This window comes from Hibiscus syriacus, unplaced genomic scaffold, assembly GCF_006381635.1.
Source record: "Hibiscus syriacus cultivar Baekdansim isolate YM2019G1 unplaced genomic scaffold, ASM638163v2 tig00111071_pilon, whole genome shotgun sequence".
NCBI classification, from domain to species: Eukaryota; Viridiplantae; Streptophyta; class Magnoliopsida; order Malvales; family Malvaceae; genus Hibiscus; species Hibiscus syriacus.
This window is the reverse complement of record NW_024062972.1, coordinates 41,691-185,869: the sequence shown is the minus strand read 5'-3', so window position 1 is coordinate 185,869 and position 144,179 is coordinate 41,691. Positions and strand designations below refer to the sequence as shown.

The window sequence follows — 144,179 nt, the reverse complement described above, 5'->3', positions numbered from 1 at the left end:
ACTATCATGGAAGGTACAAAAAGAATGATGAGCGTCAATTAATTGTGCGCATGGGTAAGTAAAACTGATGTAGTTTGTTTTCTTTCTATCATTTTAATTTTGCAAAGAAAGTAAGTTAGTAAGTTATACATTTTTTGATCAGGTTACAAACTACTTCCTCAAACATTTGAATCAATGTTTCAATATTTACGGGTAAAAAACGAGGAAGAAAACGATTACATCAGCCTCATCGATAAAGAAATGTGGACGAATTCATATGATGGTGGATATCGATATGGATACATGACGACCAACTTGGCTGAGGCAATCAATTCAACCTTAAAGGGTGCATGTCACTTACCTGTAACGGCTTTGGTAAAACTACATATTTTCGTTTGGGGCGCTTTTTGTGAAGCTTGGGGTACAAGCTCAAACCTGGATGCAAGGCGGTCATGTCTATCACCCTATATTAGTTGCAGATCTACAAAAAAAAATTGTTGCATCAAATGGAATGTCTGGAACAAGCTTCTCTAGAAGACATGAAATGTTTCATGACACAAATTTGTCGCGACCTCTTAAAGGGATTGAAGTTGTGTCGTTAAAAGTAAATCTACGGGACAGAACGTACGAGTGTTGGTTTTTTCAAGCTCTGAAGTATCCATGCTCTCATATGATAGCAGCTTGCTCATATACACGTCAAGACTATAACTGTTTTCTGGATCCCGTATACCTATTATCTGAAGATTTTAAGGTATACGAATTTGAGTTCCCCCATAGGTAATGACAAAGAACCTGATGAGGTTAAGGATTGACTTCCGATTGTACCAAATCCAACTTTATTGAGGGAGCATGGTCGTCCAAAATCCAATCGAATTCATTGTGATATGGATATTCGAGAAAGATCTAAACAAGACAGAAGATGTGGGCATTGTAGAAACCCATGACACACTAGAAAAACATGTCCAGTTCTATTGTCATCAAGTAACAATTGATGATGAACTAATGTAGTTGTTTATCAAATAAGAATTCTTGTACTTTAATTTGTATTTACTTCAAGTTAATGTTATTCGATAACCGCTGATGAAGATTAAAAAACGATACAAGAATATGAGATTAGACGTTGACGTTATATGTGATTATAATAAAAGAGATAATAAGTGACAATCTGAAGAAAGTTATCGAGCACAATTATTAAATTTTATCAAACTAATAAATATTTGGTATTTGAATATAATTTTAAATACAACAAACTTACAATATGTATTAAATGGTAAATGATAAACAAATTAAAATAATTGATATTAAATGATAATAAACAAAATTAACCAAAATACATTAACAAAAAGTCCAACAACTTTAACAAAATAAATTAAAATAAATCCAACCAAATTAATGAAATAAAGTTAGTATTAAATGATAAATAATAAAAAAATTACAATAAAAAAGTACAATAAACAACTAAATACAAATATAATAAAAAAACAAAATGTATCGATGTCTGCGACGCGAATGTGTTCCGCATGGCGGTGATTGTCGGTCTCAAAGAGGATTTATTCGTATCAATGGTTGTGACTCCTCGTTATCATTACCATCATCGTCGTTGTCGTCGTCGTGAGCAACTACATTAGGTTGATGAGAAGCTGATGACGCTGAAGCACTACCATAGAATAAGGACTCTGGAGGTGTATGACTGACTATCCCACCGGCCTGCGAAAACTGGAAAACTCATAAAATCCAAACATCGCTAAGTGTGAAAATTGTAAAAGAGGTGTCTTTACTGCGGCCATAGGTGATGAGGCTAAACCCGCCAAAATGTGGGTATATGAACCTCAAGTCGGATATGCAAACATAGACCCATAATATCCTCCAGGATGGGTCATAAAACTTTGTGACGGTGGCGGCGACGGGGTCATAAAACCAGGTGACGGTGGCGGCATCGGGTAAGGGAATGACGGTGGCGACATCACATATAGTTGCGGTATGTAAGTCGTTGTAGACGGTGGCTGGTGTGAAGGTCCTGCTGGTGCAGTTGAGGATGAACCAGAAGCACCTGCTCTCCATCTACGAGTCAGGGGACGATGGTGCTGTGTCGGTGAACGTCTCTATCGACATCGCTGAAAGATTCGCCCTCGTGCATTCTCGGAAAGCAGAAACGGTTTCCCGTTACTGTTGAACCACTCATAATAATCGTCAGCAACCATCAAGATGTCAATAAAAATGGGCTCTCTACGGGGAAGGCACCGATGTCGATCCTCTCACAACACGACCCACTCATGATGCCTCACCAGCCAATCTGTATCGGTCTTGCCGCGTCTATCTATGCTATGCAACTCATCCATATTGCGAGGTGCTTCTGGAATTGGTTGAAAACAACCAAATTGCCGGAGCACGCGATCAGTGGAGTGCCAGTCGACGGTCGCATAACAGATCAAAGGGACCATCGCCATCCAAACATCTGATGGGCCCCTCAACTCAGGTGGGATCATCATCCTCACATCATCATTAGAATATGACACCCATTCAAACTAAAACAAATATATATATAATTTTTATCAAAATAATAATCTAATTATATAACTATAATCTAAAATCTACTTTAAAATATTAAAATGCATACATGTGTGACAGCCTTCTGATCGATTAGCACCCTAATTTTTTCTAAATCATCAGGTAGCTCCTGATGATTTTTCCTATCAGTAGACCAATTATACAAGGAAAAAAATTATTATATATTGTATAAAATGATTAATATACGAAAATAGTTTTATAATTACCTTAATAGTAGTGAAAATATGAATAGGTTCTTGACAACGAGACATAAAAAGGGGAATCAATACCATGCCCAAGACTGAAGCAATATGAGACATCCGCCGATAGCATTTTTTCTGTAGTCAGTGGCTCGACACATCTCCCTGTACAGGAAAGCCAAAACTGTCGAGCCCCAACTGAGTGATCCGACCAGATGAAAGTCGCTACCACATACAATGATCTTGGTTGCGTGATTTGTCTGGCATCAGCAACCCTCCTATCAACTGCAGTATGCATGCCCATGCATACATTTTAACTTAATCATCAGAGACGTCCTCGTTCAACTCCCAAAAATTACTATCTAATCAATTTAATGGTATCCGACCACCGTTAAAACTTCCGGGGATATGTCCTAGATACTCCCGGCACAAAGCAATTCATGAACCGTGCACCATCCCCGATATCAAATCTCCATCCACTGGAAGCCCCAGGTACATTGAAACATCCTCAAGTGTAATAGTTCACTCTCCGCACGGAAGATTGAATGTGTGAGTCTCTGGCCTCCACCGCTCCACTAAGGCAGCAATAAGGTCTGGTTCTATCTTACAGTGACCCTCATATCTACCTAAATGACCGAATCCAGCCTCTACTAAATACGACAAGAGACGGCTAGGTATCACTAACTTAAGGTTCCTAATAAAAGGATCTAATACACGGTCCCTCTCCTAAAATTAAATAATTACAAAAATTAAATTTTTAAACTAATAATCATGTATTAAATAAATAAATAAATTATAACTAATAATTTAAATTAAATTAAAACGTTAAAATGTTATCGTATCAGCAAAATGTCGCGATATATGATTTCCATCCAAGCGAAGTAGACCGCCTTCCATTTTATTTCTGCAAAAAAAAATAATTAAATAAAATATTAAAAAATTTAAATAATTAAATAAATTAAAAAAACAAAATATTAAATGTAATAAAATATACCTTAAACATTTATAAGAAAATATAAGAGTATTTGAGAGAAGTTGAGTGGATTTGTTGTGATGAAAGTGGTTGAGAATGGAGTTATTTATAGGGAGGGGGTGGGGGTGTGAACGGCCGGGGTAGGTGGGTAATTAAACCTAAGACGAGCCGCAGGGGGCGCGCCTTTCTAACGCGTGTCAGATTTAAAGGTAAGGCGCGCCGCAGGGGTCGTGCCTTACACACGTGTATCCCAACTGTTAGGATTTTCGGAAGCTCGAAACGACAACCGGAACGATTTGTAAAGAGGGGTCGGAACGGTTTTGTGTTTAGGGAGTAAGGAGATTGAAAGATAGAGAATTGCACAGCGATTTATAGTGGTTCGACTTTCTCAACCAAAGTCTACGTCCACTACCTTAGCTCCTCACCAAGGATTTTCCAATAAATTCACTAATTTGTTCTTTCTTTTGAGGATAAAGAGTAACCTTACAAACTCCCTAGTTTTTCCGGGCTAAACTAGAACCTTTCCCTAGCTTTTACACGGGATTAGCTAGAACCTTTCCCCTTTACAGAAGGATAAGAAATGTAAACAAGAAAACCTCTCTAAGGTAGGTGTTTACAAGATTGAGCTCACAAGAACAAAATATTTACAAGAGAAAGACGAAATAAGAATGAAAAAACCCTTCTCTTGTGTTTGATTGCTTGGATAGTTGTTCTCTTACTTCTTCAAGTGTCCTTAGCTTGTATTTATAGCTTGGAATGTGTTTGAAGTCATATCTAGCCGTTGGGGATGTTTTGGAGCCGTTTGGGAATGATTTTTCTACAAAAATAGGGGGAATCGGTACCCCTTCATAGGGAAACGATACACCTTCATAATATTCAAATATTATGACCGTTGGGCTGATGAACAGTGAGGCAATCGGTACCCCCTTGGGGGGAATCGGTTCCCCTTTTACATACTGGAATTTTTTAGCATCGGGGGTACTGTTCACATAGCGATTTACTGTTCAAATAGTAATTTACTGTTCAAATAGTAAATTACTATTCATAAAAACATTTTTGTGCTCAATTTTAAATTAAAAGAACTTTGAATTATTTTTGTAAATTTTGAATAAATTCAATTAAGTCCGAATACATTTTGTAAATTCAATTCAAGTCCAAAAACCATTTTGCCTTAAATTGTTATATCGAAACATAGTTCAACAATCTCCCCCTTTTTGATATAACAAAACATTTGAAAAATTATTTTTGGCAAAAACTCCCCCTTAATAAAATGTTTAATGAAAAAGATACTAGTTGTTGGAAAACATATGAAAATGTTAAGCTCCCCCTTTTTCATTAAGAAATTGAATTTTTCAAACTAAACTTCTCCCCCTTTTTGTTATATAAAAAATAATTCGATCTTTGAAGTTTAAAATAACTTTGGAGAGTAAGTAGTAAATTTTACATTTAAAAATCATTTGAAAAATCAAAGCTCCCCCTCAATAAATGTATTTCAAACAAAATTAAGCTTTTAAGATATTGACACTTAAACAAAATATTGAATTTCTTAAAAAAAATAACAAACATGTTTGTAGAACATGAAATTCAATATATCCAAGTCTAAAATACTTTATGCAATACCAATTGTTGAAATTTGATATTAATACCAATTGCTAAAATTAAGTGCATTTGCATGAAGTTTTCCAAAAATGTTATGCAATTTTAAAAAATTGATATCAATTGCTAGAGAGATATCATTTTCATTTAGACCACATGCATAAACATTCAAATTTAGGCCAAAAATTTAAATTTATAAAATCAAAGTATTTTGAAATTTGATATCAATTGTTAGAGAGATATCATTAGCATTTAAAACCAATTTTGACCAAAATTCATTATGATGAACTAAAAATTCTCAAAAATAAATGTTCATCATAATCATCTTTTCAACATACATGAGATTAAAACAATGATGCATAATCATTTAAAACCAAAACTCATGCATGCTTAAAATCAAATGAGCAACCAAATAACCTAAATTAAAAGCATTAAGCTTAGAGGTTACCCATTCTTTTTTCATGTGTGGCTAGAGCATCTTGAATATCATCATTCTCATCACCATTGCTCCCACACACCTACAAGAGACATTTAAGTAGATTTTGGTATCCAAATTGCTTTGGATCCTTGGACGTTAGTTGCAATGCCCCTTGTTCCTTTCGGAACCCATACTTGCCTAATTTTAAAACGTTTTCCTTTCTTCAAAGGACAAGTATGTTCCAAATGACCATGATAATGACAATGTGAGCATATTGTCATTATTGAACTAAATGAATTATTTAAAATGATTTCTTTTTCTTTTGTTAAGCATTCAAGCTTAACTTTTAAATCAAAATTTTGTTTTTCAAAACTATCAATTTTTATTTTTGAAAGCTCTAAAACCTTTTTCAAAATTTCATTTTGGCTTTCAAAATCTATTTTTGTTTTCAAAAGAAAATCGTTTTCAATTTTAAATTTTGAAATCATTTTCTTATATTTGGAGTTCATGGTCTCAAACTCCGAATATAACCTATTAAAAGCATCTTGTAACTCATCAAATGTATATGAATTAAATTCATTTGAGTTAGAATATACCTCGGGCTCTTCATAAGCCATTAGAGACACCACCTTTGTTGGTTCTTCTTTCTTGTTTCCATGGATTTCCTCGAGCTTATTCCAAAGCTCCTTGGCACTTGAACATGAAGAAACCCCTTCATAGATTTCAGGACCAAATGCACAAAACAACATGTGCATGGCCTTGGCATTAAGTTGAGCTTTCTTCCGTTCTTTGTCACTTCGCTTCTTTTCCTTCTTCTTTGGAGAAGAGTAGCCATTCTTGATTATCTCCCATACATCAAGATCATTGGATTGGATGAATACCTTCATTAATTTATTCCAATGATGATAGTTGTCTCCATTGAAGTATGGAGGCTTATCTGTTGGCAGGGAGTCTTCCATGTGGAACGAGCCGGAGGTGGAAGCCATCTTCTCAGTTGTGTCGGGAATTGGTAGAGCTTCTTCTAGGATCGTCTCAAGATGGTTAAACCTTCTTAACGAGTTAGGCTCTGATACCAATTGTTAGGATTTTTGGAAGCTCGAAACGATAACCGGAATGATTTGTAAAGAGGGGTCGGAACGGTTTTGTGTTTAGGGAGTAAGGAGATTGAAAGATAGAGAATTGCACAACGATTTATAGTGGTTCGACTTTCTCAACCAAAGTCTACGTCCACTACCTTAGCTCATCACCAAGGATTTTCCAACAAATTCACTAATTTGTTCTTTCTTTTGAGGATAAAGAGTAACCTTACAAACTCCCTAGTTTTTCCGGGCTAAACTAGAACCTTTCCCTAGCTTTTACACGGGATTAGCTAGAACATTTCCCCTTTACAAAAGGATAAGAAATGTAAACAAGAAAACCTCTCTAAGGTAGGTGTTTACAAGATTGAGCTCACAAGAACAAAATATTTACAAGAGAAAGACGAAATAAGAATGAAAAAACTCTTCTCTTGTGTTTGATTGCTTGGATAGTTGTTCTCTTACTTCTTCAAGTGTCCTTAGCTTGTATTTATAGCTTGGAATGTGTTTGAAGTCATATCTAGCCGTTGGGGATGTTTTGGAGCCGTTTGGGAATGATTTTTCTACAAAAATAGGCTGCCCAGAATGGGGGGAATCGATACCCCTTCATAGGGAATCACCCCTTCATAATATTCAAATATTATGACCGTTGGGCTGATGAACAGTGAGGGAATCGGTACCCCCTTGGGGGGAATCGGTTCCCCTTTTACATACTGGAATTTTTGAGCATCGGGGTACTGTTCACATAGTGATTTACTATTCAAATAGTAATTTACTGTTTAAATAGTAAATTACTATTCATAAAAACATTTTTGTGCTCAATTTTAAATTAAAAGAACTTTGAATTATTTTTGTAAATTTTGAATAAATTCAATTAAGTCCGAATACATTTTGTAAATTCAATTCAAGTCCAAAAACCATTTTGCCTTAAATTGTTATATCGAAACATAGTTCAACACCAACTCAACATAAAGCACGCTTCAGGGAGCGCGCCTTACCCACGTGACACCAGATCAACGTAAAGCGCGCTGCAGGGGGCGTCTTACTGCAAAGGTGTTAGATCGAGAAAAATAGTCTGAAGGGTGCATAACAGGAAAATATAGAGTATAAGTGATTTTTCGGGAAAAATACCATTAAAAACTTAATAATGATGTTATTGTATCATCATTAGAAAAAAAAGATATGTCAATTTTTTTAATAATTGATAATTTAATAAAACAAAAACATGACTTTAAATATAATTTTTAAAAAAATAATAATTGAATAACTAAAACAAAATCACTTGAATAATTCGATGCTTAAATATATAATTTTTCTTTTGAAAAATAATATTAGAGAAAATATAAATATAATTTTTAAAAATTAAATATGGAAATGGGATTTTTTTTTAAATGTTATTTATGAATTATTATTTTTTCCTAAAATGTCTATAAATTCTAAGCTGTCTTTGATTTGTTTTACATTATGTTACTTTCTTCTCTACCTCTTATCTTTCTTTTCCTCCCATGAATACTAGTGGGAGCCATGAGAAAATGACAGTTACAATGGAAATAAACAAGGGTAAATTACATATTTAACTTATCACTTTTGTTTTATTACAGTACCTAAACTTTATTTTTTTTAAATTATACTTAATATTTATTTTAAGTTTCAATTTGATACCTATCGAAGTGAAATTATTTTCTTTTTTAATATTCTACATATCTTTTAATGTAAATTTCATGTCATCAGTGCTTAGTTTTTCAAGGTGGAGGACAAAATTGAAACCTAAACTAAATATTATATATGACTGTGTAGACACTCATTTTCGTCCGTTTTTTATAGCAATATAATATAATTTTTGAATTTTTTTTTAAAATATATGTACTATATAGTTTTGAAAACATTTCGAAAATATATATAGTATATAGTTTTTAAAAAAAATTTGAAAACATATATAATGTATAGTTTTTGAAAATGCATTTGAAAATATATATAATATATAGTTTTGAAATCATTTTGAATATATATATAATATATAGTTTTTAAAAAACATTTTTGAAAAAATTATATAATATATAGTTTTAAAAACATATTTTTAAATCTTATATAATATTTTTAAATCATTTTTGAAAACTATATAATATATAGTTTTGGAAATTTTTAAGAATATCATATATAGTTTTAAAAAATATTTTTGAAATATATATATTATATAGTTTATATTATATTATTATTAGTATGTTATTATTATTATTTTCATTTCATTTTATTCATTTAATTTAATTTAATTTAATTGTTTTTTTTTTTTGGTCCAGATCCATTTTAAGTCCAACAAGTCTCAGTCCGGTTTGGAGGCCCTGAACTAGCCCAAGGGAGCATTAGGGTTTCAACGAATGTATCCAAGCGCCGCACAAATCAAATAGCAAAAGGGGAAAAGGCACAAGTCAATCTGGACCGTTGGATCTGACCCAATCCAACGGCCGAGATCAAGTCAAGGGAAGAAGCATGAACGCCAACAGCCAATGGAGCCAATCATCGAAGCGACCGGCCGAGATCCCGGGACTGAACCATCCCAGGATTTCCGGCCCAACGACGACCTCAACGTGAGCAGATCGTCCCCGAGATTATCGGGACCAAACGGCCCTTTCAAGGGCTATAAAAAGACGGCCAACCAACCACGATCCCGAGATCGTCGGGACTCCCAACGGCCGGCGTAGGTTATAAAAACCCACGGCCAACCATCACAGAGGGGGGACGACCAAGAAACGAAACGAAACCAGACATAGAGATCATTGGCCAAAACAGAGCCAAACCACCATCACCGGGTATCAACCGTACCCAACTTCAACGTACAACAGATAAACCAAACCACACAAGTAAACCAAAACCATCGTTCGAGAATAGAAAGAACCCGAGAGATATCAACACAACAACATCAACCATATACAGTAAACAAAACCGAGAGACTACAAAAGCATCGAAACCACACACACAAAAACACCAACAACCAAACGCTACGATAAAACCAAGAGAACAAGCAAAACAACGAAACACAAAGACCAAACGGCGAGAACAAAAGCGGAAAGGTAAAAGGCCGAGACTTTTGGTTTAGATCTACGCATGTGGGGCATTTTTTGGGTGTTTGAACTTCGGTTTTGGGTTGAGGACGTTGAGAGGGAGTTTTGCGGGTGTTTTTGTTTTTTCGGCCACCGTCGACGGTGGCCGACAGTGACGGCTAACGGTGGTTGACCGTGGAACGACGTCTTCCTGGTGGGGACTCTCTAGAGAGAGTCCAGAGAGATCTCTCTCTTAGAGAGAAAGTGCGAGGAAACAAATGAGGGGAAACGGGTGGAGGAAGGCCATATTTTGGCCTTAAATAGCGAAGTCAAAACGACGCAGTTTTGCCCCATATACACCCGTGTTTTTGAGACTTTAGGGGAAATGACGTTCTAGTCCCCGACTGTTTGTAACCTTTTATTTTAATCACTTCATTAAGTTCCAGTTTACTTCATTTTGAGCATGAATATTTCAATATTTATATTGTAGTCACTAACGTGAATTATTTTTTTTTATTTTATTAAATTTTATATTTTCTTTCAAAATTTAACTTTTTATTTATCATTATTTTTTCATGTTTTTATTTTATTTTTATTTTTTTTTTATATTTTTTACTAGCTTCGTTTTTATCTATGTTTTTTTCTTTTTCCTTTTTATTTAATATTTTCTCTTTTATTTCTATTTTTATTTATTCATCTTCATTTTTTTTGTTTACCTTTTTTAATATTTGTTTACTACTTGTTATCTAACATTTTTTACTTGTTTAGAAGAACTCCAATCTATCAAAGGTAAGTAATTTGAATCGAATATTTTAAATTTTAATTTAAATTTCAATTTTCGTAATTAAAGACAACCGGTGAATTAATTGGTACCGAAAGGGCAGTTCAAGGGTGCTAATCCTTCCTTGACCGTAACCGACTCCCGAACTCGATACGTTTCTGGTACAACGCAGATCAGGTAAGATGGTGTCCGACCCACCTAAATTCGTTTTAAAGTGGTCGGTGGCGACTCCAATCCACATTTTCAAGTCGAAGCCCAATTTCAGAGTCCAACCGAGAGACGGTTGCGACAGCTTGGCGACTTCGCTGGGGACAGGTAAGTGAGTCAGGCCGAAATTAATTTCCGGTTGTCTTTTTTAGCGAAAATTACAAGTCTAAATTTTAATTTGTTTATTTGATTCTAATTATTTACCTTTGGTTATTTTTCAAATAAATAGTTGTACTAACGTTTTTTAATGATTTCAGATTTTTTCAAAATTGTCATCTCTAAGCTCTAAACCCGAGCTCCAAACCCGTTTTAAGTGGGGGTGAAAGCGACGCATTCGTGTGAATTTATTCACCGCATATGCCTAGCAAGTAGCCTTCGGGATTCATATACCTTATGCCTTCGTGTGAATTTATTCTCCGTATGGGCATAAGGGAATGTGTCCTCTCGAGTTTAACTTAGTCCACACAAGCTTGTAATGAGCTTAGGACTAAGGGTCTGGCAAGCCCAAGGGGGCACCGGCAAGGAGAACTCAAGTACCTTTTTAGAACCTAAACCGGGAGAGTACAGGGAATTAGAGCCCACCCCGAAACCTCATTCCAAACCCTAGGATGTTTTATTTCCTACTTTATTTTCGGCTCAAAAGCATGTGAACTAGACAAATATGCGGTTAGGATTTGTTTGAAATTAGCATGCGGGATAGAGATCATGTCCGGGTAGGAATTAAAGCATGTGGGGTAGATATCATGTGGGGTAGGATTTTTTCATTTTTGTTTTGATTTACCTCACTAACTCTTTTTATTTTTGTTTTCTTTTATTTTATTTTCATCATTCGCATCATTTAAAACGAGGTGTTGATCCACAAAAAATGTGTTTGTTAAACATGAATAATCAACATTAATGGACAAAGGGGTTACAATACAAAGAGATAAAAAGCTCAGAAGTCCAGCCGTGGTCAGAGAATACTCAAAGGCAAAGTTGCAGGGGCAATACGAGGAAAAGGTCACTGACCCGGTCGCTCCTTTTAAAAAACTACAAGAACAAGATGGTGAAACCCTAGCTGAGCGGGATGCCATTGCTGATGAATTCAAGAAGCAAGCTTTGGATAGTTTCTCTCACTCCAATGGCATTTTTAGAAACAAGCTCGGCAGATAGTGAGAGCCGGAGATGCAGTCCTTCGAGACCTTTTGGGGGCAAGCATCTCATTATTTGCACATTTTAGCCAAAGGAGCCGGGATGGTTCGGCAGGATATTCAACTAGTGAAAAAGACGAATCAACTTGTCAGAAGCTGTACAGGATTCGTACCATCAAAAAGAGTTTTTTGTCTCTTCAGACGTAACACTTTTGTCACCAATAAGGGTTATTCAGAATAACAGGCAAATTTTTTGGATCAATGCCTCAGACATTTCATGCATCACATATTTAGACATTTTGCATTTCTTATTTTTTGTGCATTTTGTTTGCATTCACATTAACTAATATATACATGTCTCATCAAAAGGAGTAAATACTGGATACACCGCCTCAAGCGTTGGACACACCCCATCCACATAACACTCGTTTGGAGAAGAAGAGGATGGAAGCCAGAATTACACAAATCGAAGAGAATATGTTGAAATTACAGAAAGAGCTAGAAGATAAGATAGACCAAAATAGTCGAAATACTCTAGAAACAATCACAAAGAACCAAGAGTCCTTGGTTGATCAGATCGTTGCCAAGTTAGTTGGCCTGCAACAGTCCAGTGTGCTCGGGGCAGATTCATCGGAAGGGGTAACCATGCCACTTACCCCGCAAGTGGTTGTCTCACCCAGAATCTTACCAAGACTTCAAGATAATTCGGATAGTTATCGCATTCCGAAATTTGAAGAAGAGGTCAAAACAGAGAGGGTAGAAATTAACATTAACCCAGGAGGTAAAACGGGTGGAAAGCCTCCCCTGAAGAAGAAGGAAAGAGAGATCATCAACATTTCAAAGTCGTTTCCAATCGTACCCTTTTGTAGGCAAAAATTGAAGAAAGAAAAAGAGCATTTTGATCCCATTCCCATGACATATAAGGAGCTCTACCAACAACTGTTTGACGCACATGTGGTGTCACCCTATCCCGAGACACCTCTAAAGCCCCCATACCCCAGGTGGTATGACAAAAATGCGCACTGTGAATATCATGGCAGTGTTCCGGGGCATGCTATCGAAAATTGCCTCCCCTTTAAGAGGGTTATCCAAAGGATGCGCAACAGGGGTTGGATTCATTTTAATAATTCAGAATCACTCTACGTTGCACAGAACCCCCAACCAAATCATGAAGAGAATAAGGAAAGTGCAGTCACCGAGGAAAAAGGTAAAAAGGCCAAAACCAGAGTTTTCGAAGTGAAGTTACCTCTTGCTTGGGTATGGAGGCAAATGATAAATGAGGGGTTTCTTGCACCACATCTTAGCACATCAGATTCCAAAAGTGACAGTTATTGTTGTTATCACAATGAAGATGGACATGATGTACAAGAATGTGCCGAATTTAGAGCCTTGATCCAACTAATGATGGACAGGAAAGAGCTGGAATTTTATGATGAAAGCAATGACACTCCTAAAGCAGAAATAGTCATGGCAAGTGGGGCATCCGGATGAGGCCTTATTCAATTTCGAGACATGTTGTTTGAATTTGTTTTTATTTTTTTTTTATTTTTTTTTCATGTTTGGGACTTGTTTTTTAACTTTCTTTGGATATTTGAATAAATTTATGCTACTTTAAAGGTTGTAAGCAATGAATCACATTTGCAAACTCGCAATTCTTTGAATATCATCTGAATTAAGAAACTCTGTAAATGGTTCAAAGTTACAAGATCTTTGACGAAGTAACATGATTTAAAAACAAGGACTTTGACCTTACCCAGAATATACACTCAAACACCATACCCTACTCTTGCAATTAATCAATATAACATTCTCCTTTCATAAGGTGCGGACAACATGGGGCATCGTTTGCATATGAAGATTACTATACTTTTTATTTAAGACGTTCAGTGATGATAATGATCTTCACAGATGGAATAGTCGAGTAAGTGAATCTAGTTTAGGTCAGTTGCTTGAAAATTGAACTCTAAAGATGAAATTTTTGACTTTCAACAAATACCTAGGCTATAACAGGTTTTTCTTAACAATCTTAAGAAATTAAATCCGTAAAAACTGAGCTATTCCGCTAAGGCAATTGGTTATAGAGGAAACTTGAAAGCCCTGGCCTTATGAGTAGATTACGTTCAAACCATGACATTGCTCGGACACTTGGAAATTCGGTGTTTGCTCCACTGCTCTTGTCAGGCTGAAGACTCTGTGATGAGATGAACCCTTCAGTTGACTTGGTAAGAGTGATAATAATGTTAAGTTGTCCCTCTAAGGCAATTGGTTAAATGCCCCGGCTTTATGGACTCAGCTAGCCAGATAATGACAAGTTAAAACAAATTTATCTAAGAAATTTTCGGTAAAATGGACTAAGGGAGTTAAGGAACACCTGTTATAGTCAACTACACACGAGCACTCAAGAATTTCATTTTTAGACCGATGTTTCTACACTACCTTTGTTAGAGGAGCCTACAAAACTTGAACAAATGAAAGATTTCGGAGAACCGAAATAGAGGGCCTAGTAGTTGATAATGCTAGTTGTGTCATTTTGTCCGCATCCAAACAAAATGTCAAAACATGTTCAATGACCAAGAAAAATGACTTTTTTTTCTTTTTGCCAGAACCTTAGAAAATAGAAGGTCAACCTAAAGCCAACTCGTCCCTTTGAACATTTGTCAAAGACCTGTAACTCTGAAATCATTAAAAGAGCTATTGATTCCTTTGATATTCTTTGAACTCATGTTTATAATTTGATTCAATTGCGGACAATATTTTACAGAATTTTTATCATTTTCCTTTCTAAAACAAGAAAAAGGAGAAACATTTTCAAACAGAACAGTCTCAGATTTGAAAGGTCTATAAAGCCAAAGCCCGAGAAGCAAAGGGGGCACGATCGATTCCATGAACCTAATTGGCAGGAAAAATGCGGGACTCCAGTCTAAGAGATAAAACATAATTCATTCATGTTGCATGCATCTTAGAAATACTTAGGTGCATCACATTCATCATTTTAGCATACATTTTTTACAGCCCTTTGAGTCAGGTTTCAATTCTATTTCAAGATATACTCGACTTGCAAGCACCTTTAAAGAACGATCGTGTAACTCAGCAGCAAGAAGCTACACCTCAACCGACTTTACATATATACAGATCTCAGAACCAATTTTAGATGGGTTCGAGAACCAATTCAGATCAAATTCAGTTCAGCTCAACTCAACAATGAGCAACATGTTTCCAGTTAACACTTTCAAGCCAGATTTCAATTCCACGACGGAAGATATCCGGCTGTCAGAATTCATCAGTAGGTTTTCCCAGACCAGCTTAGGGGAACCACCTGAAGAATCATGACCGTTTTCGACCCGTAAAGGGAAGCCATTTTTAAACAAACTATTTGCAGCTTAGCTCAAGGCCAGAAGGGCAATCTGCCCACCAAGACCTTCGAGTTCGACTACGCTCAGCTCCAAGGCACATCATTTGCAGTATAGCTTAAGTCGAGAAGAGCTATCTGCCAAAGACCCTTAAGTTCGATTACACTCAGCTTCAAGGGCATAACATTTACAGCATAACTCAAGGCTAGAAGGGTTATTTGTTAGCAAAAGACCTTTGAGTTCGACTACGCTCAGCTCAAGGCACATCATTTGCAGTATAGCTTAAGTCGAGAAGAGCTATCTGCCAAAGACCCTTAAGTTCGATTACACTCAGCTTCAAGGGCATAACATTTACAGCATAACTCAAGGCTAGAAGGGTTATATGTTAGCAAAAGACCTTTGAGTTCGACTACGCTCAGCTCAACGGCACATCATTTGCAGCATAGCTTACGTCGAGAATGGCTATCTGCCAAAGACCTTCGAGTTCGACTACGCTCAGCTCCGAGGGCATATCATTTACAGCACAACTTAAGTCTAGAAGGGTTGGCTGCCAACCAAAGACCTTTGAGTTCGACTACGCTCAGCTCCAAGGCACATCATTTGTAGTATAGCTTAAGACGAGAAGGGCTATCTGCCAAAGACCCCCGAGTTCGAGGGCATATCATTTGCAGCATAGCTTAAGTCTAGAAGGGTTGTCTGCCAACAAAAGACCTTCGAGTTCGACTACGCTCAGCTCCAAGGCATATCATTTGCAGCACAACTTAAGTCTAGAAGGGTTGTCTGCCAACAAAAGACCTTTGAGTTCGACTACGCTCAGCTCAACGGCACATCATTTACAGCATAACTCAAGGCTAGAAGGGTTATCTGTGACCAAAAGACCTTCGAGTTTGACTACGCTCAGCTCTAAAGCACATCATTTGCAGCATAGCTTAAGTCGAGAAAGGCTATCTGCCAAAGACCCTCGGGTTCGATTACACTCAACTTCGAGGTCATATCATTTACAACATAGCTCAAGGCAAGAAGGGCTATTTGTCAATAAAATTGTCGAGTTCGACTCTATTCAGCTCGATGATACCTCAATCACACTACTGTCCGGCTGTAATCAAGGTTTTCAAGTCAAGAAAAAGACCTGGGTTAGCTGTGCCTTAGTGACAAGAAGCCATTTTCCAGCAGCATAGCTTAAGTCGAGAAAAGCTATCTGTCAACAAAGACCTTTCGAGTTCGAGTTCGTTCAGCTCAAGCAATCACATGATGGAGTCAATGAACTACTTTCCAGTCGAATTTCCAACCAGAGTCTTTAAACCGAGGAAAAGACCGAGGCAGACTACAACGAGAAGCCACATTTCGATTCAAATCCCGAAATACGGACTCGACTTCACGACGAAGGAGCCATCTGCAACCCAATCCGACAGGAAGTTATTCTTCAACTCCACCGAACGAAAAATTTGTGTCTTTTTATCTTTGTCCTATTTTTTTCGTTCTACGAAAAAAGGACAAAGAGGGGCAGCTGTAGACACTCATTTTCGTCCGTTTTTTATAGCAATATAATATAATTTTTGAATTTTTTTTAAAATATATGTACTATATAGTTTTGAAAACATTTCGAAAATATATATAGTATATAGTTTTTTAAAAAATTTTGAAAACATATATAATGTATAGTTTTTGAAAATGCATTTGAAAATATATATAATATATAGTTTTGAAATCATTTTGAAAATATATATAATATATAGTTTTTAAAAAACATTTTTGAAAAAATTATATAATATATAGTTTTAAAAACATATTTTTAAATCTTATATAATATTTTTAAATCATTTTTGAAAACTATATAATATATAGTTTTGGAAATTTTTAAGAATATCATATATAGTTTTAAAAAATATTTTTGAAATATATATATTATATAGTTTATATTATATTATTATTAGTATGTTATTATTATTATTTTCATTTCATTTTATTCATTTAATTTAATTTAATTTAATTTAATTGTTTTTTTTTGGTCCAGATCCATTTTAAGTCCAACAAGTCTCAGTCCGGTTTGGAGGCCCTGAACTAGCCCAAGGGAGCATTAGGGTTTCAACGAATGTATCCAAGCGCCGCACAAATCAAATAGCAAAAGGGGAAAAGGCACAAGTCAATCTGGACCGTTGGATCTGACCCAATCCAACGGCCGAGATCAAGTCAAGGGAAGAAGCATGAACGCCAACAGCCAATGGAGCCAATCATCGAAGCGACCGGCCGAGATCCCGGGACTGAACCATCCCAGGATTTCCGGCCCAACGACGACCTCAACGTGAGCAGATCGTCCCCGAGATTATCGGGACCAAACGGCCCTTTCAAGGGCTATAAAAAGACGGCCAACCAACCACGATCCCGAGATCGTCGGGACTCCCAACGGCCGGCGTAGGTTATAAAAACCCACGGCCAACCATCACAGAGGGGGAACGACCAAGAAACGAAACGAAACCAGACATAGAGATCATTGGCCAAAACAGAGCCAAACCACCATCACCGGGTATCAACCGTACCCAACTTCAACGTACAACAGATAAACCAAACCACACAAGTAAACCAAAACCATCGTTCGAGAACAGAAAGAACCCGAGAGATATCAACACAACAATATCAACCATATACAGTAAACAAAACCGAGAGACTACAAAAGCATCGAAACCACACACACAAAAACACCAACAACCAAACGCTACGATAAAACCAAGAGAACAAGCAAAACAACGAAACACAAAGACCAAACGGCGAGAACAAAAGCGGAAAGGTAAAAGGCCGAGACTTTTGGTTTAGATCTACGCATGTGGGGGCATTTTTTGGGTGTTTGAACTTCGGTTTTGGGTTGAGGACGTTGAGAGGGAGTTTTGCGGGTGTTTTTGTTTTTTCGGCCACCGTCGACGGTGGCCGACAGTGACGGCTAACGGTGGTTGACCGTGGAACGACGTCTTCCTAGTGGGGACTCTCTAGAGAGAGTCCAGAGAGATCTCTCTCTTAGAGAGAAAGTGCGAGGAAACAAATGAGGGGAAACGGGTGGAGGAAGGCCATATTTTGGCCTTAAATAACGAAGTCAAAACGACGCAGTTTTGCCCCATATACACCCGTGTTTTTTAGACTTTAGGGGAAATGACGTTCTAGTCCCCGACCGTTTGTAACCTTTTATTTTAATCACTTCATTAAGTTCCAGTTTACTTCATTTTGAGCATGCATATTTCAATATTTATATTGTAGTCACTAACGTGAATTATTTTTTTTTATTTTATTAAATTTTATATTTTCTTTCAAAATTTAACTTTTTATTTATCATTATTTTTTCATGTTTTTATTTTATTTTTATTTTATTTTTATCATATTTTTTACTAGCTTCGTTTTTTATCTATGTTTTTTTCTTTTTCCTTTTATTTAATATTTTCTCTTTTATTTCTATTTTTATTTATTCATCTTCATTTTTTTTGTTTACCTTTTTTAATATTTGTTTACTACTTGTTATCTAACATTTTTTACTTGTTTAGAAGAACTCCAATCTATCAAAGGTAAGTAATTTGAATCGAATATTTTAAATTTTAATTTAAATTTCAATTTTCATAATTAAAGACAACCGGTGAATTAATTGGTACCGAAAGGGCAGTTCAAGGGTGCTAATCCTTCCTTGACCGTAACCGACTCCCGAACTCGATACGTTTCTAGTACAACGCAGATCAGGTAAGATGGTGTCCGACCCACCTAAATTCGTTTTAAAGTGGTCGGTGGCGACTCCAATCCACATTTTCAAGTCGAAGCCCAATTTCAGAGTCCAACCGAGAGACGGTTGCGACAGACTGAAAAAAATACACTTTAAGTATTAAAAAAATAAAAAAATGATAATTTAGATACTAATAATACAATTTATCCAATAAACCATCACAAGTAGCTTTTCAATTGACTAGGAAAGCGCACCAACATACTAGGTAGCGTTTTATATAATGTAATAGGTAGTGCTTATATTTACCTAATTTATAAGTAAACCGATATATTTATACCGATAGTATTACAAATTTACCTATTACATTATATTATATTGAAAGTGTCCATACTTTTTATAAAAAGGATCGATACTTCTTTTAAAGTTATGTAATTTATGTTTCAATTTTTTTAATAGTGTTTCATGTTTTCCACCTACAATATTAATTTAATAATTTCATTTGCACAAAAAATTATTTGATTATTTGATATTTTATAAAATATTATTTAGAATTTTTAATTTAACAACATTAACCAAAGATAATAATAAATATGTAATATATATGTTTATTGTTTTTAATTTAATAATAATATATACAACATCAAACACATTCCAAGCTATAAATTACAAGCTAAGGACACTTGAAGAAGCAAGAGAACAACTATCCAAGCAATCAAAAACGAGAAAATCCCAACATGATAACAACTGAACATATCATATCAATGTTCAAAATCAAGTTGTAGATTTGATTTCCTTTTGCTTGGCATCATATGAGATTTGAATTTTGATTTCCTTTTGCTTGGCACCATATGAGCTTTGGATTTTGATGAGCATCGGAAGTATTTCAGACTTATGATTTGGGTGGTACTCAGAAGCATTTCGGACTTAGATTTTAGTTGCTATTTGTTTACCACCCAGATCATACGCCCGAACGTTTCTGACGCTTTAAAGTTGACCAAAAAATACAATGGTCTGGATTTCCCTCGCGTTTAAACGTTAGAAAAAAACAATGGAAATTAGGAATAATCAATGATAACATGCATATTAGCTTGGGCTAATATTTATAGTGGAGCCGAAATATATATTGAAATTCAAACTCAAATTGAAATTTAAATTCAAACTCCAATTACATATGAAATGAATTTGAAATGCAGTGTTAAATTGAACATGAAAATTGCATAATTGATTCATACTGTTCAAGTAACATGCTTTATGAACCATCAAGCTAAAAGACAATATTTGATTGAGTTCAAAGCTGAGTTGTGAGTTGATGGAGTTGTCACACTTGTCACATGGTTGGAATAAAGTAATTTGATGTAATAATTTTATTTGCACAAAAAATTATTTGATTGTTTTGATATTTTATAAAATAATATTTAGAATTTTTAATTTAATAATAATATATATCGTAACATAAAAAATAAATCATTAGATGCCTATAATTACTAAATTAATATCTTAAAACTCACTCAAAAGATAACCTTAAATTAATGTTTTCAACAGTGAAAAAAGTATGTGGACATATGTAATTGTATTTCTATATAAACACATAAGTTGTTTGGATCATCAATGTCTGAACACCTGTTCAACTGGAAAATCATATTGCATAAATGCAACTTACCGGATTATAAATCATTTTTTTCCGCTGAATCATCGACCAAAAGTGTATTTAGCTCGTTAAAATCTGGACACGCGTTCCAAACATCATTGAGATCTTTACAGTAGGTAACAGAATCGTATGTTTTGCATTTTTTTTGATCCTGTTCACAAACAGTCGAACATAAATATGTAGGAATCATAGACAACGAAAAGTCAGCAAACTGTAATGACATTCATCTTACCCATACGAATAGAAAATGCTCGGAAAATACAGGTAGTTTCTCAAGTACACGGTCGACGTTATGCCTGAGATTGTAATCAAGTTTGAATGTTAACATTCAAATGTATATTAACGATTTTGACTACAGTAATTCAATTGCCTCAAACATGTTCTAACCTCATCTTTGAAGACCAAAGGGCAACAACAAAATTGTCGACACAAAATTGCATAAATTCAAATAATCCTCTTCTGAGGACAACATCTACAACATGAAGAAAATGAGATTAAAGTTCTACGCTTATATGTTAAAATAATGGATACAAAAGAATAGAATTAAAACCTGCCGGCAGTCTTGGGATGTAGGCAAGGACACCATTGAGATCAAAAATTAAAAGTTTTCTTGAAGGCGGCGTTGCAGACACGATATACTTGTTTGGATCATCATCTTCATCATCATCATCGTCATCATCTTCATCGCCAGCTTCATCGTCATCATCATCGTCATCTTCATCGTCAGCTTCATCTTCTGCGACCGCTTGGTTGTCCACGTCTGTTAAAAGAAAATAAAATAAAGTTCAGAACGTGTAAATGTTAAGAAACATAGATAATGAATTACCTAACTCGTTTGATGTCGTTGACGTAATTCGTTACGCAACATGGAGACTTCACGTTGCAATGATGAAATATCGGATCGCATTCCACTCACAAGGGAATCAATATGCTCCCGAAAATTGACCATGTATTCCATCACGGTCTTAATTGTGACATCCTCTGCAACTGGAGCTTCTTCCATCATTGCGTCTCCACTTGGTTGCTCTTCTTCATGGCCAACGGGGTCCATTTCCTCCCTCTCTTGATCTAATCCGACCTCCTTGACACGCTTCCAACCGAGTTTTTCAACAAAATCATATCCCGCTTTTTTAATAAATACCATGTCAATCTTGCGGGTTAATCGAACAGGGGCGTCATGCGAAAAATCAACTTCCTTCTTCTTAAACAGATGGGTGATGACACATCCATATGGTAGTGTAGTTGAAATTGTTGCTCCCTTTGTGACCATATATACAATTGTATTAAATATGAGTTTTGCAATGTTTGGAGCCGTTTTGGATTTATACTTTGCTATCCACCAATAATCGCTGTCTCGAAGCGTTGAATGTTTTCCCCCACTAGGCCGGATATACCATGTGAGCATTTGTGAAACACTCTCGACTCTACATCGAGGTGAATTGGGCTATTTCTAGTAACCCGTTTAATTGTAGACCAATCTACACCATTTTCATCTGAATCCCCTGTATTCGCTACACCTAAACCCTCCGCAATAGTTTCTGGAGATATATATATATCCTTCCCCATGACATGTGTATTAATTCCTATTATATTAGTCTTATTAGGCTCGTGCTGTAAGGAAGCATTGTTGTAGAAGACTCTAACTAGGTTGGGATAATATCTTGGTTCTACACCAAGGAATTCAAGCCAACCCCAAGATGTAAATGTGGATTTAAAACTAAATGCATATTTATCATCAAACAAGAAACCCAGGTCAATGACACGTTCGGGACGAATCTTCCTTACTTTAAAACTCGTCTGCCATCTTTGTTTCTCCATGTCGGATCTAAAGTTCAGAGTTTCGAAGGACCTGATTTCCTCAGAAGAATCGTTTGTTACAGAAGGAGGTGGTTGAGAAGAACTGGGTTGAGAAGAGCTTTGAGAAAGACCTCGCTTCTGACGCTGACGTTTTGGAGCCATTTTGGTTGGATGCTACCCCTATTACAATGGAACACAAACACATTCAGGATAAAAACTCCAATATAGAAATCAATCAAACCCATAAAATATCGATAAATTTACCTGAATATCTGGTCGTCACTTATGATAACGGTAGAAGAAAGAGGAAGATCTGCCTGCTTGCCTTTATGTTTAGGGTTTCTCGATTAAGAGTACTATATATCGTAAACGGTGGAAAACACTTGATATTTAAATTAGTATCGACACAAACTATATTAGTGTCGACACATTATTTAGACATATTCTCACATAAAACCGGTATAATTGTACCGGTTAGATTGAAAAATTACATATTACATTATACTTTTGGGTTCGATGATTTTGGGATCGACACTTTTTATATATGGATCGACACTTTATGGTGCACCCTGTTTTCCATTCATATTTAAATTAGTATCGACACAAACTATATTAGTGTCGACACATTATTTAGACATATTCTCACATAAAACCGGTATAATTGTACCGGTTAGATTGAAAAATTACATATTACATTATACTTTTGGGTTCGATGATTTTGGGATCGACACTTTTTATATATGGATCGACACTTTATGGTGCACCCTGTTTTCCATTCATTCTGGAAATAAATATCGACACAAACTATATTAGTGTCGACACATTATTTAGACATATTCTCACATAAAACCGGTATAATTTTACCGGTTAGATTGAAAAATTACATATTATATTATACTTTTGGGTTCGATGATTTTGGGATCGACACTTTTTATATATGGATCGACACTTTATGGTGCACCCTGTTTTCCATTCATTCTGGAAATAAATATCGACACAAACTATATTAGTGTCGACACATTATTTAGACATATTCTCACATAAAACCGGTATAATTGTACCGGTTATATTGAAAAATTACATATTACATTATACTTTTGGGTTCGATGATTTTGGGATCGACACTTTTTATATATGGATCGACACTTTATGGGTGCACCCTGTTTTCCATTCATTCTGGAAATAAATATCGACACAAACTATATTAGTGTCGACACATTATTTAGACTATTCTCACATAAACCGGTATAATTGTACCGGTTATATTGAAAAATTACATATTACATTATACTTTTGGGTTCGATGATTTTGGGATCGACACTTTTTATATATGGATCGACACTTTATGAGTGTACCCTGTTTTCCATTCATTCTGGAAATAAATATCGACACAAACTATATTAGTGTCGACACATTATTTAGACATATTCTCACATAAAACCGGTATAATTGTACCGGTTAGATTGAAAAATTACATATTACATTATACTTTTGGGTTCGATGATATTGGGATCGACACTTTTTATATATGGATCGACACTTTATGGGTGCACCCTGTTTTCCATTCATTCTGGAAAAAAAATATCGACACAAACTATATTAGTGTCGACACATTATTTAGACATATTCTCACATAAAACCGGTATAATTGTACCGGTTAGATTGAAAAATTACATCCTTTTGGCCATATTGTAAATTTGCCTTTTACTTCCAAGTATCAACATGACCCTTAATGTGTATAAGAAACATGTACAACAACATACTGCTAACTTTTCTCATCTCATTCATAATTATATTCACATACAAAATATAAATCGTATACAAAATTATAAATCTTATACAAATTAACCCTACATTTACATCATTGCATTCTTTTGTTATTCTTATGTAATATTGCAGCTTTTGTTATCTCCTGTCTTCGTTCATTTTGATTGTGGCTTACGAGATCGTTTAATACTCGCGATCGATCCCAGTCTCCAACAACCTATATTCAAATTGTCAGAACGTTAAGTATTGTCAACTACAACATTCAATATACGACTTTTAACAATTTTACCACAAACGATTTTTTCTATCCACTTACAAAATCACCAGTTGCCCCTGTAGAACCGATCGATTCCATCTACATCATCACATACATGCCGCAATCATATCTGTTACAAAATTTGAAAACCACACATGTCAATTATGATGAATACTGCATAAATTAAGCTTTCTATTTGTGATAACATCTCATACCCATTCAATTGCTTATTCTTCTTATGCTCCACAAATTTGAAATTTTTCAAGGGATACTTTCCTAGAGATCCACAGGACTCAACCCAAATGCGTTTCTTATTATAAGAATCTAATATTTTAATCTGCATTAAAATAGAAGAAGTTATGCACCAAAAAAATTATGCATTATAATTTACATAATGTCCTTTCATACATACATACATACCAATCTCTTAGCATCCTTCACTCTCTGTTTAGCTGCTTCAGTTGTAAACATACTATCATATATTGTTACAACATGATCTACCATATCCAACACCAACAGATACCAATGTGAATTATGGTAGTTTATTGTGATCATGATCTGCAACAAATTTCACACCCAATTTGACAAAATTCAACATTCTATATCCGAAAACATCATTTGCAATTGGTATGGTGTCTTACCTTCTCACAGTCGGTGAATTTCACATAGTTATCCAATATGACACCCCAGAAGGTAGAAATACTCTCAACACTTTCTTTTTTGTTGGCTTCCAACGCCTGTTGCTGTAATTACGCAACAAACATTATTAATTTACCGTCTATAACACTACTTTTCAATATTTATTAATTTAACTCACCACTAAGAGGTATGGAAGGTAGCCAATCCTCCGGAGTGACTTTTGAGAATCGTAGCATATGGTCCAGGCGAGCAAATCGATAACCTAACAAAATTAATTACACAATCAGAACATATTCAATAAGTTTTAACATTTTCTACTTTCTACTTACCACACCGCCAACCCATTCCGTAGGCTTCAACGTTGCAACGTCGTATACAGTAGCGAATTGATTTCCCATTGATATTACAGAATATCTGTATGAATCATTAGGATTAATATGTTGTCATGAAATATTTAAATATCACTCACAAAACAATATATTTCACTTACCCGATTCTAACTCGCTATTCCATAAATAATCACAAATTGCAGCTTCGATGTCATCAATTCCGCTTGGTATATCCGCTTTTTCAACCTACAATTTTGCATACAAATTTTTGTCACAACAACATAATAAAAATCAAATTAAGTATTCTTTTATTAAACTTACCTTCTGCTTCTTCTTCTGGGGTGCAGGACATTCTGAATCCAAAACTGCTGCTATAACACTCTCCGGTGTATAAATGACATCGACTTCCTTCCTCCTCATTTCTTCCATCTCTTCTTCTTCCTCCTCCCTCTTTTCTTCTTCATATTTTTTCAGTTCATCGTACTTTTTTTCTACATAGCTCTTCATCTCTTTTATTTCACCCTTCAATTGAGCTCCTTCATCCGAGTATTTATCAACCACCCCTTCACCCCCGTAAGTTCACTCCTCAAATCCACAACCTCCTTCACCACTCCCTCAAATTTTCTCCCGTCACCATCTTAATATCACCCTTAACACCCCAACTTCTTTCACCACTTCACCCCTCAACACCTCTACTTCTTTCACCACTCCATCTATTTTCCTTCCACTACCCCCTTATGCCTCTCGAGTGTATCTTCGACTCTCTCGAGTTTCTCTACGACTTGATCAAGTTCTCTTCGACTCTTGATTGTCACAACAACATAATAAAAATCAAATTAAGTATTCTTTTATTAAACTTACCTTCTGCTTCTTCTTCTGGGGTGCAGGACATTCCGAATCCAAAACTGCTGCTATAACACTCTCCGGTGTATAAATGACATCGACTTCCTTCCTCCTCATTTCTTCCATCTCTTCTTCTTCCTCCTCCCTCTTTTCTTCTTCATATTTTTTCAGTTCATCGTACTTTTTTCTACATAGCTCTTCATCTCTTTTATTTCACCCTTCAATTGAGCTCCTTCATCCGAGTATTTATCAACCACCCCCTTCACCCCCGTAAGTTCACTCCTCAAATCCACAACCTCCTTCACCACTCCCTCAAATTTTTCTCCCGTCACCATCTTAATATCACCCCTTAACACCCCAACTTCTTTCACCACTTCACCCCTCAACACCTCTACTTCTTTCACCACTCCATCTATTTTTCCTTCCACTACCCCCTTATGCCTCTCGAGTGTATCTTCGACTCTCTCGAGTTTCTCTACGACTTGATCAAGTTTCTCTTCGACTCTTGATTGTCACAACAACATAATAAAAATCAAATTAAGTATTCTTTTATTAAACTTACCTTCTGCTTCTTCTTCTGGGGTGCAGGACATTCCGAATCCAAAACTGCTGCTATAACACTCTCCGGTGTATAAATGACATCGACTTCCTTCCTCCTCATTTCTTCCATCTCTTCTTCTTCCTCCTCCCTCTTTTCTTCTTCATATTTTTTCAGTTCATCGTACTTTTTTTCTACATAGCTCTTCATCTCTTTTATTTCACCCTTCAATTGAGCTCCTTCATCCGAGTATTTATCAACCACCCCCTTCACCCCCGTAAGTTCACTCCTCAAATCCACAACCTCCTTCACCACTCCCTCAAATTTTTCTCCCGTCACCATCTTAATATCACCCCTTAACACCCCAACTTCTTTCACCACTTCACCCCTCAACACCTCTACTTCTTTCACCACTCCATCTATTTTTCCTTCCACTACCCCCTTATGCCTCTCGAGTGTATCTTCGACTCTCTCGAGTTTCTCTACGACTTGATCAAGTTTCTCTTCGACTCTTGATTGTCTTTGCATGATTTCAAATTGGATTTTTTTGATATCAGCCAATTCAGACATCAAAATGTCGAAGTTACTCTGTTTTGCTTCACCGTCGTCCCACTCACCGTCATCCCCCAATACAACCATCCCTCCTTTCTTCTCCTCTGCCTCCACTGCCTCCTCTACATCCTTGCCAATAACCTTTAAAATTAAATTACAATAGTAAGACATTGATTATATTCTTAATATTATTTAATTACATTTATTACCATTTCTTTCTTCTTCCCTCTATCCAAATTCAACTTCACCATCACTCTAACCACCTCTTCCTTCCCCCATGCACGGATGCATGCCACTCCGGTTCTTTCATAAGCTGGCACTGCCTCACAGCCCGACCAAAAATCGAACAGTGCAACCTGCATTTATAATAAAATTTATATTTTTATATAAAAACACAAAAAAGTGATTCAACTCATTTACCTCTAAGATTGCTATGCACCCTTTGAGGTATCTCTGGCTGCCCTTTTTAAAGGTGATGATTGATTCAATCAATCTCGAATGGATATATTCAGCCCAATTGAATTCACCCTTCAAGCCTTCATCGCAAATGAGCTTCATATATTCCTTGTTCGTTGATGTATCACCCGTTGAACAAAGAAATATCCCGACAAGGTACAATAGAACTCGGGCCTTCAGCTCATCCCCCCAGTAAGATCCACTTTTGATATCCTCTTCAACTTCAGCATATGTCACCTTATGATTCAAACCATATTTGGAGGCAAGTGCTTTCCAGTTCTTACTCCTACAGACTTCTATAACACTTTTGCCTTTGTTTTGTACCCCCAATACGGCTGCAGCAGTCGATACCCCCAGAGGGAATGAATAATCACCATACTTAGCCATACATTGACTGACGTCAAATTGTGCCATCAAGGATCGACACAATTCCCTCCGAATAGGTCGATCCCTTACTCCGATCAACGATCCAAAACCTATTTCTCCCAGCACATTCAACTGACCCTTCTCCTTAAGGTGTTTAATTAATAAATTCACCCTTTTAATGCTGTATCTTGTCGACACTTCCTACATTTTTTAACAATATATAATGTTATAGTTCTTATATATTTTGTATCAACGTATTTACAAGTTTAATGAATACCTTATTTTCATGTGCTTTCCTCCGTTCTTTGTATTCTTTACTATCATTCCTTGACTGTGTGATGTAAGGTTCCTTTTCAGCATCACTCATTGAATTCCATTTGGACCTCACATCTTTTTTCACCTAATATTAAACATAAACGTTTCTTAATCAATACATTAACACTAAATACTAATACTACTCAATGTCAATTTCATTTTACATACCGAACCGCTCTGTGTGCCATCTCCCTTCATCCTTTTGCATTCGGCCATACTGTTAACATTTAAAATTTGTAATCAATTTAAAGTTTATCGATACTTTAATCCAATTACCATTTCAACAATAATAACAAAAAGACATTGATACTTACTAGAAGTACATATATCCACCCTTTGGTGCTTTCGAGTCTCGGCCTCAATTTCAAAGTCATCTGCTCCACCAACAATTTTCCAACCCATTGACTCCATTTTTCCTTCATATATCAGTTTACGCAAATCAAATTATTTTGTTACATACACTTTTCAATATACAAATATAGATAACTACTCTTGTGGTAAAACGGTTTTCTTCAAAAGAATTTGAATGGCCACACCAAAATGTGTCGGCACATTTATACAACCTATAATATCATTTTCTACCTATAATATTTAATAAAAGTATCGACATTTATATTTTTCCTTGAATATCTATTTCTACCTGCAATCGGTCCCAAATGCTTCCTTACTCCAAAACCCCAAACAACACATAAAAAACCCTATCGCGATTACTGTAATAATAAAAAATTAGGGTTTCGACAACATACTTTTCGATTCGACTGCAGCAACAAACAAACAAACTTCGCTTTAGAAACGTCTTCTGAAATGCAGCAACAATTACTCTTCGATTTCAAAAACTCGTCCGTTCTATCTTTTTTCAGAGGATATTTAGCTATGGCCTTTATATTTTCATCGGATATGTTATTTATATTTAATCGATACAAATTCAAAAGTGTCGATACTTTTATGACAGGTGTCGATACTTTCGAAAGGATAATTACCTATTTCTTTGAAAGTGTCGATAATTTATTACACGTACTTACAAAAGTATCGACACTTTCAATATATCCGGTATCATTTTACCGGTTTTATCATTTTGATACCGGTTTTATCATATTTTTACATGTTATATCGTTGTGGATCGATATATTTTTTTAAAGTATCGACACATTATAGGCGCTATAACTGCTTCTCTTTTAAATTCACAAAGTGTCGATCCTTATATAACATATCGACACTTTTAAATTTACCGGTTTTATCATTTTGTTACCGGTTTTATCATATTTTTTACCTGGTATATCGTTTTGGATCTATATATTTTTTAAAAGTATCGACACTTTTTAGGATTTATAACTGCTTTTAAAGTTATGTAATTTATGTTTCAATTTATTTAATAGTGTTTCATGTTTTCCACCTACAATATTAATTTAATAATTTCATTTACACAAAAAATTATTTGATTGTTTTGATATTTTATAAAATATTATTTAGATTTTAAATTTAACAATATTAACTAAAGATAATAATAAATATATATTTTCACAGTGAAATAAGTATGGACACTTTTATAAAAAGGATAGATAATTTACAATATAACAGGTAAAAATATGACAAAACCAGATTCCTTATGACAAAACCGGTAAAATTTACTTGATATGTTAAAAGTATGGACACTTTTATAAAAAGGATAGATACTTACCGATAACCAAAGTTTACCGGTTACCAAATTTTTTAATAGTTTTTCATATTTTCTACCTAAAACATTATTAGTTGTCAACATAATAGGTACCGCTAAACCGAATTTATTAAATACATTTTAATGTATCCGGTAATGCTGTATATTAGCCGTATATTAACCCGCCTTTCCTGAGACATTCCCACCAACCCTTCCATCTCGACATTTTAAAATGTCAGAGACCGGTGCGGCTTTCACCACCCCCCCCCCCGAAAAATTTTAATATTTTCAGTCAGGTATCATTTAGATTATATTTTTTTTTATCTAATACTCTTTGTAATAAGGTAAGCCTCTTGTCTTGAACCGTGTTTTACGTCACGTGTTTGAAGGCGCGTCTTACTTAAAAAATTTGGGTGCTAATTTTGTAAATACGTAATTAATTTCTATTATGATGACATTTGTGTAAAAATATCAGCATTTTGAATTGTGCACAGCTCACACCGCACGGTTGTGAATTAGCTGGGGTTTTAATGAAGTGTGTAGTGTGTGCAATAATTGAGTTTATTAATATTTTAGTGTCACAAGTTTATTTTTTATAATAATAAATATTTTATAATTTTAAAAATTATAAATTTCATATATTTTGGAAAAAATTATTGACTTTTAAAATTAATTGTTTAAAAATATAAAAAAATATTAAAATAAATTTTTAATTACATTTGAAGGATCAAATTAATTTTTATTCATTAATTTTTATTTTTTAACAACAGTTAATAATGTTTATTCATTTTTAATAAAATTATTTAAATTTTTACATTAAAACTACATAATTCGTATAATTTAGTATATAAAAACTTTCAGGGTAAATATTTTAAAATATGAATAATTTCATAACTGATATTTCTTTTACAAAATGATGATGATGATGATGATAAATATTTTATAATTTAAAAAATTATAAATTTCATATATTTTTGAAAAAATTATTGTATTTTAAAATTAATTGTTTAAAAATATAAAAAATATTAAAATAAATTTTTAATTACAACTGATGGTTCAAATGAATTATTATTCAATAATTTTTTCAAAAATATATGAATTTTATAATTTTTTAAATTATAAAATATTTATTATTATAAAAAATAAACTTGTTACACACTAAAATACTAATAAACTCAACCACTACACACAATGTCCGCTTCATTAACTTGTGACAAGACCCTAGCCAGCTCACAATCTGAAATCGTGTGGTGTGGGGCGTCTGCACAATTAAAATGCTGACGTTTTTACACAAATATCACCATAATAGAAATTAATGACATATTTGGCATCCGATTAAAAATATTTACAAAACTAACACCTGGATTTTTTACACATTTGTACCACGTGGTGTAAAGCGCGGTTTAAGGGAGGCGCCTTCCTGCAAAGAGTATTATATCGAGAAATATAATCTGAACGGTGTCTGACAATAAAATGTATAGGTTAGGGTGATATTTTGAGAGAAACGCCCGAAGATGATATTAACATCAGCAAAAGATCTTTACTTTGCCATATGATAATCAAATATCTTTATAGGGATGGGCTTTAATCTGAATTCAACGGTTTCGATTAGGTTAGTTTTTCATAAAATATATTGAGATCGAGTCGGGTCAGATTTTTTTAATGTGATGTTTGGGTCGAGTTTGTGTTTAGGGTAAAAATATTTTATCTTATATATTTAGAAATAATTACAATAATATATCTATGTATATTATTTTTTCAATTAAGCCGTTGTTTTTATTAAATAAAAATATTTTTTATTATTTCGGGTCGAATCTATTTTTTAAGTTATATATTAGGTCGGGTTCGGATCGGGTAAAAATTTGTGTCAGTCGAGTCATGATGGATCTCGGGTAAATAATTCCTTATTCTCGGATCGGATGGACCAAAAACCCTACCCATACTCATTCCTATCTTTATTCTCAACTGACCAGAAACATACATATGAAGATATGGAGTTTCTAATGGTTGGCTTATTTATCAAGTGGCCAATGACCTGTGCGTCTTAAAGACCTATGGATTGACCTTCGCAAAATAATAATAATAATAATTCGGGGAAATATATCAAGGTTTCAATTATTAACTAAATCAAATAATTAATATAATTATAAATGAAAATTTGAATCTGAATATTTTATTTCTTCTTTTCAAATGGCATTTTCCTAAGAGATATTTGTTGATCTGCAAAAATAAAGTAAGATTGTTATGATGAATTTTTTATTCGCTTCACTTTTCTAACTCTTAAAATTACAATTTTACTTTATTAATAAAAAATACATATAACGTTTAAATAAATAATTATTTTAGTTTTTAACATTTAGCATCTTACTCCTATTGTTTTATTCTATGAAAAAAAAAACATCTAACATTTGATTAAACAATTATTTTATTCCTTATTATTTCTTCTTCTCTTTTTTAGCATTTTGACCTCATAAAATTTTATTTTAAGGTAAAAAGTTATTCTTTTATAGTATTAAAAGTTTGTTAACTAACAATTTTTATTCAAGAAATAACTTTTTTATCTCGGAATAAAATATTACAGGTCAAAATATATGAATCAAAATAATTATTTAATCAACTATTACAAATTTTTGTCATTATACCTTTTTAATACAATATATATATTCATACATCAATGGTGGAAAACTCTTTTCTCCACAAACATGTTTTTAATGTTGTCATGTATCTTATTTCAATATTATAAACCCTAAATAATAGAATAATTTTTATTTAAATCATAAACCTTAAACCATAAACAATTTACATGAGATCACTTAAATCCCGCTTGTGGAAAAAATATATTTAAGATATTATATCGTGATGGTTAGTTTATTATTAGTCCAATTTGTTTGAATAAATACTCATTTTAGTTTTTAATCTTTTTTTCTTTTTTTATTTTAAAAATAGAGTCAAATATTTTAATTTTATCATAGTTTACAGCTAATGCATCTTGTTGGTGTATCTTTTCTACATCTGTTTGATTATTGATGTGGCACGCGTCAAGTAGTCGAAGTGATAATGTGATATGTGTCACGTCACTTAAAATGTTGACATGATATACAATATGTCACATAAAATGATAATGTGCGACATATCATTTAAAGTGATGATGTGACATATATCTTCACAAAAGTAAGGACATAGTATGTGTCATGTCACCAATTAAGTACATATAAAAATAATATGTCAATAAGTAAGAGGTTAAAAAATATTTGATTCTCTAACCCATAATATCGTGATAATAATGGTGTTTGGTAAACATGCACAAAATCTGATAAAAAATTGATCCGGTTTTTTCACCTAGCCAAAAAATCAGATTTTAAAAAAATCGGTTCGGATCCTAACCGCTTTGGAGGGCTTTATGGTGTAACCAGTTTCGGTTTGAAAAAAACCGGTTTGTAGCCATTATGAACAAAATGGTGATCAACCAAATACATCCCCAACTTATTTATACATGTTTAGGGTGGTAAACCGTTTGAAAAAAATCAGATGTTTTGGTGTTTTTTAATAAGATTTGAGAAAGTTGTAATCAACCAAATACATCCCCAACCTATTTATTCATGTTTAGGGTGGTAAAATGGTGATTTTTTTTAGAAACAATGTCAAAAAGGTCACAAAACCCCCCCAACGGTTATATTAATGGCTAGTTTTTAAAACCCCAGACCGGTTTTTTTCCGGATAAAAATTGGTTTTTTTCAAACCGATTTTTAATCCGGTAAAAAAACTGATTGTCTAATTTTTCCCAAACCGGTTATACTATCTGATTTTTAAATATCTGATCCGGTTTAAAAAACCGGCTTTTCCCAAATCCAGTTTCGGATATTTTTTACGTAAAATCGGATATTCGGATTTTTTGTGTGTGCCTCTAATGCTTGGATCTTGAGATATCACCGGAATATCGAACATTGCAATGCCCATAATGTCGAGCTTTGGGCAGTTCTAGATGGACTCACGATTGCATGGAATCATGGCTTCAGGTATATTGAAGTCATGGCCGATAATAAGGATGTGATTAAGATATTGAACCCTACTCCAAGGCTACGTATCGGGCAATGGAGCATTAAGATCTCTCATACTAATCGTGAAACCAATGCCATTGTTGATCATCTTGCTCATACTGATATTAATGACACTTTGGGACTCTCTATCTACCAACAGCCTCTTAGGGGAGTTCACACCCTTCTCAACACTGATGCTACTGCTATAGATACCCGATTAATCCACTACTAGTGTAGTGGTTTTATTTGTAACCAATAATAATAAGAATACCTGGTTTTGTGGGTCGAGTACCTGACCCGCTCTTTTTCACGGGTTTCCAAGTCAGCATGGGTCACAAAATATCTTTTAATTGGGTACCCACTCACCCAATACCTAGGTGGCGTTTGGTTCGTTGGAATATTTCTGATATGTCAGATGAATTTGATTTCAGTAATGTAAAATGACAGGATTGCCCTTCTTATTTTGTTTGCTTAATTTTTGTTTGTTTTATAAATTACATCTAGCAATGTATTATAAAAACTAAAAAAAAAATAAATTTTAATTTTATTGATTGATTATTAATTTCAATAAATTATAAAAAAAACATCCTAATAAACATCATAAGTTAATTTTATCCGGGTTTTTTCAAACCGATTTTTAATCCGGTAAAAAAACGATCGTCTAATTTTTTTCCCAAACCAGTTATACTATCAGGTTTTTAAATATCCGATCCGGTTTAAAAAAATCGGATTTTACCAAATATAATTTCGGATAGTTTTTGCGCAAAAACGGATATTCATATTTTTTTTGTACACCTCTAGTGCTTGGATCTTGAGATATCACCAGAATATCGGACATTGCAATGCCCATAATGCCGAGCTTTGGGCAGTTCTAGATGGACTCACTGTTGCATGGAATCATGGCTTCAGGAATATTGAATTCGAGGCCGATAATAAGGACGTGATTAAGATATTGAACTCTACTCCAAGGTTGCATGAAGCGACCATTGTTCGACGTATCGCACAATGGAGCGTTAAGATCTCTCGTACTAATCGTGAAACCAATGCCATTGCTGATCATCTTGCTCATACCGATATTAATGACACTTTGGGACTCTTTATCTACCAACAGCCTCCGAGGGGAGTTCACACCCTTCTCAACACTGATGCTACTGCTGTAGATACCCGATTAATCCACTACTAGTGTAGTGGTTTTATTTGTAACCAATAATAATAAGAATACCCGGTTTTGTGGGTTGAGTACTTGACCCGCTCTTTTTCACGGGTTTCCAAGTCAACATGGGTCACAAAATATCTTTTAATTGGGTACCCACTCACCCAATACCTAGGTGGCGTTTGGTTCGCTGGAATATTTCTGACATGTCAGATGAATTTAATTTCAGTAAAGTAAAATGATAGGATTGCCCTTCTTCTTTTTTGCTTAATTTTGGTTTGTTTTATAAATTACATATAGCAATATATTATAATTTTTTTAAAAAAAATTAATTTTATTGATTGATTATTCATTTCAATAAATTATAAAAATCATGCTAATAAACATCATAAGTTAATTTTATTCGGGTTTTTTCAAACCGATTTTTAATCCGGTTTTTTTCAATCCGATTTTTAATCCGGTAAAAATATAGATCGTATAATTTTTTCCCAAACCGGTTATACTATCCGGTTTTTAAATATCCGATCTGGTTTAAAAAAACCGATTTTTACCAAATCTAATTTCGGATAGTTTTTGCGCAAAATCGGATATTCGATTTTTTTTGTACACTTCTAGTGCTTGGATCTTGAGATATCACCGGAATATCAGACATTGCAATGCCCATAACGCCGAGCTTTGGGCAGTTCTAGATGGACTCACGGTTGCATGGAATCATGGCTTCATGAATATTGAAGTCGAGGCCGATAATAAGGACGTGATTAAGATATTGAACTCTACTCCAAGGCTACGTATCGGGCAATGGAGCATTAAGATCTCTCGTACTAATCGTGAAACCAATGCCATTGCTGATCATCTTGCTCATACCGATATTAATGACACTTTGGGACTCTTTATCTACCAACAGCCTCCGAGGGGAGTTCACACCCTTCTCAACACTGATGCTACTGCTGTAGATACCCGATTAATCCACTACTAGTTTAGTGGTTTTATTTGTAACCAATAATAATAAGAATACCAATTTTGTGGGTCGAGTACCTGACCCGCTCTTTTTCACGGGTTTCCAAGTCAGCATGGGTCACAAAATATCTTTTAATTGGGTATCTACTCACCCAATACCTAGGTGGAGTTTGGTTCGCTGGAATATTTCTGACATGTCAGATGAATTTAATTTCAGTAATGTAAAATGACAGGATTGTCCTTGTTTTTCTGCTTAATTTTGGTTTGTTTTATAAATTACATCTAGCAATATATTATAAAAACTAAAAAAAATTAAATTTTAATTTTATTGATTGATTTTTCATTTCAATAAATTATAAAAATCATGCTAATAAACATCATAACTTAATTTTATCCCTTTTTTCCAAACCGATTTTTAATCCGGTAAAAAAACCGACCGTCTAATTTTTTCCCCAAACCGGTTATACTATCCGGTTTTTAAATATCCGATTTTTACCAAATCTAATTTCGGATAGTTTTTGCGCAAAATCGGATATTCGGATTTTTTTGTACACATCTAGTGCTTGGATCTTGAGATATCACCGGAATATCAGACATTGCAATGCCCATAACGCCGAGCTTTGGGCAGTTCTAGATGGACTCACGGTTGCATGGAATCATGGCTTCAGGAATATTGAATTCGAGGCCGATAATAAGGACGTGATTAAGATATTGAACTATACTCCAAGACTACGTATCGGGCAATAGAGCGTTAAGATCTCTTATACTAATCGTGAAACCAATGCCATTGCTGATCATCTTGCTCATACTGATATTAATGACACTTTGGGACTCTCTATCTACCAACAGCCTCCGAGGGATTTCACACCCTTCTCAACACTGATGCTACTGCTGTAGATACCCGATTAATCCACTACTAGTGTAGTGGTTTTATTTGTAACCAATAATAATAAGAATACCCGGTTTTGTGGGTCGAGTACCTGACCCGCTCTTTTTCACGGGTTTCCAAGTCAGCATGGGTCACAAAATATCTTTTAATTGGGTACCCACTCACCCAATACCTAGTTTCTTATATATTTTTATTTTATATTAGATCTTTTATTCCTAATTCTGAAGTTATTTCACTCTAATATTCTAAATCTCTAATTTCTTAAATTATTTCGTCATAAATTTATAAATTCCTAATTTCTTAAAATATTTCACCATAACATTCTAAATTATTAATTTCTTAAATTATTCACCCTAACAATATAAACAATTTTTCAAATTATTTCTTTTAACTTCAAATATTTAAAATTTAATTGTATTTATTTAATTTTACGTTTAATAAGTTTTATTTTTATTTATGTAATTTAAAATTTATAGACGAGTTATGAATTATAGACCTTCAAATTTTAGATTTTAGATTTTTTATGTATTTTTTTAAATAATAGAATTTTAAAAATAAAAAATAAAAAAATAAACATGATACATATGATCCGGAAATTTGGATACACGAGTTTTTAAGTACATGTAACTGAGCTTAACGGGTTGAGACACGAGCTGGCATTTTGGTAACAAAAATTTTTGGTACCCGGATTTAAGTATCCAAATATGTGAATACTCGATTTTGAACACCCCCATCAGTACCATGTGTTGACTGTTAGACATCGACAGATGCAAGGCTTGTCCAGGGTAGGAGTCCACCCTAAAATTCAAATTTATTTGTATTAGTTGTTTATTTTATTATTGGTACCTACCTTAAAATTTTATTTGTACCTACCCGTATGAAAATTTTCTATTATCAATATATATGTACCCATCCTAAAAAATATTTCTGACCTGTCACTGCAGTTAGACAACTAACTATTTCTATTCAACAACAATTATTCTAACAAAAAATTAAATTGTCCAAGGTTAAAATGCTAAAGAAATAAAAACTAAAATGATATTTATATGAATACTGGAGATTAATTTTATCATTATGTCCATAATAAATCTAAAAAATATGATAAAATGATGTTGAATTGACTCGCGATATAAATGAGTTGATTTTGAATTTTCAAATTTGGTAATAAAATAAGTTTAACCATATCTGTAAGGACTATTATCTGCAACCGCGACGCACCACGGCAGCCAGCTGTATTTTTGAAAAACGGTGCCGGTTTGGTTCAATTTTCAATTATATTGGTCAGCATAATAAGCATCCGTCTCCACCAATAAAATAATCCCAGGTTAAGCTTTGCCTAACACGTGTTAATTTTGTATTGGTTAATGAAACAATTACACCTTATTCTCACACGTCAGATTGTGATGAACTCGTGGATAATCACCCTATTTGGCATTTCTATACCCAGTGGAAAAGATCGAACCAGTGCTTGGATTGCCACGCCAGCCTGACTTAGACTCCTCGGCTCACCAAAAACCGCTATCTATCATTGGGAAGTTATGTCCAACGACAACCTAATTTAAACTTAAAAAAATGATATATAAAAATATTAATTTTTTTTAAAATATTTTTAATTGCATATATTTCTGTTATTTTTTAATCTTGAATTAAGTAGTTGTTCTTTAGACTTTTTCGCTATTATTACAAAATCGGATCTTTTGAAGTTACCTGTCGCATCGTCGTCGTTTTATCCTTTGTCAAGTTAGCTTAAAAAAACCGTATGATAAAATTGGATATTTAAAATGATGGAAAGTAACACGAATTAAGAAATTTGTTTTTATTTTTAGAAGTCTCGAGTTTGAATATTATGTATATTTGGAGTATGAGTTTCAAACATATATTATCTTATATTATTGTTTGAAATAGATAATTTTTTGACTAATATAGGGTGATTACAAGATCCTATCTATTTTAAAGATTTTCAACAATTCGTCAATTAAAGTTCTACGCTCTTATAATCTCTGGTGCTCGAACCTAAGATCTTTGAAAATAACAATTATTTATTCAACCTCTAAAATAATTTGATTTATGCGAAATAAATAAATTTTTAAAATAGAAAAATTTTACTATTGGAATACACTAAATGATTCATTTATCATTTGATTTACAAAATAAAACTTCTTCTAGAATGGTATTTGTGAATCCTCTAGTTTCATCCCCAAGAAAATCAAGGTATGCACAACTTTTATCATGTACTATTTTCTATTCACCTTTAGTAAAATGAATTGTCACTAGTTGTCGATCCTTCATATTGACTAGAAATGATCACTCCTAAATTGAGCCACAATAATCATTATAAGTTTATACGTTAAGTGACCAACTACCATTCCATGGAATCAAATCTCCTAATAATAAAATATAATACCCCTTTGATTTTTTTGACTAATCCCAAATGTTTTAAGTATTAATTTAATCCAAATCTCTATTCCCACATTTTCCTCACTCAAAAAGGAAAAAATAAAATCATGAAGCGCGTGGGCACAGCTATCCATAATAATATTAAGGTAAACTAAATGTTTAATAATTAAACTATTAATTTTTGTTTTATTTTAGTAATTTTTTTAATATTATAACTAATATTTAGTTTAATTTTTAATTTGATATCCTACTATTAAAAGTTAAAAAATGATATTGACGTATCATCAATGGTAATATTATGTTATTATTAAGCAAAATAAAAATATATTATGTCAATAGTTTTGTTAATTTTTTTTAATGACGAGCACCAATTTGAAATATAAACTAAACTGTAGTTATGATTTTGATAAAAAAATAAAATTTATGTACCAAAATAAAATTAAAAAATAATTTAGATATTAAATGTGCAGTTTAATCATAATATTATTGTCATGCATGATGACACGTCTGCTTGTTCATCGTTTCTCTTTTCAAGTAACGGCCTATAAATTTCGAGTCCCACCCAATGTATTCCGCCACAACAGTCTATCCTATTTCTTTTCTTTCAATTCCACTCTCAATGGAACGCAACAATTACAACTCAACTTCCTCCGCCACTCACTTACCCGTACCCGATATCCACATCCTTACTTCCGGTGGCCTCCGCATCCCTGCTCACTCCGGCGTCTTGGTAATCCTCTCTCAGCTTGTTTTAAGAGTATTTTAGATTCCAAAGTTTTTCGTTTTTTTTTTCGTTCGGATCTGATTTTCTTTTCTGATTAAAAAAGGCAAAGGCATCGCCGGTGCTGGAAAATATAATCGAGAGGCCACGTAAGCACCGGAGCTCCGAACGAGTCATCCCGATTCTCGGCGTTCCATGCGACGCTGTTTCTGCTTTTGTTGATTACCTCTACTCTTCCAGGTTGGTGGCTTAAGCATTTTGATGTTCCACGCACTCTTTAGTTTTTCTGAATGATCTTCGCCGTTTATTTCTTCCTTGTTTTCCACGCAATGGAAAACCCACAACTGAATCTAATTAGTAAAATTATAATATTCTTATAAAAATAATAAAAAATAAAAAATAAAAATATGACTTGTAAGAAAGTGCCACGTGGCTATTCAATAGCTGCTTGTAGCATTCTAAGTTGGTCGGCTATGGAATTTTCTAATATTTCTCCAAAATTTCTGGATGTGGTTTCGTTCAAGTTTCATATATTATTCTATATTTTTCGTTTTTTTAGTGCCTAAGTTGAATTGAGCGAAATGATTCAATGAATTTGCAATAGGTGCGAGGAAGAGCAACTGGCGAAATATGGGATTCATCTGTTAGCATTGTCGCACGTTTACTTGGTCCCAATGCTGAAACATAGGTGCAGCAAGGGAGTTGCTCAACGTCTGACGGCGGAGGACGCGGTGGACGTCCTCCAACTCGCCAGGCTCTGCGACGCTCCCGATCTTCACCTCAAGTGCATGAAACACATTGCCGCCCATTTCAAATCTATCGAACAAACCGAAGCTTGGAGTTTCATGCAAGATAATGATCCCTGGCTGGAGCTCGAGATTCTTCAATTCATCGATGAAGCTGAAACGGTAAATCACAACCAAATAACCAAAAAAGAAAATCACCCAGATTGTTCTTAACACCGATAATGATGGTAATTTTTTTATTTGTAAAAGTGGGTTCTGAGTGTTCGATATAACGTCGCAGAGAAAAAAGAGAATGAGGCGGCACAGGAAAGAACAGAGCTTGTATTTACAGCTAAGCGAAGCAATGGAGTGTTTACAGCACATATGTACGGAAGGGTGCACAACTGTGGGGCCCTACGACTTGAAACCGGCTAAGAAACCGGGTCCCTGCAACAACTACGCGACGTGCCATGGTGTTCAGCTGTTGGTAAAGCATTTCGCTTTGTGCAAGAGAAGGGTTAATGGTGGAGGGTGCTCTCGCTGCAAGCGAATGTGGCAGCTTCTTCGACTCCATTCCTCCATTTGTGATCAGCCTGATTCTTGTAGGGTTCCACTTTGCAGGTAAATAATCTAAACCCATCGACCATCATTATTTTTTATTTGGGAATTTACTTTATTGTTCGTATTAAGATAATACCTTGGCTGGGAGAATTGAACTGCTTGTGAATTTCTAGAGGTCACCAGCCTGGCTAGTCCCACGGCATTTTGTCTGTTCTATATACAACTCTGTTTCGAATTTTAAAGGTCTTTAGTGGTTAGTAGGTTCAATTAATTTACATAGGATAAGAACTGGGCAACTTTCAGGATTCTACCTGTCGAGTTGGCTTGTCCCTATCACTGTTTAGTCTGTTTTTAACGTTTTCTTCTGATATTTTTAACTCAATTATAGGCCGTGGCTTGATATTTTGCTGACTTCGGGCACAAACAAAATATCTATCATAAGATAAAGAGTTGTGGAGATTTTTAATTGTCCTCGTAAATATAACATCAAATTAACTCATGAATCTTTTATCTCTCGGACATGACATGATTGTTGACTGCACTGACAAGTGCGTAGTTTTGAAGTTGAAAATATTCAAGAGGATGGATAAGGGGTTGGCGGTGCAGTAGCCCGTTCTTAAAAATTTTAAATTTTTATATATCTATTTTTTTGTATATTTTATGATTATATGTTCTGGCTTTAAAAATTTATAAATTTAATGTTTAAAATTTTATAAATTTGTATTTTTTAACATAAAATTCTTTGTCTGTTCCCGTTCAATAGAATGGACGGTGATTAAGGTGCAAATCTTTGTTTAGCGGATTAGACTAGAGATTTTATTGCTAAGAATGTGCCATCAAGCCACTTCTTTGGCACCATCTGAACAGGGATAGCACACTTTGTCAATTCTCAACAACTGGCAAATATATAATCAACATTGAAAACGGTTGTTTCCTAGTGGTGGGGGTCCTAAAAGGTCCCCATCTTGAATATTCATCTGCTGACATTATCATCATTAAAACATTAAAACAGTGTCTACTTTGTAAAACAATGTTTGACAGGCAATTCAAAGTGAAAGCACAACAACAGAAGATGGGTGATGACGCAAAGTGGAAGGTGCTTGTGAAGAAGGTTTTATCGGCAAAAGCCATATCTTCTTTAGCTATACCCAAGAGAAAGAGAGAGGATGAGCCGAGGGAAACAATGGGTACTCATCAGTTCCTCAAAACCTTCAGGTTATGTTAAATGAGTTTTTACAACAGAAGATAGTTAAATATTCTTTGATTCATATACCTGCTTTCTGGGAGTTCATGGTGTAATCCTCTTATGATGATGGGTAGTGTATGAGTTGCTGTCTAAAGCAAGACGATGTAAAAAGTATTCGTATTTGATATCCGTACTCGATGTATATTTTGATTTTAGATATAAATATCTAAAGAATTGGATAAGTTGGATTTTAAATTTAGGGTTTGGGGTTCGGATAACCTTACTTGAAATTCTAAAGTTGGATTGGGATCTATCCTTTCATTCACTTTCCATCCTTCTTTCCTATTGGTTTCATGCTTCTATGCATTCTAATAATGTACACTGAATCCCTCTTTTTCTCAAGGAATTGTCTACAGTCTTCATAAAGAGGATCTTGTGGTATTCAATAGAGTTACTTGTATTAAATATCTTTAAATTATGTTAAAATATTTTAATTGAATTATTAATTTATTAAAATTATTTAAGTCCTTCCGGTATCTGTTAACTGAAATCAGATGTGGACTGAATTTACGAATGTATTAATCAAATTTTAAACACCTATGTATATGACATGGAGATAATTTAGATATAATTTGTAAAAATAAATCATCTCATTACCGCCCATAAACCATATGGACACTGAGATGTTCCCCCAGTGAAATCAAGTTTTTTCTTAATAGTTTAAAATATTTAAAAAAAAAATAGTATTTTCATATTTTAAATTGACAGTTCAAGTTCTGAAATTTTGTTAAATATAATATAATATTACAAATATCTTTAACATTTAATTAAATAGTCATATTGATCTAAATTCCTTCTTTTTAGATCATCAACATTTCATTTTAAGTTAAAGTAACCTTTAGTTAGATAGAAATTATTAGTTCAACGTTAACGATCAATGTTTATCTCTGACGTGATAAGTATTATATTCAAAGTGATGATGTAACACATGTTATGTATTTAAAAAGGTTATATGATATATATCACATGTATAAAGTGATGATGAGACACTTGTCACATGTACCAAAAGAATTACTTGGCATATGTGTTGATATATATCACATATATAAGTGATGACGTGATACATATAACGTATACATAAATGATAACATGACACGTGTCCCTTTATAACTTTAAACCAATAATGTTTATCTCATGAACAAGTAATCAAAAGATATTTTGCTTAAAATAAAATATTGCAATTAAAGTGCTTATAAAATAAAAATAAAAGTATTTTCTTTTTAAAATTTAAAAGGATGAATTTTAATATTATGTCATCTTAGTTTTTTCTCAAACTCAGATTTTTTGGAGTCAAATTATAAGTGGTTAGTTTCTTGGGCCTTTGGGCCTGAAGTTGAAGAAGTTGGAAATCCCAGGGTCAAAGAAATGAAAATAGAGGAAATGTGATTAGGTAAATCACGTGAATTGGTGACGGTTGAAAACCATCTGTCACCGCAAGATATAATAATCCATTGGAATGGAAACCATGGTGGGTGTGAGTGTCAGAAACCAACCTCAAAGGTGGTGGCGCCGCTGGCTACTTGGCCCTCTCCCCCTCACACATCACATCACACACGCCATCCTAAAAATACTCTTCGGTGCTGTTCTCATTTATGTCTTCTTTTTATTACACTAATCAACTTCATCTGCCTCCCAACTATCTATCTGTTCGATTCTGATCCATTACATTATCATTTCGGTTTTGAATGAAACTGACGAAACCCGAATCTAATTATACTGAAAAAATGGAATTTTTATTTATTGTAGGATTTGAATGGGTTTTCTTTTCCAGTTTTCACCACTGAGAACGTTGAACAAACACCTGGAAGACACGGGTATTAAAGCCCAGGAAGAAAGCTGGAACATCTTCAAACCGTGACTCAGGGTTCATTTCCTTTATGGTCTGGTTTTGTTCATGGGTTGTTTGTTGTGGTGTCTCTGTAAAATCTAAAAAGCCAATTTTACTTTTTGCTAAGAGTACGACGAGACAGTCCCCCATTAGCTAACAATTTCTGAAACATTATAAATGAGCCCCCTCCCATTCTGACGCCGTTGCAGTGAAGATGATGCTGGTGATAGAGACATAGGTGAGTACTTGATCAAGTCTACTTTAATTAATAGAGTTAAATATAAATTGAATTGAAAAATTCGATTTTTTCGATTCTAATCAAGTTTTACTCACCCTCGTATAAAGGACCACAGTTAAGTTATTATCCCTTCCATCCTCCACTCCTCAGCTGATGCTGTGGTGCTTTGATCAAAATGGAAAAGGTACAGTGTGTATATTGCAAGTGTTAGAGGGAGCTCAAGACGTCTAAATGGCTCTTTTTTCCAGACAAATTATTGCTTTTTTATTAAAAAAATACTATTTTTCATGGTTTACTTGAAATTTTTTCCTTATTCAGAGCCCCACAAAACTAACTGAAACCCCACAAAAGTTTCTAGCATCACTGGCCGAGACCCTTTCTGCAACACTCTACAGCACTCTGCAGATGTAGACCAAATTACAAAACAATCTTTGGCAAAAGAAAATATCAAAGCACAACATTTTTCTTACAAGCAAACATGTCTTATATATATATTTTTCTATTTATTAACACCCTGTACTCATTAATCATATTTACTCTCTCTCTTTCTTCACCATCTTCTGTCTTGTTCTTCCATATCTAGTTTATCTTCTACTTAAAGCTTTGTAAACGATACATAATATTGATTGTTTATAGCTTTGGGTTCTCCTTTTTGTAGAAAACAATGTCGTGTATCCCTACTTTCACGCCATCTTTTTTCATTTTTTTGTGGATTTCAATGACTTGAGAGTTGAGATTGAAGACCTCTGTCCATTCCCATTTCCATATATTCCATCCAGCAGGTCTGATATTGTTTTTTATTTATTTTTCTTTTAGTTTTTCAATTGCTTTCTTTGTTTTTACTTGCATTTCTTTATTTCTTGGGCTATGGGATTTTTTATTTATTTTAGACCCTTTTTTTCAGTTACAATGAAATTTGAATTCTAGATTCTTGAACTTTGTTTGGAGTTTTCTTTTATTTAATAATTAATACACAGTTCCACTGCTCCTGCCTTTTACCCTATGTTTTCTATGCTATGGTTCCCACTTTTTTCTTTTTGAAGTTTTTGTTTAGAAGGTAACTAAAACTAGCCAAGTTTCTTCTCCAAAGTGAAAGCTTTTATTTTCTTCTGTTCGCTTTTAGTAAATGCAAATGTACAATGTATTGCATTTTTGGGTGTTCATTTACCATGCATTAGATGATTTGAGCCTATGTTTCTCATGAAATGACATTTCTCTTTGCTTTCAATGTGTGCTTGTTTGCTTTTTTTAGGGTTTTTTATGCCTGGATTATCAAGGAAAAAATTGGTTTTCTGAAGCATTCTGGTCTATTTTCAGCCTGGGGTTTTCAGATAATGGAACATGTGGAGATTTGATACTGGTTTTGATACAATGATATGTTCATGTTCTAGTCGCCTTGTAGACTGTTTAGCGGTTAATTCAATGTTTCTATTTGATTAGTTTATTGTTTTAATTGTTCTTTCAGGTCAAAAATCCATATCATGTTTCTAAGTCCTGTAATATGAGTTTATGTTGAAGCGAAGACAATATTTTGATACTTAGTTTTGAAAAGAATGGACGGTCGAAGACATTCTGTCGATATACCAATCTCAAGAACCCTAATAGCACTTAGGAGAGTGAGGTCATTAAGGGATCCATCCACTAATTCTATGAGTAAATTCTCTTCATTGTTTGACAATGTCAAGTGGGAAACGAATTCAAGCAATGGGATTTCTTTGCAATTTGTGAACGGCTGCACAGAAACAGGTTCCGAGCTAAAGGAACTTAGAGGTCCGGAGTATTACGGATTTAACGAACGTAGAGAGGAGCAAGGTTATGATTTCGGGCTGCATTCTGTTCCTGAAGACTCTAACTCTAAGTTGATCATATGTGAGAATGCGGCAAAGGTAGGGAACAGGGCTGGAAAAGCCGGTGAGTTGGATGATTGTAATGGTGATTCTAGCAATTATGGAGTAAACAAGGAAGAGGTCCAAAAATACAGTCCATTGGATGAAAGATATGATAGCAATTTTAATGTCAAAGGTATGAGCTTAATATGTATGGCACCTAGTTGTAATTCTATGGAGGATTTAGCTTCTTGCAATGAGCCTGTTATAGGATCCTTACCAGCGGAGAGAATTAACACCTGTGATCTGAAACCAAAATGTCAATCTAGGAATCAAGTGAAATCATACGGGGCTAACGGTGATGCTGCAAGCCCTTCTATTGATGCGATTTCTAATTATAGTACCTCATTGCACGTAGATGAAAATGTTGACACTGCAGATCTGAGCCACCGTGGATGTGGAATAAGCTACTGTTGGTCGAAAACTCCAAGGCTTAGAGAGTCGAATCCTTCATCTGATTTTGAAGACTTCCCTTTGCTGTCATCAGATACGGGCGAGATAACTCTTTGTGGGCAGAGCTTTTGGAAATGCATTAATGGCGAAATCAACCCGTATTCTGATACTCCTAGGAGCTTAGGCCAAAAGTTCAAGCCAAAGTCTTTTGATGAATTGGTAGGACAAAGTGTTGTTGTGAGGTCTCTTTTGAATGCCATAACTAAAGGAAGGGTAGCCTCCTTTTACCTCTTCTATGGTCCTCGTGGCACGGGGAAGACTTGTGCCTCAAGGATTTTTGCTGCTGCTTTGAATTGCCTCTCACTCGAGGAGCATAAACCATGTGGTCGATGTCGAGAATGTATCATGTTTTTTTCTGGAAGGATCAGAGATGTCAAGGAGATTGACTCGTTGAGAGTCAATCGCTCAGATAGGTTGAGGTCCCTCGTTAAGAATGCAGTTGCCCTTCCGGTTTCCTCACGGTTCAAGATTTTCATTATCGATGAGTGTCAGTTACTGCATGGTGAAACATGGGCGACTGTTTTAAACAGCCTAGAGAAACTTTCTCAGCATGTTGTTTTCATTATGAGTACTCCCGAGCTCGATATGCTGCCACGAAGTGTGGTTTCTCGGGCACAGAAATATCACTTTCCGAAGATAAAAGATTCCGATATTTCAAACAGGCTGGAGAAAATATGTTTTGAAGAACGCCTTGATTATGATCAGGCTGCTTTAGGCTTCATTGCTGCTAAATCCAATGGCTCGTTAAGGGATGCAGAGATGATGCTTGATCAGTTGAGTTTGCTCGGTAAAAGGATCACAAAGTCCTTAACCTATGAGCTCGTAAGTGCTGTAAACTTTTCCTTTTCTTTCTCTTGTGGTTTTTCTATTTTTTTTCAAGGTTATTCAAGTTCCTTTTTATTCATGGGGGCGGTGGCAGATTGGAACTGTTTCGGATGATGAATTGCTTGATTTGCTGGATCTGGCTTTATCTTGTGACACTTCAAATACAGTAATACGTGCCCGGGAGATAATGAGGTCGAAAATTGATCCTATGCAACTTATATCACAGCTAGCAAATCTCATTATGGACATTCTTGCTGGGAAATGTGAGGAAGGCAGCTCAGAAGCCAGAAAGTTTTTTGAAAAGCATACCTGTAAGTTCTGAATATTCATGCATCACATTGAAATATCCTTATTTTGTCATTATATAGTTTGCTGATTCAATAATGATGCTGAAAATGTTGAAAATACGGGTTCTTAATTTATATTTCAACAAATTCCTTATGTTAGTCTATAGAATTCTGTTATATGTACAAAGGTCAATGAACTAAACCTGTAAATAAATTTACAAGCATTCGCTTCGCTCTATGAGTATTGAGTGTTTCATCGTTTCAAGTGTTGCAAATTTTATTATCACAGCTGAATCGAGCTTGCAGAAGTTGAGCCATGCACTTAGAGTACTGTCAGAAACAGAAAAGCATTTGAGAGTGTCAAAGAATCAAACAACTTGGCTCACTGTTGCTCTTCTGCAATTAAGCTCAATGGAATCCAATTTCATGAACGCAAACGATTCAAAATTATGTTTTCCAAATGCTCAACACAAAGGTCAGTGCTTTATAATTTAGTTCTAATTGTAGTTGAAATTTTAACTTAACGAATCGAGAAGCTGTCTATTAAGGTTTGTTCTTGTTTGGAAGCAGATAGTGATTCTAACAGCACATCATCCACAGTGGAGAGGTCAAATCATCCTTTCACTTGTATGTGTAATGGCATCAACTCGTCTAAATTGGGAAAGCGGGATGGTTCCGAGAGAAGTCTGGAATCTATATGGAACAAAGCAACCGAATTATGCCAATCAGGTTCACTTAAAAAGTTTCTGAGGAAACAAGGGAAGTTGTCTTCTCTTCAATTTAATCAAGGTACATTGGTCTGAGTTTCTGTATTAAACCCATATTTAGGATAAATGCACATTACATTTATATGAATTTAGCACATTACAAAGTTGATAGTAAGAATATACTTTTTCAAACGAGGATCCTTACCTCCTAAATGAACAAGTTCCTGTTTCTAGCACTTATCGAGCAACAACATGTATTTTAAAAATCCTTTAGTTGTCATCTTGCTGGGATCCAACTGACCCTTTGTCAGTCTTTAATGCATGGACGTGGCCGTGTTGATGTTGAAACTAACGATTTGTCTCATTTTGCTGGATTTTGTTTCTCCAGTAGTGGTCCATTTTGCAGTCATTCTAGAGCATGCTTTAATGTATTCGAACATATTTTAGATTGCTGTTCTTTCTATAAACATTGTTATGGCTACAGGAGTTTTCTGGATATTTTACGTTCTCTTTGTACAGCAATTGCCTTGTTTCTAATCTGCATTAGAAGTGTATCATCCATATTATGACTTAAGAGCATTTGATACGGTAAATTTTAGCCTTTTCTCATTCCATTTTGATGATTTAATATTTCTTTTAATTCAGGTCTGGCTATTGCCGAACTGGAATTCTGCCATCCTAATCATGTATCAAGGGCTGAAAAATCATGGAAACATATTGCAAGTTCACTTCAGTTGATCGTTGGCTCAAATGTGGAGATTAGGATTAATCTTTTGGTCCCCGATCAATTGTCGAAGGGTAAAGTAAGGAAACCATCTTTTAGTTTGTTTAGTTGTTCTCGCAGGCTGCGTCTGAAGTCAAGTTCATCTACGAAAAGTGGAAGTGATTCTGAAGTTTCACAATATGCTTCAGAGAAACCGATGATAAGTAACCGACAGAGACCTATTTTAACATGTCACTCTGATCATGGGTTTGAAATACCTCGTAACAGTTCTCATGGATTGGAAGTAGTTCGGGCTTTCAGAAATAGTGAAGGAAACATACTGAGCACAGGGGCAACCCCATCTTGTGGATCGATACGAGATGATATGTTTCAGACTCCGGCATATATAAATGATTCGTCGAAAGGAGAAGGAAGGGACTGTGGATGCCAGAATCATTCTGTTCAAGAGCCAGACTATCAGCCGAACTGTTTCCCTAGAACATTGAGGTCTCAAAAGAAGGTGCATTTGTCTAACACAGCTAAAACAATTTCGACGACAAACCAAGAAGAAAACAAACTCGCTTTATCTATTCCCGGGGTTTGTTCTAACGATCCCTATGTTTTGTACAGCTCTGACAACGAGGATAGGCAAGAAGTCTCGTCTTTTTTTTTCCAATACATATATGATGATATACAACTCTTTTATCCTCACATTTATGCTTTTAGCAGATTGAGGGAGAACTCTGAGGTACTTTGCTGGAGAACCCCTACGATTCCTTTAAAGAAGGTAACGGAACAAACGCTATCGAATTTTCTCGAGAACTAAATCAAAGTTGGGCCATGTTTGAGTACACTTAGCTATTCATTGTTAAGTATCTAGCGTTATTTTTATTTCCGTATGCACCATGCTTCTATATATGAATGACCTGCAATTGATCTTCCAGCATCAACAACGTTCCTTAAGAACTTCGACATGGTGCTCAGAAGTTTCTTTTGTCGGTTCTAACACGACAAATACTGCAGGCCTGGCAGCTGACTTATAACCGTCGAAGTCGCAGACTACTGCACATTGCGGATTGGGTTCTTCCTTGCTCGATCGCTCAATAACTCCATGAAGGTATAGCGGCAAGTTTATAGAGGATTCCGAAAAGCTTCGAAGTAATCATTTTTGTAAGTACATAAATCTAACATAAAAACCAGATGTTGATGTTAGGTGTTAGAAGTTAAACATAGACATGGCAGTCCTATGTACAGTCAAAGATGATTATTGTTTTGTCGGCCGTTTCATGCTATGAACTCATCGTTGTCGAAGTTTAGTTACGGTTTTCATTCAATGGAAAGATGATTTTTGTTGTTGTTGAACCGTATGATTGGGATTTGTTCAGTAATCAGCAGATCAGTAGCTGTTGTATGATTATTTGGGATTTGAATCGAAAATGTCAGATCGAATTGGCCGGTTGAACCGGCTGAGTCCGATTCCGATTTAAAACAAACGCGGACTTTCGTTATCTATTATCCGAATATGCTGTACTTTTACATATAATGGATTTAAATATCCTTCATTTAGAATCCATCGTTAGGTTTTAGTAGTTAAAATAAATTTTAATTTTTAAAGGTTTTAAGTTCGAATAACTGTTAATGCATTGTTAATAATTAACAAAGATTTTAAATAAATATTACCGTTTTACTTTATTTTTGTGATTAATGCAAGGACATATATATTGGAATCATCTATTGATTGTAATTTTTTTTATTTATCTAAGGTAAATGTAAAGTAATATCTATTCAAAAAAATTTAATTATTTGATTTGAATGCTCATACCTCTACATATGTGAGGCTTGAATTTAGAACCTCAAAGAATAATAATAATATTTTAATTACTCAGATCGTTTGGTTCGTAATTCGTACAATTTTCGGGTGTACTTTTAATTCTATTTATTATATAATGAGAAAATAACCTCAGTGATCAAAAATCCCATATAATATACGATTTTAACCAACTTTTTCCGGATTTGCCAAAATGACCAACAAAATCGCAATGCGATCGCTAATTCGCAACGTGATCTCTATTATCGCAAATTCGCGTTGCATTTTCGCAATGCGATAGTTGAAAATCGCGTTGCGATGGTCTACAGTATCGTTGCGATTTTCCCAATTCGCAATGCAAATAAGTAAATCGCAACGCGAATTGGGAAAATCGCAATGCGAATAAGTAAATCGCAACGCGAATTGGGAAAATCGCAATGCGATACTTACTATCGCAATGCGATAATACAAAATCGCAACGAGATACTTACTTTCGCAACGCGATACTGACTTTCGCAACGCGATTTACATAATCGCAATGCGATTTTCAAAGCGCCATTAGTATCCTGGCCAAGTATTTTATTTTTAAATTCCAAACATGAATATTAATATATTGGAACACTGAACTGTCCACAGTATATCCCGTAATCGCAACTCATAACCTAAAACCTAAAATCACAACTCAGTCCCATCTCCATCTCCCACTCTCTCACCCATCTCCGACGAAATCCGTCCCCATCTCCGGCGAAATCCGTCTATCTAAATCTCTCAGAGCCACCCTCACAATCAGAAATGGAAAATCAACCAAATCAACCAACGAGGGTTAGTTTTTTTAATTATTTTCTTTTTGAAAATTTTGCATTATTATTAGGTTTTTCATAGTGAAATTGATGATAAGTTTACTGGTAATTTCAATAATAGATTAACCATTTCACTTAGATTGCTTATTAAATCAACCAAGAATCGCAACGCGAAATGCAAATCGCAACGCGATTTTAGTTTCGCGTTGCGATTCTCTCGTTGCGATAGTCATTTTCGTGTTGCGATTACTTCACAGTGTTGCATATTTAAGTTTGAAGAATAAACTACTACTATTTATGTTTATTATTGTTTTTGGTATATCTTCACAGTGTAGTTTTTGGTATATCTAATTTAGTATGTTTATTGTTTTTGTAGAACTTTTATTCGGCTCAATTGACCTTGAGAAATAAAGTCAGCCTGGCCAAAACAATTGCGTCGAAGCTTTCACCTGCACAAAGAAAAATGTTTGAGGATACATGCTTCGGGCCATGGCTGAAAGTACAACATCCCGGTGGAGATGCGATGTTGACACACCTGTTTCTTCAAACCATGACTAGAGATCTACCAGAGACTATACAACGTCGTGATGAAGAGATATGGTTTGATTTTCCACCGGCGTATACGTGTTTTGGGCGGGAGGAGTTTTGCTTAATCACCGGTCTACGCTTCGGACACGATGATGTAGGTCGGTACACTAGACACATTACCCGCCCATCATGGCTATCCCGGGTTTTTTCCTGAGCTGGAGAGGCCGAGTCTACACGTAGAAGACCTGACAAGATTTTTGAATAATAAAGATGGTTTTACTCGGATGGATGACGTCGACGTTGTCCGAGTATGCCTTCTAATTCTTTTGCATGCCGGTTTTTTAGGCAGAGAGGCCAGACAACCTATTCCAAATGATCTAATCAAATTGGTAGAAGACCTAAATGCGTGGAACCTGTTTCCGTGGGGCTCGTATTTATGGAAAGCTACATGGAATAAGTTATCGTCTGCCTTGGATGATCGAAAAAGTTTGCATGGCGATGGTTCCAAATACACTTTGACAGGCTTTATTTGGGCCTTTAAGGTAAGAATTTTTATATAATGTTTCCAAAATTATAAGTAATTATTTAACAATTACTAATGTTTGTTATTATTGTTTGTAGATTTGGATATTTGAGGCCTTTCCCGCCATGAAGACATATGCAATAAAAACTTCAAATAATATTCCCAGGGCTATTTCCTGGAAGAGGAAACGAACCTTGCAATGGGAAGATTTACTACGGTATACGACAATAAATAATGTAAGTTAACATAAATACTACCATATGTTTATAAACAAGTTATTACTAGTACACATTTAACTTTGTTTGAGCTTTTATATTGTTAGGAGGCCAACACTCCTCTACAGAGGCTGACACCCACGGAAGCTGAGCTTGCCACTGATTGGTGGCAAGCTAGTAAGCGTTTTTTTGATGGAACGGTTGATGAGCAGCCTCCACTTCGGGAGCCATCACCTCGCCCAGAGCTATCACCCCACCCAGAGCCATCATCTGATCGACCCGGCTATACATCTCCACAACGACAGCCATCACCTATTATGTCACATCATCGAGCCTCTTCTCTACCATCACCGCAAGATAGGCGACCGGCAAAGATGCCACGACGTTTATCTCCCTGTTCTCCACCTCCACCTCAACGGGATGAGTTAGGGGAGTTACGTGATGAGGTCAATGCCTTGCGTGAGGAGGTCGTTACTTTACGCAAAGACGATGGTGCATGGCGTGTTGAGGTGTCTACATTACGCGGTGAGGTAGCCGCTCTACGTGAGATGGTAGCATCGTTGCAGAATGAGGTTCATACTCTACGCAACGAGGTAAGTTTAAGATTTTTCATACTCGTAATTCATTCGGTTGCTGCCAATCTGTTTTTGTTAGTATTTGTTTTTGGTTTTGTTTTTGTCTTTTGGTTGAAGTAATGCAATCCATTCAAGTTTCAATTTGCAGAAGAAGAATAGTTTACTTTCGCAACACGAAATGACTATCGCAACGCGGAAATGGCTATCGCAATGCGAAATGAAATCGCAACGACAAAATCGCCACGCGAAATGAAATCGCAACGACAAAATCGCAACGCGAAATCGGTCTTGGTGGGGTGTGCTATTAGGGGTTGAAGACAGTGGCTATTTGGATGGGGAGGTAAGACTATATTTGTCTTATATATGATTTTGATTAATTTGTTTAAAAATTAATGTAATTCACTAATATATGTATTTTTTTTGTAAAACAGCATATCGATGCGTGGGTGTCACGTCTACTAATAATAAGGAAGCTTAGGAAAAATAAAAAAAATTCGCTATATACAATAATGCCGACAGCTTTTCACGCAGTTCACTTGAAGAATCAACGAGATGAATCATTTTTGTCGGGCAATGGACAAGCTAAACTTTATCCTGCATGGTGGGAGGTCGATAAGGTTAGTGTTTATTTTTTAAATTTTTTAAAGGTGTTAATAAATAAGTGCGCAAATAAATGAATTATTACTTATGATCGCAGGTGTTTATCCCTGTTTTGGAACGTCGTCACTGGCTTCTCGTCCAACTTCAGCTCACATCCCTGAAGATAATAGTGTATGACAACATGATCAATTACATAACACTGTCTGATTTGAGAGATATTTTCAATGGATGGAGCTCTCATTTGGCTAAATTCTTGGATGGGATTAAGTATTGGAGTCATTCTGGACACAAGAAGCCAAAGAAGTTCAATGTCACAGTTGTCAGAGACGAGACCGCGCCACAGCAATCACCGGGAGCCAGAGAGGATTGTGTTCCTCTCGTATGCCTTTGCTTGGCGCGTTTGACGACGGGAAGCACAGAGTTTTTACCTCCCACCGATAGAGATAAACCTGCAGTAGGCTTGTGGTTTCGGCATTATATGGCTAGAGCAATATATTCGAGACGCTGCCTACCTGCATCCGCGTTATGAAAATGTCCATTGTTAATTGGTAAGTCAAATGCAAGTTTTGTTAACATATATACTCCTTTTGGTTTGAAAATGTTTGGTTAAGTACCTAGAATTCAATAATTTGCTGTTTGTAGGTTTTAGATGTGTAGGAAGTCTTGTTTGAGCAAATGTTTGGTTTCTGCAAGTTAATCCTTAAGTGAGCTGCGTGAAATGGATGTACGGGGTCATAAAGTTGTTGATTCATTGATTCAATAATTGATGAAGAAATAAGAATAATTATTATTTTTTGATTGTTTAATTGATTTGTAAAAGATGATTTGTAAATCTTGATTTGTTTAATTGATGTGTACATAATTTGTGTTGAAATGTAATAGTTGATTTGTTGATTTTCAATCTGCTTTATGTTGAAGGCAAAACAGACTATCGCAACGCGAAATGGAAATCGCAATGCGAAATGAAAATCGCAACGAGAAAATCGCAATGCGAAATGAAAATCGCAACGAGAAAATCGCAATGCGATTTTCATTTCGCATTGCGATTTTCTCGTTGCGATAACCATTTTCGCGTTGCGATAGCCATTTTCGCGTTGCGATAGTCAAATGAATGTCTAATAAGTGATGACAACTGAACAGATCATAGCAATGTTCAAACTCAAGTTACTAATACATGCCTAACTGAAAATGTTAAAAGTGCACGCATAAAATACACATAATGCAAGTTTTGTTAACATATATACTCCTTTTGGTTTGAAAATGTTTGGTTAAGTACCTAGAATTCAATAATAATTGTTAAAAGTTTATGCATGTTAATCCTCGTTGCCTTTTTCATTTCGCATTGCGATTCTATCGTTGCGTTTTGCATTTCGCATTGCGATGGTCAAATGATTGCCTTTCGCAACGCGATTCTGACTCGCAATGCGAGTTTCAAAGTTCGCAACAGGTTTTAGTTTCACAAGCCAAATTTTGAGTGTATATATATACGCAGCAGCAACAACTCATAACCTAAATCCCTAAATCGCAACTCATTCCATCTCCATCTATCACTCTCTCCGGCGACATTCGTTCAAATATCCAACGACATCCTTCCCCATCCGGCAACATGTCTTAGTTTCGCATCTCGTTTGTTTAGTTACAACCATGAAATCATCTAATGTTGATCATGTTTGGATAGATTTGTGTTTTGGAGGGTCATGGGAGAATGTTCATGGTGTTTTACAATATATGCCTTTACCCATGAATCTTCAACTAAAACTGTCATTAAAGAAGTTAACTTATGAAACCCTAATGTTACGTATTTCAAAGAAATTGAATTTAGAGCCCCTAAGTGGATTTAGGCTATCTTATCAGAGAAATGGTAAAGTTTATTTGTTAACCGACAATGAAGATGTTGAACGATTCATTGCTTATATTAATGTTTCAAGTGATGATGTTACATTGTATGTTGTTGAAGCTAGAAGTAGTATTGTTGGGTCAGTAGCGGGTAGTAATCAACTAAGTGGGTCAAAAAACCCACAGCCTTTCTCTAATCCAAATCCAAATCAACTTTCAGCACCAAATTCCGGTTTTCGTATTGACCAATTAGACGATGATGAGCCAAGAGAAAAAATTGTGAGTACTAGTCAGTATTCGAAATTTGATCTTGGTCAATACCCGGACTTTGATATTGGTCAATACACGGATTTTGATGATGTTTCAGAAGAAGAAACAGACCCTGCGTGTAATGATTTTGATATTGGTCAATACCCGAATTTTGATGATGAAACACCCGTTGCCGAGGAAGATGTTGTTGATGATAATGAGGAGGAAGTTGCGACTGTGAATGAACATGTTGAATATCCATTCTGTAATTCATATAATCCTGAAGAAGAAAAAGAAGAAGAAAAAGTCCCCGAAGAAAAGAAAATGCCACGGGAGTATAACTGGAATATGCCAGAATTACTTCAGTTACCGGAAGAAGAGTTGGCAAAGAAAGCAGTTGATTGTTACACAAAAGTTATTCGTATCAAGAAAGATGATTGTTTTGATACAAAGGAAGACTTGAAGATAGCTTTGTATACGAAATGTGTGGAAGATGGCTATCAACTAAAAGTTAACAAATCAAGCAAAGATCGTTTCGAAACAAGGTGTACGATTGACAAAAACTGTACGTGGCGTATGATTGCAAAGAGGATAAAAGATTGCGCAATGTTTCAAGTTAGGACTTTTATTGATAAACATACATGTTCAAGAACCCAAGTTTTTCCTCACCATAGACAGGCAAACAAAAAGGTGTTGGGTGGTTTTCTGGCTGAGTTAATGTTTTTGAATGGCAGGGTATATCGGGGACATGAAATTATGACTGACATGAAATTATGACTGACATGAATGCTCGGTTCAAGATTAGTATATCATATTCTCAAGCTTGGAGAGCCAAATGTTATGCCTTGGAATTGTTGAGGGGGTCGCCAGAAGCATCGTTTGCCCAACTGCCGGCTTATTGTCACAATTTAAAGCTGAAAAATCCTGGGTCGGTAACTCATATCAAAACTCAATTGACAACGCTGTTAGAAGGTGTTTCCCAGATGCTTTTCATGGACTTTGTGGTGTTCATTTGTATAGAAATCTAAAATCAAGGTCTGCCGGTATAAAAAAACACAAATGGACATACTGGAAGGCTGTAAAGGCTTATCGGGAAGTGGATTTCAATAAGCATATAAACTGTTTAAGACGTGTTTTGCCTCAGTGTGCTCAAACACTAGAAGATGTCGGGTTTGAAAGATGGTCAAGAGTACATCAACTTGGAGCAAGATATGGTTTCATGACGTCTAATAGTGCAGAATCAATTAACGCTCTAAGTCGTCATTCCCGGAAATTACCCATTACTATGTTAATGGAGTTTTTTCGAGCCTCTATTCAACGCGGATGCAGGTAGGCAGCGTCTCGTATATATCGATCTAGCCATATAATGTCGAAACCACAAGCCTACTGCAGCTCTATCTATATCGGTGGGAGGTAGATACTTTATACTTCCTGTGATCAAACGGTCCAACGCCAAGCATACGAGAGGACCACAATCCCCTCTGGGTCCTTTCGTTTGTTGTGGTGCGGTCTCGTCTCTGCTAACTGTAATATTGAGCTTCTTTGGCTTCTTGTTTCCAGAACGAGTCCAATAATTTATCGCATCCAAGTATTTAGCCAAATAAGAGCTCCATCCCTTAATAATATCTCTTAAATCAGCCAATGATATGTAATTTATCATGCTGTCATATACTATTGCCTTAAGGGATGGGATCTGAAGCTCGACGAGAAGCCAATGGTTACGTTCCAAAACAGGGATAAACACCTACAATCATAAGTAATAATTCATTCATTTGCGCACTTATTTATGAATACCTTTAAACTCAATCTAAAATAAACACTAACCTTATCGACCTCCCACCATGCAGGATAAAGTTTAGCTTGTCCATTGCCCAACGCAAATGATTCATCTCGTTGATTCTTCAAGTGAACTGTGTTAAAAGCCGTCGGCATTATTGTATACTGTGTATTTCTTTTATTTTCCTTAAGTTTCCTAATTATTAGTAGACGTGACACCCACGCATCGATATGCTGTTTTACAAAAAAATACATATATTAGTGAATTACATTAATTTTAAACAAATTAATCAAATGAAAATATAAGAAAAATATAAGACTTACCCCTCCATCGAAATAGCCATTGTCTTCGACCCCTAATAATACGCCCCACCAAGACCGATCAAGCAACAAATAGATATCATCATTGAGCTTGCATATGTCAGTGAAACACCCCTGGCTTCGCTCATGTAGATAAAAATCAACTGCGGTTGTAGCCCAAAGGGTGTTATCCAGAATTGTGTCCGGTAGTTGTTTCCTCTCCTCTTCAGATACCGATATGGTACTGGCCGGTAACTCATACGAGAGCCAACTTGAATCCATCATGTCCGGCACGTCAGAGGGTTTCTCAAGAATCCTATATATGACGCCATGTGAATCGGGCTCTTGAATGGTGGGAGGGACCTCTTCAACGATGACAGTGGCCTCTTGAACGGTGGGAGGGGACTCTCGAGGAATGATAGGGGCCTCTTCAACGATAGGAGTGGACTCTTGAGGGATGATAGGCGAGTCGGGCTTCTTCTTGCGGTGTCTTCGCACTATTGGGGTATACGGAGACTTAATAGCACGTGCACGCCGTCTGATGTGTGAACTCTATCGTGCAAGAAAAACCCGACGTAAAGCATCCACCTTATCGGTCCGCTAAATAAAAATACAAATATCAGTAAATAAACAGACATGATATTTAAACAGTGAAAACAAAGATAAATATATTTCAAACTTTCAACCAAAAGACAAAACAAAGACAAATACTAACTTCACAGTGTTAAAGTAAAAAGTTTAGCAGTTTTGGCAGCAACCGAATAAATTTACTAAGCAATCTAAGTGAAATGGTTAATTTAAGTGAAATTACGAGTAAATTTATCATCAAGTTAAATATGGAAAATCTTAAACTTACCTCGTTGCGTAGAGTATGAACCTCATTCTGCAACGATACTACCATCTCACGTAGAGCGGCAACCTCACCACGTAAAGTAGACACCTCTACACGCCATGCACCATCGTTATCGCGTAGAGTACCGATCTCCTCACGCAAGGCATTGACCTCATCACGTAACTCCCTTGACTCATCCCGTGGAGGTGGAGAACAGGGAGATAGAAGTCGTGGCATCTTTGTCGGTCGCCTATCATGAGGTGATGGTGGAGAAGAGACTCGATGATGTGACGGGATAGGTGATGCTCTCGTTGTAGAGGTGTATAGTCGGGTCGATCAGGTGATGGCTCTGGGTGAGGTGATGGCTCTCGAAGTGGAGGAAGTGGAGGCTGCTCATCATTCGTGCCATCAAAAAAACGCTGACTAGCTTGCCACCAATCAGTGGCAAGCTCAGCCTATGTGGGTGTCAGTCTCATTAATGGAGTGTTGGCCTCCTAAAAATATAATAAAAACTAAACAAAGTTAAACGTCTACTATTAATAACTTGTTTATATATAATAGTATTTGTGTTAACTTACATTATTTATTGTCGCATATGGTATTAAGTCTTCCCAATCCAACATACGTTTCCTCTTCCAGGAAATAGCCCTAAGAATATCATCTGAGGATTTTAATGCATATGTCCGCATGCTGGGGAAAGCCTCGAATATCCAAATCTACAAACAATATAATAACAAACATTAGTAATTGTTAAATAATTAATTATAATTTTGAAAACATTATATAGAAATTCTTACCTTAAAGGCCCAAACAAAGCCTGACAAAGTGTATTTCGACCCATCGCCCCGCAAACTTTTGCGGTCATCAAAGGCAGACGACAACTTAGTCCAGGTAGCTTTCCATATATACGAACCCCACGGAAACAGATTCCATGCATTTAGGTCCTCTACCAATAATATTAGCTCCTGAGGAATAGGTTGTCTGGCCTCTCTGCCTAGAAAGCCGGCATACAAAAGTAATAGAAGGCATACTCGGACAACATCGACGTCATTCATCCGAGTAAAACCATCTTTCTTATTAAACAATTTCTTCATGTCGTCGACGTGTAAGTTCGGCTTCTCTATTGACTCATCAGGAAAAACCCTGGATAACCATGATGGGCGGGTGATATGACGAGTGTACCGGCCTACATCATCGTGTCCGAATCGTAGACCAGTGATTAAGCAGAACTCCTTCCGCCCAAAACAAGTATACGCCGGTGGAAAATGAAACCATATCTCTTCCTCACCACGTTGTATACTGTCGGGTAGATCGCTAGTCATGGTCTGAAGCCACAAATGGGTCAAACTAGCATCTCCACCCGGATGCTGTACTCTCAGCCATGGCCCGAAGCAGGTTTCTTCAAACAATTTTCTTTGTGCAGGTGAAAGCTTCGAAGCAATTGTAGTGGCTAGGCTAACTTTATTCCTTAATGTCAATGAAGCCGAAAAAAATTTCTACAAAAAAACAATAAACATACCAAGTTAGATATACCAAAAATTACACTGTCAAGATATACCAAAAACAAAACAATAAACATAAATAGTAGTTTATTCTTGAAACTAAAATTTGCAACACTGTTTTTGTCTTTTGGTTGAAATGAAAATCGCAACGAGATAATGAGAATCGCAACGCGAAATGACTATCGCGACCAGACAATCGCAACGCGAAATGAAAATCGCAACCGCGAAATAAAAATCGCAACGCGAAATGAAAATCGCAACGCGAAATGAAAATCGCAATGCGATTTTGGTTTCGCGTTGCGATTTTTATTTCGCATTGCGATAGTTATTTCCGCGTTGCGATTTTCATTCTCGAAACTATTCTTCTTCTGCATTACTTCAACCAAAAGACAAAGCAAAGACAAATACTAACTTCACAGGCTAAACAGTTTAGCAGTATTGGCAGCAATCGAATGAATTTAATAAGAAATCTAAGTGAAATGGTTAATTTATTATTGAAATTACCAGCAAACTTATCATCAATCTCAATATGAAAAACCTAAAATAATACAAAAATTTCAAAATAAAAATAAAAAAAACTAACCCTCGTAGGTTGATTTTCCATTTCTGAATGATTGTGAGGGATTTTTGACTGTGAATGGTTGTGAGGGATTTCGCCGGCGATGGGGACGGAAATTTTCGGAGATGGGTACGGATTTCACCGTAGAGAGTGAGAGATGGAGATGGGACTGAGTGTTGTGTTTTTGGGTTTGAGGTTATGAGTTGCGATTACTGTGGACGATTCATTTTCCGATTTATTAAGAAAAAATACGTGTTTGGAATTTGAAAAAAAAATACGCGTTAATACGAATGGCGCTATTTAAATCGCGTTGCGAAAGTCAGTATCGCGTTGCGAAAGTAAGTATCTCGTTGCGATTTTGTATTATCGCATTGCGATAGTAAGTATCGCATTGCGATTTTCCCAATTCGCGTTGCGATTTACTTATTCGCATTGCGATTTTCCCAATTCGCGTTGCGATTTACTTATTCGCATTGCGAATTGGGAAAATCGTAACGATACTGTAGACCATCGCAACGCGATTTTCAACTATCGCATTGCGAAAATGCAACGCGAATTTGCGATAATGGAGATCGCGTTGCGAATTAGCGATCGCATTGCGATTTTGTTGGTCATTTTGGCAAATCCGGAAAAAGTTGGTTAAAATCGTATATTATATGAGATTTTTGGTCACTGAGGTTATTTTCTCTTATATAATTTGGGGGTAAAATTTTAAATTAGCTTACGATTATAGGGGTTTTTTTTTAAATTTCCTTACTGTTACACTAGTAAAAAAATTATACATCAAATCAAAATACTTTGAGTTATATGTAAACTCGTTTGTTTTTTTTAAAAAAACCCAGAAAAAGTAACCTAAACAATATATATGTATGTGTGATGGGTTTAAAAAAAAAATTATATCGAGTTGGATTAGCATAAATATTTTAATCTTAAACCATTTTTAATACTCTCATTTTACAATTCAATTCTGTTTAATCTCGATTTTTTAAATTAATCTTATAAAATTAAATTGAATTTAAATTCTTCAAATTAGGATCTTATTGTCTATTTCTATCCTCGACCCATCTTTGGGTGACCATCTTAAATGCTCTAACCAACTTTTTAGAGTAAAATATATGTTTAGTATCTAAATTATTATTTTTATTTTATTTTTTAAAAATTATATCTAACATTTTATTTAGATTTCACTGTGATACGATGATGTTGATGTATCATCATAAAATAATATCATGACATTATTAAAAGTAATAAAAAAAACATCACATCAATAGTTTTATTAGTTTTCTAATAATAATATCAAATTGAAACTTAAACTAAACATATTTTTTTAAAACAAAGTCTAAATATCTAAACAGAATAAAAGTAACACTTTAGATATTAAACTTGTATTTTACCCTTTAATAGTTCTACCCGCTTGTCAGTAGGCTCGCTGTTTTATATACTGAGCTCAAAATCTGAAAAATAAAAAAAAATCGATTCAGCCATGGCGATGACTCAGTTAAGCATGTGTTCTTCATCCCCCTTCTTTTATCGCCGTCACTTCCTTAAGAATCATACTTCGAAACCCTTTTTAATTCTACCCACCTCTAGATCCTTTTCTTGCTTCACCGTCTTTGCAACGTTTCCTCCTTCTTCTACCTCTCACTCTTCCTCCCCTATTTTCCTCCCTTTTCTTCAGGAACCTGAAGAAGAAGAACTAGAACTTGAAATTGAAGAAAAAGATGATGAAGAAGAAGAGGATATAAAAGACCCAATTATCAGATTCTTCAAGTCACGTCCCTCAGCTCCCGACCCACCTCGTCAAGGCAAATTCTCTCTCCAAAAGAACCGTCGTTCTTCATGGCATCTAGCGCCGGATATTCGATCCTTACCAGATCCGGAATCCGACTCTGAATCTGTGCCTGACGAAGAAGATATACTCTCAGAGGCAAAACAACAAACAGGTTCTACGCAGGAAGACTCAAAGGAACTACCTGAGGGCATTGTGGGAGAAATTATACGCATTGCGAGAAACTTGCCGGAGAATTCGACATTGGGTGAGTTCTTGGGAGGTTATCAAGGGAAACTGAGTCAAAAAGAGTGCTTGCAAGTTTTGTCAGTAATGAGCAACGAAGGTCTTATTCTGGGTTCCTTGTATTTTTTCGAGTGGATGCGTTTGCAGGAGCCGTCTCTCGTCACTCCGCGAGCTTGTTCGATCATCTTCCCGGTGTTGGGGAGATCGGGAATGGGTGATAAATTGATGGTTTTGTTTAAGAATTTGCCGCAGAGTAAGGGTTTCAGAGATGTTCGTGTTTATAATGCTGCCATTTCTGGGCTTTTAAGCTCGAAAAGGTAACATTTTTGGGAGCTTTAGATAATTTCAATTCCTTGGTGATAACAGTTATTTGCTAAATGTTCTTATATATATCATTACAACTTGTATAGGTATAATGATGCTCGGGAAGTGTATACAGCCATGGAATCGAACAATGTTGAACCGGATCATGTTACTTGCTCAACAATGATCACAGTTATAAGAAAAACCGGGGGTACTGCGAAGGATTCATGGGAGTTCTTGGAGAGAATGAATCGAAAAGGAGTTAAATGGAGTGTTGAAGTTCTGGGGTCGATAATAAAGTCGTTTTGCGACGGAGGGCTGAAGAATGAAGCCCTTATTATCCAATCCGAAATGGAGAAGAAAGGGGTTCATTCGAATACCGTAGTGTACAACACTTTGATGGATGCTTATGGTAAATCGAATCAAATTGAGGAAGTTGAAGGCCTTTACGCTGAGATGAAAATGAAAGGCCTTAAGCCAACATCTGCGACGTTTAACATACTTATGGATGCGTATAGCCGGAGAATGCAGCCGGAGATTGTTGAGGAACTGTTGGTGGAAATGCATGATATGGGGTTGAAACCGGATGGGAAATCATACACTTGCCTGATCGGTGCATACGGGAGGCAGAAAAAGATGAGTGACTGGGCAGCTGATGCATTCTTGAGGATGAAGAAAGTCGGTCTAAAACCGACTTCACATTCGTATACATCGCTTATCCATGCTTACTCCATTAGTGGTTGGCATGAGAAAGCTTATTCCGCATTCGAAGATATGCAGAGAGAAGGAATTAAGCCTTCCATTGAAACCTACACTGCTCTATTGGATGCATTCAGGCGTGCAGGTGACACTCAAGGATTGATGAAAGTATGGAAGCTGATGATCAAAGAAAAAATAGAAGGCACTCGGGTTACCTTCAACATTCTTCTCGACGGATTCGCTAAACAAGGTCAATATATTGAAGCAAGGGATGTTATTTCCGAGTTCGGGAAGATCGGCTTGCAACCAACACAGATGACATATAATATGCTGATGAATGCGTATGCAAGGGGAGGCCAACACCACAAGTTGCCGCAATTGTTGAAAGAAATGGCGGTTCTTGATCTAAAACCGGATTCCGTAACGTATTCGACAACGATCTACGCCTTTGTTCGTGTTCGGGATTTCAAGAGGGCATTCTATTATCACAAGCAAATGGTGAAAGAGGGGCAAGTTCCGGATGTTAAGTCGTATGAAAAGCTTAGATCGATACTGGATGTGAAAGCAGCAAAACAGAACAAGAGGGATAAGAGTGCCATAATGGGTATAATTAACAGTAAAATGGGAATGGTGAAAGCGAAAAAGGAAGACGAAGAAAGACGAGTTTTGGAAGAATAAGAAAAAGGATCATAGAACACCCGATGTTGCTGCTAATGGAGGTCAGTAGGGGTGAACAATCGGGATGAGTTGAGTCGAGTAAAAATGTTTCGAGTTATTTTAGTTGATAAATCTTGTTTTATAACTCAAACTTGATTTGAATTTTTTTTGGTCAAATTTATAAAATTCGAGTTGAATTATTTAAGATTCTGTTTAAATTTAATTGTAAATATTTATAATATTATAGTATTATTTGATTTCAATTTAAATAGTTTTTTATAACCATACACGATACACATATTTTTTCAAATTTTTTCATATGTAATATATATAAATTATAGAGAGTCATGGATTCAACTTAAACTTGAAAATTAATTTACTAATTAATAATCTTTTTGAATGATTCGAGTTCTATTTTATAATTTGAATTGAATTTATGAAATTACAACTTTAAATTAAATTGAATTGAATTAATCTAAAAAAAATTAAATTTTCAAGTGGAATGAATGGCAGTGTACCGTTACATGAGAGCTTGAGTATTGTGCAAAAATGTACATTAGAGATATGGTCTCCAAATCGCATGAATTAATTTTTTATATATATTTTTCTCTGGAAAATAAAAAGTCGCATATATAAAATAGAATAAACTACATATTTAATATTTTAATTATAATTTTTATTTCATTTTATTCTTTCAGTTATTTTTATTTTAAGATCATATTCAATGTTCAGTTTTGGTTTTATTTTGATTATCTATCGCTAAAAAATTAACAGTGGTCTTAATGTGTCACCATAAGATAATATCACATAATCACTGAAAAATCAAAAACTTCATGTCAATAATTGTGATAATTTTTTAACGATTTGTGATCAAAATAAAACTAAAATTAAATATTAAATATAATTTTAAAACAAAAAAATTGAATGATCAAAACAAACGAAAGTAATAAAGATGTTAAATATGTAGTTTATCCTATAAAATATTTGTGAGTTAATTTTAAAAATCATAATCACTATACTTAAGATTTAAATTTCAAAATTCAATTTTTTATTTATCAATAAATTTAAATATATTTATATAGCTAATTTTTATTTTAATCGTATGACATAACTTATTATACATCAAATAAGTGAATCTCTTTAAAGTTTAATCTGATTTTACAATACATAATAAGTCAGTATGTCTAAGGTAAAACAAAACTAATATATGACTAAGGAAAGACGCCACTGAAAATGTTAATGTTTTTTTAAAATTTCTGGTAAAGCGTTACCTAAAACATTATTTTTTATACCGGAAATGTTAATATTGAACGCTACCTTAAATGTTATTTTTTCTAACGCTTTTTTTACCGGAAATTAGGTAGCAAAATTAACATTTCCAGTAGAACAAATAATATTTTAGGTAGCACTTTACCGAAAATATTTAAAAACATTAACATTTTCAGTAACATCTTTCTTTAACCGTATATTAAACTGTCGTACGACAGAACTACCCTAATAAGTCGACTTATTTTAATTATTTTAAAAGAATTTTACATACAGTTTATTTGTGTGAACGCCAAGTATTTTTCATCTATTTGTTTAATAATGTAAATAGATATTAATCTAATGAAATTAAATAAAATTTAAAAATTATAATTTTTTAATTAAGTATTTAATATTATTGTATTCTCAAAATTTTAATTTTTTTTTAAATTTTAGTATGATTATAAAGTAATATATATTTTCAATTTTAAATATAGATAAATGCTCATACACTTACAAATGATATTATGTAAACTTCAATTATCTAGAAAAAAATTCTTAGTACTACTAAGATCACTCTTTAAATAATCGTAAAATAACAGTGATTTTAATATTTGAACATTTACGATACAAAGGAAAATAAAAAAAAGGATAAATTATACAATTTTTTATTGTGATATTTTGTTGAGTTTCTGATTATTAAAAATTATAAAATAGTTTTCTAATCATAGAGTAATATTTTATTGAGTCCTTCAATTATCAAAAATTACAAAATGGTCATATGATTATTCATATGTTCCAATTCGTCATTTTTCATTAAAAAAAATTGGCGGTTGTCTGAACTGAAAGTTAACATGTTGATTGTGATATGATAAAAACTTATCTTAGAACCGTTGAGTTGTATTTTTTAGATTGACTCTTTGTTTACATTATGATGTTGAGCCAGTGCTTGAAACATTATACCATCGAACCAACACTTAAAAGCAACAACTGTGCCACTAGATATTACTAAACTATGATTTTTCTTTTGAATTGAAAAGATTGGAAACAAATAAATACATCAAATTCAAGCTAAGTTTTTCCTTGTCAATGAGCGATAAAAGTGCAGTAGGAGGATCTTCGAAGATAAAAGTGTTGTTTGTACTAGCGTCGGCTGCTTTGGCTAAGGTGTCTGCAGGAACGTTGACCCGGCGTGGAATCCATTGAATGGTAGTTATCCAAGTTTTCCTCCTAGCTTTATCAATGTCCCGAACAAGCGAGAGGGAGATATGGGCAGCATCTGATTTATCCAGGAGGTTAACAGCCTCTTGAGAATCAACCTTGTTCCCAGGCGATTTGGAAGCCTACAAGAATGACCCAAAGTTCATCTAGAAGTGGTAGCACAATTTCAATGGACTTGTTATATCCTAGTATCCAGGATCCTTTGTGGTTCCGAAAGACGCCACCAATTGAACCGAGACCTATTTGGGTTGATCCGAAGCTTTCCGATGGGCAGGAGGTGGATTGGGATGCTTTATAGGATCAGAATTGAACTTGCTTCTTGCGTAGTATCGAGCCCAGATTACGCTCGTGCAAAGAACAACATCAGCTGTGTGAGAATTGTTATTGAACGCTTTATCATTACGATTCTTCCACAATTGCCACAAGGTCGAAGTAAACAAAATTTCCCAAAGCAAACTCGAATGCGTGGCAGTTGCATGGGAATTAAGGTTTGTAAATAACCAATCTTGAACATTAAAATGGAATAAATCAATAGCATTTGTAGGATGACTCAAAAGGTTCCAAGCTGTTTTAGCAGCACTACAGTCGCGCAAAGCATGAATAGTTGATTCCTGTTGATCCCCGCAAATTGGACAGAATGGATAGTGGCCAAATGGATCGACGACATCTCTCATAGTTTGTCATCAAATTCTGTTTGAAGGAAAGCCATAAGAACAGCCTTAATCGTTGAGGAACAGGAGACGTCCAAATTAACTTCCAAATAAGAAGCTTAATATATCCCAATTAGCCTCCACTAGACTTGCATAGGCAGACTTGATATTAAAGGACCGTTTGTTGCCATCACGCCATAAAAGACAATCATCAGTATCTAAAGACTTATATTACTATCCTAATCAAACAAATTAAATGTCTAATTTAAACTATTAAATTTTAAATAAAAAATACGAGTTTAAAATATATAAATAATCATTTTATAACATTTAATAATTGAATAACTCAACAAAAACACGTATAACTAAAAAATTATTTTATAAATTTTAATAATTAAATGACTCAATTAAATAACACCTATAATCTAAACCATTTATTTACTTTATAAAAAAAATATTTACGAGGCAAGGAACCGTGACTTTAGTTAGTTCGTGCCTTGTAGTAACGATGCCACGTGGACTTAAAAACCGATAACATCCTCCTTCACTCTAGTGACGTGTAATTATAACCGCAACCTCCCTATATATTTAGTATTCTATCCCTTATTTTTCGAGCCCTCGTCCATTTCCTGTTTCTAACAGTTCCGACCCTGAACTTTTATCCGACGACCAATCTCCTTCAATCTAGGGCTCCATTTTTGGCTCTTTCCTCCTCTTTGAGCTTGCCGTTTATTAGTGTTACTGGAATAGGAGTTCCGGTTCAGAGATCCGATTTACTTCTGTTTTGGCTTCAGATCCGGGCCACGAATAGGAGGAGGATCGAATTAGGGTTCTTACTCCATTTATGTTCTTTTATCCAAGTTTTATACAAGAAATCTGGTATTTTTGCTCATTCTTATCCCTTTTCTTTCGTTAGATTCTGTTGCCATCTTCATGTTTGGTTGCTGGGAAAATGGTGGGAACATGAACGAAAGTAGAGTGTTGAGTGTTGTTAAAACTGCAAGAAAAGCTTCCTGTGAAAATAAAAGAACTGAAAAATGATAGATGGAAAACAGAATATAGGCTAAAAGATTCTTTTTTAGCCCTTGGTCAAATGACATGTTAATATAGCCACGCCGATTTCCTCCTTCATGGATTAACACTGATAGTTTAATCTAACAAAGGACAGCTGGCTTAACCGCCTAACAAATTCACCAGAAACAATTAGCAAAACCAACAGCAAACAGCTCCAGCTGGCATTGCTCAATTCGCCTCAATTCTCAAAATTCACCCCGTTTTTCCAACTTCTTGAGGTAAAAAGAAACTTAATTCTTGTGCAGCTGAAGCCTCTGCAGTGAGAACACATTGAGCTTTTGGCGTAACTCCTGAAATCGAGTTGTAACTAACGGCTTGGTTAATACATCCGCAATTTGACAATTTGCAGGAACATAATTGACTGTTAGTTGCTAGTCCATGACTTTCTCTCTGAAAAAATGAACATCTAGATCTACATGTTTAACTTTAGCATGCAAGACTGGATTAGCATCCATGGCTACGGTGCTGGTGTTATCACACCATATAACCGGAGCTTGAGCCAATTCAACATTCATATCATCTAGAACTGCTTTAACCCACATAACCACAACCATTGTGTCAGCAAGGCTTCTATATTCTGCCTCAACTGTTGACCGGGACACCGACCTTTGCTTGCGTGAGCTCCATGACAACAAATGACTGCCTAGGTAAACACAATACCCGAAAACTAATCGCCTATCATCGGGATCACTGCCCCAATCTGCATCCGTAAACGCCTTGATTTGAAATTGCCCTTGTCCCTTGATCATCCATAACCCATAATCCATTGTACCTTTTAGGTAGCGTAGAATTCGTTTAACACCTGTCCAATGAGCTTCACAAGGGGACTGCATAAACTGTGCTACCTTATGAACCGCAAAAGCAATGTCTGGTCTAGTATGGCACACATACAATAGTGCACCAACTGCACTTCGATACTGTTGAGCATCGACAGGGGCTCCTGCATTTTGCGAACTCAACTTGGGAGTAATAGGTAATGGTGTATCCACTGGTTTGGCATGAATATTAAATTTGGTCAATAGCTCTTGCACATACTTCTTTTGATTCAAAAACATTCCAGTTGCTGTATAGGCAACTTCAATACCTTAAAAATAGTGAATAAGGCCGAGATCCTTTAACGAGAATCTATCATGTAGTTGTTTCTTAACCTCGTTAACGCATTTTTCAGAAGAACCCGTGACAAGAATGTCATCAACATACACATCAACATATGTTATATCATGCTTTGTGCCACGAATGAATAAAGAGTTATCAGCTCTAGAAGGTCGAAATCCTATATCACACAGGCACTGTTGAAGTTTTTGATACCAATTACGAGGGGCTTGTCGAAGTCCATAAAGGGCCTTTTGAAGCTTGCATACTAGTTTTTCTCCATGAACACCTGACTGTTCGAACCCTTCTGGTTGAGTCATGTAAACCTTCTCCTGTATACCACCTTTGAGGAAAGCATTATTGACATCTACTTGGTAAACTTGCCATCCACGTGAAGCAGCAACCGATAGCAGTACATTTATCGTGAAGAATCGCACCACATGACTGAAGGTATCAACAAAGTCGCATCCTGGTACCTGAGAGTACCCTTTAACGACAAGCCTTGCTTTGAATCTATTAACAGAACCATCCAAGTTGTGTTTAATGCGAAACAACCATTTACACCAATGACTTTCCGATCAGCTGGCAGAGGAACCAACTTCCACGTGTTATTATCAGTCAGCGCCTTGAACTCCACTTTTACTGCAGCACGCCAATGTTTATTTTGTAAAGCATCCTGCACATTTAGAGGAGTCTCATTAAACAAGGTATTATAAACCTTAGGTTTGAAAACTCCTGCTTTGCTGCGAGTGACCATGTGATGCTTATTTGTAACGTGCTGAGCATCCACACAGTTAGATTCATCAGATACATGCCCGCTTGAAGTACCTGACTCCTGAGCATTTGCTGAACCATTCTGATCATCATTGGGAGCAGAACATGAATGCGTAGGCTCACTATGCGTAGGCTCACTATAAGTAGCCTCAAGTTGAGCAGCAGCTCTCAACACAACATCTGGCTCTACCTCCATTGTGTGAGCTCTATCATCATGACTAACGCTGACACCAGTTGTGTGAGATGAGTCAACCATAGTATCTTCCACCAAGTCAGGTATATTAACCGGATTATCATACCCAGTATCCTCATGACCGTTCAAACTAAATTCCTTGCAAGGAAAAGGAACAACCCAGTCGACTTGTTTAACATTTTGATTAATACTAACACGCTGAGACACACATGGAAACACAGTTTCATTGAACACTATGTGTCGAGATATATACACACGACCTGATTCATCAAGGCACTGATATCCATGATGTTGTGGAGAGTAGCCAAGAAATACGCATGGCTTGGACCTGAAGTCAAGCTTGTGTCAATTGAAAGGTCGAAGACATGGGAAACATTGATAACCAAACACTCGAAGAAACTGATAATCGGGTTTCTTACCGTACAACTTCTCAAATGGTGACATTCCTCCAAGCAAATCTGTTGGTAACCTATTGATTAGGTAAACTACAGTAAGAACAACATACGACCAATATTTGAAGGGAACAGCTGATTGAGCTAGAAGAGTTAAGGTTGTTTCAATGATGTGCCGGTGTTTACGCTCAACTACACCATTCTGTTGCGAGGTATGTGGACATGTAACCCTGTGTTTGATTCCTGGAGCTGCAAGACACTACTCTAAACCACGATACTCACCTCCACCATTAGTTTGTAAAGCAACAATGTTAGTTTTAAACTGATTTTTGACAAGGGCATGAAACAAATTGAAAGCTTGAGTAATATTTGATTTATTACGCATCAAGTATACCCAGACATTTTTGCTGTACATATCTATAAACGAGACTTAATATTTCCAACCACCAGACTTAATCGGTGTTGGACCCCATACATCAGTTTCTACCAGCTCAAACAAACGATTGTAAACTGTATCAGATTGTGAAAAAGGAAACCTGTGACTTTTTCCTAGTTGACATGCAACACATATTTCGCTATTATTATTAACAACATTCTTAATGTGAAAGAGTGAAGATATAGTTTTTGATGCAGGGTGTCCCAACCGTCGATGCCATAGCCAGAAGCTTTTATTGGACTGAACATCTTTTTCCTCAGCAAAAGCAGTAACCTGATGAAGCATGCCATCCATTCGGGCAGTTTTATTAAAGCAATACAACCCATTTTCCAGTTTTCCTTCTAATTGGATTCGGCCAGTTTCTTCATCCTTTACAAAGCACTTATCTGAGTGAAATTCGAGATATATATTGTTGTCTTGTGTAAGTTTAGAAACAGATAGCAAGTTCCTAGTTATTTTTGGAACGCACAAGACATTTTTTAGCTGTAAATCACATGTATTGGCAGTCAATGACACATTACCTATATGTGATATTGGTAATGTGGAGCTATCACCAAGGTAAACCTTACCTTTTCCTGAGTATGGTCGACCCAAGGATGCTCCAGCTTTGTCGCAAGTCACATGGTGTGTAGCACTGGAGTCGGGATACCATTTGTCAACAGCAGACAAAACTCCTTTAGCAATGAGAGAGTTGATTTGCACAGTGTCAGTGGTGGCATCTTCAGTGACCATGTCACCTCCTGCAGCTGTGTGAACAAACGGATTATAAGATGAATCATTAGCATCATATTTACATATGTTGGCTTGCATCTCATTATTATCTCTGGACTGCCTCGAAGCAACTCCTTTAAAGTTCTCATCAAAGCGGTGCCAACACCTGTCCACTAGATGACCAATCTTCCCACATAATTGACATTGATGCCTAGGTCTACCCTTGTATTTATTCACGTTCTGAGTTTTTTCACGAGTATCATTCGACCTATTACTAGTGTAATACCTGTCACGATTACCATTAGCATTTCCTGCATTGTAATTGTTATGCCTGGTCAAGTTTATGCTGACCGATGTCTTCATAAGATCACCAATTCTCGATTCAGCATCAATGAGAACCGAAGTGACAGTGCCAAAGGTATAAGGTTCACGACTCACTGTTATGGCAGCAACAAACAGTTCAAAATCGCCTGGAAGACCATTGAGTAATGTAACAATTTGATCAATCTCAGAAACTGGGCTTCCACTCGTCGCAAGTAAATCACAGATTTCCTTGATTTGTGTGGAAAATTCACACACAGATAGGTCTCATTTTTTAAGAGATCTGAGTCTTCCATGCAAGCTCATAATCTTTGTAGTGGAGAGTTTGGAGAACATACTGAGAATCGTATTCCAGATCTTAGCAGAGGTATGTGCTCTTACAAGTTGAGGAAGAATAGAAGAACTGATTGTTGAAAGAAGCCAGGATGCCAAAGAACTATCATGCTTTTTGTGACGTCGATACGCCGGATTTACAATTAATTCACCAGACTCATCGACAATGGTTTGAGGTGGAATCGACAGCGATTCATCCAGCAGATGTTCCAGCTCGTGTCCTTGAATCATAAGGAGAACTTGCAGCTTCCAAAGAAGTAAGTTGATATCATCTAGACGAACATTAACATACTTGTTCATGAATGGCGTCTCCACCATCCGAATATTGGCAGCAGCAGCACTGTTTCCTTCTAATATTGCTTCGACTGCAACAAACGAGTCAGGCATGATGAGCATAAAATAGAATCATCAAAGAAAGATCATCGTTGAATCACTGGCACTTGGATCACTAGACATCTGATACCATGTTAAAACTGTAAGAAAAACTTCCTGTGAAAATAAAAGAATCGAAAAAGGAGAGATGAAAAATAGAATGTAGGCTAAAAGATTCTTTTTTAGCCCTTGGTCAAATGACCTGTTAATATAGCCACACCGATTTCCTCCTTCATGGATTAACACTGATAGTTTAATCCAACAAAGGACAGCTGGCTTAACCGCCTAACAAATTCACCAGAAACAGTTAGCAAAACCAACAGCAAACAGCTCCAGCTGGCAACCCTTCCAGCTGGCATTGCTCAATTCACCTCAATTCTCAACAAGTGTAACCGTCATGGTTTTAGTAAATGGCCGGCTTATGTTACTTGGTCCATGAGATTTTATTGCATGCTACTTTTTTTCATTCGTTGCTCTTAAGTTTCTTTTCCAACCGCTAATCAAGATTTCTTTAATTAATTGTTGTTCTAACTGAACGTAGTTCATCCGATAACAGTGTAATACTTATCCAATGAGATTTTATTTCATTGTACTGTTTTTTTTCTCCGTTCCTTTTATATTTATCAATGTTATTAAAACCGGACCGGACCGGCTAGTTCGACCGGTTGAACCGTGAATCGGTGGCCTGTCCGGTTCGGTTAACTCCCAAAACCGGATTAGCACAGAACGGGAAGAACCGGCTGAAAATCGGGAAAACTGGGGTGAACCGGTTAAAAACTGGCAAAACTGGTTTAAACCGCCGGTTCACTTTTTTTCTTTAAAAAAAAATTAAACCAAACAACGTCGTTTGTTCAACAAGCCGAGTCAAATTCGAGTATTGTTGAGCTCGACTCGAACTCCAAAACTTTAAAAGTAAGCTCAACTAGACTCAAAAACTCACGAGCTAAAAAATTATCAACTCGAAATATAATATTAAAACTTGAAATCGAAAAGGCTCGAACTCAAAAAAAAAAATTTAGAAGTTCGATTGAAGCCTAAAATTTGAGCTCGATTGAAGCGAAAGAATAGTTCGCTTTGTGCTCACCAAAAGGCTCCATGATTTTGAATGTCAAATTACCTCTATTATTTATAAAAGTAAGTTGGGATGCTCTTCTATGTTTCTTAGCCATGTGAGATTGTTTTGTTCTCATATTTTTACTCTTTAAACTTTTGGGATACTCTTCTATGTTTCTTAGCCATGTGAGATTGTTTTTTTTAAACAATTAAACCAAATGACATCATTTGTTATGATTTTTTTAAACCCCAATTTTATTTTTTTTGATTATAGTTATATAATTATATTTATTATTTAATATGTTTTAACTTAAATATTATGTTGTAGTTGATTTGAATCATTTTGTTTTACTTGATTTTATGGTTTTTCATTTATACATGTTATGACTTGTGATATTTTTATACCTTTTAATATTGTAAACTTAAAAAAAGTGTTATATATATATTAATATTGTTTTGAATATTATGTAAAATTAAAAAAATATATTATTTTATATAAAATCCGGTTCAATCGCGGGTTCAACCGCGATTGAACCCGATTGAACCAGTGAATCAGTACTTTCACCGGTTCAATGTCCGATCCGATTTTAAAAACATTGATATTTATTTTTCTCGGCTAATCAACATTTTTTTTAATTAATTGTTTATTTCATTTGAAATAGTTTATCCAGTAACAGTTTAATCTTAGAGGGAATATTTTACTTGCAGGTATTTAGAATTGGAGAAGAGTAAATGGCATCAGGTGAGGGATTTCTTACTGATGAACAAAGGGAGATTCTGAAAGTAGCGAGTCAAAATGCGGAGACTGCTTTACCATCTCCCAAATTGTCATCGTCTCCAAAATCCCCTACTTCCTTGCTTTCCGATCTCCAATTAAAGGTTCCTGCCGGTGGTAAGGTGGCAACGTGTGGTGTTGGAGCGAGACATGTTCGTCAGTATCACTCAGGGAAGTTTGTCCGTGTAAAGAAGGGTGGGCCTTCTAATTGCTTTGGTGATTTGTTTCACAACTTGTTTTCTTTTCCTTGCTATCCTCTTGGGGGTCTTAATTTATTTATTTATTCCTCTAACCTCTTTGTGTATTTATTTTGTAGTTTGCTAGCCTTGTGGATGCTTTTTTTTTTCCGTTTTATAATTATTTGCATTTATATCTTGGATCACATTCTTCATATTGTATTGGTGGGATAATTGGATTCAAATCAGTGATCGGTGCAAGCTTATTTTTACTTAATGAAGTAGGTTTTGGGGGAAGAAAAGATGGATTACCAAAAACCTGTGTAAAGGTTGACTACTCATTAACAGTTTCACCTTAAACATGTAATCTAATCTTAAGAGAATTATTTCGAGTTACTGCTGGATTTTGAGATATTGAGGTTTTTGTCGGGTTGGTACTTGATATGGCCCTTGCTTAGCTTGCTCAGCTAGTAATTCAGAGTGTTTCTTAATAAATTGGGGCCTTAGTAAGATGAAAATAAGTTATGAAGTTTCAAATTTTGTTTGTTGATTTTATGCCTGTAGCTATATTAGCACTTAAAGGAGTTTCATCTTGCCTTCTATTATCCCATTATTTGGGTTTCTTCCTTGCATGTAATTCATTTATGGCTAATGATAAGCTGGTCTTAATATTGGCTTATGGTGCTATGTTGCTTCGTATCTGTGTTTTGTCAAAGAACTTAGCTTGAGATTTGGGATATTCACCAAGGAGTTGTTATATTTTTTTTCCTTACTGATTGGTTGCTTTCCTCTTTAATAATGTTAAAACAGATGGTGCTGGTGGTAAGGGCACATGGGGAAAACTGCTTGATACTGACGGTGAATCAAATATCAACAGAAATGATCCTAACTATGACAGTCGAGAGGTATTTGTACCTTTTAGTCTCTTCTGTTAAATCTCCGTTGTTTATAGAGTCAATGCCACTTGTACCTGTCTCAATACTCATTTGTTAACAAGTTTTGGTGATGCTTAATTTCTTTACCATTTTCTTTGTCAGGAACCATATAAACTTGTTGGGGCAACTATTTCTGACCCCCTAGATAAGTACAAAAAAGCTGTTGTTTCTATAATAGAAGAATATTTTAGCACCAGTGATGTGGAATTGGCAGCATCCGACCTCGAATATCTTGGCTCAAGTGAATTTCATCCTTATTTTATTAAGAGACTTGTCTCCATGGCCATGGACAGGCATGATAAAGAGAAGGAAATGGCCTCGGTTTTGCTTTCTGCACTATATGCTGATGTCATCAGCCCAACCCAGATTAGGGATGGTTTTGTTATGCTTCTCGAGGCTGCTGATGACCTTGTTGTGGACATAATGGATGCGGTCAATATCCTTGCTCTTTTTGTAGCTCGAGCCGTGGTTGATGAGATACTGCCTCCAGCTTTCCTCTCAAGGGCAAAGAAGACACTTCCTGAATCTTCCAAGGGATATCTGGTTTTGCAAACCGCGGAGAAGAGCTATCTCTCAGCACCCCACCATGCTGAACTTTTGGAGAGGAGGTGGGGTGGTAGCATTCATGTCACAGTTGAGGAAATGAAGAAAAAGATTGCTGATCTTTTAAGGGAGTATGTTGAGAGTGGTGACACATTTGAGGCCTGTAGGTGTATAAGGGAATTAGGTGTTTCATTCTTTCATCACGAAGTTGTTAAGAGGGCTTTGGTTCTTGCCATGGAAATTCAATCAGCCAAACCACTTATGCTGAAACTCTTGAAGGAAGCGGCTGAGGAAGGGTTGATAAGTTTGAGTCAAATGGTGAAAGGGTTTGCTCGGTTTGCGGAGGGTCTTGATGATCTTGCTCTTGACATTCCAGCTGTGAAAACTTTGTTTCAATCCATTGTCCCCACGGCTATTTCTGAAGGATGGCTTGATGCATCATTCACAAAGTCCTCGTCCGAAGATGGAGAGGCTCTAAATGAAGACAAAAAAATGAGCCAATACAAGGAGGAGGTTTTAACTATAATTCATGAATATTTTCTCTCGGATGATATTCCGGAACTCATCCGGAGTCTTGAAGATCTAGGGTTGCCCGAATTTAATCCTATTTTTTTTAAGAAACTTATAACTCTTGCCCTGGACAGGAAGAACAGGGAGAAAGAAATGGCGTCTGTTTTGCTCTCTGCTCTTCACATTGAGATCTTTTCAACTGAAGATATAGTGAATGGCTTTGCCATGCTGCTGGAATCTGCGGAAGACACTGCCTTGGATATTTTGGATGCTTCGACTGAGCTTGCTCTCTTCTTGGCTAGAGCTGTTATTGATGATGTGTTGGCCCCATTGAATCTTGATGAGATTGCCAGCAAGTTGACACCAAATTGCAGTGGAAGTGAGACTGTCCGCATGGCTCAATCTCTTATAACTGCACGCCATGCTGGTGAGAGGCTCCTTAGGTGCTGGGGAGGTGGAAGTGGGTGGGCCGTGGAGGATGCAAAGGACAAGATAATGAAGCTCCTCGAGGAATACGAAAGTGGAGGTGTTGTAGGTGAAGCTTGCCAGTGTATCCGTGACCTTGGGATGCCATTCTTTAACCACGAAGTGGTTAAGAAAGCGCTGGTGATGGCCATGGAGAAGAAGGATAGGATGCTGGATCTGCTACAGGTGTTTCAACGAGGGGCTAATCACAATTAATCAAATGAGCAAAGGCTTCAGCCGGGTGAAGGAGGGGCTGGATGACCTAGCTCTTGATATTCCAAATGCAAAAGATAAATTTAGTTTTTATACGGAGTATGCCCAGAAGAAGGGCTGGCTTCTGCCGTCCTTTGGGTCACTAGCAATGGAAGCTCCTCCTCCGCCCACCAGTGCGGAGTTGGTGAATACATAGTTCCGGTATGTTCTTTCTTTGGCTGTGGTCATCCAATGGGAGAGATTGCCACGATCCCAGTTGGGCATTGTATAAAGTTGGTCAAAATAGAGTAGCATGTGCATTAGGGGTCATATTATATTATTATATGATATTTTGGCTGTTACATGCAATATATGATGGTAGGATGATGATACATGCCTTTCTATACTTCCTAAAATTAGTCTCATTAAACGATAATTAGAGTAAATCTAAATATTAGCACATTTTTTTCGATTTTAAGTAGTTTTTCTATAAAAAAAAATATTCTACGTAGAAAAAAGAAAAGGGAAAATGAAATAGAAATGTTTTAATACAAATTTTGTCGTCAATAGTGATTGATTACAATCGTTAGTATCAATAAAACGATGTTTATATATATATATATATAATCATATTGATAGAAATGATCATTTATGTTTAACGCATTGTTTATCACTTAATAACTTAATAATATTAGTGAATCGAAAATTAAAATTTAATATTGTACTATATCAATTCATAATTGAATGATACTTTCGCTACAAAAATAAAAATTTGTGATATCTTCTCAAAATAATAAACAAAGTATATAAATGATTTCGATTTATATGGTTATGCTTTATTAATGGTTATACTTTATTAACTTTTTTGACTATATAACTTAAAAGTTATATAATGATTCTTCTAATATAAGGTGTTATTTTAATGAGTTACTGAACTATTAAATTTTTTAAAATGATCACTTAATTATTCACACGTTTTCAAACTTATTTTTTTATATTAAAACAACTAACGATCGTCTAGTTGTATCCTAATCTTTTGGTTGAGATAGAATGATATTTGATTCCAAAATATTAATGATTCAAACAATTTTGATATCAAATTTTATTATATTTCAGTCAATATATTAATATACATCTTAAATAATTGTCAATTTTTTAACGAAAAATGATAAATTTAGTATATAAATAGTTGATTGATTATTTTGTAAATTTTAATAATTGAGAAACTGAACAAAATAACATCTTACAATTAGAGAATTATTTTATAATTTTTAATAGTTGAGAGACCATTTGTATTCTTTATCTTAATAAATAATGAAAGAGATGGTGACATGAAGGTAAACGAAAAGAAAATGGCTGTCATTTTCATAACTTTTAGTCTTTTTTAAGTCCAAACCCAGAATAAATCCTCACATCCCATCCAACTCCCCATAGTGTAGTTTGCTTTGCCTCTCTGCCCCTTCCTCTGTTACTCGTAAAATAGTTTTTTATATATAAAAAACAGAGGAAAATATAAAACAAAAGAGAACCCATTTCTCATACTAAAAAACAAAGAAAATGGAAGCTTTTTGTCTCGTTTTTCTTTTCTAGTGACTTTTCGTAAATCGTAATATGAAGTTTTGTCAATGATTACCTAAGCCTTACCCACACAGAGATTCACTACTCTTCATTTCCATGTCTCATTCATCAGAGCAAAGTCAAGAGGTGTTTTCATGGCTGAAATCCATGCCTTTAGCTCCAGAGTATAGGCCTTCTTTAGCAGAGTTTCAAGATCCAATTGCATACATTTTCAAGATCGAAAAGGAGGCTTCCCAGTATGGAATCTGCAAAATCATACCCCCAGTTCCACTCGATCCTAAAAAGACAGCAATTGGGAACCTCAACCGTTCCCTTCTGGCTCGTGCTGCAGCTAATGCAAGCTCCGATTTCAGGCCAGCACCCACATTCACTACCCGCCAGCAGCAGATCGGGTTTTGCCCCAGAAAGCCCCTTCCTGTTCGGAAACCTGTGTGGCAAAGTGGCGAGTACTACACGTTCCGAGAATTCGAAGCCAAAGCCAAGAGTTTCGAGAGGAATTACTTGAAGAAACATAGCAAAAAGGGTACCCTTTCGGCTTTAGAAGTCGAAATCCATTTTTGGAAAGCAACGGTTGATAAACCCGCCATGGTTGAGTATGCTAACGATATTCCTGGTTCGGCTTTTGTGCCTTTGAGCTTAACGAAGAGCAGCGGTAGAGGGGGAGAAGCAGGGAAGGGGTTACAGTGGGAGAAACGCCTTGGAATATGAGAGCTGTTTCGAGGGCAAAGGGATCATTGTTAAGGTTCATGAAGGAGGAGATTCCGGGGTTTACTTCGCCTATGGTCTACATTGCAATGTTGTTCAGTTGGTTCGCTTGGCATGTTGAGGATCATGACTTGCATAGCTTGAATTATTTGCATATGGGAGCTGGGAAGACTTGGTATGGTGTTCCGAGGGAAGCTGCGGTTGCTTTCGAGGAAGTGGTCAGGGTTGAGGGCTATGGTGAGGAGTTCAATCCTCTTGGTGAGTTTTAATGAACTATTGATTGTTTCCTCTGTTTCTTGACTAGCTACATGTGAAATATTTTGTGTTGTCTCTGCATTTGTAAGTAGTAGCCCATATAGGATAACAGTGGTGTGATCAAGTAGTCTAAGAAAATGAAGAATTAACTTAATATTCTAGGTGCTCGAATTTGATTTCTTGTTGAATGGATCAACAGAGCTTTTGTGTGTCAATGGAAGGGAGTTCAATCCTCTTAGTGAGTCCAGTGAACTATTAATTAATGATCTCTCCTCTGTTTCTTTTCTAGCTACGTGTGAAATATTTTTTGTTCTGTTGACTCTGCATATGTAAGTAGTAGCCCAAATAGTATAACGTTAGTGTGATTGACTAGTTTGAACGATAGAGGTATTAACTTAAAAGGCTATGCTCGAATTTGACTTCTTGTCTAACAGTGTCAATGGAGCTTTTTAAGTGGTATTAGTTATCAGTTTAATTGTGTGTCAATGAAGGGGATTCAATCCTCTTGTTGAGTTTAGTGCTATTAATTCTATGTCCTCTGTTTCTTTTCTAGCTACATGTGAAAGAAATACTTTGTCTGGACTCTGCATATGTAAGTAGTATACCATATAAGATATCATTGGTGAGGTTGACTAGTTTGAGCAATCGAAGAAATAAGTAAATAAACTTGGTGTTCGAAATTGACTCCTTGTTCAACAGTATCAATGGAGCTTTTTAAGTGGTTTTTATTATCTGTTAGCTTTGTGTGTCAATGGAGGGGAGTGTATTTAGATTTTGAGTTTCAAGTAACAGGAGTATTATCTAATCCAATAGTGCTCTGTCTTCTATGTCCTTCCTGGGAGTTTCGGCTATGGGTTACTGATGAGAAAGATTCATACTGTGATTTCTTGACTCATTGAAATATCTGCAATGATTCCCCCCTGCCTTTTAAACAGTACTTTCATATTGAAGTGAAGAACAGAAGCTGGACCATATAATATATATATGTATATATAGCATATTGTGCTTATGCCTTAGCCTTATGCAAGTATTTTATATAATGTTTTGTCATCTTTTAGGTGCATCCTGTATCCCTTTGAAGTTGTAGCACCTACACTGCAATTACGTTAAAGACTTGGGAGTAGGGAACATGATTAATAGAACTTTTTGATTATCTAGTGTATCAATGGGCTTTTAATTGCCATTTTGGATCAGGTTAATTTTATTCCTTGAAGTTTCTATGCTATTTTGTTCTGGTTTAACTAGAAATTGATCCAATCTCTTATATTTAAGTTATGGTACCGAATTAATAAAAAAAAAGTTATGGTACCGATATTGTATCTTTTTTTTTATGCAAATATACCAACTGAGCAAATTTCATTTTTTTATTTTTCACGTGTTAGTTACCTTTTCTACTCTTGGTGAGAAGACCACAGTGATGTCTCCTGAAGTATTTGGTCAAGCCGGGATACCATTCTGCAGGTAAAGTTACCTCGTATTCTTTTGCACCATCAAGTAATCTTAGGTTCAATTCAAATCCTAAATTACCACTTGTGATCCTTACTCTGCACATCTTTAATCTTTTGGCTTGATTTTCGTTTTTCTCTCATTCTATAAGTATTTGAATACTATTTTTGTTCTTTCAATTAATTTGCATCCCATCCTTTTCTCGGTGAGGGATGGTTATCTACCACTTTGTGACATTAACAGTATTCTGGAATCAGGTTAGTGCAAAATGCTGGGGAGTTTGTTGTCACTTTCCCGAGAGCCTATCATTCAGGGTTCAGTCATGGTGAGAAACTTTTGAATTTCTATAGTTACAATTTTAGGAGGGAGCTAATTTCATTCATATGTTTTTGGTGTTAGGATTTAAATTCGGAGAGGCGCCTAATATTGCAACTCCAGAATGGTTGATAGTGGCCACAGATGCTGCTATTCGAAGGGCTTCAATCAATTACCCTCCAATGGTCTCTCATTTCCAGTTGCTTTACGATCTCGCACTTGAATTATGTTCTAGGTATGTGACTCGTGTCTATTGCAAAGACAGTATGATTTATCTGATGCTTGGGTTTCTTCATTTCTTGATGCATTCTGCCTTCTCAATCAAATATGGCTGAAACTCTTGTAGGTTTCTGCTTTTACTGTAAACATAATTGCAACTCATGTTAATATGCATATGGAATTTAACTGACTAGTTGCTCCTCGCTTGCTCTTGATTGTGATTGGAACTTCGTGTTGTTAGTTTTGAAATTTTTTTTCCTGCTCCTTCGTTGCTTCAAGTCATGAAATGCTAGTTTTTCCTAGCAATACGCTGAACGCTGCCATCTTGTCACTATGTCCGTATATGTGGTCAACATGGGTACATAAGATTTTACTATGTTGCATGGACTTTATTTATTTATTTATTTGAAGTACCTGCATCCAACACCTGTGTCCGATACATGGATATGGAGATATGATATCCTCCCAATACATGGAAAAACATAGAAAAATCTACCCATACCTGTGTCAAATACATACCCATATTTGACATTCACACCCTTGTTCGAATAACTTAATATAAAAATATTGGAGAGTCTAAGAAACATACTCATTTTAGTTTTATTTCTTGTTGTTACAGAATTAATTTTGGGGCATTGTAAATGGGGGAAAATCTGTGATATCTATTACCAAATTCAAAATTTGTACCAAAAGTTGCTTGTAGAATGCTGAAGTGCAATGAATTGAAGAATGATAACTTTTATTATGCACCTCTTTCTCATTTTTTTTAGGTTTCTCCCTGCAGGATACCTATGAGCATCAGTGCTAAACCAAAGAGTTCTCGACTAAAGGATAAGAAAAAAAGTGAAGGAGAAAACTTGGTTAAAGAATTATTTGTGCAGGATTTAATACAGAACAATAAACTACTGCATATTCTTGGAAAAGGATCTGCAGTGGTATCACTTCCCAAAAGCTCTTCTGACATTTCTCTTTGCTCGGATTTACGAGTTGCATCCCAATTAAGAATAAACCCGAGGATGTCACTTGGTTTATGTAACTACAAGGAAATAGTCAAATCATCCAAAGATGTAGACTCCAATGAGACCACGCTAGGTTGGAATGAAGAAATCAAGGGAATAAAAGGTTTCTATTCAGTAAAAGGAAAACTTGAATCTATATATGAAGGTTACCGGGATTCTTCTTTTAGTGGAAATGATAATTCATATAGACTGCCCTCGCAGACCTTGAACACGGTCATGGAAAGAGATGGTGCCATTCAAGATGATGTGTTGCCAGATCAGAGGCTGTTTTCATGCGTCACATGTGTAATATTGTGCTTTGCTTGTGTTGCCGCTCTTCAACCAACAGACCAAGCGGCTAGATACCTCATGTCAGCTGACTGTAGCTTTTTTAATGATTGGACTGTTGGTTCTGGAGTAAACGATGATGGGTTCGATGCTGCTCATGGTGATGCAATCACTTCCGAGCAAAATCCTTGTACAAGTAGGTTATTTGTGGAAACTTTCTTTTATTATCTGAGCTTCATATGATTACATGCTAGTCAAAGTAAATATATGTTTTTTTTAATTTCTGTTAACGTATTCCTTGTGCTTATGGGACGATAGCTTTATCTTTATGATGCATATAAGCAGTTCGATAAATGATTGTAAGTAGACTAGCTTGGCATTTGGCTGAATGTCATTGGCTTCCTATGAGATGTTATGTCCAAATTGTAATAGAGATGTGATAACTCAAAAGGTAATGGAAGTTGATGCCTCGGTTTTATGTTTAGTCTGATGGCAATGGGCTTGGGCGATTGAGTCAATTGGTTGCTCATATACTTGCATCTGAATAGGATGCAATGGTTTCCTTGTTTCAAGTTAAATTACATATGCTGCATAATATCTGGATGATCATATGCTTGTCTACTGATCGGCATGCTTATCTGAGCTTTGGAATTCATATTCTATTAAAGAGCTTTCTGCTATTTCCTTTGCTGCAGATTTGCTAAAAACATTATCTTTTGTTTCTTTTTCCCTTCCCGTTCCAGATAGAATGAATAATCATGCTCCAAAATCTTTTAAGGATGTTGCTGTTCAGTCTGTTGACTCCAAGTTTCGGATGGGAGATTGGAGTAACCAAAAGGTCGAAGATACTATAAAACAGGGAGAGACTTCTGCTCTTGGTCTATTAGCTTCTACATATGGAAATTCATCTGATTCTGAAGAAGATTTTGCTGAACCAAATGCTACCGTCTTTCGTGATGCGACAAAGATAAACTCTGCAAAAGTTTCCCCAGAAAGAAAATTTCAGTGTTCTCGTTTATCTCCTGATTCAAATAAGAGTCTCAATCCCTCATTACCAACAGCTGATTCCAAGGAGGAAGCTCCTCTCCATGTTAGTTATTGCTTTTCCAAACTTGGATCTGGAAGGTTTGACATCATGAATCAGAACACTGAAACATTTGACCCTTCTGTCGAGTTTAAAACCAATGGTTTGGAGGATATGTTTAGAGACCGAAGCACAGTGTCACATGCTAATCCAACTCAGTCTCCAGCTACTCACAGCACAGACAAAATGAGGTTTAGCAAGGCTGTACTAATGGAGAATGTTGATAATCCATTTGTTCGGAGATCAGATGAAGATTCTCCTCAAAATGCATGTTTTCTGTCTCAAGCATGCTGTAGAAGTAGAACAGCAACTTCGCCAAATCGGAGGAGTGCATGTATTTCTCCTTTGTCATCCAGGTAGATTTTGGAATACGATATAAGCAAATCAATATTTTCACTAGGGATCGGCATGGGTTGGGTTTTGGCCAACCGACCCGACCCAAAAATTTTACATCCTTCACCCGACCCGAAAATATATACCTGAACGCGACCCAAAACATCAACTTTAAAAAAAACACGACCCGATCCGACCCCGAAATTAAAAAAAACCGTTCCTATCGGATCAGATCGGGTTAGAACCCGTCGGGTTCGGGTCCCATGCCCATCCCTATTTTCACATCACCTTGTACTCGGCTTCCTCACCCCCAAAAGGGAGAAAACAAAAAGAAATCGGGATATACTACTTTTTGTGAACTAATCTGCATTTCCTTGTGTTTCTAGATCATATGCAACTCTCTTTTTTATGTCACTGCATGCGAGTAAATATGTCGAATAGGTAGGGGTAAATACGGAGTTCTCTATTTAACCTTTCCTTGCTTTTATGTAGAGATTATTGGTACACATGGAAGGGAATTGTGAAAGGTTCAATCTCTATTTTATAATCAATGTGAGGCACCATCCACCACGCAACTTGTCCCTTGACTTGTTTCTTCGAATTTCAACAATTTCGTTTTGGGCCTGGGGAAAGTGTCTTGTTACTGGTTATTATAATGTGCATGTTTTGCATCATTCAGAAACCAAATAAACATTTTTAGCAATTGTCTGTTTTTAGATTCCTTTGTTTCACGCCGATTACAATTATTATGTATGAAACATTGCAGAGTACCCCAAAATAGAAGCAGAAGCGAAGTTGGTGGCCGAAGAACTCGGAATTGATCATCCCTGGAATGACATCTTGTATGGGGATGCTACTAAGAATGAATAAGAACAGATCCAGTCAGCTCTTGATAGTCAGGATTTTATACCCGGGAATGGGGACTGGGCAGTAAAGCTCGGTATAAACCTATTTTACAGTGCCAATCTCAGCCGCTCAACACTATACAGTAAACAGATGCCATACAATTGTGTTGTATACACTGCGTTTGGCCGTAATTCTCCTGCTAGCTCATTAACAAAGTTGAATCTGTATGGGAGGAGGTCCAGCAGGCCGAGAAAAGTAGTGGCTGAAAAATGGTGTGGTAAAGTTTGGATGTCGAATCGGGTTCATCCATTTTTAGCTCAAAGGGATCCTGAGGAACAAGAGCAAGAACAAAACTTCCATGCTTGGGCAAACTTCGGATGAAAATGTTGAGAGGAAACTGGAAAACGTCCGGAAAGCTGAAACAGCGAAAGTGTTTAATAGGAAGGGAAAGAAGAGGGCAGAGATCGCAGCTAACAAGAAAGTGAAATGCATTGAGCCGCAGGGTGCTGTTTCGGATGATTCGTTGGATGCAGGTTCTCTTAGGCAGCAGCAGGTAGTTTTTAGAGGCAAGAAACCTAGACTGATCGAGAAAGAAGAGGAAAGTTCACGTGATCTGCTTGAGGATGATTTTCTGCTGCAGCAATGGAATCCCTCGAGGAAAAAAGGGGCAAATTTTATTGAAAGAGATGATGCGGAATCGGAGGATGCAAAAGAGGATTCTACCCGTCAGCATCAACAGTGCTATCTCAGAGGCAAGCATGGCAACTCTATTGAAGAAGATGAAGTTTCCAGAGACTCACTCGTTGAAAGTTCTCTTAAGCAGCATAAGAGAGTTCCTAGAAGCTGGCAGGCCAAATTTTCGGACAGAGAAACTGTAGTGTGCAATGATGAACAAGAAGAAATTTCTCATTTGCAGCATCGGAGGATCCCGAGAGGCAAGCAAATGAAGTCAGCCAAGAGGAATGCCTCAGTCTTAGATGATTCACGAGCAGATAATTGCCTTAAGCATTATAAAATAATGCGTAAAGACAAACAAAGAAAGTTTCTCGAGAGTGATGATGCAATGTTAGACGAAGATTCGGACGATGATTCTCTTAATCAGCTTAGGAGGATTTTGAGAGGAAAGCAAATGAAGTGCATGGAAAGAGATGATGAGTTTTCAGATGATTCAGTTGAGGATAGTCCTAAACAGCAGCATCGGAGGGTTCCTAGTAGCAAAGCAGCCAAATTTAGTGATATGAGGGTTCGTAGTAGTCAGCTAACTGAGTTTACTGAGAGGGAAGATGCAGTTTCATCTGATTCTCCAGATGACAGTCCTCTTCGGAAGCCTCGGAGGATTCCGAGAAGTAAGCAAACCAAGATTCTTGAGCGAGAAAATGCAGTTTCAGATGATTCGTCGGATGGTACGTTTCATCAATCAAAAAAGAGTCTTAGAAGCGGAAAAAGGAAAGCCCCAACACCACGAAAAGTAAAACAAGTAATCACTCGGAACGCGAAACATCAGTCAACAAAACAAGTAGTCTCTCAGCAAGTGAAACAAGAGACTCCTCGGAATCAGAACACCATAATTAAGCAAAGTGCTAGAGAGTGCAGTTCATCTGATGAAGATGAAACTGAAGGTGGACCAAACACACGCCCAAGGAAAAGAAGCCAAAAGCCTCTGAGAGAGCTGGAAACAAAACCGAAAGAGAATCGATCCAGTAAGAAGAAAGTGAAGAATGCTTTGAATTCGAAAACTGAAGCTGATCACATCACTGCAAAAGTAAGAAATGAAGAGGAGGAATATCAGTGTGACATTGAAGGCTGCTCGACGAGTTTCGGCTCAAAACAAGCGTTGCTCATGCACAAAAGAAACATTTTTCCTGTCAGAGGGTGTGGGAAGAAGTTCTTCTCACACAAATATCTGGTTCAGCATCGTCGAGTTCATTTAGATGACCGGCCTCTTAAATGCCCATGGAAGGGCTGCAAGATGACATTCAAGTGGGCATGGGCTCGAACCGAACATATTAGGGTTCACACAGGTGCTCGTCCTTACGTATGTGCTGAGGAAGGCTGCGGCCAGACATTTCGTTTCGTGTCGGATTTTAGTCGTCACAAACGGAAGACTGGACACTCGGGAAAGAAAGGTAGACGATAATTCGAAGGAAGGAAACTGCAACATTTTTAATGAAACCTGCTAATCAATTGCCAATCTAGGGTTAGTATTTCACCATTGTTGTCATTCAGAGAAGTGTTAATCATGTTTAATCCTGGGATTTCATTGAGCCCATTCATTTACTTGCAATCAGAGCATTGAACCAGATTCTCACTCCCTTCATTTACTCTTTTTACCGCCTTGGATGTTGCATCAAAACATATATTTCATCATTATAATAGCATTTGTAGCTCCAGGTAGATGAGCTTACTCATCTCATTATAAACCTACGATAATCAATCGTTAGTGGTAATTATAAATTTTATTATTTAAAACTGGCGTGGTAAACTCGATACATGAATTAAATATTTTGAATTATAAATATTTTAAGCATCAATATTTTCATAACATAACGATGTTTATTTATTTATTTATTTATATAATTATATCGATAAAATGATCATTTAACACATTATTTATCACTTAACAACTTAATAATATATTTGAATCGAAAATTAAAATTTAATATTGTACTATATCAATTTATAATTAAATGATACTTTCGCTAAAACATAAAAGTTTATGGTATCTCCTCAAAATAATAAATAGAGTAAAGTACATAAATGATCTCGACTACATGATACTGTTTTATTAAACTTTCGATTATTAAAAGTTATAAAATGGTTCTCTAATTATAGTGTGTTATATTGTTGAGTCTCTCAACTATTAAAAATTATAAAACAATCACATAACTATTCATATGTTTTAAACTTGTTCTTTTATGGTAAAAAAATAAAACATTGTCTAAGTTGTATGTTAACCTTTTAGTTGAGATATGATAATAATTGATCACAAAATCTTAAAGACTATACAATTCAAACATTTATGCGATCAAATTTTATCATATCCTAGTCAGCATGTTAACATACATCTTAGAAGGCTGTTAATTTTTTAACGAAAAATGACGAGTTTAGAATATATGAATAATTGATTGATCATTTTGTAATTTTTAATAGTTGAGAGACTCAACAAAACAACATCTTACAGTTGAGGGATTGTTTTATAAATTTTAATAGTCGATGGACCATCTGCGTACTTTACCCTAATAAATAATGAAGAGATGGTGGCAGGAAGGTAAATGAAAAGAAAATGGCTGTCATTTCATAACTTTTAGTCTTTTTTAAGTCCAAACGCAGAATAAATCCACACATCCCATCCAGCTCCCCATAGTGTAGTTTGCTTTGCCTCTCTGCCCCTTCGTCTGTTATTCATAAAATAATTTTTTATATATAAAAAACAGGGGAAAATATAAAACAAAAGAGAACCCATTTCTCATACTAAAAAACAAAGAAAATGGAAGCTTTTTGTTTTGTTTTTCTTTTCTAGTGACTTTTCGTAAATCGTAATATGAAGTTTTGTCAATGATTACCTAAACCTTACCCACACAGAGATTCACTACACTTCATTTCCATGTCTCATTCATCAGAGCAAAGTCAAGAGGTGTTTTCATGGCTGAAATCCATGCCTTTAGCTCCAGAGTATAGGCCTTCTTTAGCAGAGTTTCAAGATCCAATTGCATACATTTTCAAGATCGAAAAGGAGGCTTCCCATTATGGAATCTGCAAAATCATACCCCCGGTGCCACCTGATCCTAAAAAGACAGCAATTGGGAACCTCAACCGTTCCCTTCTGGCTCTTGCTGCAGCTAATTCAAGCTCCGATTCCAGGCCAGCACCCACATTCACTACCCGCCAGCAGCAGATCGGGTTTTGCCCCAGAAAGCCCCTTCCTGTTCGGAAACCCGTGTGGCAAAGTGGGGAGTACTACACATTCCAAGAATTCGAAGCCAAAGCCAAGAGTTTCGAGAGGAATTACTTGAAGAAACACAGCAAAAAGAGTACCTTTTCGGCTTTAGAAGTAGAAACCCTTTTTTGGAAAGCAACGGTTGATAAACCCGCCATGGTTGAGTATGCTAACGATATTCCTGGTTCGGCTTTTGTGCCTTTGAGCTTAACGAAGAGCAGCGGGAGAGGGGGAGAAGCAGGGGAAGGGTTTACAGTGGGGGAAACGTCTTGGAATATGAGAGCTGTTTCGAGGGCAAAGGGATCATTGTTGAGGTTCATGAAGGAGGAGATTCCGGGGGTTACTTCGCCTATGGTCTACATTGCAATGTTATTCTGTTGGTTTGCTTGGCATGTTGAGGATCATGACTTGCATAGCTTGAATTATTTGCATATGGGAGCTGGGAAGACTTGGTATGGTGTTCCGAGGGAAGCTGCGGTTGCTTTCGAGGAGGTGGTCAGGGTTGAGGGCTATGGTGAGGAGTTCAATCCTCTTGGTGAGTTTTAATGAACTATTGATCGTGTTTCCTCTGTTTCTTCGCTAGCTACATGCCAAATAGATTATGCAATGAACCAAGTGGTCGCCCATGTAGGATAACAATGGCTTGATCATCAAGTCTGAGAAAATGAAGAATTAACTTAATAGTCTTGGTGCACGAATTTGACTTCTTGTTGAATGGGTCAACAGACCTTTTGTGTGTCAATGGAGGGGAGTTCAACCCTTCTTAGTGAGTTCAGTGAACTATTAATTAATGGTCTCTCCTCTGTTTCTTCACTAGCTACATGTGAAATACTTTGTGTTCTGCTGACTCTGCATATGTAAGTAGTAGCCCATATAGGATAACATTAGTGTGATTGACTAGTTTGAATGAAGGGGCAAATAACATAAAAGGCTATGCTCAAATTTGACTTCTTGTCGAACGGTGTCAATGGAGCTTTTTATGTGGTTTTAGTTATCTGTTTCATTGTGGTCAGTGAAGGGGATTCAATCCTCTTGTTGAGTTTAGTGCTATTAATTCTTTGTCCTCTGTTTCTTTGCTAGCCATATGTGAAATACTTTGTGTGGACTCCACATATGTTAGTAGTATCCCATATAGGAGATCATTGGTGAGATTGACTAGTTTGAGCAATCAAAGAAATAACCCAATAAACTCGGTGATCGAATTTGACTTCTTGTTCAACAGTGTCAAATTGTCAATGGAACTTTTAAGTGGTTTTCATTATCTGTTAGCTTTGTGTGTCAATGGAGGGGAGTTCAGTCCTCTTGGTCAGTTTAGTGAACTATTAATTGTGTTTCCTCTGATTCTTCGCTTGTGAACTATTAGTTATGGTGCCGATATTGTACCCTTTTGCAAATATACCGAGTAAATTTCATTTTTTATTTTTCATGTGTTAGTTACCTTTTCTACTCTTGGTGAGAAGACAACAGTGATGTCTCCTGAAGTATTTGTTCACGCCGGGATACCATGCTGCAGGTAAAGTTATCTCATACTCTTTTGCACTATCAAGTAATCTTAGGTTCAATTCAAATCCTAACTTACTACTTGCGATCCTTAAGCTGCACATCTTTTGGCTTGCTTTTCATTTTTCTCTCATTCTGTAGGTATTTGAATAGTATTTTTGTTCTTTTAAATTAAATTTGCGTCCAATCCTTTTCTCCTTATTTTAGAAAAGATGATATATTAAGAAGTTTCCTTGAAATACTTTAAATTGGAATCTATTCTCATAATGTCTTAGTGAGGGATGGTATCTATCACTTTCTGACATTAATGGTATTCTGAAATCAGGTTAGTGCAAAATGCTGGGGAGTTTGTTGTCACTTTCCCAAGAGCCTATCATTCAGGTTTCAGTCATGGTGAGAAACTTTTGAATTTCTATAGTTACAATTTAGGAGGGAGCTATTTCATTCATATGTTTTTGCTGTTAGGGTTTAACTTCGGAGAGGCGGCTAATATTGCAACTCCAGAATGGTTGAGAGTGGCCACAGATGCTGCTATCCGTAGGGCTTCAATCAATTACCCTCCAATGGTCTCTCATTTCCAGTTGCTTTATGATCTCGCACTTGAATTATGTTCTAGGTATGTGGCTCGTGTATATTGTAAAGACAGTATGATTTATCTGATGCTTGGGTTTCTTCATTTCTTGATGCATTCTGCCTTCTCAATCAAATATGGCTGAAACTCTTATAGGTTTCTGCTTGTACTGTAAACATTATTGCAACTCATGTTAATATGCATATGGAATTTAACCAACTAGTTGCTTCTCTCTTGCTCTTGATTGTGATTGGAACTTCGTGTTGTTAGTTTTGAAATATCTTTTTCTGCTCCTTCGTTGCTTCAAGTCATGACATGCTAGTTTTTTCCTAGCAATACGCTGAGTGCTGCTATCTTGCCACTATGTCTGTATATGTGGTTAACATTGGTACATTTTATTTAACTATGTTGCCTGGACTTCTCTTTTTTTTTTTTTTTTTTGAAGTACCTGCATCCAACACCTGTGTCCGACACATGGATATGTAGATATGATATCCTCCCAATACATGGAAAAACTTAGAAAAATCTAACCATACCTGTGTCAAATACATACCCATATTTGACATTCACACCCTAGTTCGAATAACTTAATATTAGAATATTGGAGAGTCTAAGAAACATACTCATTTTAGTTTTATTTTTTGTTGTTACGGAGTTAATTTTCGGGCATTGTAAAGGGGGCAAAATCTGTGAATACCTATTAGCAAATTCAAAATTTGTACCGAAAGTTGCTTGTAGAATGCTGAAGTGCAATAAATTGAAGAATGATAACTTTTATTATGCACCTTTTCCTCATTCTTTTTTAGGTTTCTCATTGCAGGATACCTATGAGCATCAGTGCTAAACCAAAGAGTTCTCGACTAAAGGATAAGAAAAAAAGTGAAGGAGAAAACTTGGTTAAAGAATTATTTGTGCAGGATTTAATACAGAACAATAAACTACTGCATATTCTTGGAAAAGGATCTGCAGTGGTACCACTTCCCAAAAGATCTTCTGATATTTCTCTTTGTTCAGATTTACGAGTTGCATCCCAATTAAGAATAAACCCGAGGATGTCACTTGGTTTATGTAACTACAAGGAAATAGTCAAATCATCCAAAGATGTAGGCTCCAATGAGACCACGCTAGGTTGGAATGAAGAAATCAAGGGAATAAAAGGTTTCTATTCAGTAAAAGGAAAACTTGAATCTATATATGAAAGTTACCGGGATTCTTCTTTTAGTGGAAATGATTATTCATATAGACTGCCCTCGCAGACCTTGAACACGGTCATGGAAAGAGATGGTGCCATTCAAGATGATGTGTTGCCAGATCAGAGGCTGTTTTCATGCGTCACATGTGGAATATTGTGCTTTGCTTGTGTTGCCGTTCTTCAACCAACGGACCAAGCAGTTAGCTACCTCATGTCAGCTGACTGTAGCTTTTTTAATGATTGGACTGTTGGTTCTGGAGTAAACCATGATGGATTCAATGCTGCTCATGGCAATGCAATCACTTCCGAGCAAAATCCTTGTACAAGTAGGTTATTTGTGGAAACTTTTTTTATTATCTGAGCTTCATATGATTACATTCTAGTCAAAATAAATATGTGTTTTTCATTTCTGTTAACGTATTCCTTGTGCTTATGGGACGATAGCTTTATCTTTATGATGCATATAAGCAGTTCGATAAATGATTGTAAGTAGACTAGCTTGGCATTTGGCTGAATGTCATTGGCTTCCTACGAAATGTTATATCCAAATTGTAATAGAGATGTGATAACACAAATAAGGTAATGGGAGTTATGCCTTGGTTTTATGTTTAGTCTTATGGCAATGGACTTGGGCGATTGAGTCAATTGGTTGCTCATATACTTGCATTTGAATAGGATGCAATAGTTTCCTTGTTTCAAGTTAAATTGCGTATGCTACATGATATCTGGATGATCATATGCTTGTCTACTGATCAGCATGCTTATTCGAGCTTTGGAATTCATATTCTATTAAAGAGCTTTCTGCTATTTCCTTTGCTGCAGATTTGCTAGAAACATGATCTTTTGTTTCTTTTTCCCTTCCCTTTACAGATAGAATGAATAAACGTGCTCCAAATTCTTTCAATGACGTTGCTGTTCAGTCTGTTGACTCCAAGTTTCAGATGGGAGATTGGAGTAACCAAGAGGTGGAAGATAATGTAAAACAGGGAGAGACTTCTGCTCTTGGTCTATTAGCTTCTACATATGGAAATTCATCTGATTCTGAAGAAGATCATGCTGAATCAAATGCTACCGTCTTTCAGGATGCGACAAAGATAAACTCTGCAAAAGTTTCCCCAGAAAGGAAATTTCAGTGTTCTGGTTTATCTCCTGATGCAAATAAGAGTCGTAATCCCTCATTATCAACAGCTGATTCCGAGGAGGAAGCTCCTCTCCATATTAGTTATTGCTTTTACAAACTTGGATCTGGAAGAGTTGACATCATGAATCAGAGCACTCAAACATTTGACCCTTCTGTCGAGTTTAAAACCGATAAACTTATTTCAAGAAGATCCAATGGTTTGGAGGATATGTTTAGAGATCGAAGCACAGTGTTGCATGCTAATCCAACTCAGTCTCCAGCTACTTACAGCACAGAGAAAATGAGGTTTAGCAAGGCTGTACCAATGGAGAATGCTGATATTCCATTTGTTCGGAAATCAGATGAAGATTCTCGTCGAATGCATGTCTTTTGTCTCGAGCATGCTGTAGAAATAGAACAGCAACTTCGCCAAATCGGAGGAGTGCATGTATTTCTCCTTTGTCATCCAGGTACATTTTGGCATACGATATAAGCAAATCAATATTTTCACATCACCTTGCAGTCGGCTTCTTCACTCCCAAAAGGGAGAAAACAAAATGAAATCAGGAGATACTACATTTTGTGAGTTAATCTGCATTTCCTTATGTTTCTATATCATATGCAACTCTTTTTTTTTTTTTTTGTCACTGCATGCGAGTATATATGTAGAATAGGTAGGGGTAAATACGAAGTCCTCTATTTAACCTTTCCATGCTTTTATGTAGAGATTATTGGTACACATGGAAGGGAATTGTGAAAGGTTCAATCTCTATTTTATAATCAATGTGAGGCATCATCCACCACGCAACTTGTCCCTTGACTTGTTTCTTCAAATTTCAACAATTTCGTTTTGGGCCTGGGGAAAGTCTCTTGTTACTGGTTATTATTATGTAAATATTTTGCATCATTCAGAAACCAAATAAACATTTTTAGCAATTGCCTGTTTTTAGATTCCTTTGTTTCACGTCGATTACAATTATTATGTATGAAACATTGCAGAGTACCCCAAAATAGAAGCAGAAGCGAAGTTGGTGGCCGAAGAACTCGGAATTGATCATCCCTGGAATGACATCTTATATGGGGATGCTACTAAGAATGACGAAGAACAGATCCAGTCAGCTCTTGATAGTCAGGATTCTATACCCGGGAATGGGGACTGGGCAGTAAAGCTCGGTATAAACCTATTTTACAGTGCCAATCTCAGCCGCTCAACACTATACAGTAAACAGATGCCATACAATTGTGTTATATACACTGCGTTTGGCCGTAATTCTCCTGCTAGCTCATCAACAAAGTTGAATCTGTATGGGAGGAGGTCAAGCAGGCCGAGAAAAGTAGTGGCTGGAAAATGGTGTGGTAAAGTTTGGATGTCGAATCAGGTTCATCCATTTTTAGCTCAAAGGGATCCTGAGGAACAAGAGCTAAAACAAAACTTCCATGCTTGGGCAACTTCGGATGAAAATGTTGAGAGGAAACTGGAAAACATCCGGAAAGCTGAAACAGCGAAGGTGGTTAATAGGAAGGGAAAGAAGAGGGCAGAGATCGCAGCTAACAAGAAAGTGAAATGCATTGAGCCACAGGGGGCTGTTTCGAATGATTCGTTGGATGCAGGTTCTCTTAGGCAGCAACGGGTAGTTTTTAGAGGCAAGAAACCTAGACTGATCGAGAAAGAAGAGGCAATTTCGTGTGATCTGCTTGAGGATGATTCTCTGCTGCAGCACTGGAATCCCTCGAGGAAAAAAGGGGCAAATTTTATTGAAAGAGATGATGCGGAATCGGAGGATGCAAAAGAGGATTCTATTGAAGAAGATGAAGTTTCCAGAGACTCACTCATTGAAAGTTCTCTTAAGCAGCATAAGAGAGTTCCTAGAAGCTGGCAGGCCAAATTTTCGGACGGAGAAACTATAGTGTGCAATGGTGAACAAGAAGAAATTTCTCATTTGCAGCATCGGAGGATCCCGAGAGGCAAGCAAATGAAGTCAGCCAAGAGGAATGCTACAGTCTCAGATGATTCACGAGCAGGTAATTGCCTTAAGCAGTATAAAATAATGCGTAAAGACAAACAAAGAAAGCTTCTCGAGAGCGATGATGCAATGTCAGACGATGATTCTCAGAATCAACTTAGGAGGATTCTGAGAGGCAAGCAAATGAAGTGCATGGAAAGAGATGATGAGTTTTCAGATGATACAGTTGAGGATAGTCCTAAACGGCAGCATCGGAGGGTTCCTAGTAGCAAAGCAGCCAAATTTAGTGATATGAGGGTTCGTAGAAGTCAGCTAACTGAGTTTACTGAGAGGGAAGATGCCGTTTCATCTGATTCTCCAGATGACAGTCCTCTTCGGCAGCCTCGGAGGATTCCGAGAAGTAAGCAGACCAAGATTCTTGAGCGAAAAGTAAAACAAGTAACCCCTCGGAATGCGAAACGAGCGAAACATCAGTCAACAAAACAAGTAGTCTCTCAGCAATTGAAACAAGAGACTCCTCGGAATTGGAACACCAGAATTAAGCAAAGTGCTAGACAGTGCAATTCATCTGACCAAGACGAGATTGAAGGTGGACCAAACACACGCCTAAGGAAAAGAAGCCGAAAGCCTCTGAGAGAGCTGGAAGCAAAACCGAAAGAGAAGCAATCCAGTAAGAAGAAAGTGAAGAATGCTTTGAATTCGAAAACTGAAGCTGATCACATCACTGCAAAAGTAAGAAATGAAGAAACGGAATACCAGTGTGACTTTGAAGGCTGCTCGATGAGTTTCGGCTCAAGACAAGCTTTGCTCATGCACAAAAGAAACATTTGTCCGGTCAAAGGGTGTGGGAAGAAGTTATTGTCACACAAATATCTGGTTCAGCATCGTCGAGTTCATTTAGATGACCGGCCTTTTAAATGCCCATGGAAGGGCTGCAAGATGACATTCAAGTGGGCATGGGCTCGAACCGAACATATTAGGGTTCACACAGGTGCTCGTCCTTACGTATGTGCTGAGGAAGGCTGCGGCCAGACATTTCGTTTCGTGTCGGATTTTAGTCGTCACAAACGGAAGACTGGGCACTCGGGAAAGAAAGGTAGACGATAATTCGAAGGAAGAAAACTGTAACATTTTTAATGAAACCTGCTAATCAATTGCCAATCTAGGGTTAGTATTTCACCATTGTTGTCATTCAGAGAAGTGTTAATCATGTTTAATCCTGGGATTTCATTAAGCCCATTCATTTACTTGCAATCAGAGCATTGAACCAGATTCTCACTCCCCTCATTTACTTTTTTTACCGCCTTGGATGTTGCATCAAAACATATATTTCATCATTATAATTGCATTCGTAGCTCCAGGTAGATGAGCTTACTCATCTCATTATAATATATGTAATAAAAAATTATATCATTAACCTAATTAATATAATTTAATATGGATTATTAAGGATAATTATTTCATATATAGGTAATATAAAGAAAATATTTCAAGCCGAGCTGTGTTAAGTTGTCATGTGTTGTTTGTCGATGTCGATGTGATGATTCACTATATTAATTTAGAGAGGATGATGACATGATGAATAAATTTAATTATTTTTTAGATAATTTATAGTGAATGGATTGAGGAAAGATATAATGATTTATAGTGCTGATATAAAATTGAATTTTAGATCATCTGTATATTAAATAAATTTTCTTTTATTGATTATAATGATAAAATGGAAGTAAATTTGTGCATGAGCTCTTATATGCCCAATGGGTTATAGCCGAGTCGCAGTCATGATTGAGCAAAGCCCAATCTCAGTCTGAATATCGTTTTGTTCTAATTCCGCAGCTATAGTTCACAACTCTACTCGGTACTCACCCAAATGAAACTCCAACGACTTTTGACTCTCCCTGCAGCACGCTCAGTTACAGCTCTTTAACTCTTTCGTGGGTTCCTCGGTTTCTTCTCTACAGCCATCTCGAGAAGGTACGTACGTAGTCGATGATTGGTGGATTCTTTTGTTTCCTCTTTGTTGGTTTGATTTATGGATTTGAGTGGGGTTTGAATTCTGGTTAAAATGTTCGTTGCTTTGAATTTGAGTGTTAGGTTTCGTTGCATTGATGTGCTCTCAAACTTCATCGAAGAAATAATTAAAAGTCCCAATTTATTGTTAAATTCTGAGTAAATGTTATTCAATTTTTCTTTGATTGGAAATTTTGAATTCAGTTTTTCTTTTGCGAATTCTTATATCTGACGGATTATATCATTTATTTCGGATTCGGATTTGGGTAATGATACTCAGATTATTTGCTTGTCATAAACAGATTCAAATTTTTTCAAGGATAATTCGAAAAATCCTCACCGTTTGATGGGTTAAAATTGTATTCGAGTAAAATCTTTTCTATTTTTACTTATTTGGGTCTTTGGGGTTTCATTTTGACTGATTGTAAGTTCAATTGATGGCAGATAAATTAGGGCTTTCCTTTCATTCTTTTGGGGCTTACGTGTGAAGATCGAATAGCTAAGAGAGCAGGAAATGGGTGGGCAAGAGGTTAAGCAGCTTGAGGAATGTTCAGTTTCCAAGTAAGTTGTCTGCTCTTCCTTTTATCTCGATTTAACGTTGTTAGGTTCAGGGTTTGAACTTTTGCTTTTAGGGTTTAAGATGATTGTGGCTATTTTGAATTATCTTAACTAACGAATTTGACTGGCACTGACCATGATTGAGGCTTTTCTGTGAGGCGATGACAGCTTATGGTGTTTTGACGTAATTCAGGACTTGGAGTTGAACCGTGTTGATGTATGATTGTAATTTGACGTAATTCACGATCCACTGGCAGACCATTTTGATTACGCTTTCAGATTGTTAATATGGCTTTCGGCATGATAGTACTATAGAAATCAAAATATTATTGAATTTAGATTGGAGTCCTTTTAAAACGATCCACTCTCCAGCCATTTTGATTCCGCTTTCGGATTGTTAGTCGGTTTCCTGCATGATAGTACATAACCTGTAATATGTGTCTGGAACATGCTACGATTCAAGGCATCGAGTTTCGTGGTTCTTTAACCCTTCATAAAGTTAAATCTGTCTTTTGCCTTTAATTGTGTGTCGTGAATACATTAGATGATCTATTAAGATGAGTTGAACTGTTGTGGGATACTTGCAGTGCTTTGGGCACATGGGTGTTTTCGGTAGCGGGTGCTTTGCTAGCGATCCCGGTGGGGATTAAGCGGAAATCTCTAGCGCCCCTCGTGTTCTTTGGCACAACCGGTACAATGCTTGATATCATTATGGGAATCAGTGCTTGTGAAAGGGAGCACGCAGAACGCCAGATGAAGCTATTAGAAGCCCAGAATTCCGCAGCTGAGATGGGATCCGAACCACAGTCATAAAATATTAGTAAGGGTTTTTCGCATTCGGTCGTGCAGTGTGATTTTGAGCTACCTTTTGAACTTTTCTCGGCTGTAAAACAGACCTAATGGATCATATGGTATTTATCAATGAACTGTTTTCAGGTGAATAAGAAAGTCGCAGTCTGTCGAATCTATTAAGGTTTTCCTTTCCTTATTCTTTTCTAAAGGTCAGAGGAATGAAACAAGAACCGACACCAACAGATCTTGCTTTATTCTCAAGGTCAAAGAACGATAGCTATAGGAAGTTATTATAAATTTAAAAACAAGTGTCTGAACTATACATCTTTTCTAATTTAGCTGTCTAATTTTTTTCCGGTTAATTTAGGTGTCTAATGTTATAAAATTTATATCAAAGCATTTGTTTAAAATTTAAGAGTCAGAAGATCTAAATCTTAATTAGAAATTCGAAGTTAATGGTATTTCTGACAATTTCGATTAATAACACTACCAAAAAGAAAGTTACAGCACGGCGGATAGAGAACGATCAACCAGTTCCTTCCTCAAGATCTTCCCGGACGGAGATTTAGGTATCGAATTTATGAAAGCGACTCGTCGGATCTTCTTGTACGGCGCAACCTGCAGAAGTGTATATATATATTCTGACATTAGATCTTAACTACAAAGAAAATACACATATATCTCTGCTATTGATATAGAAACATGCCTGTTTTGCAACAAAATCCGTGACCTGTGTCTCTGTAATGCTACTTCCAGGGTTCCTCACTACATACGCCATCGGAATCTGCCCTGCTTCTTCGTTCGGGAACCTGCTCTCGAATTTGAATCGAATCGATGTGAGAATTATGACTCTACATCATATTATTACCTATATCGATTATCATAGATTATATCGAAACATATATTATCGTCATTATCATCGTTCAGAAAAAGAAAAGAATACATACGGAATCACAGCAGCATCAACAATTTCAGGATGGGAAAGAAGTAAATGTTCCAATTCAGCTGGAGGGACCTGCAATTAGGTTTCGATACACTCATCAGTACGACTATATGATCTTTTAAGAGTACGAGTACGAGTACGAGAATATGATCCTTTAAAAGATTTTGAACATATTTGTATATGACACTCGTATCCAAGATCGAGTAAGATACACTCTAAAGCAATTCACTCACCTGATATGCTTTGTATTTGATCAATTCCTTCAATCTATCGACAATGTAGAGAAACCCCTCGGAATTGAAATAACAAATGTCGCCGGTTCTTAACCAGCCTTCGGAATCCAAGGTTTCTGCAGTTGCCTTCTCATCACCAACATACCCTACATTCACACCATAAAAGAATAAACTTCTATGAACTGAAGTTCATGAAATACAATTATAATTTTTAATTAGTTCATGATTAGAATAATCTAATTTTAATTAAATATTTTAAATTTATAATTATCTTGCATGTTAAAATTAGTTCAATTTTAAATAATTATCCTGATTGAATACATAGGATAAGAGTGAAGTAGAAAAGAGTGATACCCTTCATGACTATTGGCCCTCTCAACCAAAGCTCTCCTCTTTGTCCGGGAGGCAGTGCCTCACCGGTTTCAGGATCAACTATCTTCGCTTCCATATTTGCGACGAGGCGGCCGACGGAACCGCATTGAGTTGCTTCCTTTGAACCGATAAAGTTGGTTGCTCCGCCGACTGTCTCGGTCAACCCATACCCCTTGACAAAATCATTAAAAACAATGGTATTAACATTCACCCCAACCATAAAGGAGAACAGGAAGGTGGAGAGCTGGGCCAACGGGGCAATCAACTAGAGATTCACATTCCGGCAAAGGAAACGTCCTGGATTGAGCGTTCAATAGCAGGGATAATTAAGGAAATGTATGACTTTGAATTTATAGAGGGAGCATTGGGCAGCGATGCCATCCATGCAAAAGTAGCTAAATGGGGTAACACGTCAGTCTCATGCATAGTGGTTTTCGACAGTATAGAAGAAAAAGAAGCTTGGTCGAAGGAGTGCCTGGACTTTTTGTTCGACTATATTGCACCCATTGCGAACATGGATGGAATCCCGTTATCATTTTATACATGTTCCCTCATTGGTGTCCCCCTCCATTTGTGGCACGAACAATTTTTTATGGCTTTGGGGAATCGTTGGGGTCATTTTGCTGGTGTGGATACTGTACCGAGCAACAAGGACGACTTGTTAAAAGCAAGAGTTATAGTTAGGGCGGCTAGCCCTTTTGATGTTCCGAGTTCTTTCAATTCTAGAGGGTGTGTCTTCAATATTATGTTTACAATGGAGGATTTCATTAGAAATGAATACAGTGATGATAGTAATTTGATGAACACAGTTATTGCAGAGGCAGACGATTTTAACAGGGGAGTTGAGGAGAACAATCTATTAGAGAACTAATCGGATGAAAGGGTTGACATCCAAGAGGAGCGAGTAGCGCCGATGGCCGGAACCCATCGGGGTGAAATCAAGATCCAAGCTGACGGTTCAGTTCTGGAAAGTGTGGAAGGTCACAAGAGTGGAGCTTCTCCCTCTTGTGACAAACTCATTAATTACATGCATGGGACAGAAAAAATCATTTCGGGTCAGGCCTGCTCGTCTGAGGTTTCACGAACTTGGGGCAACGAATTATTTCAGAGGGTGATACGGCTATGTTATCTTTTGTCCCCCAAGTCGAATTATAGACGAGGATATGGTGTGTCCAATTAATATTAGTGGCCCTAACAACCAGTATGGGTTAAGCGTTGGAAAGGATATAGCCCAGACTACTATTAATTCAATCTCAAGCAACAAATGGGATGACCTGGTGGTAGCGGATACATTAGAAGATGGGCTTGAAAGTAGTTGTACCAATTCCTCTAAAGAAAGAGTCCCTGAAAGTCCTGGGAACGCGGGTTTGGGCTACTCTCAGCTTATTGAAGGCCTAGTTTCTCCCATTCTAGAAAAGGGAGGGGTTGTACAACATGAAAACATTCGTCTGAGATCCCTCCCTCTCAATCCTGAGGGGCCCAAGGTGGCATCTCTTCTCAAAGACGCGTCCTCAGAAGATTAATCAGAGAATCTATCAACGATCCGAATTGTGATACGAGTGATGAAGGCGAGTCCTCGCCTACGTGTATAGAGGATGAAGCTTTAGTAGTTTGGGAAATGAGCAAAAAACTAGGAATTGTTTTTAAAGGAGGCAAGGAGGCAGTTCTGAAGAGGATACATGAAATTAAAGAGGATTCTCGGGTGAAAAGGTAATTAATCCTCCGTCTAGGGGAAGCTTGAAGGGGTATTAAGTTGTGGGCAATGAAGAATTTGCATGTAGTATCTTGGAATATCAGGGGGTTGGGTCGCAACGAAAAAGTAGGGCTGTTAAAAGGGTAATTAGACAACATAATCCGATGGTGGTGCTGCTCCAGGAAACAAAGTTGGAGAATATTCGCTCGTCGCTTCTCTGGAAAATGTGGAACAGGGCCAATGTCAAAAGTATTTTCTTTCCATCTTGTGGAGCGGCTGGTGGCCTTGTGTGTTTGTGGAATGATGATGCTTTCGTGGTTTCGAATCAGTTTACCTTCCAAAGATTTACGGCTGTAATCAGTCACCTCAAATATACAAATTTCCTCTGTGGCGTTGTGAATGTTTATGGTCCAGTGGTTGAAGCAGAGAAGATTGTTCTGAGTAGGGAGGAAAAGAGGGGGCTTGCTGCCAACTTAGCATCAATGGAGTGTTTTAGAAATTTCATCCAGGACGCACTTTTATCATACCTTCCTCTTAAGGGGGGTTCATTCACATGGAGTAATTTACGCGATAATCCAACTTTGGTGAGACTGGATAGATTTTTGGTTAGTGGACAGGTGTTATCTATGTTTCCAAATTTGGAGCAGGTTCTTCTCGAGAAATCAATTTCTGACCATAATGCCATAGCACTGGTGAACGAAGGGTGCAATTGGGGACCTAAGCCATTCAAGTTTTTTAACTACATGATTGAAGAAGATGGATTCTCAGAAATGATTATTGATAACTTTAAAAAGTTAGAATCGAAAAGGAGGGTAGGCGTGATGAAACTCCTCAAAGGGTCAAAGACAACCATTAAAACTTGGTCTGGGGATCGCAAGATTGGGTTAAACAAATCCATCGAGGAGTTAGAAGGCAATCCAGGATTTAGAAAAAAAAAGATAGAGAGTGGTCTAGCGGATTCGGGAAGTTTTGACTCTTTGTCTAAGGTAAGGGAAAATCAATGGAAAGAGCTTAGGATTGAAGAGCGGGCATGGCTGCAGAAATCTAGGCTGCGATGGTTCGAAGAAGGGGATTGCAATACCCGATTCTTCCTTATCGGCATCAAACAGGCGAGGGTTAATTTGTTGAAGGTCATTAACGTGGAGGACAGAACTATCACCAATCCGGGGGACATTAGAAATTATGTTCTGGAATTCTTTGCTAAGGCATACAATTCAAAGTGTTCAATTGAAGTGGAAAGTATGGCCCTCTATTTTTGACAGATTTCGTCAGTTCAGCAAGAGCTGCTAGAAACTAAATTTTCAGAGGAAATTTGGGGAGCGATCAATTCGTCGGATAGTAACAAAGCCCCGAGCCCCGACAGTTTTAATATGTGCTGCTTCAAAAAGTTCTAACCCCAGATCAAAGAGGCTATGGTGAGATTCTTTGAAGATTTTTATCACGGCAGGAGCTGGGAGGAAGGCTTAAATCACGCTTTTATAACCTTAATCCCCTAGAAGAAAAACCCGGAGACCCTTGAGGACTATAGACCTATAAGTTTGGTAGGAAGTGTGTGCAAGATATTATCAAAGGTTTTGGCTAGTAGACTTCGTTTTTGTGCAGGTGATATAATCAGTGGGTCCCAGTTCGCCTTCATACCTGGGAGGCAAATATTAGACTGCTCATTCCTTGCAAATGAGTGCATCGACGAGGCAATCAGGCGAAAATCTAGTGGATTGGTGTTCAAAGTCGACAAATTGGCGTACGATACTGTTGACTGGAACTTTCTCATCAAAGTCATGGAAGAGAAGAATTTTGGAAACAGATGGTGCAACTGGATTTTAAGGTGCATTTCTACTGCCTCTATAGCAGTACTAGTAAACGGATCGCCTACAAACAGATTTGAAATTGTCCGCAGGTTAAGACAAGGCTGTTCCTTGTCAGCTATGCTATTTAATATTGTTGGGGAAACATTAAGTTTGATGCTATCCAAAGCTGCCAGAGAGGGACTGTTTTCTGGTTTTCTAGTAGGCGCTGGAGGGAGGTTAGTAGAAATTACTCACAATTCGCGGATGACCTAATGATATTTTGTGAAGCGTCCTTCGAGCATATCAGGAATTTGAAAAGGATCCTACATGTTTTCGAGTTAGCTTCTGGGCTCCAACTGAATCTCAAGAAAAGTAGGATTTTTGGGGTTAATGTGGAAAATGATGTTTTGTCAGATTAGGCAAGCTCGGTGTGAAGTGGGTTCTTTTCCGGCTGAATACTTGGGCCTTCCAATCGGTCGAAGGCGAAATTCCCCAACTCTTTGGGAACCAGTGGTACAGAAGTTGGTTGTCTCATGGGGATCGCTTGGTCCTTATAAAATCGGTGCTATCTTTGCTTCCCGTTTTCTTTTTGTCGTTATTCAGGATGCCAGCTACTGTCCATCGGAAACCGTCGAGCCTCATGTCTATTTTTTTGTGGGGTGGTACTTCTGAGAAACAAAAGCTTCATTGGGTCAAATGGACTTCTGTTTGTAAGCCAAAAGCTGTGGGTGGCCTTGGAATCGCTGATTTAGAAGTGCAGAATAGAGCCTTGCTAGGGAAGTGGATATGGAAGTATGCGAATGAGAAAGGCAGCTTGTGGCAAAGGGTTATGAAACTAAACGTGGATGGAGCTACTTCTCGGAATGGTCTTACAGGTGGAATTGGTGGGATTTTCAGGAATAGTGATGGGCTGACCCTCGGCTTGTTTTCAGAACCAATCGGTCGCACTTCCCCTGTTCTAGCAGAGCTCTCACCCTTGAAACATGGACTGGATTTGTTCTTCTCCCCAAACGCAGCTGTCGGCCACAACCTTATAGTGGAAGGTGATTGTAAGTTGGTGATTGTAAGTTGGTGATTGATTGGGTTCTCAACCTTGAGTCTTGTCACTTGTGTTTTTCCTCCTTGGTCAAAGATATTTCCGATGTCATTACATCCAAGTCGGTTCTGCTACGGCATATTCCCAGAGCTGGAAATATTGAGGCGGATACTCTTGCCAAGAGAGGAATCGGTGAACTATGGAGACCCAGTGTGGTCGGTTGTTGGTGGATAATGGGGTTTGTCCATGACCTATTTATTTTGATTTTTCGGTGTGTTGTAATCGGACTCAGATGTGTTTTGCTTTTAATAATAATTTTTGACACTCTTTTTCTCCTCTCACTATCAAGGCTCGTCCTGGTTTTAATGAGGCCTCCTTCCTATAATATATATATATATATATATAAAGTTTTAATAATCAAATTGGATTGGATCGGATTCAAATTCGAGTTAATGAAATTGAACTTTTGGATTTGCCTAGGAATTAAAAGGTCTATGGTCAAGCCTTAAGTGTCTGTATTTTTTTTCTCATATTAATCCTTTTATTTGACTAGTTTTCTCACATTGGTCCCTAAGTTTTTTTTGTTCAAATTGGTTCCTAAATTTATTTATTTTCTACATTATTCCCTCTTTCACTAGGAGAATATACGGTTAGATTTGGTAGATTTTTTATTAGTCCACTTTTCGATTCAGTTAACCTTGATTTTGGATTTTTGTTTAATAGTTTTGAGTTCTGAGATTTTCTATTTTATTTTGATAAAATAACTTTATTTTATGACTTTTAAACATTACTTTTAAAAATTTTAAAGTATTTTTCATAAATATTTTTTAAAAATTTGTTTTTAAGTAAATAAAAAATTATTAGTAGTTTATACATAATTCGTTTTCGGTTTTTATTGCTCAGTCCTAATTGTAGTTATTAATTAATTAAGTTATTTTAGCTAGTAAATACATTTACTCATTAATTAAGATAAATTTTTTTAATTATTTTTTAATTTAGGGGTTAAAGTGAATAGAAAAAATAATTAAGATGCTAATGTGGGAAATAACAAAATTTTAATCCTTAAAAAAATTCAACGTATTAACATAGATGGAAAGAGATGAATAAATTGAAAATACCTGCACCAACAGCACATTGGGGAACTTCTCTTTGAACCGCTGAGCAATGTCCTCCCCAAGCGGAGCGCCGCCGCAGCCAAGCCCCTGGAGCGAGCTCAAGTCGCACTTCTTTGTCAATTCCGATTTAACAAACGCCAACACAAGCGGCGGCGATACCGGCATGCTTGTAACCTTGTATTTCTCAACTGCTCTCAGCATTTCTTCGAAATTAAACCTCTCCAAAATAACCACTGAGTTTGCTGAGAAGACCGCGGCCAACAACATAAAGAAACCGAACACATGGAAAAAAGGCACCGTGATGAACGTCACCGACCGCGGGGGCTCCTCGTTACTTCCGCCTTGGTTCGTGTTGAAGAAACGAGTCACCGTCATCTTTGCGATCAGGTTGCGGTGAGTAATCATCACACCCTTGACTCTCCCGGTGGTTCCCGAAGAATACAATATCGCAGCCGTGTCGGACTGGTTTACCTTGACTGTTTTAACGGCATCGTCATTGATATCGGACTGAGTTAACAATAAAATGAACTCGGGCGAGTCGAGGAGAATAGTTCCGTGTTTAAGAGTTGGGATTTTATGGGAGGTTTCTGAAGTAGCGAAGGCAACAACCGGGTTGCTGAGCTGGATCTGGTGAGCGATCTCCGAGTCGGAACTGAGTGGATTAGCTGGAGAAACGATGATTCCCAACGACAACAAAGCGAAGTAAACCACGGGGATAAGAATCGAAGGTGGAGATAGAACGAAAGCGACGTTGTTTTGGCACAGCAGAGAGTAACGTTGTTGTAGAGAGTAAGCGAGGGAACGGACTTGAGAAAAGAATTGAGAGAAAGATAAGGATTCGCCGGTGGTTGCGTTGACGACGAAAGTGGTGGCGCCGCCGGTGGAAGTCTGGAGACAGAATTCGGAGACGGAAAGCGGTTGGTCGACGGGGGGCAAGGGGATGGGGGGTCTAAGGCAAGTGTAAATTCGGGTTCGGTGACAAAATCCGGATATCGGATCCATTGAAGGGTGGATTTGGAGCATGCAGATTTGATTTCAGTGATTTTGATATGTCAATTGAAGGGTGACAAAATCCATAAGAGGATCACCACAACTCAACTCCCAACAACTGGATGCCACTTACCATAAAAAGATGCTAAAGTTAAAATTTATGATATTTTTTGGTGTGTTTGGTTTACTGAATGTAAGATTATAGTGGGAATAAAAGATTATCAGTGAGAATAAAAGATTATCAGTGGGAATAAAATATTACCAGGGAATAAGATTACTGTATTTGGTTGGTTTGACAAAAATGTAAGATTACAGTGTTTGGTTAAAGGAATAAAAAATTACTAAAATGTATATTTTACTAAATTGTACTTGGTCTATATTTTTTAACAAGTGAAATTCTAAATATTTAAATAAAAATTATTTATATAAAAATTCTATCTGTTAATAATATATTACCTAAGTATTTAAATATATCATGTATTATTTTTATTTTAATTAATATTAAGTTTTATATAATTTATGTAAAAATATATTAAAATTTTACATCAACATTTAACTAAATGTTTACACTGTGAAAACTAGTTTCGGTTTATACGTGCCGCATTCATTAGGAGATTTCTTGTATTTTTCAATCGACTATGTTTACATTCTAGTATGAAAAGTGATTTAATATGAATGATTTAATATGAAAAGTGAAGGAAAAAATTATAGTATACATGATATTAAGTTAATTTCACTCGATGAAATTTTTTACACTCAACTACATTAATCTTAAATGTTCCTTTTAACCGTAATTTTTCCCTTTGAACTTTTAATCAAAGAAAAGATATCTATAAATATATCACTTATAAGAGATCAAATACAAAATCTACTTGAACATTCAATTTTCAATAGCTTACAAAAATAAATATCATAAATTCAGTGCTTCTAATTTTTCATATCAATGATTAATTTTTCTTTGTTGGATTCTTTCGATTTACAAACATCACCTATAAAACCTCAATAGATTGTGTCAAATTGACAGCCTTTAAAATCTCAAAGAGAACATTTGAAGTCTGGTATGTTTTTGTGAGTTGTGCCCTACAAATGAACAAAATATTTGCCGGCAAATAACAAACTATAACAATTTCCACAATAATCCATTTCAATCTCATTGTAATGCAATTTCTTGTGTGTGTATATAAGCTATAACAGAAATTCAAATGCATATTGAACATGCTACATTTAAGCAATAGCATCATTCATACTAAGCTGCCGTAAATATCGATTCAAGATTATCCTTTGTTTTCTCAATTCATAGGAAAACATAAACGACATAACAATCGCATTTAAGGTCAAATTATAAAAGAGTTGTTCAATTGTAGCACAACTTCATCAGTCAAAGCCTCTAAAGGACCGACCACCACAATCCGAGAGGCCCGTCACACCGAAAATGAGTTTTCATAAGATTCTAGATCAAGAACTTCTCAATAGCATCCTACATTTCACAAATGGAAAAACAAAAGATGCAGATGCATAAGCAGATTCAGCCAAAAAGGGTGCAAAATATCATTAATTTTACAAGGTAACAAAAGTACCTTGAGTTGTTGTATTTGGGATTTCAATTGGCTTCATTCGTTTGTTGTGACAGAACAGGAAATTACTGGTCTTGTGACCCCACATGCTCGTCCAAGTGCTTGCTTTGAAGGAACAAATACATAGGGGACATTCTGCAAAAAATCAAATACAAAGTAAATTATTGTGCTCAAAATCTAGGTAATGAATCAAGGTGTTGTAGATAAGATTTTGCTTCTATGATGAACTACTTTAAATTAGAAGTCAATATGATGTGTTATAGGAATGCTTCCAAGCTCAAGAGTGGAAAACAATTTACATTAAACAAAGTGTATAACCTTAAGTCAAAGATGCTTCAAATTCACAGCTAGTGAGTACATCATTGATTTGAAGCAATAAAATCAGGCACCCTATAAGATAATTAGTCAAACCCTAAACCCAAAGCTAAATATTACAGCAGTGATACGACTAATTAAAACGTTAAAGTTAGGTTACAGAATAACTTATACAACAACCATAAGCACATCAACAACAAATACATATACCACTCATAAGTACTAAACAAAAGAGGAGAAAACTCCAAAACTGCTGAAGATCATATGTCTTCATACAGTCACCCAATTTGTAAATTACAGTTGAGTTTGGCAACTAGAAGCAAGTTTGCAGCTTGATATGGTAGTTTTTCCACATTATTACGTGAGGTACACAATTCAAATAGTGCAGGCAAAGCATAAACTTATATTATATCCCATCCAATCAAGCAATTTCAACCTGCCTAACTTTGCATCCACATAAATTTTAAAACAACTAAAATACCACTTAGCAATAACTTTCCTAGTGTAAGCTCACATATTAAACAAGAATTAAGCAATCAAAAAGTCTATACCAGAAAAACAAAAAGAAAAATATGCATATTCCATAGAACAATTACCTTATCTTCATCAAGCAAAGGAAGGTAGAGCAGAATCTCAAGGGGCTCAGTATCTGCATCCATCACAAAGAACTCTGAGATACCTCTGTTCAGGGTCTTGGTAGCTAAATCCCAAACAAATCCAATTAAAGAAGAAAAAGAAATGAAGAAGAAGATCAGGAGAAAGAAATATCGAAAACGATAACAATAATTACAATAAACGGAAAAAAATGGAAATGGGTATTGTTTACTAACCTTCATTAACTCCCTTTTTGAGCTGCTTGTAGTTTGCAGCTTGTTGTACAAGTGATAACTCCATAAAAATGTCATATTTGGGACCTTTTCACTTAAGTTATTGATTGACTAAGAGCCCATTTAGGAGCATATAGTTGCATGTGGTGAAATTATGTTTGTCGTGACATTTTATTTTGTAATCAGTGTTGCTTTATGGGGAAGGTGTTTTTCTGGTGATGTGCAGGATTTGGGAGCAAGGAAAAGCAAAAGGGAAATGTCGTGACATAAGGAGACTGCTGAGCAAAATGCAAATGCCGAACCAGTTGGCATTTCGAGAGCGATTAAAACGAGAGAAAAATAGTTTTAGTAAGAGCTAGCTGTCACGGCATAAAAAAATGCTTTATGCAATCAGCATTAAAGGAGGGGCCAATTACCATCTTTGCACCAAGTTTCACATAAAAGGAATGAACTTTAGGGTGCAAGTGTAATTTTAACACAAAACCCTAGGTTCATTCTCCCCTATAAATAGAAGATGAAGCCTGACTTTTTAAGGAGACTTGGAAATTTTTAGACAGCCGTCAAGAGCCTAAAAATTTGGAGAAAAAGTTCTCTGTCAATCCGATTTGCCGTGGCATTCCTCCGTTGACAGGCTAGAGGGAGTGGCGTTCTAGGCGTCAGAGAGGAGCTAGATCACTGGGATTGTTCGTGGTGGCCGAGGGAAGCTCTGGCAGTGCACGTCGAAGGCTTTTCCTCATTCTCTTTGCTCTTTGCTTTCGTTATTTATTATTTGGGTTGTAAGGAACGGATTAACTTGCTTTGTGCTTGTTTATTTCGAACCCCACCATGAACTAATCCTATTTGGTGGGAGTTTATTTTGGATATTTAAGATTTGCTTTAATGAATGATTGTTTTTCTATGTTATAATATGTTTTGCTTATGAATTTTAATGCCTTAAGGTTGTAGGAGCTATGAGAGTAGACATTCCTTAGGTGATTACTTAGTGTTCGAGAGAATGCCTAAGTAGCATATCCTTAGTATTCGAGAGAAACTAGGGAGGAACCACATAAGCAAGGGGTTCTAGATAGTAACTAGGCCTAATCCACCTTAGAGATAAGGCTAGGATTTCATTCGACTAAAAGGAGTTGTGCATGAGCGATAAGTTAAATGTTAATGCTGCCGCAAAAAGGTATTGCCGAGACATATCCTGTTATCTGGTCCAATAGGATCCCTGCAGTAGCTAACGCCAATCGGTTTTGCCAAGGCATCTTCAATCTGTCGAGTCCCTTAACTAGAGATAACATAGGGCACCCTTAGTAAACTCTGTCGGGCAGTTAAGGCATAGAAGTAAAACCATTCTGAGAAGTGGACTTAGATTTTCCTAGGTAACTCTCATCCATAGTAGCTTGTCGTGTGAGGAGTCTAAAGTTCTTATAAGCAAATCAAGTATTTACAGTTTATTTTGCCTTTACATTTTTATTTGATCGCACTACACACAATCCATTTTGCCACAACATATTCATTTGCTACCACATTGCCATCGTTCCATTTCCATATCATCCATTCATTTTGCCACAGCATCATCATTTGTATATACCATCTCTAACTTTACTTAGGTGACAGAGTAAAGTGTCGTGACAAACTTATTTGATTTCCCCCAATCCCTGTGGAGAACGATACTCACTCATCACTTTATTACTTGTTCGATTGTGTATACTTGCACACATATCCGCACCATTTATAGTACTCACAAACAACAGACAACAAGATCTAAAATCGTTGTTGTCAACTGAGCATTCGCTAGTGGGTATGCTTTGGGGTTCACAGATTCTCCAATCTGCAAAAAATATCAGCCAATTGTAAGGTATAATGCATAGATAAAACTACATGAGCTTAAAAAATAAGAGAGAACCATTACCATTTTTCTCTTGGAGAAAACTGAGGAAAATAATCTGAGAATAAGGGACAAGGTGTTTCCTCCAAACTACGCTCGGTCATAACCAAGAAGGATAAGTGTACTTTAGACAAGAGAACCGGGAATAAGTAAATATCTAAGAGAGATAGGGGTATAACATTCTCGGGAAAGTAAGAAGAAAAAAATCATTGTTGGTAAATTATTTTCCTGCACTTGGAAATGTAGTCCATCCAAACATGGGTATGTTTACCCGGGAAAAAAGATTACCAACAGGAATTAATATGACCTGAATCAAACAGGGCCTTATGGGTTTTTGATCGAATCAAGTTAAAAATTGCTAAATTATTTAAATCGAAGAGTAATTATTTAAAATATTTTCAAATAAAGTCATTCATAAAATTTAAGTCGAATTGAATTATTTAAGTATCTATTTAAATTTAATTGTAAATATTACAATATTATAATACTATTTAATTCTCATTTAAATGGTTTTCTATAATCATATGCAATACATATATTTTTTACCTTTTTTTAATATGTGATATACATACATCAAATAATAGATGGACTCGACTTAAACTTGAAAATTAATCTACTAATTACTAAAAATCTCAAGTTATTCAAGTTCTATTTTTAACTTAACTCGAATTTAATTTTTTTCAAATTGAATCAAAAAGATCAATTTTTCAAGTCGAGTTTTGCTCACCCTCAATGATTCTAACTCTTTTTTTTTTGTGAAAATTATAAAGTTCCTTTTGTTTTATAATTAAACGGTATAGTTAAAATATTTTTTTTTAAAATGATTAAAATAAATACTTAATCAAATATTAATGATATTTTTTAATATTATAATTATTTTTTATTTTGAATGGAATTCTAAATTTAAAATAAAAAAAATTGTAAGTTTGATTTTTGAAGTTGAAAAAGGAAAAGGAAAAGTCTAATGTCGAAAGATTTATTTAAGAAATTTCAATATCAGTCTATTAAATTTAGTTTAGTTGAATTTACCATTGATACAATATATAAAAGATGTGAAGTCGAATATATTTATATGCTTAATATTTTCTAATTTATGAGAAGCGATGAATCTAAGAAGTATAGATATTATATATTAAATTGCATTTCAAAAATTTGTTATATCAACCTTGTATTTGTTTTGATATAATAGTTTTTTTTACATATTTTGTATATAATAGTTTAAGATTGTGTTAAATCCATAATTTTATTAGGTTTTGTTTTGTAGAGTCTCATGACAATTAAAAGTTATAAAATAGTATTTCGACTATAAGATAATTTTTTGTTGAGTCCTTAGACTATTAAAACTTATAAAATGATCACTAGCTATTCATATGTTCCAAAATCATCATTTTTCGTTAAAAATTTGACGCTAGTCTAAGTTAGATGTCAATAAGATATGATAAAATTATATTTTAATGATGTCTACCGGCACCATCATTGCTTTCAAACACTGGCTCGCCAGCATAATGTTTCAATCATTAACTTGATGATATAATGTAAACTGAGATTTGATCCATAAAATACAACTAAAACAATTATGAGATTAACTTTTATTATATTACAATCAACAAGTTAACGTCTATCTCAGATGACTGTCAATTTTTTAAATAAAAATGATGAGTTTAGAATATATGAATAGTCGAGTAATTATTTTGTAACTTTCAATAGTCGAAAGACTTAATAAAATATCTTCTTATAGTCAAGAGACAATTTCGTAACTTTTAATATAATTGAAACACTATGTAATCTAATATTATTTGTGTATCTTATCCAATTTTATATTGAGCATGATTGGATCCTCCTCTCACATATAGGGATGGCAATAGGTCGGGTCGGGTCGGGTTTTTGGGCCACCCGACCCGACCCGAGAAGAAAGGGTTTTTCACCCGTGACCCGACTCGACCCGACGAAATTAAGGTTTCACCCGACCCGACCCGACCCGAATATATGACTTAGAAACCCGACCCGACCCGACCCGACCCGACCCGAAATAATAATAATAATAAATTTATTCAATGAAAACAGTGACTTAATTAAAAAAAATTATATATGGAGGGACATTATTGTAATTATCCCTAAATATATAGGATAAAATTATATATATTTTTCGGGTCGGGTAGGGTCGGATTTTTTTCACCCTAAACCCGACCCGACCCGAACAGTACATTTAAAAAAAACCCGACCCGAACCCGAACCCAAAATTTTTTTAAAAAAATTCGACCCGATCGAATCTGATCAGATCAAAACCCATCGAATTCAGGTTGAGTTGCCATCCCTACTCACATACTACAATTTAGATGAACCAACAGATAAAGAATGATTAATCAATTCCCTCCTCAAGATTTTCCGCGCCGGCGATTTTGGTATTGAATTGATAAAAGCAACTCGTCGGATCTTTTTGGATGGTGCAACCTGCAGATGTCAAAATCAACTTCTGCACTTGTAATCAAGCGAAATTTGCATTGTGGGCTCAAAATTTAAAATTAAAACATCTAAAAGAAATCTCATACTAATGACTAATATTAATATTTGATTATTATAAAATAATTAAATATTAACTACAGGAAATGCCAAATACATTTTAGGGTAAAGCATACAAATGGTCCATCGGCTATAGTGTGTTGCTTTGTTGAGTCTCCTAAGTATTAAAGTTTCAAAATGATCTTCTGACTATAAGAGGTTGTTTTGTTAAGTACCCGACTATTAAAAGTTACACAATGATTACCCGACTATTCATTTGTTCCAAAATCGTCATTTTCCGTTAAAAAATTGACGCCCTTCTGAGTTGGACGTTAACCTGCTGATTGAGATATGATAAAATCACATTTTAATAATGTCTACTAGCACCATTGTTGCTTTCAAGCTCTGTCTCGCTAGCATAATATTTAAAGCACTGGCTCAACGACATAATGTAAATGGAGATTCGATCCACAAAATATAGCTAAAACAATTATGGAGTCGAACTTTATCATATCTCATTCAACATGTTAACGTCCATCTCATACGACCTTCAATTTTAATGAAAAAGGACAAGTTTAGAACATATGAATAGTCGAGTGACCATTTTATAATTTTTAATAGTCGAAGGACTCAACATAGTAGTTCCCTATAATCAAGGGATCATTTTATAACTTTTAATAATCAGGAGACTCAACAAAGCAACACATTATAATTGAGGATCATATGTGTACTTTACCCTAAATTTTAATAATTAACACGCATCTTTTTCTAATCGATGGTGTTTTTTAATGTGTTTAACATTTAGAATAAATAATTATAAAACTTAAACACAAAAGTTTTTATGAATGCAGCATGTATCTAGTAATTTTTCCATAAAAATAAACCATTAAAGTGTCTTATACTACTATGAAATACAATACGTGAGATACAAGATGAACAAAAATCTTATTAGTAATAACAATTTCTAAACAAATATGCTAATTTTTTAATTAATATTAAACCTTTATTGCCCACCATAGGTTAACCACCACTCGCGTAGATCATGACCAGATCCTTGGTTTTCATAATCTCCCACGGCTGGCATCACACATCATTAAATTTTTAAAATGAAAATTTCTAATCATCATATTAATTTAGATTTTAGATAATATTTTTTTACTGTGGAAGGTGGATGGTCAAATTTTTAAAAATTTCTTTAAATTTACATTTAAATGCAAATAACGACCCTTCAAACAAATAGTCTCCATTCCTAACCAAGTCCATATAGGAGTGTAAATGAATCGAATTTGGACGAATAAAATTATGTTCATGTTCGTTTATTTATTTTTGAAGGTATTCATGTTCGATTTTTTGTTTGTTTAAATTTTTAATATCGTGTTCTTGTTCGTTTATTTATTTTTGAAGGTCTTCATGTTCGTCTATTTATTGTTCACGAACATATTCGTATAATGTTCGCGAACGTGTTCGTTTATATGTTCATAAATGTGTTCATTTGGCGTTCACGAACATGTTCGTTTATATGTTTAATTTTTAGTTTTACCATTTCATCTGTATGCTAAATAAAATGATAAAATTACACCACTAGTGAATAAACTCCTTAAAATTCACAGTTTAAATTTTATGTTTTATCATGTGTTGAATTTAGTCCTTATATTAACTTATATTTAAAATGTAAACAAAAATAAAAGGGAAAGCAGAACCGCCTAAACAAACTTGTTCATGAAAATAAATGAATGAGTCGATAAACAAGCTTATAAACGAGTTTGTTCGTGAACATAAACGAATCAAACACACTTTTGTTCGCATTCTTTCGTTTGTTAAATAAACATAAATTTTTTGTTCATACTTGTTTACTTAGCTTAACAAACAAAAATTATACGAACGATTCACGAACAGTTCACCGAATGCTCTGTTCATTTACACCCCCAAGTCCAGATGATCTTTAGATCCAAACTTTATTGGAAAAAAAGTTAATTACATAAATTATGATTTTTATTTTAAATTGATCCTTAAACTTTTGAACATTTTAGTTTCATCCTCAAACTATGATTCTCATTCTAAATGTCCTCAACCTTTTGAAAATTTTAATTTCATCTCAAAACTATAACCCTAATTCTAAATTGATCCCCAAACTTTTGAACATTTCAATTTCATCCCAAACCATCAATATATGCTAATGACATTCATTGTCAACAAAACCGTTAGACCAAGTTATATTATTATATGTTCTAAAAAATAGGTTATATTATATTGAAACTAACTACATATTGGAAAGAATTTGGGGGATAAAATTGGAAAATTCAAAAAAATTGGGAATAAATTTAGATTTAGGGTCATAATTTGGTGATGAAATTGAGTTTTTCAAAAGTTTGAGAACTAATTTAGGGATGAAACTAAAATATTTAAAATTACAAATCATTTTAAAATAAAATCATAGTTTAAGGATGCATAATGCAATTAATTCAAAAGAAAATAAAAATAATTTAATTTGAAATCATAAACAATTATCGACAATTGATTTTGTTGAGTAGTTTAGAGTGATTACAAAGTAGTATCTGTTTATAATCTTTATTAACTGCATTAACAACACACCTTCCGTACACAATTGTTCAATCTCAAAATCTTAAAGAAAAATAATATTTGGTTTAATTATTGAGGCCACCCAATAAACTTAATTGTAGATGATTTTAAGACAAATCAAACATGAACTAAATTGAATAACTATATATAATGAAAGTCATCGACAGCATCCAATCACCCGTGACTCAAAATCCAAGAAACATTGTTGAATAGAAGCAAAACAAAGCAATTTGGTATATATATATATTCTATAGTTTAGATTTTCCAGCGGATAGAGAATGATTAATCAGTTCCCTCCTCAAGATCTTCCCCGCCGGAGATTTTGGTATTGAATTTATAAAAGCAACTCGCCGGATCTTCTTGTACGGCGCCACCTACAAATGTTGAAAAATCCACTCTTCCATATCAGATTTGCCTAGAAAAGAACAAGAGAAATAGTTTGTGTTGTTTTGGAAACATACCTGTTTTGCAATGAAATCCATGACTTGTGCCTCTGTGATACTACTTCCAGGGTTCCTCACTACATACGCCATAGGAATCTGCCCTGCTTCTTCGTCCGGGTACCTGCTCTCGAATTTGAATCGAATCAATGTGAGAATTGTGACTCTACATCATATTATTACCTATATCGAGCATCATAGATTATATCGAAACGTATATTATCATTATCGTCATTCAGAAAAAGAAAAGAAGACATACGGAATCACAGCAGCATCAGCAATTTCAGGATGGGAAAGAAGTAAATGTTCCAATTCAGCTGGAGGGACCTGCAATCAGGTTTCGATACACTCATCAGTACGACTATATGATCTTTTAAGAATAAGAGTACGAGAATATGATCCTTTAAAAGATTATGAACATATCTATATAGATCGAGTAAGATACTCTCTAAAGCAATTCACTCACCTGATATGCTTTGTATTTGATCAATTCCTTCAATCTATCGACAATGTAGAGAAACCCTCGGAATCGAAATAACAATGTCGCCGGTTCTTAACCAGCCTTCGGAATCCAAGGTTTCTGCAGTTGCCTTCTCATCACCAACATACCCTACATTCACACCATAAAAGAAATAAGTTTTCATGAACTGAACTTCATGAAATGCCAAAGAGCAAAATATATGCGGTAAAAAAGAAATGTTGTTCTCCTTAAATACTCTCGGATTCGAGCAGTTTTATCTACACATATAGATGAATTTAGTCAAATCTAACTCTAATCAAAAAAGGAGTTTTAACAGTAATACATGAATGAGTCCCACCAGACCCAACTCTCTCACCATCATAACTAACGATTCTCTGCTCAAATCAAAAAAAGGTTCTGATGGGTAGGAAACTTTTGATTGAAAATTTGCCAAGAGATGATAGTTTCGACCACAAAAATTGGGTAACCACCAAAGCTGAAAAGGACAAAACCTAACAACCTAGTACAAGCCAGTACATTGCTTCAATTTGCAGGCACACACAAATTCTGGCAACACATTTATTCAGTTAAACAATATGTACCTAATAAAGTCAAATTATTTGCATTTAATTGTAAGCATAAAGTGCCAGATGATGAAGGCAAAAGAGTTATACCCTTCATAACTGTTGGCCCTCTCAACCAAAGCTCTCCTCTCTGCCCAGGAGGCAGTGCCTCACCAGTTTCAGGATCAACTATCTTGGCTTCCATATTTTCACCTAGACGGCCGACCGAACCGTACCGAGCTGCCTCCTCGGGCCCTATCACACGCGTTGCTCCTCCGGATGTCTCGGTCAACCCATATCCCTTAACACATCAAAACAACAATAACAATGCTATTAGCATTCACCTAAACTAGGGATAAGTAGCATAGATCAGTGCATTAGGACCATCACTTAACAAGCCAAGAAAAATTCATCATGTTAAAAAGATTATATTATTCGGATTCGAACATAAAATTCAAATAAAAATATGTATTAAGATGTAATTTTATATTCATATAAAAAATTACTAGGGATTAGTAGCATAGATTACTGCATAGGATCATAACCTAACAAGCCAAGAAAAGTTCATCATGTCAAAAGATTATATCATTCGAATTTGAATGTAAATTTTAAATACGATTATGTATTCAAATTTAGTTTTATATACATATGGGGAAAAAAACTAGGGATAAGTATGCATAGATTAGTGCATAGGACCATCACCTAACAAGGCAGGAAAAGTTCATCATGTGAAAAGATTATATTATTCGGATTCCCATGTAAATTTCAAATATGAACATATATTCAAATGTAATATTTTTCGGCCATCAACAGTTTTTCCTTGTTTGAATTCGTATTTCTTACTTGAATAAGTTCCACGGTGGGGAATTTCTCCTTGAACCGCTCAGTGACCTCCTTGCCAAGCGGAGCACCACCGGAGCCGAGCAGCAGAAGCGAGCTGAGGTCATACTTCTTAGTCACCTCCAATTTAATAAACGCCACTACAAGCGGGGGTGAGACTGGCATGAAAGTTACTTTGTACTTCTCAATGGCTCTCAACATTCCCTCAAAATCAAATCTCTCCATGAAAACCAATGTTTCTCCCAACGCAAACGCCCTCGCCAACATAAAGAACCCGAAAACGTGGAAAAAAGGCACCGTGAAAAACGATACCGGGTGCGGTTCGTCCGCTTCCTGGAAGGTGTATGGTATGTGATAATACCCGGCAATCAACGCGATTATGTTGAGGTGACTCAGCGTCACGCCTTTAACTCGCCCGATTGTCCCGGAAGAATAAAGGATCGCTGCCGTGTCGTGTTGATTCACCTCGACACTATCGAAGATGACGGTGTCGACATTGGGTTGAGTTAAGAAAGACTGGAAGTCGGGCGAGTCGAGGAGGACTGTTCCGTGTTTGAGAGATGGAAGCTTGGAAGACGTCTTCGAGGTAGCGAAGGCAATAACGGGTTTACTGAGTCGGACCTGGTGAGCGATTTCCGACTCGGAAGCGAGCGGGTTGGAGGGAGAGACAACGATTCCCAAAGCCATGAGAGCAAAGTAAAGCAAAGGGACGTGGAACGAAGGAGGAGAGAGGATAAAAGCGACATCTTTTTGCGAGAGTGAATAGTTTTTCTTCAAGGAGTAAGCGAGGGAATGGATTTGAGCGATGAATTGGGAGAAAGAAAGGGTTTGATCGTTAGTGGCATCGACAATGAAAGCGGTGTCGCCGGAGGAGGAGGAGGTGCGGAGGAGGGAGAGGGCATAACTAGGGAGAGAAAGAGGCTGAGAAAGTGGTGGAAGAGGGACGTGAGGTCGGAGAGAATGGAATGCTCTGGTTTGGGGACAGAAGCCGGTGTTGGGGTCCACTGTTTCCGCCATTGGTGGTGACGTTGTTGTCTGCTTCTTAGCTTTTTAAGTTTGTCGCCTATGCGATTGGAAGTTAGTTCTCAGTTTTCACTTTTCACCTTTCAGTTCGCTGACAAATATGAAATCTATGGGATCTCATCATTTTATAATACCCAGAAGTATTGCCAAATTATATTTCATGATTTGAGAATTTCATAAACTGTCGAATTAAATAAAAATTAATTAGTTTTTATCTAACATTTACTGTTAAATTTAATATTTTTTTAATAAATAAAAGTCAATTAAATAATTTCAATAATTTTATTTTACTTTCGCGATTTAACGATTTAATTTTCTGATTTGATATTCAATTAAATGAATAAAAGTTTAAGAGTTTTTATGCATGTTTTAAGCTTATTTTGTGGTCCAAAGATTTCTCTATTCTTATCCGTAACCATGGCAAAGTTTACGGAGATATGTTGCAACAAAATTTGAATTTTATTATTAAAAGTTAAAATTTGTATCAAATTGAAATTTTATAAAATTGAATGTAGTATTCTAAATTCTTCAAGGAAAAAAAAGGCTGTCTCATATAGGGATGGGCATGGGTCGGGTTTTTGGTCCACCCGATCCGACCCGATAATAAAGGATCCTCTAACCGACCCGACATATAATTTAAAAACCCGACCCTACCCGAAATAATAAAAAAATATTATTTTTATTCAATAAAAATAGTGACTTAATTGAAAAAAAATTATATATAGAAGAGTATTATTGTAATTATTCTTAAATATATAAATAAAATTATATATTTTTCGGGTCGGTATTTTTCACCATAAACCCGAACCCGACCCGAACATCACACCTAAAATATCCGACCCGAACACAAAGTTTTTTTAAAAAAATTCGACCCGATCGGGTCAGGTTCGGGTCCAATGCCTAGACTCACATAAGATATTATTATTCACATAAAAATATGATTTTATAAACGTGTTAAGATGATAATACTTTAAAAAAAATTAAAAATAAATAAATATGTGATTTAATTCCTTTTTCCTCTAAACTCAATTTAATTCCATTTGAAACTCACTCATAATATCAAATCATTAAAAAAAATCTAAATCCAGGGACTAACATAGATCAACAAAAATATTCAAAGACCAAATTACGAATATTATCAAACTGAAGGATTAAAAGTTATTTTATTCATCTTTAAACCTACCAGGTAATTATGACAGAATCTTAAGTAATATAACCATTTAGAATATTACTATGAAAATTTGAAATTATAATATGCATATCAATTCTTTTAAATAGTTACCTATTTTTCTATTCAAAAAATAGTTGCGTATTTCAAAATATTCCTTTTTTACATTTTATAAAAACAATTTATATTAATAAAAATTATATTATATTAAATATTTATCAATTAAATAAATTTTATAAAATTAAATTCAATAAAACTTTAAAGAAAATGACTCATTAATAGGACATAATTCTTAAATATTTTATCTTAAATTTAATGTGTTCAAACTTATTAGAAGTTAACTCAAATTATAATTAATAATTAAATTAAATGTTATTATAATTTTAGTGATGAAATATATCTGTTAATTAAATTATTTAATAAATTTTGTTTATTTTAAGTAAAGTCTTATAAATTTAGATTTTTATATAGTTAAATATTTTACTCCATAAATATAAGAAATAACTTAATTTTTATAATTTAACAAAATATTTTAAAGAAGTGTAATTTTTTTGGATCTCTATAATTTTTAAATTTCAGACAGATAATTTTAAAGACAATGAGAGAGTCTTTTAGAATACAATAAATTTTAAAATATATATATATGGAGTTACGAGATATATTAAATATTATTTGCTTGTACTATTTGTGATTTCTACGTTTATAATTAATAAACCAAATGATGAGATACATTGTTTGTTTTTAACCTAAAAACTCCTAATTTTTTTAACTAATTTAGTGATTATCAACTAACATATATTAAACAATCTTAAATTAATCATCATTTTTAATTCAAATGTACTTGGCCTAACAAGTTCTAATGTTTTATTGTTAGGCTACATTACATTGGTTATCACTAAATTTTATGACAAATTGTCACTAATCCCTTTTAATAACAACCTAAAATTTTTCATTAAAATCGTTGTCCTTAAAGAATGCTTTTAGTTCATTCAATATTATTCGAATATTTAACTACAACTAAATTAATATGTTATACTATTTGTTTAAATAAATTATTATTCTTCAATAAAATATATTATAATTTTAATAAAAGATAATGTACATAAAAATCATTCAATTATTGGACTTTACTTTGTTAAGTCTCTCAACTATTAAATGTTACAAAATGATCATTCGACTATAAAATATTACTTTATTGAGTCTTCTGAATATTAAAAGTTACAAAATAGTTACCTCTCATTCATATGTTCCAAACTTGTTATTTTTCGTTAAAAATTTGACGATTGTTTGAGGTAGATGTTAACATGTTGATTTAGATATAATAAAATATTATCACAGAACCGTTTGAGCTATATTTTATTGATCAACTCTCTGTTTTAAGTCGTTGAATCAATACTTGAAAACAATGGCGATACCAATAAACATCATTAAAATATGATTTTATCATATCACATTCAGTAAATTAACGTCCAGCTCAGACGTCGTCAATTTTAAAGAAAAATTATGAATTTAAAATATAAATAATTAAGTGATAATTTTATAACATTCAGTGGATTATTTATAAACTTCAATAGTCAAAGAGCTCTATAAATTTTGTATTTGGGCCACCGTTTGTACACTTTACCCCTTAATAATATATATATATATATCCTATTTTAATTGGCCAATAAAACTGTGATACATATCAATTAACTTAATTACCGTTAAACATATAATCATGTCAGTGTCAATCAAAATCTTGCTATTGTCAACGACAGAAGTAAAATAATTATTTAAGCGTAAATTTTTTTAATAAATTTTATATTTCAATAATTAAAGTGCACGTATATTAAAAGTTCAATGACAATCAATGTAATTATTATTTATTAAGTTTATTCTAAAAATTAATGTCTAAATTATATAATTATTCTTAAAATAGTGTCTATCTTTTGTGTTAATTCAGGTATTTAATGTTATAAAAGTTATTATTTTAGGTACTTTAGTCGTAATGATCATTAAGTGTCAAATGTCATGTTATTATAATTTTTAAATTTTTATTTTAAAAAATCAAATAAATATTATATTTAAAATACTCTAATTTCTCTTAAATTACAAAAAAAACTTTAAAAATCTTAATTTCTAAATCCTAACCTTAACCGTACCTCCCTTGCCAGTTATGTTTGTCTTTATCGATGTCGTCCTTATTATCTTCCTAGTTAGACGTCGTCATATTTTTTATTGATTAACAGTCAGAATCACGTGATGTCGTGATTTGTAACGTGGAAGTTTATCGAAGTCACGTCAATTGACTCCTATTCCGGTGATTGTTCGTAAGATTATTGATCGTCAGGTGGAAGTTTGTTGATGACAAAGGGCAACAAGCGACGTAGATTTAGGAGTTAAATTAAGGTTTCAAAATTTTAGAGATTTTAAAGTTTTTTGAAATTTTTAGATTTTTTTAATATATATATAATTTTAAAATTTTTATTTTAAATAATTTTTTTTTAAATATAAGAACACGAAACTTGTCACTGACTTAAAAAACATTTAAACACCACTTTAAAAAACCGATAAAATTTGAGAAATTATTTTTTTATATTAAGCATATTTATCATTATCTTTAGAGGGGAAAAGCTACGTGACGTGGCAAACAATTAAACAAAGAGAAACGAATAGAACGTACCTGAACCAATAATACGTTGGGGAACTTCGCCTTGAACCGTTCAGAAACGTCCTTCCCAAGCGGCGCGCCACCGCTTCCAAGCCCTTGAAGCGAGCTCAAGTCGTATTTCTTTGTCAAATCCGATTTAACAAACGCCACCACAAGTGGCGGCGAAACCGGCATGCCTGTAACCTTGTACTTCTCAATTGCTCTTAGCATTTCTTCGAAATCAAACCTCTCCAAAAATACCACTGAATTCGCCGACAAAACCTCCCCAACAACATGAAGAAGCCGAAAACATGGAACAGAGGCACCGTGAAAACGTCACCGATCGCGGCGGCTTCTCGTTACCTTCGGCTTGTTCCATCCTGCTGTGGTGAAGTGCCGCCATGATTGCTATCAGGTTTTGATGAGTTATCATCACGCCCTTGACTCGTCCCGTGGTTCCGGATGAATTAATATCGCAGCCGTGTCGGACTGGTTTACATCGACTCTTTCAATGACATTGTTGTCGATATTGGACTGAGTTAACAACGAGAGGAACTGGGGAGAGTCGAGGATGATAGTTCCACGTTTAAGAGAAGGAATTTTATGAGAGGTTTTTGAAGTAGCGAAGGCAACGATGGGTTTGCAGAGTTGGATCTGGTGAGCGATTTCTGAGTTGGAACTGAGTGGATTGGAGGGAGAAACGACGATTCCCAACGACAACAAAGCGAAGTAAACCACGGGGATATGAATGGAAGACGGCGAGAGAATGAAAGCGACGTCGTTTTTGTGTAGAGAGTAACGTTGTTGCAGGGAGTAGGCAAGGGAACGGACTTCAGAAACGAATTGCGAGTAAGATATTGTTGCGCCGGTGGTTGCGTTGATGATGAAAGTTGTGTTTCCGTCAGTGGAGGTGCGGTGGAAAAGGGAGAGACAAAATTCGGCGGCGGAAGCGGTTGATTGATTGGCGGCAAAGGGATTGGCGGTCTAATGGAACTGTAAGTTCCGGTTTGGTGACAGAATCCGGTTTTCGGGTCCATTGAACGGTTTGAATCAGTTTCCGCCATGGAAATTGAGATATAAGCTGGTCGAAACTTTTAGTGCAAATTTATATTAGGATTTGGAGAATGTGGCTGTTAGTGATTCCGGTGAAATTGCCAAAATGATTTTATAATTTTAGAAGTAATTTAAAATATAGTTTTTCGATGGATGATGTCAATATTAAATTTTGGGTGTATTTTAAAATTTTATTCCGATAAATTTATAAAATTTTAAACAATAAAAGAATTTATTAATATAAAATATAAAAATATTTAAAGTATATTATAACTGAAAACTTTTAGAAAATATGATTATATGATTATTTATTCTATTTTTAATAGTATTAGGATAAAGTATAAATAGCCTCCCGATTATAGTACATTGACTTGTTGAGTATCTAACTATTAAAAGTTATAAAATTATTTTCCGACTATAATACGTTGTTTTGTTGAGTCTCCGACTATTAAAAATTACAAAATGATCATTCCACTATTCATATATTCTAAACTCGTGATTATCTGTTGAAAATTGACGACCGTTTGAGATAGATGTTTGATATATGATAAAATCAAATTGTATCATATTTCAGTCAACAAGTTTACGTTCAGTTCAAACGACTGTTAATTTTTTAACAAAAAAAAGAAGAGTTTAGAATATATGTATAGTTAGATGACAATTTTATAACTTTAATAATCGAAATACTTAACAAAACATCACCTTATGATCGAAAAATCATTTTATTATTTTAATAATTGAAAGATTTTATAAAATAACATAGTATAATTGAGGAGCATCTATATACTTTATCTTAGTATTTAATATTGTTGAGATACTAATTCTTTCTAAGAAATAAGTGGAATTTTAGAGAAAATAACATCAGTGACAAAAAATGCCTTATATACAATTTTAACCAACTTTTTTGGATTTGCCAAAATGACCAACTAAATCGCAATGCGATTTATAATTCGCAACGCGATCTCCGGTATCGCAAATCAGTTTCCAGATTCGCAACGCAATTCTGACTATCGCATTGCGATTTCCCAAATTCGCGTTGCGATTTTCCTAAATCGCAATGCGAATACGTAAATCGCAAAACGAATTAGGAAAATCGCAAAACGAATTAGGAAAATCGCAATGCGATTACGTATTCGCATTGCGATTTACGTAATCTCATTGCGATTTACGTAATCGCATTGCGATTTAGTAAATTGCAACGAGATTCTGACTATCGCAATACTGAATTTCAAATTCGCAACTCGATTTCTGAATTCGCAACAGGATTTAATTTCGTAACACAAATGTTTTGGGTATATAACTACGCAGCAACAACAACTCATAACCTAAATCCCTAAATCGCAACTCATTCCATCTCCATCTATCACTCTCTCCGGCGACATCCGTTCCTATATCCAACGACATCCTTCCCCATCCGGCAACATGTTTTAGTTTCGCAGCTCGTTTGTTTAGTAAATTAATTTACAATAATGAAATCATCTAATGTTGATCATGTTTGGATAGATTTGTGTTTTGGAGGGTCATGGGAGAATGTTCATTGTGTTTTACAATAATGCCTTTACCCATGAATCTTCAACTAAAATGTCATTAAAAAAGTTACCTTATGAAACTCTAATGTTACGTGTTGCAAATAAATTGAATTTAGAGCCCCTAAGTGGATTTAGGCTATCTTATCAGAGAAATGGTAAAGTTTATTTGTTAACCGACAATGAAGATGTTGAACGATTCATTGCTTACATTAGTGTTTCAAGTGATGATGTTACATTGTATGTTGTTGTACCTAGAAGTAGTGAAGTTGGGTCAGTAGCAGATAGTAATCAACTAAGTTTTTCAACCCCAATTTATGGTGCTCAAAATTTAATGGTTCCACCACAATTTCATCACCAAGCAAATATTGTTTCACCACATTTCCAATACCAAACACAATCTCAAAACCCACAACCTTTCCCTAATCCAAATCACAATCAACTTTCAGCACCAAATTTCGGTTTTCGTATTGACCAGTTAGACGATGATGAGCCAACAAAAAAATTGTGAGTACTAGTTAGTATTCGAAATTTGATATTGGTCAATACCCGAATTTTGATAATGAAACAACCGTTGCCGAGGAAGATATTGTTGATGATAATGAGGAGGAAGTTACGACTGTAAATGAACATGTTGAACATCCATTATGTAATTCATATAACACTGAAGAAGAAAAAGAAGAAGAAGAAATCCCCAAAGAAAAGTCCCCGAAGAAAATGCCACGGGAGTATAACTGGAATATGCCAGAATTACTTCAGATACCGGAAGAAGAGTTGGTAAATATAGCAGTTGATTGTTACACAAAAATTATTCGTATCAAGAAAGATGATTGTTTTGATACAAAGGAAGACTTGAAGATAGCTTTGTATACGAAATGTGTGGAAGATGGCTATCAACTAAAAGTTAACAAATCAAGCAAAGATCGTTTCGAAACAAGGTGTATGATTGACAAAAACTGTATGTGGCGTATGATTGCAAAGAGGATAAAAGATTGCGAAATGTTTCAAGTTAGGGCTTTATTGATAAACATACATGTTCAAGAAACCAAGTTTTTCCTCACCATAGACAGGCAAAAAAAGGTGTTGGGCGGTTTTCTGGCTGAATTAATGTTTTTGAATGGTAGGGTATATCGGGGACATGAAATTATGACTGACATGAATGCTCGGTTCAAGATTAGTATCTCATATTCTCAAGCTTGGAGAGCCAAATGTTATGCCTTGGAATTGTTGAGGGGGTGCCAGAAGCATCGTTTGCCCAACTGCCAGCTTATTGTCACAATTTAAAGCTGAAAAATCCTGGGTCGGTAACTCATATCAAAACAGATAGAGATGGACGCTTTGAGTTGCTGTTTATCGCCATTGGTGCTGCGGTTAGTAAATCAATATAATTTGTTGACTCATTTTTGTTAGTTACATGCATTTCACATTTAAATGATTATATTTCTTGTGTATATGATTTTTGTAGATTCGTTCGTTTATTAATTGCATGCGCCCAGTTATTATAGTTGACGGAGCACATTTAAAAGGTCGATACCTTGGAGTAAACTTATTAGCAGTAGCCATGGATGCTAACAATGAGATACTGCCAATAGCTTACGGGGTTGGAAAATCTGAAACTTCTTATTCATGGACATGGTTTATGGGGCATCTTAGGGATTGCATAGGTCCTATTAGCAATCTGACAATCATATCTGATAGGGCAAACTCAATTGACAATGCTGTTAGAAGGTGTTTCCCAGATGCTTTTCATGGACTTTGTGGTGTTCATTTGTATAGAAATCTAAAATCAAGGTCTGCTGGTATAAAAAATCACAAATTGACATACTGGAAGGCTGTAAAAGCTTATCGGGAAGTGGATTTTAATAAGCATATAAACTGTTTAAGACGTGTTTTGCCTCAGTGTGCTCAAACGCTAGAAGATGTCGTTTTTGAAAGATGGTCAAGAGTACATCAACTTGGAGCAAGATATGGTTTCATGACGTCTAATAGTACAGAATCAATCAACGCTATAAGTCGTCATTCCCGAAAATTACCCATTACTATGTTAATGGAGTTTTTTCGATTCCGAGCCTCTATTCAACAGTGGTACTACAAGAAAATAAACCATGCAGGTATTATTTCTTTAAATTCGTAACTTATCATATATTTTACTAAGTATTATTTATTTAAATTTACAGGAACATTGGAACATCGTGTTACACCATGGACAGAAAAAAAGATAACGAAACGTGTTGTGAAGTAAACGTCATGGAGAGTTGAACCATGTTCAAACACTTTGTTTGAAGTACTGGATAATAACTTAAATGGGCTTGTCGATCTAAATGCAAAGACGTGTAGTTGTATGAAATGGCAAAACATCTGGTTATTCGTGTGTCCATGTTATAAAAGTTTCTCTTCATCTAAACCAAGATGATTCAAGCGCATACGCTATGGATTGCTACACTACAGAAGTATATCGACAGACTTATGGCGAGATTGTCTACCCTATTCCACATCCTTCTGAGTGGGACATACCAGATGACTTACAAACAGTTTTGCCACCAGCCATGGACAGAAGGCTACTTGGCCGACCAAAAAGTCACGATCGTATACCGTCTAAGGGTGAAGAGAAGAGATCGACATGTAGTCGGTGCAAGGAAAGTGGTCATACAAGGTTGACATGTGGATCATCAGTGCCTTCACAATCATCTTTTCCTTTACCAAAATATGGATCCTCATCAAAATCCAAAGCTCATATGGTGTCAAGCAAAAGGCAATCAAAATCACAATCATCTTTAAAATTCCAATCACAACCGGCTTCACCTTTTGGGACTGTTAACTTAGGTGATTTTTAAATGCAAACGTTGTATTATGTGGATTTTATGTGTGAACTTTTAACATTTTCAGTTAGGCATGTATTAGTAACTTGAGTTTGAAAATTGCTATGATCTGTTCAGTTGTTATCCATTATTAGGAATTCATTTGACTATCGCAACACGGAAATGATGTTTGCAATCATCTTAATGTCTATCGCAACGCGGAAATAACTATCGCAATGCGAAATGAAAATCGCAACGAGAGAATCGCAATGCGAAATGAAAATCGCAACGAGGGAATCGCAAAGCGAAATGAAAATCGCAATGTGAATTTAGTTTCGCGTTGCGATTTTGTCATTGCGATTTTCATTTCGCGTTGCGATTTTCATTTCGCATTGCGATAGTCATTTTTGCCTTCCACATAATGCATATTGAAATCAACAAAATCAACCATTACATTTCAATCAATTAAACAAGCACAAATAAGAATTATGTTCACATCAATTAAACAAATCAACTTTTACAAATCATCTTTTACAAATCATTAAACAATAAAAAAGTAAGCAATAATTCTTATTTCCTTATCTACTATTGAATCAACTTTGCAACCATACATCATTTTCACGCAGCTCACTTCTGAGATTAACCTGCAGAAACCAAACATTTGCTCAAACAATACTTTCTACACATATAAAACCTACAAACAGCAAATTATTGAATTATATGTACTTAATCAAACATTTTCAAACCAAAAGCCTATAAACTTACCAATTATTTATGGATATTTTTATAACGCGGATGCAGGTAGGCAGCGTCTCGTATATATCGATCTAGCCATATAATGCCGAAACCACAAGCCTACTGCAGCTCTATCTCTATCGGTGGGAGGTAGATACTTTATACTTCCTGTGATCAAACGCCAAGCATACGAGAGGACCACAATCCCCTCTGGGTCCTTTCGTTTGTTGTGGTGCGGTCTCGTCTCTGCTAACTGTAATATTGAGCTTCTTTGGATTATTGTTTCCAGAACGAGTCCAATAATTTATCGCATCCAAGAATTTAGCCAATGAGAGCTTCATCCCTTAATAATATCTCTTAAATCAGCCAATGATATGTAATTTATCATGCTGTCATATACTATTGCCTTAAGGGATGGGAGCTGAAGCTCGACGAAAAGCCAATGTTTACGTTCCAAAACAGGGATAAACACCTGCAATCATAAGTAATAATTCATTCATTTGCGCACTTATTTATGAATACCTTTAAACTCAATCTAAAATAAATACTAACATTATCGACCTCCCACCATGCAGGATAAAGTTTAGCTTGTCCATTGCCCAACGCAAATGATTCATCTCGTTGATTCTTCAAGTGAACGGCGTTAAAAGACGTCGGCATAATTGTATATAATGTATTTCTTTTATTTTCCTTAAGTTTCCTAATTATTAGAAGACGTGACACCCACGCATCGATATGTTGTTTTACAAAAAAAGATATATATTACTAACTTACATAAATTAAAAAAAAATCAAATTGAAATATAAGAAAAATATAAGAATTACCTCTCATCGAAATAGCCATTGTCTTCGACCCCTAATAATGCGCCCCACCAATACCGATCAAGCAACAAATAGATATCATCGTTGAGCTTGCATATGTCAATGAAACACCCCTGGCTCCGCTCATGTAGATAAAAATCAACTGCGGTCTTAGCCCAAAGGGTGTTATCCAGAATTGTGTCCGGTAGTTGTCTCCTCTCCACTTAAGATACCGGAATTGTACTGGCCGGTAACTCATACGAGAGCCAACTCTGATCCATCATGTCCGGCACGTCAGAGGGTTTCTCAAGAATCTTACATATGACGCCATGTGAATCGGGCTCTTGAATGGTGGGAGGGACATCTTCAACGATGACAGTGGCCTCTTGAACGGTGGGAGGGGACTCTCGAGGAATGATAGGGACCTCTTTAACGATAGGAGTGGACTCTTGAGGGATGACAGGCGAGTCGGGCTTCTTCTTGCGGTGTCTTCGCACTATTGGGTGTACGGAGACTTAATAGCATGTGCATGCCGTCTGATGCGTGAACTCTGTCGTGCAAGAAAAACCCGACGTAAAGCATCCACCTTATCGGGCCGCTAAATAATTAAATACAAAAATCAGTAAATAAACAGACATGATATTTAAATAGTGAAAACAAAGACAAATATGTTTCAAACTTGCATTGAATTCACCCCAAGTCATTATTCTATCATAGTTCACAAAATGCATCAGATAACAAAGACAAATATGTTTCAAACTTGCAACACTGTCAACTTAGTATTTGTCTTTGTCTATTGGTTGAAGTAATGCAATTCATTCAAGTTTCAATTTGCAGAAGAATAGTTTCTGGAACTTAAAATCGCAACGTGAAAAAATGACTATCGCAACGCGAAACGAAAATCGCAACGAGAGAATCGCAACGCGATTATAGTTTCGCGTTGCGATTTTTGGTTTCGCGTTGCGATTTTTGGTTTCGCGTTGCGCTTTTTGGTTTCGCGTTGCGATTTTGTCGTTACGATTTTCATTTCGCGTTGCGATTCTCTCGTTGCGATTTTCGTTTCGCGTTGCGATTTTCATTCTCTCGTTTCGATTTTCATTTCAACCAAAAGACAAAACAGTGTTGCTAAAATATAGTTTCAAGAATAAACTATTTCTTCTTCTTCTGCAAATTGAAACTTGAATGGATTGCATTACTTCAACCAAAAGACAAAACAAAGACAAATACTAACTTCAGAGTATTAAATAACACACAGTTTAGCAGAATGACAGCAAACGAACAAATTTACTTTCAACCAAAAGACAAAACAAAGACAAATACTAACTTCACAGTGTTAAAGAATACACAGTTTAGCAGAATTGGCAGCAACCGAACAAATTTATTTTCAACCAAAAGACAAAACAAAGACAAATACTAACTTCACAGTGTTAAAGAATACACAGTTTAGCAGAATTGGCAGCAACCGAATAAATTTACTTCAACCAAAAGTTAACAAAAGACAAATACTAACTTCACAGTGTTAATAAACAGTTTAGCAGTATTGGCAGCAACCGAATAAATTTACTAAGCAATCTAAGTGAAATGGTTAATCTAAGTGAAATTACGAGTAAATTTATCATCAAGTTAAATATGGAAAATCTTAAACTTACCTCGTTGCGTAGAGTATGAACCTCATTCTGCAACGATACTACCATCTCACGTAGAGCGGCAACCTCACCACGTAAAGTAGACACCTCCATACGCCATGCACCAGCGTTATCGCGTAGAGTACCGATATCACGCAAGGCATTGACCTCATCACGTAACTCCCTTGACTCATCCCGTGGAGGTGGAGGTGGAGAACAGGGAGATAGAAGTCGTGGCATCTTTGCCGGTCACCTATCATGAATTGAGGGTGGAGAAGAGGCTCGATGATGTGACGGGATAGGTGATGGCTCTCGTTGTAGAGGTGTATAGTCGGGTCGATCAGGTGATGGCTCTGGGTGAGGTGGTGGCTCTCGAAGTGGAGGAAGTGGAGGCTGCTCATCATTCGTGCCATCAAGAAAACGCTGACTATATTGCCACCAATCAGTGGCAAGCTCAGCCTCCGTGGGTGTCAGTCTCATTAATGGAGTGTTGGCCTCCTAAAAATATAAAAACTCAAACAAAGTTAAACGTCTACTATTAATAACTTGTTTATATATGATAGTATTTGTGTTAACTTACATTATTTATTGTCGCATATGGTATTAAGTCTTCCCAATCCAACAGACGTTTCCTCTTCCAGGAAATAGCCCTAGGAATATCATTTGAAGTTTTTAATGCATATGTCTGCATGCTGGGGAAAGCCTCAAATATCCAAATCTACAAACAATATAATAACAAAAATTAGTAATTGTTAAATAATTAATTATAATTTTGAAAACATTATATAGAAATTCTTACCTTAAAGGCCCAAATCTACAAACAATATAATAACAAAATTAGTAATTGTTAAATAATTAATTATAATTTTGAAAACATTATATAGAAATTCTTACCTTAAAGGCCCAACAAAGCCTGACAAAGTGTATTTCGACCCATCGCCACGCAAACTTTTACGGTCATCAAAGGCAGACGGCAACTTAGTCCAGGTAGCTTTCCATATATACGAACCCTACGGAAACAGATTCCATGCATTTAGGTCCTCTACCAATAATATTAGCTCCTGAGGAATAGGTTGTCTGGCCTCTCTGCCTAAAAAGTCGGCATACAAAAGTACTAGAAGGCATACTCGGACTTCAGACAACATCGACGTCATTCATCCGAGTAAAACCATCTTTCTTATTAAACAATTTCTTCAGGTCGTCGACGTGTAAGTTCGGCTTCTCTATTGACTCATCAGGAAAAATCCTGGATAACCATGATGGGCGGGTGATATGACGAGTGTACGGCCTACATCATCGTGTCCGAATCGTAGACCAGTGATTAAGCAGAACTCCTTCCGCCCAAAACAAGTATACGCCGGTGGAAAATGAAACCATATCTCTTCCTCACCACGTTGTATACTGTCGGGTAGATCGCTAGTCATGGTCTGAAGCCACAAATGGGTCAAATTAGCATCTCCACCCGGATGTTGTACTCTCAGCCATGGCCCGAAGCAGGTTTCCTCAAACAATTTTCTTTGTGCAGGTGAAAGCTTCGAAGCAATTGTAGTGGCTAGGCTAACTTTATTCCTTAATGTCAATGAAGCCGAAAAAAATTTCTACAAAAACAATAAACATACCAAGTTAGATATACCAAAAACTACACTGTGAAGATATACCAAAAACACTAAACATAAATAGTAGTTTTTCTTGAAACTAAAATTTGCAACACTGTTTTGTCTTTTGGTTGAAATAAAAATCGCAACGAGAGAATGACTATCGCAACGCGGAAATGACTATCGCAATGCGAAATGAAAATCGCAACGCGAAATTAAAATCGCAACGCGAAATGAAAATCGCAATGCGATTTTGGTTTCGCGTTGCGATTTTCATTTCCCGTTGCGATTCTCTCGTTGTGATTTTCATTTCTCTCGTTGCGATAGTCATTTTCGTGTTGCGATTTTCATTTTCATGTTGCGATTTTAAGTTTAGAAACTATTCTTCTTCTGCATTACTTCAACCAAAAGACAAAACAAAGACAAATATTAACTTCACAGGGTTAAAGACTAAACAGTTTAGCAGTATTGGCAGCAATCGAATGAATTTAATAAGAAATCTAAGTGAAATGGTTAATCTATTATTGAAATTACTAGTAAACTTATCATCAATTTCAATATGAAAACCTAAAATAATGCAAAATTTCAAAATAAAAATAATTAAAAAAATTAACCCTCGGAGGTTGATTTTTCATTCTGAATGATTGTGAGGGATTTCTGATCGTGAATGGTTGTGGGGGATTTTGCCGGCGATGGGGATGGAAATCTTCGGAGATGGGACGGATTTCGCTGTAGAGAGTGAGAGATGGAGATGGGACTGAGTTGTGATTTTAGGTTTTAGGTTATGAGTTGCGATTACGGGATATTGTGGACGGTTCAGTTTCCGATATATTAATATATTCGTGTTTGGAATTTGAAAAAAAATACGCGTTAATACGAATGACGCTATGTAAATCGCATTGCGATAGTCAGATTCGCATTGCGATTTACGTATTCGCATTACGATTTTCTAATTCGCATTGCGATTTACGTATTCGCGTTGCGATTTACGTATTCGCGTTGCGAATTAGGAAAATTGCAACACGAATTTGGGAAATCGCAATGCGATAGTCAGAATCGCGTTGCGAATCTGGAAATTGATTTGCGATATCGGAGATCGCGTTGCGAATTATCGATCGCATTGCGATTTAGTTGGTCATTTTGACAAATCCAAAAAAAGTTGATTAAAATCATATTATAAGAGATTTTTTTTTACTGAGGTTATTTCTCGGAATTTTAATCCGTTAGACAACTAATCGAATATCCAACAATCTAAGGTATTGTTCATCTATCGAAATTTTATCTTCTGTATCATGTCGAGAGCTGTGTAAGGTTTATAGAGCCTTAGGCACCTAGATTGGTAGAGATAGCTATCATGTTTGCAAGTTAATAGGTTATTAATTTTGGGTAATATCTTATAGTACGATTTAATTTAAAGTAAATTTTAAGTTAAGATATTATAATTTTTAATTTAAAATTATATGATTGGTAATAATTTTAAGTACAATAAAAATGTTATATCATGATGTAGTGGTGACTTTATAAATATTTTTTTAGAGTGGGCATATATATTAATAATAGAAAATTTTTATATGGAGTGTATATAAATAAAATTTTAAGGTGAATATCATTTTACTAATGAACAATTAATATAAAAAATTCAATTAATAGAGTTGGTTCAAGTGATAAATATTTTAATATTACTTAAGCAGATCTCGAGTTAGATGTGTTGTGTATACAAAAATCTTCGCGGAAGACTTACCTATCAAAATCACTTATCACTTATATACACATAACATGTACCACGTATCAATTTGGACATGTGACATGTACTACATCGATTCGATTTTGATATGAGATACATATCGTATCATCATTTATGTACATGTGACAATCACACATCAACGTTTTAGACACATGACATGCACCACATTATCACTTATGTACATGTGTTAGTCTTACGTAATCACTATGGACACATAAGATTTATCACGTTAGCAACAAATGTTAATCGTTAATGCATTAACAGTTTTCATTCAACTAGTGGTCATTTTGCTCAATATTATGATCAAAGTACTAAAAACAGAAATTGAAGCGATTATTTAATTAAAATGTTAAGAGAGTTTTTTATATCATGCTTAATACTTTCTATTATTATAGGTATGACTAATCATCTAATAAACGATATTTTATAAATTCCTTTTGAAATAGACAATCTTCAATAGGGATGATAATGGCAAAAGTTCCCATATAATGCTATAGAGAATTTTTAATTCCCAAACTAAAGTGTTCATCCGATTAATTCCTCAAATGAGGTGTTTTCTACAATAAATTTGGGATCTCTCGACGTCTTCAGGGTTAATCAGATTTTTGGATTATTTATTGAGATTTCTAGGCGTCTTTAGTGGAATTCATTAAAAAGTTTGGCTTTTTTACACAAATATCACCTTAACATAAATTAATTACTTGTTAAGCACTGTTAAGAATATTTACGGATCTAACAAATTTTTAAATACTTTCTATAAATTTAATCATATTTTGTATTAATTATTTTATTTTTTATTATTTTATTTTTTGCAGTTATAAATTAGAAAGTGATCATTGAATAATTATTCGTATTTCTCGTCTTTTAAACTTTTCTCTCAGCTGTAAATACGCTCTCAACCTGTAAACATTCACATCAATCCTCTAAACTAGAAGAATGCCGTCGCTTCAGTATAGATATCCACGTGTTGATAGCGTATTTATAGCCGAGAGAAAAGTTTAAAAGCCGAGAAATCCGAATATAATTATTCAAGGACCACTTTCCATTTTATAACTGCAAAAAAATAAAATAATTAAATAAAATAATAAAAAATTAAATAATACAATAATTAAATAAAATACTAACAAAATATGATTAATTTTATAGAAAGTATTTAAAAATTTGCTTGATCTGTAAAATATTCTTAAACAGTACCTAACAAGTAATTAATTTATGTTAAGGTGATATTTGTGTAAAAAGGCCAAATTTTTTCATGGATTTCAACTAAAGACGCCTAGAGATCCAAGCAAAGAGTAAAAAAAATCTAGTTCACCCTGAAGACGCCGAGAAATCCTAAATCTACCGTAGAAAACACAAATAATCCAATACCCTGAAGACGCCGGGAGATCCCACCAAAAATTGGTTAACCCTGAAGACGTCGAGAGATCCCAAATTTACTGTAGAAAACATCCCATTTGAGGAATTAATCGGATGAGCATTTTAATTTGGGAATTAAAATTCCCTGTAGCATTATATGAGAACTTTTGTCGGATAATAATAGGATGAAATTAATCTATTTTTTGTTGTCCCCAATCTGACCTAATACTATATTTTTAAATCTAAATCAATTCGACCTGAAATTAAAATAATTATCCGCTCAAATTTATTTATTTATTTTGTTAATTTCTATCTCAAACTTGATTTTTTTAATAAAACAATAATTGAATACAAATTGTATTTAAACATTGTGATAGAATAATTTTACAAGAACAATACGCTCTAAACCTACATAATATTAGGAAAAATTAAAAATTAAAAATTAAAAAGAAAGGAGAATGACAAGAAGAAGACAAGCACTTGAATCGAGAGGAAGAAGGCATGAAAAACGTACGATGATGAGATGTACAGAGACACGGAGTGATAGAAACTCTAAATAATAAATAACGATATTTTTATAAATATTCTTAGGTGAGGTAAAGTATTTTCTTTTTAAATAATTGATTTTGATATGAACTTGATTTTTTTTTCCAAAATAAATGACTCAATATCATATTTAAAAAAATAAAATCTTTTAAATAAAATTAAATCAAAGTGTATCGAAATTGAGTATTTTTACCATGTCAATCGTGATAAAAACAAATGAATTAAATTATAATGTGAAAGAATGATTCAAGACTCCAACTTTAGCGCTTGTCTACTTGTCTTTTAGGAATAATTCAAGACTCCGGCTTTAACTTGCCTATTTGTCTTTTAGGGAGGTTTACATCCCAAAGCCTTACCATTTCTACATTTTGAATGGTTTAAATACACCACTTGTTTATTTTTTATTATATAAAATATATTACTTTTTAAAAGTAAATATTAAAATTTAAATATGTATAAAATATAATAATGTAAGTATTTCTAATCACTCTGTAATCACCATTTTTACCTCTTACATCTAGTAGCTTCTAGCAACAACAGTTGTCCCTCCACCACAACAGCATTCCAACACCTTCTAGCAACAACAGCTGTTCCCCGCTCCATCCAGTAGCTTCCAGCAAGTAACCCAACTGTCCCTCCAAATTCCAATAGTTTCCGACAGCTACCCTTGGACTCCTGAGCACTGCCCACGTCCTAGCATCCTCATCAACAAATCAGAAAACAACAACTAATTTAGATTTTTATTTTCATAATTGTAAAGGGTTATAAAAAACCCAATCACAATGTAAAAAGGGCTCTCTCCTCCTCTTCCCCCGATTCTAAGCTAAAAAAATCAGTGTAACAGAGGCTTCCATTCTCCCCAATTTATTTGAAAATCAATGCAAACAGAAAGGTTATTATCTTCCATAATTTTTTTTCGTTTGTTTTTTAGTTTTATATTTTATTTAAAAAAATAGTACAACAAGTTAAAAAAAAGAAATAGGATTGGATTTACCTCGTTGTTGGTCCTTGGTCGGAGTTTTTTACGTTGTCGGTCGGAACACTAGGGTGGGACACCATAGCGGTGGCCGGCAGTGGAGCCTTGGGTTTTTGAGATAGTCGGCCGAATAAGTTGGGTGGGTTTGGTGTGGTCTGTGCATGAAAAGAGAGGAAGAATATGAGTTTTAAGTTTATAAAATTTTTGAGTTATTCTCACAAAGGCTCCCTCATTTTAGTACCCCTTTGTATTCTGCCATCTGTTTTAGGAGAAAATTACACTTCAGCCTCTAATCTATGTTGCATTTCGCATATTGGTCACTGAAGAGTTTAATTCAGTTTTAGGGGTAAATCACGCTAAGGTCTCTGGACCTTTAATGTGTTTTTTATATTTTAGTCACTTAAAATAGGAAAAATCACGAAATAATCTCTCCAATTTATGTGCATATTTACACTTTAGTCCCATAATTTCTCTTTTTTTATTTCGAAATTAGATGTTATATTTTATTTTCTTTTATTTTGGTCACTATTTTTATTTATAAGCTATTCACTGTTATTTTTTTATTTTGATCTCTATGCTTTACTTTATTATATTCTAGTCATTTTAATTCTATCTTTTAATCTTATGATATATTTTATTTTAGTCATTTACTTTATATTTTAATTTATTCCATTTACTTTTTATTTATTTAATTTCAATTCTTTAATTTCATTACCTTAATTTTCTATTTTTCCTTTACATTTTTCAACGCTTTAAATATAGTCCTTTAATTATTGCTTTTTTATAATTATTCATTTATTTTTAGTCACATGAATATATATGAAAGATTCATAAGTATAACTTTATCGATTTCATAATTTGATTAAATGAAAATATTTATTTATTTTTAAATATTAAAGAAATGAATTGTCTTAAAGTAACTAGATGTCATTTTCTGATATTTTTAAATAAATAAATACCTACTTATAATATATATATATATATTTACTTTTTATTTAAATTATTTTAATATGATTTTCTTAGGAAAAATTATCATATTCTTATTAATATTTACTTATTTTTAAAGATTAAGAAATGGGTTGTCTTAAAGTAACTAGATGTCTTTTTCTGATATATTTAAATAAATAAATACCCTATTTATAAAACCCTAATATATATATATTTATTTATTTTAGTTTTATAAAAATTATTTTAATATGTTTTTCTTTAATATTATGCGATTGAATCTGAAATAATAGAATCTTAAATTAAATTTATATTAGAATTCTTACATTTTTACTAATAGAGACAATTTATAATCGAAGGGTACCAATTTTGGGCACTATAGGGGTGTTAATCATTCCCTAAACGTAACCAACCACGAATCCGTTTTTATTACTAAAAAGAATGATTTTTTTTGATAAACGTAGATCAATTTATCTTTTAAATAGTTTTTTCTTAAAAACTCTTTTAAAAGATGATTTTTAGGTATTCGACCTACCTAACCTGAAAGGTCAATGGTGACTCCAAAACATTTCCTTAAAAAACCATTTATTCATCCACACACTTTCCCGCCAAAGAAATATTCGTACTCGGGTGAAAACCAGTTACGACAGCTTGTTGACTCCGCTGGGGAGGGTGGTCAACCTAATTCGATTATTTATTGTCTCTATATTTAGAAATTGAGATTTCAATTTTATTTAATTTAGGATTCTTTTGATTTCTTTTAATTTATTTTATACTCTTGTATATTAATATTTGATTGATTTTAGATACTAATTTTTGTGTGAAAACTTCTCCTCACACACAACACTTGCATTGCATAAATATAAGCTCTATACTCGAGCTTTCCCCTTTTAAGTGGGAGTGAAAGCGACGTCTTCGTGAGAATTTATTTTCCGTGTCAGACCTAGGAAGTAGCTTTCGGGGTTCATATATCCTATGTCTTCGTGAGAATTTATTCTCCGTGTCAGGCATAGGGAATGTGTCATCTCGAATTAAACTCGATCCACTTAAGTCTGTAATGGACCAAGATTGAGGGCTAACAGCCCAATGGGGCACCAACAAAGGACAATTCGAGTACCTTTACTCCTAGAACTGAAACCCTACATATAATAAACCCTAGAAATTCACCTGATCTAAGACAATATTGAAACTTTGTTCGTAGGTGTACACAAATGAGAAATAAGCTCTAGCTTTTAATTTATTTGATTTTTTCTCAATAAATGCATGTGAACTAGTAATCATATGGTGCGATTAGGTTACTTTTTCTAAACAAAGCATGGAACTAGAAAGCATGAGGTTAGGATTTATATACCATGATAGATAGAATCTTTTATTTTCATTAATTGGTACTAACAATTTTATTTTTTTTCTTATTTTTATTTATTTTTTCATAAATTTTATATTAATTTCTTTTGTTTGCATTACATTTGTATTATTCAATACATTTCCAAATCATGCATTAAAATATTCATTCATTAAAATAAGGATTTCGACCGAAGTGATCTTGGTTCTTACTTGTAGCAAGAACGCTTAGAACGACACAAGAAAAATGTCTAAAGAAACTGAGGATAGGCTAGCCAAATTTGAGATAGAGCATAAAGAGACGCAAGAAGAATTGAGGAGTAAGTTGGTACAAATTGAAGCTAATATCGCAAACTCTCATATCGATCTACTGAATAAGATGAAAGAAATTATTAGGAAGCATTTGACCACTGGGAAAAGTCTTGTTGAAAATCCCACATATCCTATTGGTGTTACACTTGTTTACATTCCGGGGCACACTTCTGCACATAAGGAAATCCAACCCACAGTCAATTTCACTGTTAAGAACCCACAATATCATGCTGGAGCTTCATTCCCCACTGACTGTCCTACTGCTTCTGTGTTGAAGCAAGATGAATTTTGTACTAATAATGAGGTCCTTGACCCAAATGAATTAGTTGAGAAGAAAAAATTCACCCAAAGACTGAAAAATATAGAAGAATTGATAAAATCTAGAGAGATGATTGAATCATTTTATGGGTTTGATGCTAAAGAGCTAAGTTTGGTCCCCGACCTAGTTCTCCCACCAAAGTTCAAGGTTCCATATTTTAAGAAGTATAATGGGACCACATGCCCTTCATCTCATATCACCATGTATTGTCGTCGCATGACTGGCTATATGGAGAATGAAAAGTTGTTGATCCATTGTTTTCAAGAGAGTTTATCTAGACCTGCATTCAAATGGTATAATAAGCTAAAACGTACTCAAATATGTTCTTGGAAAGACTTAGCTCAAGCCTTTTTGGGTCAATACAAGCACATGACTGATATGACCCCTGATCGAACAATGTTGCATAACATGAATATGAAGTGCAACGAGAGCTTTCAATAATATTCACAACGATGGAGGAATGTTGCTTCTCAAGTGCTATTTTGTTCATCAATACATTAAAATATCCCTATATTAATCACATGATAGGGACTGTAACTAAGAATTTCTCAGACATCGTCATGTGGAGAAATGATTGAAATAGCTATCAAGAATGACAAGATAAAAGGCTCCGATAGTACTAACGTTGAGAGAGAAGCCGAGATCAATACAGTGAGGTCTTATTCAGCTTATCATGAGACTAAACCTTATAGAATGACCAGAGAGAAGACTCCTATCAGTGAAATTCCAATGACATATGAAGAACTGCTCCCATTACTAGTTCAGCAGAATCTTGTGACTCCAGTTTAGTCTAAACCGAAAAAACTCCCATTTCATGAAGGGTATGATGTCAAT

General features: G+C 35.4%; 5 protein-coding genes and 5 pseudogenes across 9 annotated transcripts; 7 read left to right on the top strand and 3 right to left on the bottom strand.

Moving 5' to 3' along the window:
- The first annotated feature begins 40,176 nt into the window (after nucleotides 1-40,176).
- LOC120151951 (BTB/POZ and TAZ domain-containing protein 1-like) lies at nucleotides 40,177-42,832 on the top strand. Its single transcript, XM_039164257.1, has 5 exons — nucleotides 40,177-40,315; nucleotides 40,413-40,546; nucleotides 40,911-41,214; nucleotides 41,333-41,652; nucleotides 42,634-42,832. The coding sequence occupies exons 1-5, from the start codon at nucleotides 40,205-40,207 to the stop codon at nucleotides 42,815-42,817; spliced, it is 1,053 nt and encodes a 350-aa protein (XP_039020188.1). The 5' UTR covers nucleotides 40,177-40,204; the 3' UTR covers nucleotides 42,818-42,832.
- A 2,705-nt stretch (nucleotides 42,833-45,537) lies between these two features.
- LOC120151942 (protein STICHEL-like 2) lies at nucleotides 45,538-50,910 on the top strand. 3 transcript variants are annotated; one of them, XM_039164248.1, is made up of 8 exons: nucleotides 45,538-45,686; nucleotides 46,370-48,065; nucleotides 48,163-48,379; nucleotides 48,645-48,830; nucleotides 48,926-49,144; nucleotides 49,708-50,413; nucleotides 50,495-50,552; nucleotides 50,789-50,910. In XM_039164248.1, exons 2-8 carry the CDS (start codon nucleotides 46,458-46,460, stop codon nucleotides 50,870-50,872), a joined length of 3,078 nt encoding a protein of 1,025 aa, XP_039020179.1. In that variant the 5' UTR covers nucleotides 45,538-45,686; nucleotides 46,370-46,457; the 3' UTR covers nucleotides 50,873-50,910. The 3 variants fall into 3 exon arrangements, with proteins under 3 accessions (XP_039020179.1, XP_039020180.1, XP_039020178.1); XM_039164249.1 differs by lacking the exon at nucleotides 45,538-45,686 and having other exon boundaries at nucleotides 46,351-48,065; nucleotides 49,708-50,401; nucleotides 50,492-50,552; XM_039164247.1 differs by lacking the exon at nucleotides 45,538-45,686 and having other exon boundaries at nucleotides 46,351-48,065.
- Nucleotides 50,911-63,348: 12,438 nt separating this feature from the next.
- Nucleotides 63,349-65,656, top strand: LOC120151973 (annotated as a pseudogene).
- Nucleotides 65,657-76,139: 10,483 nt separating this feature from the next.
- On the top strand, nucleotides 76,140-79,388 carry LOC120151950 (annotated as a pseudogene).
- A 1,206-nt stretch (nucleotides 79,389-80,594) lies between these two features.
- LOC120151952 lies at nucleotides 80,595-89,318 on the top strand (annotated as a pseudogene).
- A 1,273-nt stretch (nucleotides 89,319-90,591) lies between these two features.
- On the top strand, nucleotides 90,592-103,991 carry LOC120151954 (lysine-specific demethylase REF6-like). Of its 2 annotated transcripts, XM_039164259.1 has the most exons (8): nucleotides 90,592-91,542; nucleotides 92,442-92,520; nucleotides 92,833-92,900; nucleotides 92,973-93,123; nucleotides 93,899-94,596; nucleotides 95,141-95,860; nucleotides 96,390-97,783; nucleotides 103,920-103,991. In XM_039164259.1, exons 1-8 carry the CDS (start codon nucleotides 90,675-90,677, stop codon nucleotides 103,974-103,976), a joined length of 4,035 nt encoding a protein of 1,344 aa, XP_039020190.1. In that variant the 5' UTR covers nucleotides 90,592-90,674; the 3' UTR covers nucleotides 103,977-103,991. The 2 variants fall into 2 exon arrangements, with proteins under 2 accessions (XP_039020190.1, XP_039020189.1); XM_039164258.1 differs by lacking the exon at nucleotides 103,920-103,991 and having other exon boundaries at nucleotides 96,390-98,611.
- On the top strand, nucleotides 99,215-100,775 carry LOC120151958. The gene is made up of 3 exons (XM_039164264.1): nucleotides 99,215-99,328; nucleotides 99,809-99,925; nucleotides 100,510-100,775. The coding sequence occupies exons 2-3, from the start codon at nucleotides 99,879-99,881 to the stop codon at nucleotides 100,733-100,735; spliced, it is 273 nt and encodes a 90-aa protein (XP_039020195.1). The 5' UTR covers nucleotides 99,215-99,328; nucleotides 99,809-99,878; the 3' UTR covers nucleotides 100,736-100,775.
- On the bottom strand, nucleotides 101,201-108,931 carry LOC120151956 (4-coumarate--CoA ligase-like 9). 2 transcript variants are annotated; one of them, XM_039164262.1, is made up of 6 exons: nucleotides 107,897-108,931; nucleotides 102,245-102,434; nucleotides 101,891-102,036; nucleotides 101,662-101,729; nucleotides 101,421-101,523; nucleotides 101,201-101,332 (listed from the first exon to the last, which is right to left on the bottom strand). In XM_039164262.1, the coding sequence occupies exons 1-6, from the start codon at nucleotides 108,914-108,916 to the stop codon at nucleotides 101,216-101,218; spliced, it is 1,644 nt and encodes a 547-aa protein (XP_039020193.1). In that variant the 5' UTR covers nucleotides 108,917-108,931; the 3' UTR covers nucleotides 101,201-101,215. The 2 variants fall into 2 exon arrangements, with proteins under 2 accessions (XP_039020193.1, XP_039020194.1); XM_039164263.1 differs by having other exon boundaries at nucleotides 107,912-108,925.
- Nucleotides 108,932-110,183: 1,252 nt separating this feature from the next.
- Nucleotides 110,184-113,505, bottom strand: LOC120151957 (annotated as a pseudogene).
- A 5,234-nt stretch (nucleotides 113,506-118,739) lies between these two features.
- On the bottom strand, nucleotides 118,740-121,871 carry LOC120151955 (annotated as a pseudogene).
- Nucleotides 121,872-144,179: the final 22,308 nt, after the last annotated feature.

Excerpts from the sequence above, each read along its gene's own strand:
- LOC120151958 (XM_039164264.1), top strand. The coding sequence starts at position 99,879 with ATGGGTGGGCAAGAGGTTAAGCAGCTTGAGGAATGTTCAGTTTCCAA. Across the intron at positions 99,926-100,509 it reads GAGGAATGTTCAGTTTCCAA|TGCTTTGGGCACATGGGTGT; the intron begins GTAAGTTGTCTG and ends GGATACTTGCAG.
- LOC120151942 (XM_039164248.1), top strand. The coding sequence starts at position 46,458 with ATGGACGGTCGAAGACATTCTGTCGATATACCAATCTCAAGAACCCTA. Across the intron at positions 48,066-48,162 it reads AGTCCTTAACCTATGAGCTC|ATTGGAACTGTTTCGGATGA; the intron begins GTAAGTGCTGTA and ends GGGCGGTGGCAG. Across the intron at positions 50,414-50,494 it reads AGCTCTGACAACGAGGATAG|ATTGAGGGAGAACTCTGAGG; the intron begins GCAAGAAGTCTC and ends TGCTTTTAGCAG.
- LOC120151951 (XM_039164257.1), top strand. The coding sequence starts at position 40,205 with ATGGAACGCAACAATTACAACTCAACTTCCTCCGCCACTCACTTACCC. Across the intron at positions 40,547-40,910 it reads GATTACCTCTACTCTTCCAG|GTGCGAGGAAGAGCAACTGG; the intron begins GTTGGTGGCTTA and ends AATTTGCAATAG. Across the intron at positions 41,653-42,633 it reads TGTAGGGTTCCACTTTGCAG|GCAATTCAAAGTGAAAGCAC; the intron begins GTAAATAATCTA and ends AATGTTTGACAG.
- LOC120151954 (XM_039164258.1), top strand. The coding sequence starts at position 90,675 with ATGTCTCATTCATCAGAGCAAAGTCAAGAGGTGTTTTCATGGCTGAAA. Across the intron at positions 92,521-92,832 it reads GCCGGGATACCATGCTGCAG|GTTAGTGCAAAATGCTGGGG; the intron begins GTAAAGTTATCT and ends TTCTGAAATCAG. Across the intron at positions 92,901-92,972 it reads TCATTCAGGTTTCAGTCATG|GGTTTAACTTCGGAGAGGCG; the intron begins GTGAGAAACTTT and ends TTTTGCTGTTAG.
- LOC120151956 (XM_039164262.1), bottom strand. The coding sequence starts at position 108,916 with ATGCTCCAAATCCACCCTTCAATGGATCCGATATCCGGATTTTGTCAC. Across the intron at positions 102,037-102,244 it reads AGGGCCAATAGTCATGAAGG|GGTATGTTGGTGATGAGAAG; the intron begins GTATCACTCTTT and ends GTGTGAATGTAG. Across the intron at positions 101,730-101,890 it reads TCAAATACAAAGCATATCAG|GTCCCTCCAGCTGAATTGGA; the intron begins GTGAGTGAATTG and ends ACCTAATTGCAG.